At 31.2% G+C, this 125,174-nt stretch overlaps 12 protein-coding genes and 2 pseudogenes across 20 annotated transcripts; 6 read left to right on the forward strand and 8 right to left on the reverse strand.

Moving 5' to 3' along the window:
* Positions 1–2,776: 2,776 nt before the first annotated feature.
* Positions 2,777–6,048, reverse strand: LOC100820609 (protein indeterminate-domain 11). Its single transcript, XM_006597129.4, has 4 exons — positions 5,641–6,048; positions 4,934–5,250; positions 4,358–4,757; positions 2,777–3,877 (listed from the first exon to the last, which is right to left on the reverse strand). Exons 2-4 carry the CDS (start codon positions 5,088–5,090, stop codon positions 3,067–3,069), a joined length of 1,368 nt encoding a protein of 455 aa, XP_006597192.1. The 5' UTR covers positions 5,091–5,250; positions 5,641–6,048; the 3' UTR covers positions 2,777–3,066.
* Positions 6,049–19,942: 13,894 nt separating this feature from the next.
* On the forward strand, positions 19,943–23,608 carry LOC100776791 (beta-fructofuranosidase, cell wall isozyme). The gene is made up of 7 exons (XM_003546647.5): positions 19,943–20,185; positions 20,338–20,346; positions 20,622–21,493; positions 21,806–21,964; positions 22,341–22,576; positions 22,689–22,779; positions 23,135–23,608. Exons 1-7 carry the CDS (start codon positions 20,005–20,007, stop codon positions 23,312–23,314), a joined length of 1,728 nt encoding a protein of 575 aa, XP_003546695.1. The 5' UTR covers positions 19,943–20,004; the 3' UTR covers positions 23,315–23,608.
* A 4,150-nt stretch (positions 23,609–27,758) lies between these two features.
* LOC100778198 (nucleosome assembly protein 1;4) lies at positions 27,759–31,645 on the reverse strand. Its single transcript, XM_003546650.4, has 11 exons — positions 31,529–31,645; positions 31,244–31,287; positions 30,723–30,818; positions 30,050–30,142; positions 29,785–29,869; positions 29,643–29,704; positions 29,375–29,559; positions 29,105–29,282; positions 28,960–29,003; positions 28,308–28,500; positions 27,759–28,168 (listed from the first exon to the last, which is right to left on the reverse strand). Exons 1-11 carry the CDS (start codon positions 31,566–31,568, stop codon positions 28,088–28,090), a joined length of 1,101 nt encoding a protein of 366 aa, XP_003546698.1. The 5' UTR covers positions 31,569–31,645; the 3' UTR covers positions 27,759–28,087.
* A 3,433-nt stretch (positions 31,646–35,078) lies between these two features.
* On the reverse strand, positions 35,079–40,057 carry LOC100799103 (disease resistance-like protein DSC1). The gene is made up of 5 exons (XM_014768014.3): positions 39,691–40,057; positions 38,938–39,527; positions 37,495–38,602; positions 37,082–37,378; positions 35,079–36,855 (listed from the first exon to the last, which is right to left on the reverse strand). Exons 2-5 carry the CDS (start codon positions 39,414–39,416, stop codon positions 35,263–35,265), a joined length of 3,477 nt encoding a protein of 1,158 aa, XP_014623500.1. The 5' UTR covers positions 39,417–39,527; positions 39,691–40,057; the 3' UTR covers positions 35,079–35,262.
* A 4,462-nt stretch (positions 40,058–44,519) lies between these two features.
* LOC100781786 (uncharacterized protein F23B12.7) lies at positions 44,520–49,159 on the forward strand. 2 transcript variants are annotated; one of them, XR_005888722.1, is made up of 4 exons: positions 44,520–45,010; positions 45,431–45,928; positions 46,318–48,290; positions 48,422–49,159. XR_005888722.1 is itself a non-coding variant. In XM_006597132.4 (3 exons), exons 1-2 carry the CDS (start codon positions 44,629–44,631, stop codon positions 45,919–45,921), a joined length of 873 nt encoding a protein of 290 aa, XP_006597195.1. In that variant the 5' UTR covers positions 44,532–44,628; the 3' UTR covers positions 45,922–45,928; positions 46,253–46,776. The 2 variants fall into 2 exon arrangements, 1 of the variants encoding a protein (XP_006597195.1); XM_006597132.4 differs by lacking the exon at positions 48,422–49,159 and having other exon boundaries at positions 44,532–45,010; positions 46,253–46,776.
* Positions 49,160–57,694: 8,535 nt separating this feature from the next.
* LOC100799620 (ethylene-responsive transcription factor ERF024) lies at positions 57,695–58,863 on the reverse strand. The gene has a single exon (XM_003546924.4). The coding sequence runs from the start codon at positions 58,619–58,621 to the stop codon at positions 58,055–58,057; it is 567 nt and encodes a 188-aa protein (XP_003546972.1). The 5' UTR covers positions 58,622–58,863; the 3' UTR covers positions 57,695–58,054.
* Positions 58,864–63,327: 4,464 nt separating this feature from the next.
* LOC121173633 (coatomer subunit zeta-2-like) lies at positions 63,328–65,371 on the reverse strand (annotated as a pseudogene).
* An 812-nt stretch (positions 65,372–66,183) lies between these two features.
* LOC106796302 (EPIDERMAL PATTERNING FACTOR-like protein 1) lies at positions 66,184–68,441 on the reverse strand. Of its 3 annotated transcripts, none has more exons than XM_041009821.1 (4): positions 68,165–68,441; positions 67,174–67,901; positions 66,632–66,696; positions 66,184–66,471 (listed from the first exon to the last, which is right to left on the reverse strand). In XM_041009821.1, the coding sequence occupies exons 2-4, from the start codon at positions 67,286–67,288 to the stop codon at positions 66,259–66,261; spliced, it is 393 nt and encodes a 130-aa protein (XP_040865755.1). In that variant the 5' UTR covers positions 67,289–67,901; positions 68,165–68,441; the 3' UTR covers positions 66,184–66,258. The 3 variants fall into 3 exon arrangements, with proteins under 3 accessions (XP_040865755.1, XP_040865754.1, XP_014623502.1); XM_041009820.1 differs by having other exon boundaries at positions 68,035–68,441; XM_014768016.2 differs by having other exon boundaries at positions 67,174–68,441.
* Positions 68,442–70,297: 1,856 nt separating this feature from the next.
* LOC100786055 (IQ domain-containing protein IQM1) lies at positions 70,298–77,673 on the forward strand. Its single transcript, XM_041009790.1, is given in 12 exon segments — positions 70,298–70,458; positions 70,757–70,820; positions 73,590–73,676; positions 74,153–74,522; positions 74,887–75,001; positions 75,286–75,351; positions 75,490–75,578; positions 75,697–75,784; positions 76,201–76,431; positions 76,792–76,893; positions 77,015–77,190; positions 77,192–77,673. Coding segments are annotated over 11 exon segments (1,563 nt in total). The 5' UTR covers positions 70,298–70,458; positions 70,757–70,771; the 3' UTR covers positions 77,382–77,673.
* A 144-nt stretch (positions 77,674–77,817) lies between these two features.
* On the forward strand, positions 77,818–81,203 carry IQD53 (protein IQ-DOMAIN 53). Of its 2 annotated transcripts, none has more exons than XM_006597134.4 (5): positions 77,818–78,862; positions 78,954–79,172; positions 79,700–79,927; positions 80,036–80,149; positions 80,266–81,203. In XM_006597134.4, the coding sequence occupies exons 1-5, from the start codon at positions 78,791–78,793 to the stop codon at positions 80,884–80,886; spliced, it is 1,254 nt and encodes a 417-aa protein (XP_006597197.1). In that variant the 5' UTR covers positions 77,818–78,790; the 3' UTR covers positions 80,887–81,203.
* An 11,150-nt stretch (positions 81,204–92,353) lies between these two features.
* LOC102662609 (transcription factor MYB26) lies at positions 92,354–94,523 on the forward strand. Its single transcript, XM_014767500.2, has 3 exons — positions 92,354–92,841; positions 93,010–93,139; positions 93,275–94,523. Exons 1-3 carry the CDS (start codon positions 92,709–92,711, stop codon positions 94,071–94,073), a joined length of 1,062 nt encoding a protein of 353 aa, XP_014622986.1. The 5' UTR covers positions 92,354–92,708; the 3' UTR covers positions 94,074–94,523.
* Positions 94,524–100,145: 5,622 nt separating this feature from the next.
* Positions 100,146–103,146, reverse strand: LOC100790833 (5'-nucleotidase SurE). Of its 2 annotated transcripts, XM_003546670.5 has the most exons (10): positions 102,682–103,140; positions 102,487–102,581; positions 102,336–102,403; positions 102,190–102,233; positions 101,970–102,047; positions 101,734–101,887; positions 101,365–101,514; positions 101,134–101,244; positions 100,700–100,768; positions 100,146–100,558 (listed from the first exon to the last, which is right to left on the reverse strand). In XM_003546670.5, exons 1-10 carry the CDS (start codon positions 102,930–102,932, stop codon positions 100,460–100,462), a joined length of 1,119 nt encoding a protein of 372 aa, XP_003546718.1. In that variant the 5' UTR covers positions 102,933–103,140; the 3' UTR covers positions 100,146–100,459. The 2 variants fall into 2 exon arrangements, with proteins under 2 accessions (XP_003546718.1, XP_040865732.1); XM_041009798.1 differs by lacking the exon at positions 100,146–100,558 and having other exon boundaries at positions 100,698–100,803; positions 102,682–103,146.
* Positions 103,147–105,461: 2,315 nt separating this feature from the next.
* Positions 105,462–110,532, reverse strand: LOC100800687 (serine/threonine-protein phosphatase 7-like; annotated as a pseudogene).
* Positions 110,533–116,511: 5,979 nt separating this feature from the next.
* On the forward strand, positions 116,512–123,367 carry LOC100792942 (probable phospholipid-transporting ATPase 4). Of its 4 annotated transcripts, none has more exons than XM_003546674.5 (12): positions 116,513–116,669; positions 116,778–116,837; positions 117,206–119,127; positions 119,291–119,401; positions 119,695–119,971; positions 120,057–120,145; positions 120,258–120,342; positions 120,440–120,649; positions 120,981–121,106; positions 121,876–121,974; positions 122,149–122,340; positions 122,435–123,367. In XM_003546674.5, the coding sequence occupies exons 3-12, from the start codon at positions 117,308–117,310 to the stop codon at positions 123,098–123,100; spliced, it is 3,675 nt and encodes a 1,224-aa protein (XP_003546722.1). In that variant the 5' UTR covers positions 116,513–116,669; positions 116,778–116,837; positions 117,206–117,307; the 3' UTR covers positions 123,101–123,367. The 4 variants fall into 4 exon arrangements, with proteins under 4 accessions (XP_014623447.1, XP_003546722.1, XP_040865707.1 ...); XM_041009773.1 differs by having other exon boundaries at positions 116,521–116,669; positions 116,783–116,837; XM_014767961.3 differs by having other exon boundaries at positions 116,512–116,837.
* The last annotated feature ends 1,807 nt before the right edge of the window (positions 123,368–125,174 follow it).

Here is a 125,174-nt window from a genome sequence, read left to right on the forward strand (position 1 = left end):
AAAAAATATATGAGAAGCTTATGTTAGTGAATGTAGGGCTTTATTTGTTAATTATAAACTAATATAAAACATTTTCTTAAATTAAACACATGCCTATTAATTTGAAAGGAAAACAATAAATAAAAACGTTATTTTAATTTACAAGTAATTAATAATACTATTGGATAACTATTTTTCATGTACCAAAAAAGGATATCAAATTTGTATTATGCATGATTTTTTGGGTAGAAATATATGATAAAGTGGATAGAATTTAAAAAAAAAAAATAATTATGAGATGTTTGTCTGTCTTTTTTGATTCGTTATTATTGTTTTTTTTATTCGTGATGTAGTGTTTGTCTATAATTTAAAGTTAAAGTTTTTGAAGTTCTTAACTTAATTGAATTAAACATTGTTATCTTAAAGCTAGCCTTATATTTAAACAATGGTAGGTGGATAGTCTTCAATTTGCGCATAACTTTACAATAAAAAGGACATTAATCCGCATTGTCAACCACAAAACATCTAAAAAGAAAGATTATACTATATCTGTGCGTATGAAAAATAAGGAATAAATTAAATATCGTAGCAAGTTTTTTTCTGCTTGAGCTGGAAATTAAAATAAGACCAATAATGGATGGATATATGAAGGGATCTTCCCTCGGGATTGAATCCCACTTGCACCCACATCGGGTATCAAACCTCATCTTTCTTTTATTTTAATTCTAAAAAATCACACAGCAACAAATCTAAATCAAGCTAACATGCATATCATAGTCACCCCATCACAAAGAATCCAATGCTTTTTCAAAACCCAAAACCCAATCCTGTCAATCGTATATCCCGTAATAAACTTTATGCTCACAACACATGCATACGTCCCCATAATCAAGCTCTTCCATAAATTCTGATCGTATATCGAAGTTGCTTTATTGAGCTAAAATTTTTGAAGTTCCTTCAGTAATTTCTCTGTATACCTATGCTGTTCTTATTTTTGATCTTGTAACTGATCCTTAGACTCGAGAGAACTCAAAAAATACTTTTATTCTCAAAAGGCAACAATTTTTTCATTCTTCATTTTGTATTTTAGAACTTGAGCATTAATGTCATTGAAATTCTTAAAAGCATATTCTTAACTTCAATCCAAACATAGTCTATATATTTGACAGAAATTAAAATATATTCAATGCTAATACTCCTCTTTGTGATTAAACACACACTACATGAACAAATTTATCTTGTAATTAAATCTTTTTTTTTTAATTATAAATGTAATGAAGTTATTTTAAACTCAGGGGATGGCAGTGGATGGTCAGCTCAACTTGAATTATTTTTATTGGCAGGGGTTCTTCACGTTCAAGTTGATTTGTTTAATTATTTATCATTTTTCTTGGTGTGTACTATACAAGAGGGTTTGCTAAACTGTAAAAGTAGAAATGTGATAGGAACCACGACACGGATCGACGCATGCACATTTTGCCCATTAACGTTTATCATTCTTAATGTTCATCTATTTTCCTTATTCTCTGTAAAGCCGCATGGACTACAAAAAAAAAAAAGAATGCGCAGAGAGAGCGTGATAAGGACTGGTCATGTTATTCCTATCACAACATCAAACATACTTCAACTTGAATCCAATGTCATGGCAAGAAAGCATAAAAGACAAATATTGTCAGAAAATAATTAATATAAAGCTATATCCAAATATATGATTAGAAAAAGTATCACCCCGTTCTAAAAGTGGAAAACTAAAAAAGATGGATAGTTCTATCACAAATTTTATTGACTATATGCTAATATCAGTCTTTTACTTAATTGAATCACATATATGGAAAATTAAAAAAGATGAATAGTTCTATCACAAATTGAATCACATATATGCCCTCAGTATCTGGGATAGAAGCTCTAGTATTTAGCATACTTTAATTTTCACAATCTCAATCATTATTTTTTTTTGTTGATAATAATTATAATTAGACTTTATCTTCTTTTTTTACAGCAATTACATTTTATCTTCTAAAATACATTAATTCCTTTACTTTTAAATAACCAAACCCATCACAAAACACCTAAAAAAACTCAATTTTTATTCACTTCACATATTCAACAGCATTTCAAAAAACTATTTGACGGGCGTATATCATTGCCAGTACAAGTAATTAGAAGCACAATATTTTAAATTAGTTATCGTTCCGTTATCTAATACGTACCATCTTTGCAAATTGGTTTGGAACTATTTGACGGGTGTATATCGTCGGTTTTGATATGATTTTAGTCGTTTATTGAGAACTAAAAACACAACTTTATCTACTAATACAAAGCAATATTGGGTCTAAACTGCTCCGGTTGCAATTGATACTTGAATTCTAGAGGATCCATATCCTTTTTCTTTTTAATCAATAACTGCGTAACTGTATTTTATTCTCAGAAGCATGTTCCTCTTTAAATTAATCAAAACTCAACCATTCATTTAGCCCACTTAATAGTAATTATAATATGGTATGACTACAACAAATCTAAAATATGCTAATTTTAGTCTCTAAAAAATTAATATGTTTTTATTCCATATATTTATTAAAAAGGGATATGGTTTTAGTCCTTGATTGAGAACTAAAAACACGTGCATATATTTTTTTTTAATAGATATAGTCCTTCACGTATTAGTACTTCTTAGATACGCCTAAAAATTCTGAAAAAAAATAAAAGAGAGAGAGAGATGCCTAAAATTAATTTTTTTGTCTGAAATTCACAATTCAAACAGTTAATAATTGATAACCCTACCGATCGACAAACAAGATTAATGTGTTTACCGGCCAGGTTTCTTATATTTAATCTATGAAAGCATCAAAATTACATTAATTGCATAATAACTCAAGCATACTAAGCTCATATATATATATGTAAAATAACTACATATAAGAAAATAAAATATTTGGACTCCGAAAGGTTTTTCACTTTGGGAAGATTGACAATATATATCATAATTCATAAACAAAAGCAAAATTAAAAAGTAGGCTAAAATAAATGTATATATATACCAATGAAATAAAGAAAAAGAAAAACCAAATATGTATAAGACATATGGAGCTAACCTTGCCAAGGGTTTGGGGTTTGGTTATGTTGGGAGGAGTTGATGCAACTTCCCATACCAGCAATGTTGAGGATATCAGTGTGAGAGAGAGGTCTAAGACCCAAGAAATCTCTTGTCAGGGCTTCATTATTGTTTCCTCTGGCACCGTCATCGGCGGTGGTTGTTTTCGTCATGGCATCGCCACCAGCACCACCAAAAGTGTCCTCAAAAGAAGTCCCTTCAAAGGGTGAAGAGAAAGAGTCGATGATATGGTGAAGGAGTGAAGGAGAAACACCATTACCAACAGCAGGAACAGCTTTATTCCCGAAAGGTACCAAGCCATGGAGAGTGGGGGTCATCTGGTGGTCACGTGAGGACAAATTCAAAGCGGCATTGGCAGACACGTGAGCCTGTTGTTGGTGGGTCCCAATCATGGACCCGGTTTTGCTCATCGTCGCACCCATTTGGGATGCTTTCTGCAGCAACGCTGTGGCTGACATGTGAGGAGCTGTTTGGTAAGGAGGAAGAAGAGTGGGACCAGGACCACCACCTCTAGGGTTAGGGTTTTCTTGATGAGAGACCAAGAATGATGAAGCAGAAGAGGGTGATGGTTGTCCAATCCAAGGTGGTCTGAAACCTGCTTGTTGCTCTTTCTTCAATGAGAAATTGTTACTATTACCATGGATGATGTCTTGTTGATGAGAGGCTGCTGCTGCAGTTGGTTGAGTTGAAGTTGAGTTGGCTACTATGCCTATGCCTGTCACTGATCTTGAACTCTCCTCTGCTAATGCATCACAGAAGGCTCTGTGTGTTATGAAACTGTCCCTCCTGCAGATGATTGCCATAAACAAACAAACACATAAAAACAAAACCAAACCCATGTCACTAAAGTGCTGTAACAGTCCACAAATTATTTTTTCCACTCTTTTTTCCCAACACACATACATACTCCATGTTAGGCACCTGCCACTGCATTAAAATTTTCTCAATTTTAATTTCCTTAATTATACTAGCACTTTCTCTCTCACAAGTCACAAGGGTGTCATTATATTTATAGTTAGGTATATTCTATATACTATATAGTATAGTATATACTATTTATTATATTACCTCTTCATCTCCATTGTAAGAAGGGATAAGGAATGTGGGTTTAATTAATGCTGTACAAATTTGAATATAGAGATGTGAATTTGAGTCAACCTCGGATTAAAATACTAGCATCCTTCATAAATGAATGATGTCTATGACTTTTGAACTGAACAAGTAATTCATAAATGGTCATTCTTGATGGTTGTTTAGGTTAGTTACCTTGAGAAGAGGGTTCCACAGTCACATCTGTACTCTCTAGTGCCACAGGTCTTGGAGTGAGCTTTCCAATCTGATTGAACAGCATACTTCTTGGAGCATTTGTCACATTTCCACTTCTTCTCGCCGTGCTTTCTGCAGAAGTGCTTCTTGATGCCAGTGAGGTCCCCAAGAGCCCTTGAAGGGTCGTGGTGCACGCAACTGGCTTCTGGGCACACATACACCTTCTTCCTTATAATCTCGTTGCTTGATCTCTGCTTCAGCTTCCATGGTAAATTGTGCCCTCTTCTGTGAAGTTGGAGATTCTGGTCTCTTTGAAATCCCTTGTTGCAGATCTCACAAATGAACCTATTAGTTGCCAAGAGAGTCTTTGGAGACAAGGCGACAACTTCAGCTTCCGGGTCTAAATAAGCAATTAAGAAAAATAAAACAAACACCAAACCAAAAAAATAAAGAAGGAAAAGTTAAACCCAATTGAGATAAACATTAAACAAATCAAATACATACAACAAACAAACCAAAACAGAAAACAAACTATGCTTATTAGAAGTTTGAATAGAGATATAATAAATAAGAAACCTGGGTTGCCAGGAAGGTTTCTCTTTTTCTTTAGTGGAGGAGGCTGTGCTTGACTTAGTGGTGGAGCAAAGTATTGTTGTGAGTAATCAGTGCCAATTTCGGTTCTGTTGCCTGAAGATGCACTAGCTTCACCGGATGCAGAAGTCAAATTAGACATGGTTTTTGGAACATCAAATATTCAAACCCTTCATCTTTTCTCATATTTGGAGTTTTGTGAATTGTCATGAGCCATAGATCTGAGTTTTTCGTATGTAACAAGTCTGGATAGCTTCTGGGATCTGAGGACAATCCTCACCTAAAACAGAAAAAGGAAAAAGCTGGAACTGGACTAGTGAGAAAAGAACAGAACAAAGAGGCAAAATTGATATACAACTTAACTACTTAACAATATTTACTCTTTGAAACCCCAACAAAGAAAAAATAATCTGCGGGAATAAAAAAAATGAAAAGTGGAGAGAGTTCTGTACATCTGTGAAGCAAAATACTATAAACTTAATTGATAGTTTCCTCTACTTGTTTGGAACCAACCCAAGAGACAATATTTTGTTTTTTTTTTATATATACCAAGAAAATCCAGTGATGACCACACTAGTATGAACAAAAATATAGACTCAGTTACTCCAAGTTCAAACTCAGGAAAAGAGAAAGAGAGAGAGAGAGAAGAAGGATTCCCTTCTCTCTGTATCTGAAGCAGTGCAAAACAATACCGGAAACCACAAACCAAGGAGAACCCTACGGCAAACTCTCTGACGTTGCTCTTTCTGTCTTTTCCTCTGTTCTCTTTCTCAACACCAGAAAAATTTCCTTCTTTATGTATTGTTTATAATATATTTTGCTTTTAACCAAGCTCAATTATTTTTTATGTAAGCTTTTGTTTATATACACATACTCCTTGCCTTTCCCTTCTCTCGTAATGTAAGCAGAAAAAAGGATGGAAAAGTAACCATGTAAAAAGAGAGTATCATTTGTATATGCAGATAGATATATAACATAACAAACAGTTAGAGAGAGAGAAAAAACAGGGAAAGAGAATAATAGCAAGGGAGAAGTTCATTTATGCTACTTAACATCATAGGTAGTGGACCCTCTTTTTTGCTTTCCAAATTTCAGTGACATGATTGATTCATTGATTAAATTCCAACCAGCATGGCTAAAAGCTTCTGAGTTCTGCCCTTAATTCTTTTTTTATTCTTCTGTATTTTATACTTTTTTTTTTCTATAGTTCATTTCATCATCATTGTAACTATTGCTGCCCATTAAAAAATAGCTCAGACAATCTTTTGCATGGTTAAATATTTCTTAGGTTATAGATCTACGTACATAGACAAAGCTGCCAAACGTACCAAAATACTAAGCGTCCCCCCTTATCTCTATCTCTGCATCCTTCTACCATCTTATACGAGCACAAATTTTTGTCGGCCTTGTCATTTTCATTTCGTAATTGTCATTATCAATATTAAAATAAACTATTAATATATGTTGCAACTATAGTACGGATACAACCTCAACCTATAAGCATCGAGTTGGACACTCCCACCGTCCTATACTTTTTTAGTTAGGTAACTGTGTGACTTAAATTAAGAGTATTACAGATTTATTATTTATTGTTTGATTTTATGCAGGAGAATTTATTTTGATTTTGATTTTAGAATTTATTTTGGATAAACTATGATATTTTTGGTTGTATGTTGGAGAAGAGTTCGAAATCGATTTGAGTCCAAAATTGTTTTAAATTTAATTAAGTAGTTTTTGCGTTCAATTCATAATTTTGTATTTATATAATTTTATTTATAATTTGATTTTATGACAAAAATATTATAAGTGTGTGTTTAATTTCACGTTCAAGAATTGATTTTAGATCAACTTTCATATGGTTTTACCTTTGAGAAAATTTTAAAATTGATTTTGGGTCTAGAATTGTTTGTGAGGTTAAGTAGCTTTGAGGAACTTTTAGAGTTGGATTAGTAAATTTATATTAAATTTTACTTTTAATTTAATTTTATAACGAAAATATTAAGAAACATAAATCAAATTACATCAAAATCAATTTTATCAACGTTTATCCAAATACGTATTAAATCACATTACTTAAAATTAATTTTAACCAAAATTAATCTAATTTAAAATCAATTTTCTCACCACTCGCCCAAGCATCAAATTTTGTCTCCATAATATATAATATTTGATTAAAATTAATTTTGTCAACACTGATTAAAAGAAATCAAGCAATTTATATCCATAATATATAATATTCTGACATCTAATGCGTTTTGTCTCTTCTTAAAAATAAAATTGGGCCTCTTCTCCATTTTTTTATCATCTGTTCTCCCACATCCGTTATAAGACATGATAAGTTCCAGCTTAAATTCAAACAAAGATCACTCATACTTCGGCTAACGTTGCTTTGCCGATACTTATGCTCAAGTTGACTCCAAAATCAATAATAGAAAACGAGTGATCACTTTAAATGGAATTCTATGCTTCTATCTGTTTTCAATTTGTTGTGGTTACGTATTGACTCAATGACTGAAATTAAATTTGTTTTATTAGTTTTTTGTTCCTTTGCTTTGGAATTAAAGACTCACTTGTACGTGATGAGAATTTTTCAATGATTGAATATTTGACTTTTCAGTTTGAATGCCCATGGTTTAGACGTAAAAAACTGAGTGAAGTTAGCTTGTAATAGGATGCTTTCACTGTGTATATATATCACAAATAGATCTGGCGTTTGGCGAACGCTAAAAAAATAAAATTGAAAATTTTGCAAATAATGCATGTCTTCAGCCTTCAGAGTCCAGTTGACGTATGTCTGGTTTAGTCATTATGCTTGATTATATTATATGTAACATACATGAATTAATGTTTCTAAATATGTTACAATTTGGTTGATATAATACTATTTTTATTATTGCAATATTTAAGGTGTATGTGGGTACCGCAAAACTGCATTGTTTTTCTGTTTGTTCATCTTTCAATAAGGTTGTGCTGCCAGCACCACGTATAAACCTTAAAAAATTGGCAATAGAAAAACATTTCTTTTTGTCATTATCTTGTTTTATTGTTCTCTGAGCAAGGTTTTGAAAGTGGGATCTTGCACGACCAAGACACCATATGCTATCTCCCAGCTCATCTGTGCCATTAAAATATTATTTACTAATTAAAAAAAAAAAAAGTGAACGAGAAGGTGAATGCAATACAATTCCTCCATATTATTTTTATCTCATATCATTTATCTTTTAAGAAGATAAATACCACTCTAATTTATAATAAGTGTCGTGTCAAAAAGAAGAAGAAAAAAGTTTCGTATAATTTATTTTAATCTTTCATTATATATATATATATATATATATATATATATATTAAATTTATGACCCTAATTAACAAGTAAGGATATAGTTACAATATGTCTGATTCCTTTCAATTGCATATTTTTCAAGTTAAGCAAGTGGACATTCTTTAAGCTAGGGGCTAGAGGTATGTTTATAATTTTTAATATAAAATATAATTTAATTTGTTCGTCATATTTTATTCAATTATAATTTTAATCCTCTTATAAAAAAATATAAACATTTAATCATATTATTTTTTAAAATCAATAATTTTGGTTTAACAGTCAATTTTCATAATGTTGACTTTTAATAAGAAAATATCGACTACTAAATCACCAATGTGACATTATAATATAATGGGTTTTTTAATTAGATTTTTAGGGGATTTAAAGAGGTTTTTTTAGTAATTAGTAATTTTTAATTAAATTCTTATTAAAATAAATATTCTACTAATCAAACTAATAATTACAAAATACTGAAGAAAGAAAATTTTGAAACAATATCTACGTTCAAAAAATTATTTTCATTGTGGAGGAAAGAACATACGAAGGAAAATGGAATCAACTTCTCAAAATTTGTTTATTCTCATTCCTTAACTTTGCCCTTCCCTACCCGTGAGCTCATCGATAGAGGTGATCAAAATAAAGGCAAGTTGGATAGTCAAAGATGGATGGTGCTGCTGGTTTGTGGGTTGGATTTCGGCGTAGAACGATTTAAAAAACCTTGAAAGTTAGGTTTTGAAGAAAAACAAACTAAAAGATGATGTTTCCATTCTAATATTTTTGGATAAATGACCAATTTCATCCCTCTATTTTACATTGGCTGTCAATTTAGTCTTTTTGCCATGGAAACACTACAAGAAAGAATATTATTTCGGACGCAATATTTTTCACAAAAAATAATTTGTCAAAAATATTTAAATTAATTACAGATGGACTATTTTTCCATCTAAAATTATAATATTCCCATAGATTTTTCCTTGTTCGTTGGAAAATTAAATTTTCCCCAAACAAAAAAAACCCAACCCTAGCCCTCCTCAGTCAGCTAGCGCCGCTGCCGCTGCCGCTGCCATTTTCGCCCTCACCTTGTCCATTGTGCTCACACTCACTCAAGGTCAGGATTTGCTCAACTCCCTCTGTCTCTCTCATATCTTCCAACCCTACCATTCTCTTCTCTCCCAAATTCCCATCTTCTTTTTCTTCCCTCTCCTCCTTTCCCAATTCTTCTAATTCTCTTTTACAAACCCTTACGCGCTTCCCCCTCTGTTTCTCTCAATTGCTCCTCTTGTTCTCTCTCTGGCTTCCTTGTCAGGGCTTCGGTAAGTTTCCGCTCTCCTTCTCCATCTGGATTCTTGTTTTTCTTTTACAAAGAGAAGTTTCTGCCAAGTTTATATGTTTAACGAAATTGTTGTATTAAGCAAATACAACAGTATTTTTATTTCTTTTTTCAGAGACACCTTCTCTTGATAGAAGTAAGTTCACGTGTCCAATTTGGGTTTTGGCTAGTGCCCAATTTGGTTCCTTCTGCTTCTGTGTTTCTGCTTTCATAATTCATTCCCTTTTTAAAAGTTCTGTTTCTTTCCCTATTCCAAAGAGCAGCATTTGAAGTTTCAATCATCCTTCTGCATTTGTCCTTTTCTTGCTGTGAGTCACAACTCCCAACTTATTTTTCCTTTTTCTTTTGCTTCATTTCATTCAGATAGATCTAATTTTTTAATATAATATATATTTTTTATCCTAATGCTAAGATTTAAAAATGGACCATGAGATCATAACGCTTGATTATTAAATTGCAGAATTTTCCACTCATCACCACTAAACCCCAAAAAAAAAGTAAACATCAATGCAATGACTAGGCTGCCATGCATGCTTATTGCCATGTTGACAACTGCATATTTTATTTTTAATTATGTGATAATTATCACAATGTGTGAAATGAAGTTCTAGAACCAGTTGATAACAGTTGGCCTGGCCTTATAAACCATTTCAGTTCTATTATTTGTTACCTTTCTAGGTAGGTTTTTTTACATATATTCTATATAGCAGGCTGTACATAAGGTTTTATAGGTTTGATAAAAGGTAACATATATGTTAATTTTTTACTTAAAAGTAACTTTGGACAAATATGCACGTAAGGTGTGGAGTACTTATTTATCGTTCCCATCCATATATAATTGTGAAGTCCATTGATTGAACTCGACACAAATAATTGATTATTTATAGAAGAGAGTGACAAATTATGCAAAGTTGTTTTTGTATTTCTGTGTTAATTGTAAATACTTCAAACAAAATGAATCTTTGGCAAACAATAAATAGATGGAAACATATGCATTGTATATTTCTGTGTTAATTTGACTGGTCAACTATGCAAACGGAAAATTCCGTTGAAAAATTCCAACGGACAGTCAAAAAATCTCTTGGTTAAAGTTTCTTATGACCATTTTTCCAACAAATTTTGGTCAATCAGAAATTTTGAATGATGGATTTTTGAGGTTTTCGAAGGATTTTTGTTGTCAGAAATATGTTTTTTTATGTAGTGAAATGATTAATTTAATTCTCATTTCTATAAATGTACCAATAATTTAATTCTATAGTTAAATTTTTTTTTGGTGATGTGGTACATGAAAGATGATATGACAAATCCTTGTGGTGAAAGTGAAAGTCACACATTAGGTGAAGTATGTGTGGACCAACTTGTTAGTTGTAGTATGTTCATTTATCCTCTTCGTGCCTTTGTATCGCTAATGGTTGTGACAAGATGACGGTGGACGATGACGTTTTACTTGCGGTTGTTGTCATTTTCATTCGATTTCCCCCTATGCATTGGAGATTGACCTACTAAATGTTTGGATTGTCCATGACCTGTATAAGACTTGCAATTGATAAAGTCAATTTTGAAAGATGTTTTATTTGGTACTAGAAAGAGAGTTTGAGGATGATTTAACTCTATTTGATAATGATGAGAATGTGTTAGTTATGTGTATTGAACAAATATTACAATTTAATGGTACATGCAAGTTTTTATATTAAGAGTATTATCATTAATCATTTTATTGTTAAGTTATACTTGTTGAAGGTCATTTTGTCGTCATTTCAGAAGAAAATATTATCTTGAAATTAGGAAGAAAAGTCTTCTCAAAATAGTTGTTAACTTTTGCAAATTTTAAAATCAAAATTAAAAAAAAATCAGTAACATTTTAAACCAAAACATGATTGACTGAATTCTTTGTATACCTAAATTTGTTATGTCATCAAAGACATGTTACGGTGACCCTTAATGTTAAGATGAAATTGAATTTATAATATAAGACGAAATTGTTATGAATATGTATAAGATGAAATTAATCATTTTCATAAGACGAAATTGTCAAATATAAAATACAAGAACGAAATTCATCATTTATCCAATATTTTTTTAAGTAAAAAGGTGATGATTCACAGTTTTGGCATGAAAACGTGAAAAGTGAAAAGGTTGTTAACTTGCTATTGGGTTCACCGTGCAGTGATTAACGATCGAAGATATGTTTTAGTGTTTGTACTTTGTACTTTGTAACTTGTAAGTTGGATTCCGAAACACGTGCTTGCTCCTTCTGCCTTGCTTGTCATGCAGTCTAATTGAAAATCCTAGGATTAACTTTCTATCTTAGTTTCTTTATCCTATCTGACAATTTTATGGAATGTTCATTTTTTTATCAGCAAAAAAATGTATTACAGGCACAAAGCACAGTCACAAGCCCACCATCTACTTTGGTGTAATAGCTACAGACCGTGTCCCTTGCCACCAAGTAATTCCTTGCACCAATTGTTTGGAACCCCTCCCTTATATAACAGTTTTGAATCCCAGGCACATGTAAAATAATATCTAAGTTTCTTCATAAAGCCAACATACTCTATGACATTGTATTACCCGACAAGAGCAAAAACAGCGGCCCCAACCAAAATGCCTCGATAATCCACTCCTACATTACAGACAATTTATGCAGTATAAGGGTTGGAATACATAGATCACGCTTTTTACTGTTCATTTTAATTAGTCAAGTACCTAGATCACATGAATGTCTTAAAGAATCACAATATGCAGCTTGACATTGAGCTATTATATTACCCATTTTAATTAACTCAACAAATAAAAGTGCAAAAATCTGTGGCTCTATATAGTTGGTGCATTGAGTGATATGATGGGGCACCAGAGTAAAAACATACATTGTCGACCTATTGGCCATTCAAATTTAATTTGAGGGGCCGAAATGATACAGTGAAACCAAAATTATTCAATGGAAGTAAATGAATGACTTGTCTCATGACTTACGGTTGCTATTTTGTAATCCAAAAAATTGATCAACTTTCCCTAATAATCAATTTTTCAACGTTTATGTAATTCCATAAAACTACAAATTAATGATGTTGGTTCCATAAACATTTGGCACGATAAACGACGTTAACAGGATAGCACTGTTATTGGACACTCATTGTAGTATAAAGGCAGTACAAAAAGAAGTTGCCGTAAATGTACGTTAAAAACAGTGCAGTCTTTAAAATATTGATTGAAAATATGTACACATATTCAATGAAAAAAAGTATTTATATCCCTCCCATTTCCTTCACTCTTAGATTAACAAATTATAATTCTGAAAAATAACTTTGTATTTATGCATGCATATCCTTCACACTTAATCTAACAAATATACACATATATCCATTGTTCCATTCACTCTTATTTTAATAAATTACAATTACGAAATATATGTTTGTATTAATTTATGCATATTATTTATTTATTTTTCATCCAAACAAAAATATTTAATTAACTAAGTAAGTAATAGTGTATGGTGCATCCAAGTCCTTCAATCATGCATTCACCGCTTGCCTATATTTCAATTTTCAAATCTCGATTCTCAATTAAGATTTCCTATAGCTTCAATACAAACCCTTTTCCCCTTGTATGCAGACAATAGATTTAAGTATGGTCCACTCCACTCTATCGTGGTCACATAGTAGTCTTTTTAATATGTATATTTTTTTGCTTTTCTTTCTAATTATTCCAAAATAATTGCAGTTAAATATTTATACCATATATTGGCAATAATTAGGTTGGGCAAGGTCTAGCACCAACCAATAATAATATAATAATTACAGTCATGCCAAAAAGATGAAGTGGGAAAAGTCACGATTGATATATCGCCAAAATAAATAAATTAACGGAACAGTTAATCATGGAGATTAATGCTGACTATTACTTGACGTGGCATATGCTCATATATCCTAATTGTTTCCTTTCCTTGGATGTAGTATGCATAGTGCGTGGATACTCTGCAAGTATGCTAGCGCTAGCTGTTCCTGTAGCAGTGATTTTGACCATTAGATTTAAATCTAATGATTATTAAAAATAGAAATATAAATATAAATGTGTATGTTTAATTATGAAAGGTTAATATATTGATAGATGTAGGAGCTTTACGTGTATTCGTAATCTTACATATTGATATTCCATTGTTAAATTATTCTTTATTATGTTCAGACTTTTTTAAAATAAAATTTTTGTTGTGCATTTTTGCATACAAGAAATTCATATTAGATTATTAGCTATGAAATAATTTCTCAAATACGTGGCATCAACCTTAACACTCACGATGACGATTCACGAGTGACATTGTAATCATGTAACAACATATTGTGAGAGCAGAAGATTGAGAGGATGCAGATCAAAACCACAATCATGAGTGATTGAAGTGGGATCCACCCAATTGTGAAAGAGAAAGACGATTCATACGATGATGACCACGTGTACGGATCCGATCGATGTGGTTGTTTCATACACTCATTCCATTCTATTGCATTATTATTATTCCAGCCTTTCACACGTTGGCTCCCACGTGGCAAAAGGTGATTCATCATGACAACATCACAATGCAGTAGAAGAATTTATTTTAAGGACAAAATCTTGTATATTTTGGTAAAAAAGAAAAAAAGTAATGGAAGGAAGACATACTCCAATATTATTAATGATATGGTACGGTACGATTATCAGCAAGACTTGTCTAAATGATTGTTATTATTTTTTGCTAGAACGTTTGCATGGCTTTTTATACAAAAGACTTTACTATCTCTTCTATCAACAAAATCTTTAGGACAAAGTTTCCTGGTGAATTGGACCTGCAAGATCCATCTATGCTGATCAGTCAGTCTCAGCCACACTCCTTCATGGAGGCAGTTATTTTATACATATTATTGTGCAACTAAAAGAGATAAATACTAGGAAGAATTTTTTCACTAATAAATTTATGAAGAATTCTATAAGTAAATTTAATATTATATTTTAACTTAAAATCTTAAGACTTAGGTTTATAAATATTTTTCTCACTTATTAGATATTCAACCTATTTAATGTGGAATTTTACTATACACTTAAATTTTAACATTATATAACCTGGTCAAGTTCAAAACTTAGCCAGCCTAGCCCAAAAAAAGAAATGTTAGGGAATGGGTTATAGGTCACGGGAAAAATCCAAGGTTGCTGCTTGCTACACCAGTTTTAGTTTCTGGATTGGTAAGATTACATTCCGGATTTATGACACCTTTGTAAAAGTTTTGGCTTCCGAATTAGAAGTTAAAAAAACATTTCAAAAGGTTGTAAGAAGCAGTTTTCAATTTTCGGGATGCAGAAAGCAATTAAGATTGGCAATTACGTAGAGACCATAAGAGCTTGGCTAGGCAACTTTTACAGAAGACTTGGTTAATTGGACTTTAGGAGAAGGCCCATTTGGTGTTGACACATCGAAGTAATTTGTGTCCTTCCCATTATAAAAGCAGAGAAGGAGGTCAATAATTTTAATCCTATAAGTTTTATAAGATTCGGGTAAACCCAGTAAACTGGCCCATCAAAATCCTCGATCGAGGGAGGTGAACTGCTTCAGTTGAGTAGTCAGTTATCCCAGTAAGTCTTGTTGTGCATGCATTAAGCACTTTTTTTTTTATCTGTAGTTCATTAGGCACGTTTACCCACGTACACATTCACGTCTAATATTTTAAAAAACGTAAAAAGTAAATATTACTTATTCTTGCTTCAAGGAAAAACAAATTTGAACTTCTGCAGGCACGAGTTTTAACTTCACACGTTGTTTGAAAGAAAAAATAGAAAGAAAAAAGTGAATTTTATGTAGTTTTTAATTTAATTGAAGGTCAAGAGAAAGAAAAGTAGTAAACCTTCATTTTTGGTAGATAAAAAAGGGAAGAAAAAAAATGATATTTGTGAATATAACTACTATCTTTTAATTTATTTATAGGGTAGGTGGATAAAAATAATGAAAGAAAGAAAATGAAGAGTATTTTTAGATATTTTAATATAAACATATTTCTTAAGAGTATAATTTCTTATGAGAATATGTTTTTTTAACAAGATAATTATTTTATTGTAATTCGTTCTTTATTATGCTTAATATAAAGGTAACAAATTTATAATATAAATTCATTTTCATTTAATAAATATATTTTGAAATAAAAAATAATATACTAAATTAATATCTACAATTACAAGCATCAATCAATTTAAACTGTAAATATTATATAGAGAAGCAAATTTAGTATGTGAGTTAAATTGAGCTTAAATATCTTAAAGTAAAGTACGGTCTTAAATTTAAATATTATGAATAAAATATATTATTAAAAGGAGAACCTTTACTGATTAAGGTAATGACCAAATTCTTTTATCAAAATGATTAGTTGTTAATAAAACTTGTAAATATTACATTAATAACACGATAAACAAATTATCCATTATATTTTCTATTTGAGCTTTTGAATTTATGAACTATTGAATTTAAAGTATTTCATTTATAGTAATTAATTGAATTCAAATATAAACAAATATAAAATAGATATGCATGTATAAAAAAATAGTCCTTAAATTTCCCAAGTATCATATCTAGTCCTTAAATCTAGCACCATCAATCTAGTTGGTCCCTATTCCATAACATTACAAAATTAATTATTTAACCAAAACTTCTGACTATTATTATCGATTTGATCCCTAAAATTGACAATCATAACTCAATTTAATTGGTCCTTCGTATAGAAACTAAGTTAATTAATTGATGTGCAGTAAAATTATGAATTAAATTTATTGATGCACGCGCCAAAGTCAAGGCCTAAAATAATTGATAGGTGACAAAATTAGAGATCAAATTGTCTAATTTCAACGTTTAAGACTAAATAATTGATAGTTACTAATTTCAAAATTGATTTTTTATTATAATTTCAGAAACCAAAATATATTATTATTATTATTATTATTATTATTATTTAAGGAGAACTTAAAGGTTTACTGTAATTTTTTAAAATAAATTGAAATATGAAATGTAATAATTATTTAAACACACAAACATATAATTATTAAATTTTAAGTTATTTCATATTCACCAATTAATTAAACTATTGGTTTTATCAAAAACTTTAACTTAACTAAAAAGGAAAATAAAAGTGAACCAAGTTTGTACATTTGTAGCTGTTTAAATTTTTTTTTTGTACCAAATAGTATTTGTAGTGTGAAAAAAATATATACGAAAGACATCCAAGTATAAGAGAGATTTTTTTTTTTCGTAATAGGAAATTTTGAGTTATAGAATGTAAAAACTTAGCTGCTTCTTGACCAAGTTTTAGTGAATTATGAATCCTTTTTATTGAGAAATAGGAGATGAAAATGTGGAAAACGCTGTAAAAGAAAATTTGTAATTTTGTCCTGAAAATTTACATAATAAGGGAATTGATAACAAGAGTTATGTTGAGTCTCACAATAACTGGATAGGTCACTTACTTTTTCTAAAAAAGACTTTTCGGAGGATGCATTGAGTGCACTTTAACAAATGAGAGCGAGGTTATAATTGTAGTAAAAGGTGGTCTAGTGCAACGTTTACATTGAAAAAGTTATAAATCATTGGCCCACCAGAGAAGTAAACAAGGAAAATTAACTCGCGTGGAGAACACTTCATTCACGTGGTTTGTGAAAATCAAACGAACCATTCTTAATTTCCAAATGAAAGAAATTAAAATTGCATAAAACATGTTTATGAAACATTTTTCTTAGCACAAACTTTTTTTTCTCCTTCAAATGAATACAGGCATACACGCGACCCTTCTTCGGGCTACCGGTCTGTCAGATAAACAATTCAGAACATTATTGTCTTTCATGCTTTAATATTATTATTAGAAAAATGTTACACAAATCGCTAAACACTATTTATAAAAACATTATTTTATTATATAATAATTTTATTTTATTTTTTATTAAATATTAAAATATTATATAAAACATCACATCAACAGATGTCACAAGGGTGTGTTACTGTTGCTGGACTGTGTATCACTGCTCTTATTATTAAGTGAGTATGAAACGGGTAAGATGAGGGCAGAAAAGGAGAAATTCTCTAACTCAAACCTGTACCTAAATTCATTTCTATATTTTTTTAGAGTGAATAACAAATTTAATATTTAAAATTGTAATTTTTTGTTAAATTAGTTTCTAAAATTAATAAAATGATCTTTGAAATTGTATATTATTAATCAATTTAGTTATTCAAATGATAATAATAGCCAAATTAATTGTTGAAATAAATAAAATGAAATGATCATTGAAATTAAAATTATGAATCGACTTAGTATTTGAAATTGTAATGGTCTGTCAAATTTATCATTACAATTAAAAATACTTAATTATATTTTCTCTCTCTTAATTTTCAAAATTTTGCAAATTATCTCCTTAAAAAAATTTCTCATGCATTTTGACTATATTTTTCATACTTAATTATAATATATTCCTTTCTTAGTTTACTACCTATTTTTTATTTTATTTTACTATCTAATCTTTTTTAATTTTTATTGTTGATACTCGTTTAAATCAATGAAGTGTGTTAGCTTATCGTATTATTACTTAATCGGTGATGCGATACTCTATTGACTTATCGCGTTATTATTGGACGGATCAATACTAAAAATATTTAAATTTTTAACAAATCTTGTCCTAATTGACATTGTCGTTTCGTGATGACATATATTAAAGAAAAAAAAAACTTAATTGTACTGTTACACCTTGGGATATTATGTTATAGTCACAATGTCCAAGGCTAATATGAAAATCCATTAAAACCACTTCACTAGCTCGCTGTATGTAACCTTGAATAAAGTTCACGGAAGGTTTTACTTTTGAATAAATTTGCATGCACTCACGAGAAAATTTCAACCCTTTTTTATCCCCTTTAAATGGATAAACATCGATTGAACTGATGGTAGAAGAAAAACTTATGGTCCAAACAAAAAGTAGGCACACCAAATCAGCATATCTATGAGGAATATATATGTTGTAGATAAGCACAGGATATATTCTGAGTTAGACATGGCGAATTCACCAGCAGAGCTGTAGGAAATTTCTAAAAGTGATTAAGCACGAGCAGTTGTTGAAAAATATTGAAGTCCTTTCATTTTAATGCAACCCAGTTGCATGTGTTCATATCCTTTTAATCCTGTATATGTTAACCATGTTTTCTGGATAAGTTCAATTCGGTGGTTTCCTTTGTTTCTTGGTCAGCAATCGCACACGATATCAATCACACTAGTTGCTAGCTAGGTTAGAATTAAATATCACAAAAATAAAAGGTTAAAAATATATATATTACAAAACTTTCCTTTTAGGTTTTTCGTTTGTCAATCACATTTTTGTTTCATTCAAATTTGGACCAATCAGTTACCACCACACCACACTTATTTTGGTCAAATAGCTCATAAGTTAGCAAATTTAAAAGTTTCCAAAAGTCTTACCAATTATTTATTGTGTTTACATTTTTATGTCATGATGCATTATAAATTTATAATATATGTACGTAGTTTTAATGTTTGATTTAACTGCTCTTACAAGGCAGAAGAAAAAAAACTCCTTGTTGGAATGTATGATTTAAGATATTTTCTTATACATCGATGGCAATAAAATTCGAACTTGTAATTTCGTGAAAAGTGCTCAAGTTTTTCACCACAAATTTTAGTGACTTTGATTTGTGATCAATGATTATTTAACTTTCATATATATATATATATATATATATATATATATATATATATATATATATATATATATATATAAAGTGATCTTTTAATTAAAATACTCAAATGTGGTGAGCAAGTTGCAAACCAACACGGAAGTCACGACACGAGTAAGAAAAATAATAGTATATTTGTATTTTATTGACTGATCTCTGAATCTAAGGACACAGAAATCATACTCTTCAATGGAAATGGATAAGCTGCAGTTATATTTTCAAAACTGCACCTCCTTATAGTTGACTTTACATTATTTATACTTGTAAGAAAACTAAGTATAATTATTTTCTTAGATATGCTTCTCTGACATATCTTTGAAATTTCTTTCTAATTTGTTAATCAATTGGACTAAACTAATCATTTCTTACTTTGATATCTGTCATATCCCATTTGCGAATTTCAACAATAGCCAGCAGTATTTTCCACGCAAATAGGAACTAGGATAGTTTACGCTTCAAAAATTTGCATGACACATGTTTACAATTTTTTTAGTTGAGTTTATACATTATTTTGTACAACTTTCAAGATTTTGTTTGAAAACAAGACATGTTTAAATGTCAACATTGCACACACTGTTTACCAATTTGTTGAAATCCGAATCTATAAATAGCCATCAGAGCACAAGTTCCCCACACCTCACCTCATTCCATTAAAAGCCACCATGGCCGTATCTCCAATTTTGTTGTTGTTGGCTATCTTCTCTCTCATTTATGGCAATGGTATTCTTCCCATTGAAGCTACCCACCATGTTTACAGAAATCTTCAGACTCTATCTTCTGATTCCTCTGATCAACCTTATAGAACCGCTTACCATTTCCAACCTCCCAAAAATTGGATAAATGGTATATTCCTGCAAAATAGTCTTAATTAAATTTTCTTTCTCATGTCCTCCTTTCCTTACTTTAATTTTCTTTGGGAAATATTTTATATCTCTAACTATTTTTTACTTTGTTTCTTTTTTTTCATTTGATGTTATGCTGTGGACATCGTGCAGACCCTAATGGTTAGTTCTATATTCTCTGTCACACTCCTTTATTTTTGCTCTATACTTCTCAAAATGAATGAAATACTGAAATCCAAAATCCCAATTCTTTGTAGTAGGAACAAAATGAGTATTTGATTAAGAAATTCATTTTTTTTCTATAGTTAAATTTAACTGTTGAAAAGTTCCTGCTCCATAGTCCCCCATTATATATTTAAAACATGCATAATTAGAGACAAATAGATTAAGGTCTATGTACATGTTTTGGCTGAAGATACGCATGCTTGTATGTGCAGGACCAATGAGGTACAAAGGACTTTATCATCTCTTCTACCAATACAATCCAAAAGGTGCTGTTTGGGGTAATATTGTGTGGGCCCACTCAGTATCAAAGGATCTTGTGAATTGGACCCCTCTAGATCATGCCATCTACCCTTCTCAACCGTCTGATATCAACGGTTGTTGGTCAGGCTCAGCCACAATACTTCCTGGGGGCAAACCAGCCATTTTATACACAGGAATTGACCCTAATAATCACCAAGTTCAAAACTTAGCCCTACCCAAAAACATGTCTGACCCATTACTTAGGGAATGGGTTAAGTCACCCAAAAATCCACTAATGGCACCAACTAGTGCTAACATGATCAATTCAAGCTCATTTAGGGATCCTACCACTGCTTGGCTAGGCAAAGATGGGTACTGGAGGGTGCTGATTGGAAGCAAAATACACACTAGGGGTATGGCAATTTTGTACAAGAGCAAAAACTTTGTTAATTGGGTTCAAGCCAAACAACCCCTACATTCAGCTGAAGGCACTGGAATGTGGGAGTGCCCTGATTTCTATCCAGTGCTGAATAATAAACCATCATCAACTATTGGTCTTGACACATCTGTGAATGGTGATAATGTTAGGCATGTGCTTAAGGTTAGTTTGGATGATAAAAAACATGATCATTATTTGATTGGGACTTATGACATTGCCAAGGATATCTTCACTCCGGATAATGGATTTGAGGATAGTCAAACTGTCCTAAGATATGACTATGGAAAATATTATGCCTCAAAAACCATTTTTGAGGATGGAAAGAACAGAAGGGTCTTATTGGGTTGGGTTAATGAATCCTCAAGTGTTTCGGATGATATCAAGAAAGGATGGGCTGGAATCCATGTAAGTTTGACTCATCAATTTCTTAATTTGTTATTTTATTCATTTTTTGTGAATGCAATATACAACTCTTGATTGAACATATATAGAGGCCTTGAACTTATTCTAATTTTATTATTATTATTATTATAGTTTATTGAGCATGGTTTATGATACGTGGTTTAATATTACACGAGCCTGCTCATGGCATGCAATGAAATTATTGAGACTGTACGAGCTAGACTAAACACAAATTTATGTTGACCTATGCATTCTTTTTAATAAATTCAATGGACTAACCTTTTATTCAATAATATAATGTAAATATATTTGCAGACTATTCCAAGGGCCATCTGGCTTCATAAATCTGGAAAACAGTTGGTGCAATGGCCGGTGGTGGAACTTGAAAGCTTACGTGTGAATCCTGTCCACTGGCCCACCAAAGTGGTCAAAGGTGGTGAAATGCTTCAAGTTACTGGTGTTACTGCGGCACAGGTATTATTCACTTTGTTACATTTAATTTGCATATATTACTCTTAAAAAGATTGTAACAAAGTGAATGTATATGTTTACTATATCTGCAATATTTGAAATTAATATTGCATTTATGTTGGTTCACAACCATATGGCAGGTTGCTTGAACTAATATATGAATAGAACCGCACAAGAGTAATATGTTAATGGCATTATATATGTATATAAGCTCAATAATGAGTTACTGTATATAACATATAAGTTGTAATTATCCTAAATAAAATGAAATATGACTAACAGAATAAAGGGAAATTAATTAATAATATAGATGAATAGTTAACAATATCCTTATATGAAAATGGGCATATTAATTATTTGTTATTTTATTTGTTGGCAGGCTGACGTTGAAATTTCATTTGACGTGAATGAGTTTGGAAAGGGCGAAGTATTGGACCAATGGGTGGATCCCCAAATTCTGTGTAGTAGAAAGGGTGCAGCCGTAAAGGGTGGTTTGGGACCCTTTGGCTTGCTAGTTTTTGCTTCTCGTGGCTTGCAAGAGTACACGGCAGTATTCTTTAGAATATTCAGATACCAAAATAAAAATTTGGTTCTCATGTGTAGCGACCAAAGCAGGTTTGTCCTTGTCTTCTGTCCCTTTCGCTATACTTTTTTTTTTAATCAAATTAAACTTTGGTTACTTGTCAAACTTGCTGATATATGCAAATTAAATGTAATACTTTGACAGATCCTCTTTGAATAAAGATAACGATATGACCACCTATGGGACTTTTGTGGACATGGACCCTCTTCATGAGAAGCTGTCACTAAGAACTTTGGTAAGTTGATGATGTAATTCATGTGAAACCATACAAACAAATGTTTAACAGATGAAAAGTACTTTTGTGGATTGTAGTAACCATAAATTTCTTAATATAATTTTTTTTTCATCCTTTAAAATTAAAAATAATATTATGAAATTTATAATAAGTGACGCATCTGGCTCAAATTAAAAATAATATTATGAAATTTATAATAAGTGACGCATCTGGCTCAATCAATTAAGTTAAATTTCTTAATTGCTTAATATAATTTATATAAAAAATTCAATTTAATATAAGAAAAAGAATCGGGTAATACTTATTAAAATTTAAAACCATAAGCTAATTCATAGTTTATTTTTCTCATTCACAGATTGATCACTCAGTAGTGGAGAGTTTTGGAGGAGAGGGAAGGGCTTGCATCACAGCCAGAGTATATCCCACAATAGCAATTAATGAAAAGGCACAACTATATGCTTTCAATAATGGAACTGCCGCCGTCAAGATTACAAGATTGAGTGCTTGGAGCATGGAGAAGGCAAAAATAAACTGATACCAACAATTAAAGAGGAACCCAATATAGGATTAATGATAACCAATATTTGTGTTCTTTTATTAGTGCCAACAAATTTTATTATTACTGTACTACTATAACCATAGTGCTTGTTATTCAGGTTAAAAGCAATAATTTGATAAGAAAATAAGAACAAAAATATGTTTTGTAAACATGTTATAGTCTTCTAGGTTACCTGTCAATTTATTTTATCATTTTGTATTAACTTTTATTTACATGATGACACGTACATGTAATTGGCAGGAACAATTTTAACTCAGTATCTTTGATTCATAAGCATATCTATTCTACAAATAAGGGTTTCCCCTGATAAATAATTAAAATATATTTATTGATAAATCGTTCTTTCCTTCAAATGGCAATTACGATCCCTTCTTCATTTATTATATGATGCAGTTACGTACAGTCATGTACTGCTTACCAATCAAATTAAGCAAGCGACATCGTTAACACTCAACAGAAGCAGACCATACAAACGTAATTGGAATAATATGAAGCTCCGAACATTTTCTTGCCATCTATTTCATTTCGATAATAGAAAGTAAGTTCAATCCCAACAGAACTTAAGCAACATATACTTATTCTAATCCTTCATTAAATGCAAAACATAAATATTCTTCATATGATTCTAAAAATCCACTTATGACGCCAACAATTGCTAACAAGATATAAAGCGTAGTCTACCCCACCACTCCGTAGCTAAGCAAGGATGGGAGTGTTCATGGGGCTCAAGAAAGATTAGGTGTTAGATTAATTATCTAACTATTTTATTATCTGGATTTATGTTAATTAACTAATTATTAAAAATTACTCTTTATTATTAATATATTAACAATTATCAATAGTTATTATTGCAAAGCTTAATTAAATCATGAACGTATTAGGCAAGTGTTCTGAATAATTTGAGTTGAGTTGAGTTATTCAAATTGAGGCCTAATCGATTGAAATTGAAAGGAAATAATTAATCTATTTTTCTGCCTCTTTGTTAATAAATCCGTAGTATCATGAAAAATAGTAGGATGTGTAAAATGACAATAATCTATAGATATGATTTGATTAAATATTGATAATCTGACATCCTTCTTTCTTTTTTATCAAACCATTGAAACCAAATAATTTATGTCTTACTTTTTATTACTTGCTAAAAGGTTACAAAAAGAGAGGTCTTTGTCTTCATACAATTAGTTACTGATAAATGTTATGCATATGTTATTTGTATACTAAAATCACATAGTAATTATCTCATTTTCTTCTCTTTTATTGCTTATTTTGTGTTAAAACAATAAAAATTTAGTTTCTCCTAAATTTTTATCCAGAAAATGCTAAAGTTAATGATTTTTTGAGTAATTTTTGTTATATTTTGTGTAAAGTTGTGGCAAAGGCCAAGAAGAAGATTCATGAATTGAAGTGTCACACTCAACACGATCTCCTCGCTGAACGAGTCAAAATCGTTCTGCCCAAGCAAGTCGCTTAGTGCAAGAAGTCACATTAAAAGACAACTGTCACGAGCAAGCGCGCTAAACGCGCATCCTGCGCTTAGAGCGCGACCATTTGATCCAATTGTACAAGCGCGCTCAACGTAAGTGTCACATTAAGCACACAAGAGAATTCTAATTGGTCAATCAGTTGGTGAAACATATAAAAAGGAAAGGAAACATTTGTTTCCTTAACCACAAAGAAACTTAGAAGCAGAGGAAAGCAAAGAAGTCAGTGCAAGGAAAATCCGTTTCTGGAGCTCTAGCCGATCCGTTTCAATCCATTTCATCCCATTTTTATATTTGTAAGTCTCTCGTGACAATGAGATGCTAAAACCACATGTTGTTGGGAGCTCTGCAAACTAAACTCTCTTTGATGTAATGATTCTAAACTATCTTTTAATATAATGTTGTTATTATTATTCATCCTTGTGCTTATTTACATACTTATGGTTTGATTATTCATTTTACGTACTATTTTAGGATATAAATAATGAGAAACGTTTGTATGCTAAGAACTTGAAAAGAATATATGAAGTGAGTCATATCTAGGGATAAAGTGATCTTCTTTAACTTGTTCATGCATATATGTTCTTAATGCAAATCATTTAGTAATCAATCACCAAGGGATCGAAAACGATATTAAGTGATTTAGGTTCTTTCACTCAAGAGATCTTGATTAGAATAGACTAGTAGATGCGGATAATAATTATATTAACGTTAAAAGAGAAAAAAAATCTATTAAAATTACGTCAAGAGTAATTTTGACAAGCGAAATCCCCAACACTTTCCATAACTCATCACAACACCATCTCACAACTTTGAGTGTTTATTTTCTTAACTTTCATCTTCCTTGCTTTGTAGTTAATTCATTTTGGTTTATACTTGTAATTAATCAATGAACAAAATTCGATTCAAGTCACTAATTGCTTAATCGTTTATATATATATATATATATAACTTTAAGTACAAACATAATCCCTGTGAAATTCAATACTCGATTTTACTGTTTTATACTATTTATGTAACTTGATATTCTTGTCAAGGAAACAAACAATTACTTAATTGTTGTTCCATTAAATAGTTAATAAATAGTTTTTGGCAAAGTCAATTTTACGCTTGAGGGGTACTTTATTCTCATTTTAGTCATTAACCAAGTCATTCATTCATATCTAGTGAAGAACATAATGACTAAATGCTTGGAACCAAGTACATAACCCTTATTTAGTCAAAAAATTATTAAAAAAGTAACTATTAGTTGAAAGTTGTATAGTTAACTTATTAAAAAAATAAGTTATCATAAAATTATCTATTAAAATCATTTAATAAAGTAAAATCATATAAATTAATGTTTATATGATATTTTTATATAAATTTTAATTATTTTATGAGTAACAAATGCTTTTGAGTAATTGTAATTTTTTACTTTTAATTAATTTGGAATTCTTAACATTTTTATAAAAATTAATTATTTTAATTAGATTTTATTAGTTTCAATTATTTTTTATAACGTGCATTATACTATTATTCTTATATCTTAAAATGTTTCCACCTAAGTTTAAATTAAAATAAAAAATAACATAAGCAAACATGAAAGCTCTATATAAAAAATTACACAAATCTCTCCTAAAATTTGAGGAAATTACACAAGAATTTCCTCTATTTCTTAACATTACTTTTATTCCTCTTTTACAAACAGAGTCAAGTCTCGATTAAAGATATATTCTAAAAAAATGAAATACTTTCTTTTAAGGTAAATCCATCTTATCCTTTTTCTTGTTCATTTTCTGTTACATATCTAAATGAGAACAAGATCACTTCCAACTGCTCTTGCCGCCACCCTCCTCATCAATCTTCTGTCGTCCTCCATGTCAACAAATCATCAACACAAGAATAAAGTGAGAATAATATATTATTCTTTTACATTAAAAATGTTGAAAAATAATATATTTAAATTAATTGAATTCAAAAAAATGCCCAGCTTATTTTACCATTTGCTCTCAACTTTTAGGATTCGTTCGTTTGTAGAAAAGATAACAAAAAAGAAATGGAATAAACAAGTTAAATTAAATAAAATTCACATTTTTACATTCTATTTTAATTCAAAATTTGTATTGCATTTTTTCTCATGGATCCTTTGCTACAGTTTTGAGGATGATCATGACTTTGTCATGATGAATTATTCAACCCGGATTATCTTTGATCCATATGCATTTCTAGCAGACCTTCCCATGAAAAATATAGAACGTGCATACCAATTATGTTCCAACACAAATTTCAACGACTGACACGTGTCTTCATTTAGTCAATCAAATTATACTACAATCAAATTAGTTAAATCTGTACAGCGCTTTCTTATACATGAAAATTGATGTGCAATTGTTTTAAAAAAATAATGTTTCAGCATATTTTTATTGGTTTTAATTTTTTTACAATATTGTTCAGAATGTATCAACACCTCACTTGAAATTTGACCTTGTCAGCTATTTAAATTATCTAACTCCTTAATGTATCAACGCATCTTCAAATGAGGATGTTGAAAACCAAAGCAATCCAATTAAAAATGAAAATATATATATATATATATATATATATATATATATATATATATATATATATATATATATAAACGAGTTGCTCGCTCATATCGTTTCTAGCAAAGCAGCTCTAATCAATTTTCAGTCTCTTAACACCATCATTCATTTTTTTTTTCTTACCCGAGAAGACTTAACACAATTTTTGAATATTTTCGTAGAACAAGCAGCAGAAAAGTATAAGTTGCACAGTTTCATATAATTCACAATAAATATGGACAACGACACACATACTTGTAACTTTTCTTTCTTTTAGAAATTGTAGGCTCTCTGTACAGTTTCATATACTAATACACAGAATAAAACGAGATAGAAATAAAATCCATATCACACTGGCACAGGACACAGGTCAACTAACCCAATCAGAAGCAGCAAATCTGTACAGTTTCATATAACGGTATAATACACAATAAATATGGACAACGTCATGAATATACTTATCACTTTACTTTTTTCTTTTTCAGAAAAAAACTAAAAGCAGAGAGAAATAAAATCCATATCACAGGCCAACTCAAAAAATTACCACCACCAACCCCCAGCCCAATAAAAAAGAGCAGACAATAATAATAATCATAATAATAATAATAATTAAATTGCAAATTATGACTGAAATAACCCAGACTCTACAGTGATTACTTCTCTGAAACTAAATATACCCAGGTCTGTTTGTACACAGCCAAACACTACTGCTGCTTGCATTCAGGAGGACGCTCCATCGGCTGATCTTTACCAGGTATGGCCCTGCCACCACTCTGCAGTTTAGACTGACAAAACATTGTATGTAGTAAGAATACCAGTACCAAACAATTAAGCAGATGGTTAACAAAAAAATACATAAATCAATAAATGTAATCTGATCCAAGAATAAAAAAGAATGTGCCAAATTACGGACTCTATCCATACCTTACTCTTGCTCTTCCCTTTCTTTTCCTCCTCATCCTCCTCATCCTCATCCTCATCCTCATCCTCATCATCATCATCATCACCTTCTTCATCTTCATAATCATCTTCATCTATATCCTCAAAATCACTCTGTGCAGCCTCCCCCGTGAACCATGACACGGCATGAGGAATAATTTTGTCCCGGATTGTAGAACTGCAGTTGCACGTCAATAAAAAATACATCTAAAAAATAGTAGTGAACAGCACCATAAACAGTCATTTGGTGTCATCCATAAATGTCAACATTTTCTTCCAAAGGTTAATATCTGTTCATTCTGATCTTTTTCTGGTACAAGAATGGCACAAAAGTAATTACAGTTTTAAGGACATGAATTCATAATGTTGGGCGTGTACTATAAACAACTTTATACTCAACATGCCAAACTACATTTCAAGTTCAACAAATATTTTTCAGTGGAAACTAACTAAATAAAGATGTAAAACCAGAGAACAAATAATTAAAAAAAAAAAGCCTTTTCCAACTAGGGACCATCAGATAATAAATACACTAAGCTTTAATATCAATGAAAAGTATTATTGATAGACCAAAAGTCTTCATCACTCAGATCAAAAGGAATAAGAAATATCGCTCAAGTATTCACTACTGACTTACCCAATGTCATAATCATGTTCCATCAAATTCTCGAGCTCTTCAACCTATCCTTGCAAGCATCAAAGACAATCAGCGGTCAGCAGCAATCATTTGACAAGTTTCCAATAGATATTGGATACTAGATAGATATAAATCAGAGACGTACAGCATCGTCATCAATATCATCATCATCCTCAGGGACCTGGGGAGGATTGAAAAAGTTGAAGAAACTTTCACATTTTTCTGTTTTTGTGATGGGTTTAGCATTCTTTGATCCTTTACTTGGCTTCTTCTTAAGAATCTTTTGTGTCAAACACTTTCCTGGATGCCACTCAATCTCCGTCCTAGAATTTTTAAATATTAAAAATTAAAAATAATATGTGCAGAAAATGAAAACACAAATATAAAGACTTGAAAATTAACAGATATTACTTACCCTATTGCTTTCTCTAATATAGGGTCATCATCTTCAATCATGTGATATGTTTTTGTTAGCACGGAATTCTTGAAATAAGGATTAGAATCAAAATAAAACTCCAGCTTGAAGCCCTTAGGATCGTCAATTCTACACCATTTGATATCTTTAAGATATTTTAGGGACCCCTCATCACGTTCAGTAATCTAATAAAGGGGAAAAGAAAAGTAGATAATTATCCTACAATCATTTCAACAGATGGAAACTAAACACACACAAATTCCACTACCTCTTCAGCCAGTGCTTCATTAGTCTTCATTGCAGTTAGCCAGAACTCAGGTACTCCTTTGTCTGAATTAAAAGGCCAGTTCAGATAGTATCAAAAGATAATGTACAAGGCTACAACGCAAAACAAGAGTAAAGTAACTTACCTTCTGCAGCTTTGTTGGCTTCTTCTGGTACTGCAACATTTGTAACTCCTTCAACCTCTACCACACCATTAACAATCTCATACCTCTATAACCACCAAAAACAATTCAAAGACAAAAGATATTTTGTTACCATTGTGAGGCAAAAAGTAATTCAGTCTAAAGTTCTATATAAGATCAAATCCCATGAAAGAAATCTCATAAATCAAACAAGATATCTGACAAATAAAAAGGTTCATTGCTCATTATCAATGAACAACATGCACACTTTTGTGTAAAGCGGTTCATAGAGCTTCTGGTATTTAGCCTCCAGCTTTGATCGCTCCTCTAAAAATTTAGCCTCCACCTCATCATGTTGACTCTGCAAATTCAAAACCAAATCAGAGTCTCATTTTTCGTCCCTCTTTAATATAAAGATGATCATTATAATGAGAAGTTAGAGAGAAGAGAGTAGAATTTCTGTTACAAATAGTAATTAACCACAGGTGTCACTGAGTATAGAACACAAGGAAACAAGTATATTATCTTGAATGAGCAGCACAGTTCTATGACATATTTTAGACAGTTGAGAATATTATTCAAACAAATACTCTCCCTACACCTCAGCACTCTCCCCTGCTTCTTCATGATAAGTGATAACAGCACAAAACATAGGCCAAGCAAGTGCCTCCCATTTCTTGTGGGGTTCAAGTAGATAGGGGTTCAAGTAGATAGACAATTCCACCATTTTAATATTTGACACGAGAATCAAAATAAAAAATATGAAGGGAAGGAGAGCAATTTAAGCTAAACATTTAGTGGATTAAATTCCAAGATTTATTATAATTAAATAACCTGAGTATCCCTATCACTGTGAATAAATAATTACAATTAGCACAGAGTCCGACACACAAAAATACATGACAACAATAAGAACCCAAGAGATGGAAGTAGCATCAAACCTGCAGATCTCTGAGAATTTCCACGCGTTGCCTGACTTTGGGTGGCAGTGTCTCCAGGATGTCCACATGTTGCCCAGCGAGGAGCTGGAGCTTGTCCTGCATACACAGTACAACACAAAATAAATATGGCAAACCCATGAAATTAACACATCTGAGATATAGTAAGACTATGGTTTTGTAATCATTGTATTCATTGAGAAATGATGGATTCCTTTTGGCATTTGAAAACAGGTTCACAGCCCCATATGAAGAAAAAGATATAAAAAAACCATTGTAATCGAATAATTTTTGCACCAAAAAGGCAATTACACAGAGTAATCTCTTTGGAGGCATAAATACCACCAAATTGAGTTTTGAATCTCTCAAGTCAACAAAGCCTTTCTCATAATCAAATCAGATCAACATGCTTAACAAATTTAGCTATCTAATACAGAAGGAGAAAAGGCCATTAAACGTAATTCAGCGTAAAGTTTTTATGACAATTAGGCAAAGAAAAAACACGATAAGCGTTATAAACTAACCTTGAGTGCATTCACGAGACCAGCACGATCCTCAGCACTAAGAGCTGCACACAAAACCAAACACACTCGAATTTAGACCTAGTTTTTTCAATCAAGCAATAACAATTCTGAAGTATATCTATTCACTAGTCCACAAAGTCACTAATTCCGAAAAAAGAGTAGAATAATCAGACGACTATAAGTACGAGAGAGAGGAGTGGCAACAGTTTGAAGAGTGAAAAACGATAAAAAAAAAATTCCTGGATAATTTGAAAAGCGTGATTTAGGAATTGCGATTTAAATTACCGGCGGCGGCAGCAGGAAGATCGGAGCCGAGATCGGACATGGCGAAGGAATGGAGAGAATGGAGAACGAAAACTGCTAACGAGGAGGGAAAAGAAAAGAAAACGAATGAATAGATACAGAACAGAAGCTCCGAAATATAACTGTATATATCTTTTGTTTGTTTACACGCGCGGGAGACGCGAGTATGGAGCACGCGCTTTTTGGCGGATCATAGGACGTGTTGGTGTCATGTCAGTTGGACTCGGACCAGGTAATGCTACTATATCCTGTAGGATGTTCATACGTGCAAGACGCATGCAGCATTAAAACGAAATTTTGAAAATACTTTTAAATATTTTTTTTAAGTAAATTTGTTTATATAACTTATATTAATACGGATTAATTAATTCGTAAGAGTTATATGAATTTTTAATTTTTTTAATTAAAAGAAATATTAAATTTTTATTTTTTTTAAAATTATAAATATGTTAATATAATTGTTAAAAAAGAAACAATAATTATTTAAAAATAAAAAAAAATTAATATATTTACAATTAAAAAAATAATTATTATTTAAAAATATGATTCTAAATAATCTTTTTTTATTTAAAAATTAAATAATAACTATTTACAAACAAAAAATAAAATAATATATTTATGTTTAATAAAAAATAAAAATTTAAAAACAAAAATCAAAATAATATTTTTATAAATAAAAATTATTTACTATTAAAAAATTAATTTATTAATAATTTTTTTTTAAAAAAAACATACAGATTAGTTAATTCGTATGAGTTATATGGATTAATTAATCCATATGAGTGATACGAATTACGTAATTCGTATTTGTTACAAGGTATCAAATGTGATCCTAAATCACAAAAAAAAAGACTTATTTCGACAACAGAAAAGCACGACGATAGTGTAAATGACCTGAATGAAGCCAATGGAGGCTGACAACAGTGACAAAGGAGATGAGAGGGAGAGGATTTTTAAAATTTAAGTGAAAAACATTTTTGTCACTTTACTTAAATTGCTTGGTGCACCTAGCAACAACCTATTCTGTCAGGGGTATTTTCTAATGATTTGAATATTTCAGAAAAAGGCTGCACTCCATAAACATTTCTATTAATTTTACATTTTGGATTATTCTTTTTTAGAAAGTGAAACTGTTAGTTGCTATTCATAAGTTAGTTTGGTATTGAAAATTTGCAAGGAAATAACAATGTGTCTCCAATTTATGGTTCTTTTTGTAGAAATTATATATATTTCTTTTATTGTGTGATTTTATAGAGTAAAAACTTTATTTTTGTGAACTAATGTGGAATCCAACTTAGTTTCAGATCAAAGAAGAAAAGGTAAAAGTTGTTGGTGACTCGCTTAGCGAGGCAGATTGGCTAAGCGAGACTCATCCACTTAGGGAGGCATCCAGCTCGCTTAGCGGATGAGAAACCCTAGAGGAGGATAAGCTAGAGATTTGCACACCCAGCGCGCAACCAGCCCGCCCAGCGAGGATGTTGTTTCTTCTCACGCTTAGCGCGTCCAAGCTCGCTTAACAGATTTTCACTTACTCTCGCTTAGTGAGACATGCTTGTTGAGCGAGCCTTCAGAAGCTGAGAAATCCAAGAGCTTTTAAAACATTGAAGTTGGAGGAAATGAAGAGTGCGATCTATAGCAACAAAGAGAGCCTATCTTCGTGAAAAATAGAGAGATTTAGGGTTGAGAAGCTGGAGAAGACATTCTCCATCATTTTTCTTCCATTTTTCTTTCACCAAAAATAGTTTCCTTCTTGTATTTTTTGAAGTTTTGCTTGTAATGGAAGGCTAGAGTCTTTTTATTGGGAAGTTACTACTGAAACTCTTGGATATAATACTCTTACTATCTATTTAATGTTATTTTTTCGTGTTCTTTGCTTCTATTTATGCTTATTTTACATGTTTGTGGCTTGATAACCCATTTATGTGTGTTGTTAGGCTTATTAGTAAGTGAGAAATCTGTATGTCTAAGAATAGAGTGCAGTGATCTAGTATATTTTACACTATAGGCTTAGTGCAACTCTTTTAGAACGAGTTTGTTGAGGAATCAAGAACGAAGACTAAGTGAGTTAGACTCCTTCATGTGAAGAATTATGGTCTGAGTATTTTATCGGTGTAAGAACACTAGGATAATGTCAAATAGAGAAAAATATTTTATACGTTAAGAGAAAATTCAGTAGGACACTCCTCAATGCTTTTAACTTGACAGTTGTCACATTTTAATAACTTTGAATGTTCTGCTTTTGTTCAAATAGTTTAATAGTGCAAAACTCAACATTTGTTTTATTTCAAGTTTTATAAGTGTTTACAAATATACATAGTCTAGGTGAAACAAATTTTCTATGAATATCATATTCGATCTTACCGTTTTATATACTACCTGTGCGAATTGGTACATTTGTCGACCACCGAACAGAAACACCCTTGAGCAAAAACCAATTTAGTTTAAAAAAATTGTAACATTAATTGTTGAAACTAAAAAAAACTTCAAATAAGTTTTTGAACTATATTAAGCTTCATTCAAGCCCCTAAAATTGATTTTTTTTTCATTTTAATCTCTAAACATATGTTATTATTATTACTTAAGTTTTTTTTTTTAAAATGATTAATTTTAGAGACTTAAATGAAACACTAAAAAGTCCAAGACTTATTTGAGTTTTCTTTAATTTCAGGATTATTGTGATAGGGAAATACGATTTATAAGAATAAATTGATCCTTTTACTGGGAAAATTCGAGGGGAGTAAATACTGGATAGATTTTGAAACTAAAAAAAAACTTCAAATAAGTTTTTGAACTGTATTAAGCTTCATTCAGACCCCTAAAATTGATTTTTTTTTTTCATTCTAATCTCTAAACATATGTTATTATTATCACTTAGACTTATTTGAGTTTTCTTTAATTTCAGGATTATTGTGACAGGGAAATACGATTTATAAGAATAAATTCATCATTTTGTTAGGAAAATTCAAAATTTTAAAAAAAAACTTCAAATAATTTTTTGAACTGTACTAAATATATGTTATTATTATCACTTGGGTTTTTTTAAAAATGATTAAATATAAAGACTTAAATGAAACGCTAAAAAGTCTAAGACTTATTCCAGCCACCACATAAAAAATTAACACATTTAACTCAAAACCTTAAAATTTAAGTTTATAAGTTTTTTTCTCACTTATATGATATTCAACTTTTTCACTTTTACCCAATGTGAGACTTCACCTTACACCTGTAATCCAACTTATTTGTCCATTTATTTACTCATTTATACTCGGTAATAGAACTTATTTGATTAAAATATATTTGTATTTATGTCTTTTTAAAAAGTCCAAATTTGTTTAAAAGATTCGTTGTTATTTTATCGCTTAAACGTGTTGCAGATTTATTATGATGGGTCCTATTTTTCTATTCTATTCTATCTCTGTATAGAACTATAGATACGTAGATAAACATTAATTCCCCAATTTTTTACTCTGGATCATACTTCTCTAAAAAAAACAACTCTGGATCATACAGTAGATAACAACACGTGCAAGTATAGTTGTTGTTTTTTTGTTTTGACCAAGCATAAATAGTTGTTAGAACACCATAACTATAACATATTTTATAGTAGTTCATATAAACCAAGTCTCAAATCTCTTAATTAGCAACCAACGTACGCCCTTGTCAAATTTGGATCATATTCAATTTGAAAATGAAGTACATCATTCAACACTTGTTGGTCACAGGAACAGTATATCTTTCAACCCTTGTGTTGCATTCTTCCAAGTTCCAATTTGATGGGGTGGAAAGATCAGTTTCTTAGATTCCTGTTTTGGAGATAGTGTTGCTTCCTTACTTGACATTTTAGTTGCCATGGATTGCAATGTGATTTCCAACTCCAATTCCATCTGTTTAAAGAAATTGTCACATTCTGTGTCATATATTGGACACACTCCGCACCCTTTAATTATAATATCGCTCCGCTTTTCCCAAATACTTCCAGTTTTAGCAAAGAATTCAAATGAAATCTTTGGATTATAACTTGCCATAAGTTCTTCCATGCTTTCACTTTCACATTCTTGGTTTTTCAGACAGCATTTTTCATCATACCACAGACACACATGGTCGGAGAAAAATTCACAGGCATGTATGCTAGACCAATTATCCATGTGCCCACGTGTGACCCTTTCACCAACACCGGTTTCCATGTAACAGTCACATCCAATATAGTTCTTGTCGTTTGAAGTGAACTGATCAACAATAACACAAAAGATGAAACCCATGATCTTGGAACATGGAACAGAAGAAGAGAGATCAACAGTTACTGAAGCCTGTGTAGTCCTATACACGAACCACTCTGGAACCTCACTTCCAGGGTAGATAAAATCAACTGGACCACCAAGAAACTTGATTGAGTTGGTTCCAATTGTTGAAAATTGATCATATGCCACTTTCTTTATGTTCACATAAGCATTTACTCCAATAGCACTGAGTGAATGTTGATCCAATTTTACACAATTTTGGAATGTCGTGTGTAACTTGTATGCATGTAGCATTTCAACAGCACTCAAAGTGAACATTACAGTCTCCAAGGATGAACAGTTAATGGCATATAGCTCTTTTATGGACTGTGGAAGCTCTGGCAGAGAATAAAGCCTTCTGCAATCACTCAAGTCAAGCTTTTCCAGCTTTGAAAGATGCTTGATGCTTGCAGAAACACTCTCAATATCTGTTCCTTTTAGTAACAACTCACGCAATGATGATAGGAGGTTGATGTTGTCTGGAATTTCAAACAAGTTACGGCATTCTTCCAACTTCAATGTTTCCAAAGACTTTAAACCATTAACTAGGATATGAAGATTTGATGCATCAAGTTGTGTGCAGCCATAAATATGAAGACGTCGAAGTGATCTTAGGTTGGCAACCTTGTTTGGAAGATTGCTTAGGCTTTTGCAGTGATCAAGGGTCAGTGTTTCTAGTTTTCTTAGACTCCCAATCGATGAGGGCAACTCGTTGATAGCAGTTGAAGTTAAAATTAAGTCTTTCATATTCTCTGAAGTCACTGAAAACTCCTTGAGTCTTGAGCAACCACCCAGGAAGAGGTCACGTAGAGATCTTAAATGGGAATCACTTCTAAGACTGGTAAGCGCTTTGCAGTAGAAGAGATTCAACCGTACAAGCTTTTTGAGAGATAAAATAGATGGATGAACATTACGCAAGTTTTTGCAACTATAGAGTTCCACCTCTTCAAGATTTGAGGCCTTTGAAAAATCTGGGAGCTCTAGCAGATTTTTGGAATAACTCAGGTCAATTTTCTTTAAATGTTCAAGATTCTGTGACAAATAAAAGAGTGTCATTAATAACATATGCTAAAATACTACAAATACTTGATCTAAGTCTCTCTTAAGTTACAAGTCTAGAATTTTAATCAAAAACAAATAAAAGAGTTACATTAATCAACATATGCTAAAATACTACAAATACTTTATCTAAGTCTTTCATAAATCTAGAATTTTAATAAAAACAAAAAAAAACTATATATGTGATGTATTTCCATACCTGGATTCCATCCCAAAGTTTTTCCACTCGGCTCCAAGGCAATTTGAGCTCAACGAGATTTTCAGCACAAAATGATAGAGGCAAGGATTTCAAAGGATAACTAACCCAATGAAAAAGTCTTAGGTCATTAGGCAAAGATTCAAGGCCTTTGGGAAGATACAGGATTTGCTCATCGCCATAATGTTGGGTAAAATTAAGAAATTTTAACTGTTGCATCCTTTCAAAGATTTGAGGACTTAAACACACCTCATCAAATTTTGAGACGTTAAAAGTTATGCTTTTGATGGCTTTAGTTCCCTGGCAAGAAAAAAGTAAAGTACAATGTTAAATAATATTCAAAACCAGAGTTTGTAGGAGAGAAACTCAAATAGTTAATAATTGTAACAGATATTTCATACAATCATGACTCTTACCGTGTTATTTTTCAACACTAGATGAATGTCATTAGGATCCCATAACCTAGTTCGTTTTCCAGGGTCTTCGATGCATTCTTCTCGAACAATCTCCCAGCCCATTTCTTGTATCAAGTCATGCATTGATACAATTGAGATTCCAGAGCCCTTGGCTTCAATTATGAGGGCCTTGTCTTTAAGGACTCTTAACCCAATAATTGTAGAGAAACCACAAGCATCAAGCAGATATATTATTCGGCGTACTTCATATCCTTTAAAAAAACATGCAATATATAGAAATATGTTCTTCTCTTCTCGATCAAGTCTATCATAAGTCAATCTCAATACATTCTGAATTTTTACTTGAGGCATTTTCTTAAGTTTCTGTAATTGGCTTTCCCATTCTATTTGGCTCTTGCCATAAAGAAAAGAACCCAACACTTTTAAGGCCAATGGGTTTCCATTAGCATACTGAATCACCCTTCTCGAAAGCTCAATCCACTCCATCTCAAGACAACTTTGTTTGAAGGCATTCAACATGAAAAGTTTAATAGCTTCATCAGAGTTTAATGCCTTAGCCTCATATACAATATCAGCCTTTTTCCCAAGCACACCCTTATCTCTAGTTGTTACAATGATTCTACTACCAGATCCAAACCAATCAAGTGCTCCAACTAAATTTTCTAGTTGTTCTGAATCATTGATATCATCAAGAACAACGAGAACCTTTTTACGAATCAACCTTCTCTTAACATATGGGGGAACTCCATTAGGTGTGCCAATCTGTAGATCATTTTCCTTTAGTAGTATAGAGATAATTTTGTTCTTCACATAAATCATTCCATGCTTCTCTGATTCTTCTGTTATGTTTGCCATAAAGCAACACCCTTCATATTCAAAATAAAGGCGGTTATATACTGCAGCTGCAATAGTTGTCTTTCCAATACCACCCATGCCCCAAATCCCAATGACACGAACACCTACTATTGTCGATCCTAGGCACAATAGTGACTCCAAATCTGCAATCCGTTCTTCAATTCCAACAAGCTCTGTTAACTCACTTTGGTACATAAGATTCAACTTGGATGACAAACATTTGGCAATTTCTTCTATAAGCTCAACTTCATCCCTATTCACCAAGAAAAAGAAATCGATGGTGTATCAAGTTTAGTGCCATTACTATTAACAGATGTTGGATGTATAACAAAAAGCAAACTTTTGCCACACATAAAAAAGACAAGTTTTAATTAGAAACCAAAATTATGACCATCATATTTTATATATTTTTCTTGGCATCACACTGGATTGCTAGTGATGATAATCAATAATCTATCTAGCTTAAAAATAATAATTTAAGTCCCTGCAAGTTGCATAACCTGCCAAAGTATGCATAATATAAAATCAACAAATAAATAAACAATAGAAAAATATTAAACATGCATGGAGAAAACCAAAAGAACTTACACAAATTTTGATGAATGAAATCCAGAAAGATTGGCAGCTATATTTAGAGCACATCTCCAATTTGGCACCTTTGCAAGGTTTCTTTTATTTTTTTCGTGCTTAGCAAATGCATCTCCATAAGTCCCTTTTTGGTGCCGTACGTCTGATGGATCTACGTTGTAGAAAACAGGAATCACAATCTGTTTATTACTGTGCATGCACTCAATTATTTTCACAACCTCTTCCAAGCACCACTTTGAAGAAGCATAGTCTTTGGAGAATATGACCAAAGAAATAAGTGATCCTTCAATGGCTTTGTCAAGTGAGTGTGATATCTCATCCCCTCCTTCAAGCCTGTCATCAACAAAGGCATCAACTTGCTTCTGGCGCAGTTCCTTCTTCAAATGGCTAAGAAAACCACACCGTACGTCTGTGCCTCTAAAGCTGATGAAGACATCATATTTGATTCGAGGATCTTGGGAACTAGAAGAAGTTTCCATTTGATATATAAAAGCACAACACAAGTGTCTCTCTTTAGATCTATAAACTCTACTTCTTCAACAAAAGTATATATCACCACCAAACATGATGATATGTTAAATTGCTGCAATCTACATAAAACAAAGAGATATGCCACTCAGAGAAAAGAAAATTAAAGGGGAAATGAATAATAATAGCTTCAACTAAACTATGACAATATAAATGAAAAAATAACTGAAAAAGTGAAGAAATGTTATCTGTTGTTGTAGTAAACAAAACAGATTTCCCTCACACAATTATCAAATTCGTAGAAGGATGGAGATCATATCTCAAGGCCTTCCGGTTGGGGAAGAAATACTTAACAAAATGCAAAAGTATTAAAATACATGATAATTTGGTGTGACACTTTGATACAACTTTTAGTTTATGACCAACAAAAATGAGTTGAGTTATAGAAAATGAATGTAAAACCGAACAGGTGTTCGTTTCTGAGAAGTGAGAATTGAAATGCAAATATGCAATCAACGCAACTTCTGGGAAGTTTAGATCAGTAAAGAAAGAAAGATTCGTCTTGGAATGAACAGAAGCAACCCCACCAGCGTGGACTTTGCAGTTGCACTGTTGAGTTTGTGAGACTAGTCTTCTCTGCTGTCTATTCGACCGACGTAAGGTTTTACTCAGGCTCAACTATTATAAAAATATAGTTAGGTGCATTTTTTTTGGTGAATTATAGTTGAGTGCATTTAATTACTACACCAAAAAAAATGTCTACTTGATTATTATATCATAGTTAATGAATGACATTAATTGAAGAATGGTACTAAAAGCATAGTACTATTAAATAGTAGGTGTTTAATTTTTATCTGTATAAAAATATTTAGGCACAGTTGCGTATTACGAAATATATGCATTTATTATATATTTGGATCCTCTCCTTTTTACTTTCAACAGGAGATGTCCTGTTAAATAATCCCAGCCATTCATCGCCTAATAAATTTAAATCAACGGCTAAAAAAAGAATCCATTGAAGATGTGTGTTTCCTTTTCTTCAAATATTGTCCTTTCTTCTTCACTTACATTCGTACTCTGATGTCGCACTGCACTGCCTCCACCACCACGTTATGTAGCGCAGGCTACTGAAGCGAAACCACTGCTTGCTGAGGCACCATAGATGGTATATTTCAAAATTTATTTTCTAAAATTCAAGAGCTTTAAAAATATTTGAGTAAGAACTAGAATCTTATTTTTTGGAGTGAAAAACAAACTAATTTATTATTATATCTAAGAATTCATTTAAATATCTGATGTAAAATATAATATTAATATAAATTTTATATAAAAATAATTTAAACTTTAAACTTCACTTTTTAAAAAATTTATTATATTTTTATAGTCTTATATAACATCTTTTAAAATATAATATATAAGATTAAATTTTACTTTTTATAAATTAAAATATATATACTTATATAAGTTTTATTTTTATTTTATATATTATATTTTTATCATATTATTTAAAACTTATTTTATACTGTCACAAACATTATTTTAAAAAATAAATATAATATATAAAATAAAAATAAATTTATATAACTATAGATATTTTAATTTATATGAAAATAAAATTTAATTTTTATATGATATTTTAAAAAATAATATATTAGATTATAAAAATAATAAATTAAAAAATTGAATATGAAATTATTTTCATATAAAATTTATATTAATACTAAAAAGTTATAGAACTCATATAATAATTTTTAAAATATATAAAAACTCAGATAATAAATTAAAAAATAAAAAAATAATTTGATAAAATAGATAAAATAAGAGAATAGATTTTACAATTAAACTTATTAAATATTTCATCAACTAACTTAAAGGTTTTTTTTATTACATAGCATAATTTTGTTTTGTCACAACAACATCAAGGCGGGCCGAAGCGTTGTTTCGAAGGACCAGGACATTGAATTCATGACCAAAAGAGACCCAAAAATAATATAAAAAAAACTTAGAGTAAATTATTATGTTTTTAGTCTTTAAATTTTATGATTTTTATTCATTAATTTTTTTAAAAAATTGATCCTTATTTTTATAATTTTTACGGCATTTGATCCTTTTCGTCTAAATCCTTGACTACCCACGTGACATTGTTTATATTATTATTTTATATGATTAAAAATTATCATAAGTTACTAACAAACCAAATCAAAACACACGTATACAAATCAAATAAAAAAATCACCTTAACCGTTGAATAACAAGTTAACTTCAAAAGTTCCAAAATCTAACAAGGAGATACACTTCTAATTTTGGCAAATTGATCTAATCCGGTTGTTTTATAAAATATTTTCTAAAACGGGTCTCTTTTGGAACTAATTACACAAGGTCTTTTTTTTAAGCATTCCGTCACTACGAATGATGACATATGTGAACAGTAGCCAATGTGGCACGGGTTTTGTCATTTGACATTGGCAAAACACGTGCAGAGGTACAGCTAGCTAGGTGCAGGTGTAACAGTGCAGGATAGGCAGTGTGCATTGCAGTTCCGTCATTTTGAGTGACAAAACATGTGCAAACCGGGCCTTTAAATAGCAAGCTTCTTTCATGCTTTGATGTGTCTTAAAATTTCTACTTAACTTTTTTGTAAGTTGAAATAAATTAAAATAAATACATACAAAGACAAATTTAAATTAAATACATGCACTTTTTTTCAAAAGGGGTCAGCAGCATGCACTTTTTATTGTGCCTTAAAATTTTCACAAATAAATTAAAATATATGTAAAAGACAAATTTAAATAAATAACAGAATATATATATTTAAATAAAAAAATATATTATACAAATAACAAAAATTAAATTAAATATATTCTACAAATAAATAAAAATACAAGACAAATTTAAATAAATTCTGTTATTTGTAGAATATATGTATTTAATGAAAATAAACATTAACTATTTTTTCTTTAAATCATTTAATGAAAATAATTTCTCGGACATAAGTTTTACGGTAAATATGAATAGCATTATTTAATATATGATTAAGACTTATTTTTTAAACCAAGATTTTTTTTAGGAACACCAAGATTTTTTTAAAAAATTTATTTAAACACAATTTGATTCCAAGATAGTAAGATAGACTACTAATGCTTTTCTTAGATGTTTTTGGGTCATATTTAGATGATTTAAATAAAGTTAAATATTTTATACCTTGATTTTTTTGACAAAGAAAGGAAACTCTTTTAAAATATTAAAAATATTACTTAAAAAAATGAGATTTTATCAGTAATATATTTGTTGAAATTTCTACTTCAAATTTTATATGATAAGATATCTCTTGCGTATTTGTAGGTGCCTAAGCCTCTTCCAAACTTGTGCAGTATATAAGAGGCCGGGAAGTGCCATTTCAAAGACTAAAACTCTGTTGTATACATGAAACTATAAAGAATTGTATGCTTTTTCATTTAACGGTTCTTCTTCCTGATTGCAAGTTTTATGTATATGTACCTCAAACAAGTTGATGCATTAAATGTGCCACTGCTAATAATTAATAAGAATGCTGGAAAATGTGAAGGACAATGTTCCTGATTTTTGCACAGGAATGGGAATGCTTGCGATAAGCAAGGAAGAGTTTCCTTTCTTGAATGATTTCTACAAGAACAACATAAACTTGAATGATTTCTACAAGCCTGAACAATCTACTAGCTTGAAGAGAAGGAAGGTGGGAAATCTGAAGCTCCAAACCACATTCTCATTCAAACATCTAACATGTGTGAATGGAGAAACTTAAAATTTTGAGAAATTTTAAATTTTAAGAATTTTAAATATTTTAATTGAAATTCTTTTATTTTTAAAATTTTATGTTTAGATAAAAAAATTAAATTTATGAGGATGAAAAAAGTAAATGAAAAAAAAAAGATATAGTTGATGTGCTAGTTTAGACTGTATTTCTTGAAGAATCATATAAGAAGAGAATTTCAATTTTTCACCTTTTTAAAGAAAATTTCAAAATTTTAAATTTTTCATAAAAAACATCCAAACAATGAATTCTAAATTACATAAATTTAAATTCTCTGATAAATTAACCAGTTAAAATTCTCAATCCAAACACACTCATTATAATTAATTAAAAAAAAACTGTCACAAAATTGTCTATACTAATTTAAAGAAAAAATTGTCACAAAACGTGCAAAGAAAAATTGTGAAGTTTTATAAATTGGAAGACAAAATTTGCACAAAAAAAATTTGGCAATATTGTAAAATGTTAAAGACAAAAGGTACATTTAAGCTTTTTATTTATTTAGTTTTTCTTTTAATTTTGATTTTATTCGGTCTTTCTTTTATCTTCTCCCACGTTCCTTACACCCCTAAATGAAATATATGTTATCCATTTTTCTTAATTATTAGTGAGAAAGAAAAGCATGACTATCATGTCATGTGATTTTGTTTCCAAAAGTTATTTTCTATTTTTTAAAAGAATTTTTTTTAATAAAAATAATAATTAAAAAATATTTTCCAAATATATATTTCTTTCTTTAGTTTTTAAAATCATAAAACATCTTTAGATTGGTTTTATTTATATTTTTCTTACACGTTTGTATATTATTTTTATTTCTGTTCTCTAAAATATAATATTTTAACTCATGCATAACAGAAGATAAATATTATTTAGTATAAAAATACATTATAATTAAATTCAAAATAAATAATATATTTTGAATATATCAATTATATTGTAAATTCTTAATAAAAAATTTAAAAATAAACATTTTCTTATGCATTCCATGATTTAAAATATTAATGCAATAAAAATAATAAATAATCAAATTTTTGTATAAAAATATAAAAAAAAATGATTTAAAAATAAAAAATTTAAATTTAATTTTCAAACGTGCAAACAGTATAAATAACTTGATGATAAATTAATCTTTAAATTTTATAATTTAATATTAAGTTTAAATTATTTTTTAAATATTATAACTTAATGAAAAAACAATCTTATAAATTTAACAATAAATTTTGTATATTTTTTATACATTTAAAAAGTTAAATTTATCTTCGGATGACTGGATGAACTTATCTATTTAGCCATAAAGTATTTAACTAGCGGAATATTAAGGAATGAGAATGAGGGGTAAAAATGGAATTTTGAATAATGGAGGCTGCTAGATGTTGGGTGTTTAGATTTTTCCACCAATTTAGAAGCTTTTCTGGGTTGCGGAAAATCAAAGCATGGAGGTGGAAGTTCATGGTGAAGATGGTTCCAAATTCGCACTGGGAAGGGATCAGAAAACAGTGTTTGGACGAGGCTGCGGATTCAGCACCCACGACCGCACAGTGTCTCGTCGCCACGTGTCCTTCGAACTCGACCATTCACACTCAGAGGATGCTAATGCTAGGGTTTCTTTCCAAGTCATGGGGAAGAACCCCTTTTGGGTGTACGACGGAGAAGCGCTTCGGCTCTTCAGAAAGTTCGACAAGGGTCACCTGCAACTCGGACACCGTTTCTGCTTCTCTCCCAACACACCCCTCTGGTTCACTCTTACTAATATTCAGCCTCTGCCTCAACTTAACCTTGATGAAATTCACGTTTCGGAAATCGATCCCGTTAAAGGTATTATTGCCTCTCTCTTTCCTCTTTTAATTTGTTGCTTTCGGGGCTTCATTTCCCTTGTGAATTTGGTTGCTTGCTTGTGCTGTAAGTGACGGTACAACACTATGTAATGTACTATATGATTTGAAATTAATATTGTGTTTTTGCTATTTTGTGAATATTATATGTAGTTGTGAGTGCTTGTGTTACCTTCCAATGGTAGTGTAATTTAAATATGGTTTGAAATTAAAGAGTTTTTTACAATGCCATCTAATTACAAATTTACGTTATAGTAAGTGTGTTGACTTTTACTATTTTACAATTATTACCTTGAAAACTCATGCTTGTTGGGATTTTTGATTGGTTGATTAGGTTAAAAAAAAAGTAGGCTAATAGTGCATAGAAATTAAATTCTTATGATGCTGTGATTTGAAAATGCAGAGTTTGGTTTTCTTGTGATGGGGCATGAGTTTGACCACTATCCCAAGGGGATGATCCGGAATGCAAAGAATTGGGACTGGTTCCTTGAGGAACGTAGGAAGGATAGTGAGGATGAGGAAGATGTTGAGAAGCAGAGGAGGAAAATGAGGGGAAAGCGAAAAATGGGCAAGGTTAATGAAGATGATGAGTGGACCGGTGAAAGTGAAGATGATAAGGGCCTTGTTGCCAATATGCGGAAAGGTAAGCTGCCCAGGTACTCCACAAGGTCAAAAGACAGTAAAGGAGGTATCAAAGATACCAAAGCTAGTAAAAATTCTAAACAAAAGAAAGCGACTAGTGGTGATGATACTGGTGAAGAAGAAGATGATGATGATGATGATGAGACACTGGGAGGCTTCATTGTTGCTGATGAAGGTGATGATAAGGAAGAGGAAAATGATGATGAAGAAGAGGAAGAGTTTGAAGATGATGATGATGAATTGGATGATTAATGCCAAGGTTAGCAACATAAATGTTGATCAAGTTGGTTTACTTATCTAAATAAGCATGTTCAAATTGCAGTAAAAAAAATGCAAACTTGGAGTTAGGATTACATATTTAAATAAGTTCCTCTGATTTTATAGGATTGATGCTAATAATTTACAAATAACTCACACTCACTTTTTTTATATTTTAAATAAGTGACTATAAAAACTTCTTTATAAAAACAGAATAATTCCAACTTGTTAAACAAGTATCTGTGTAAGAAAAAACAATTTATGAATTTGGTCTTAAAATGTTTAATTGGATTTTGTTATTATTGTATTTATGTGTTTATGTCAGTCTCAATGGAGCAAATCCACACCGTAACATGTAACCCTTCTCTGTCTCTGACATCATCAAACCAGGAGCTATGACAGTAAAACATCCCTGAAGGACGACAATTTGAGCTTCCAAGAAGCCATTCGATTGTGGCCAAATCCACAACAACACCAAAGCTGCCCTGAAGAGAGTTTACTTCAGTAAGTGTATTCGTGCAGTCATGCAGGTGCATCTTCACAAGCATTTCTTGGCATGTTAGGTTCAGCCAAGCTTGAGATTTTGATAGCACAAGTGGAAGAGGGTATCAAAAGCAAGAGGAACGTGACTGCGTTCATGTACCTCCAAATGTACAAACAAATCCAAACACTGTAAGAAGGAGAAGAACATAGGGTTTTCTATTTTTCTATTTTAATATATTGAAATTGCAGGGGTATGGGTCAATATGTAATGACAGGTAAAAAAAAAAGCTGCACCCTTTTGAGTTTAGTGCATTGTAGAATTGTTGCTTGTTCAGGTAAAAAATAAATTCACTTAAGAACTTAAAATGAATTTCACATATTAAACAGAAATTAAAATAACATTAGAAATAAATCATCTAAACATATATTTATATTAAAAATAAATAATAATATGTTTATAATGAAAATAATTAGAATAATTTACTTTATACAAGATATGGTGCGTGATTGGCGTTAGCTCTTTAGATTACCTTAAATTGAGATAATAATATCTTTCTTTAAAATTGTCATAAGTTTTTTTTATTGTTATCATTATTTGTGATTTATTAAAATTCATTCATATGAAGTCACAATATGTAAAATATGTTCATAACTTTTTTTATGGATAATATGTGGGATAACTGCTACTATAATTATTCAAAAGTACTTTTTTATATCTACTTTTTTATTAACAATGTAATGACTAACGAGACATAAAAAAAATTGCTTCTAAGCTGGAGCCATTTTTTTTAACAGAAGTATTTTTATTAATCTTTCTTAAACAAAAATAGTTTCACTTTTAATGAGATACACGTCTTGTCTTAATCTCATATGTTAAATATTTAATTTATTTTTTAATTATTTTAATTTCATTCCTTCAATTATAATTTTAAATTTAATTCGATTGACATTTGTTCCGAAAAAAAAATCTCAATTGTTTCAAACCACTATTTTTTTTATCTTTGATTTGTTTAATCTTTTGTCTATTTCAATCTATTTTTCTTCTTCTTTTTTTTAAATAAATTTGAATATTTTTTTTATAAATTTTTTTATCAATAATTAAAATATAATTTATATATTAAAAAATATTTATCTACTATGAATTTTATTTAAAACATAATTTATATATTTAAAAATATTTATTTATTATAAATTTTAATTATAAAATAATAATTTCTTATGCATTTGGAAGACTAAAATAATTATTTAAATATGCTGCAGTGCAAATTGACCCAAAATTTTCGTGGCGAAGAGATTTTGCTGCTGATTGTTTTATGGTGAATAATTTTTTTACTACTTTCAATTAGCCCTACTTGGTTGAAGCTGAATATGGCCCTGGCCTCTTATTTATCTTGGTTGTCAAATATATCTTGAAGTTTATTATCTGGTGCAAAAAATGTTATTAAGCATAAATGCAAATCAAGGACAGTTTCTTTGATATCTGTTATTATGTTAATTCATTAATTTTCTGTTGTTTACTTGTGTGTGTCCTAACCAAAGTGAAAGATACAATTCGAATATAGTGGAAGATGAAACCCATGTTGTTGCTTTTTCTATATAATTTTCTCATCCTATAATTTTTTTTGTCAAGAGTCATTTTTTAATTACTTCAGCAAATATGGAGAAGTAACAGATTCTGTGATAATGACAAATAAACTTTATGGAAGGCCACGGGGGTTTGGCTGACTAATGCACCTTATGGCAATGTTATTGAGTGCCAAATCATGCTAGATCACAATACTGGGCGATCTAGAGGCTTTGGATTTGTCACTTTTGACGATGAAGATTCAGTTGAAAAGGTTTTTTCAGGGGGAAAAGTTCATGAAATTGGAGGCAAGCAGGTTAGTGAAACTGTTGAAACTAAAATAAAATATTCTTATTGTGCACAGAAGCTGATGTTATTTACTTGCTTATTGCTTATTATTTTGGATACCCGTGTCTGACTATAAATAATTTATGTTGAGATTAAAAGAGCTGAGCCCAACAAGATCTGGGGTTGATTACTGCAACACCTCAAGAAAAGTCATATGATGGTTTTGGCAATGGAATGGATGGATATGGTGGGAATAGTTCCAGAAATCGTAATCATGGAAAAAGAGGTGGACAGTATACAGATTCTGAAATGAGCGGAGCATTTGGTCATTTTGATGGGAACTTTGAGGGAAGTGTTGCCACTGTTTATGGTGGCTATGGATTTGGATATGGTGGGCCAATGTATTGCTTTGGTGGTTATGGACTCAATTCTTATGGTAATCCTGGGGGTTATGGTGGCGGCATTTCTTCCTATGAAGATAGTGGTGGCTATGACAGCGGCAAAGTGGCTAAGAAGGATGATGGTCCTACGTACAACCATCCTTACTGGAAGTGATTTGCTATTGAAAGTCAGCAGAAAAGATATGGCTGCAAAGCAGTCTTCTGTACCACCCCTCAGGTTTGCTATATCATCATTCATTCAGATCAGAAGTAGGGGAACAAAAAGTATATATGTTGTATCTAATGGGTTTTGCAAAACTTTCTTGGAACTTCTTTGATAAGGACTGGCTAATTTCTAGAAGCGTCATATATTGAAAGATCCCTGGACACTGGTAAATTAGCTACCAAAAGTCCAAAATCACACAAATTTATATATATGTGTCCTGTAACTGTTGATGATTGATTACAGTCGTTTGAATTGTTTCTAATAGCGAAACTTCAACTTTTTATTTCTCCACTCATCTCGATGTCTCTTCTCAATCAGTTCATTTTGGTAGTTGCTACGTCTCAAGTTAACTTCTGTTTGAAACTTCAATTTTCATCGTTGAATGAATACAATGAAAGAGTGATAGTTGTCAAAAGCTAGTGATATTAATTAGGAAAAATTGACTAGAGCTTAATTAGATAGGCTCACTAATTGAACAAGTTTTATACACGCCAAAGCTGCATCACGAATTATGAAGATATTCAACGGTCATCTAATCACAAATTAATAACTTGGTTGATCTTTTTACAATCGATTGATGAGAGTTACGTCCATGCGGTGCCAGTGCCACCAAGCATGGCAAAAGAAGAAGAGGAAAATGACCCGTGTTAGTAAGCTTGTGAATCGCGTTTTGGACAAGTACGAGAAACTTCCGGCGAGTCTTAAAGACCACATAAATTTAGAGGAAATGTTGGGAATGAAAATGAAGAGAAGTGTTGAAACACAAAACACCACTTCCTGTGGTCCTCAGCATCCTATTAATGAGAAGCTTGAGCGCTTCAAGGTTCGACCTGTTTTTCCCTATGAAGAGGACAACAAGAACTGAGACTTTGTTCAACTTATTTCATTACTTTTGGAATGTAATTTTTTTTTCAATTCAATTATGTTTACCGTGTAAGACACCAATTGTCTAATTTACTCTCAAATAAAAATAGGATTAAACAATTTCAACTAAATTATTAGTGCAATCAATCCCTTTAAACCACATGAGAATTGCAGGCATTGGTATGATCCAAATGTAAGTAAAGTGACCTCCAACCCCGAGACAGGAACAACTTAGTGATGCAAATACAAATCGGAGCTGATAAAAAGTCAAGTCATATTAAAGTTTTTTTTTTTAAAAAAAAAGTTAAAGGAAAATATTATAATGATGATTATCAAATTTATACTAATTTACAATAATCACCTTCACACAACGCAGGGGAAATTAAAGACAGACATGTTAGATAATTCTCGTGTATAGCAATATTTATTTAGTTTACGTGGTAAAGGGAATAGTTTTCTTTAAGATCTTGAGTTAGTTTTTTAATTGAAAAATAGATAGTAAGAAAATTTTATTCTATTAACTCAGATTAGTTAAAATCTAAATAATTATCAGATATCAGGGGTCTTAAACCAAAAAGATATTCCACGCATTTGATGATAATAAGCAATATAACATAAGAGGAACTGATGTTTGATTCAACTGTTAAAGTTAACCGTACAATGTAAAGTTGAATTTCAATTTTTGTTGGTTATTTTTATAAGTAATTCATTTTAAATCTTATATAAATTTTCTTTGAGAGTTATTATACAATATTTAGATCTAAATGTAATTAGTAGCCTCATTGAGTCATTGTCCTTAAATTTTTTGTGTAAAAAAATCTAGCAAGCACTAGTATTATATATATATTGCTTGGATATTTGTTCTGCTACATTGAAACCACCCTTGGTCATGAAATGGGCAGTGAAGACTAGGCAAGTGGAATCCGTATGAAATGGATGGAAAACAATTGTTTGAGTTAATAAGACAACACTAGTTATTGTGGAGTCTGATCATGATCTATGTAGAGGTGCCAGAGTTGAGAAAGATTTATATATATATGTTGCTTAAATGCATTCTACCTGGATTAATTATTGCGTTGGCACTCTCCGCACTAGATAAGACCTGAGGAAGATTTAGGTGAAATTAGTGCACCTAGATTATTCCGTTGGCACTCTCCACTAGTTCTTGTGGTGGTAGGTACCGAGCAAATCTTTGCTGAGAGATGACTGAGAGATTTTATTATTTTTGACGGTGACAATTATAATGATGTGAATTTTGAAAACATCATATATTGGGCACGTACTGGCATTAAAAATATATCCAGGATATAATTATTTGGGAGCAATGAAACTCAGTAGAAAAAATAATGACGCCAATTTTTTTTATGGCCAATTATAAAGTGTTACTTGCCATTTGTCAAGTTAACGGGTTATATAAAAATTTATCAATGCCCAAAAAATATTAACCTCTAATGATATTTCATTAAGTGTCATCATATACTCATAACATTTTTTTTATAAGGGGAAAAAGAGACATCAAGGTAGAGAGGAGCATCTCAAGCATGTTGACACCCTCTTCTTTACCAATCTCTCACTCCTGAAATTTATTGATAAAAAAGGAACTACAAAACCATTATGAGAGGATTAGGCCAAGGCAGCCCACAAACATCAAGGACAAAAAACTCATTACAAAAAGGGACATGTAGTGTCCCACTAAAAGGATTGATTATTACCCACAACAAAATTTGCAATCCTATTTGTACAGTGATTGTCTTCTCTAAATATGTGAGAAACTCTAAAATTGAAATGAGAAACGCTATGCATGCTAGTGGTTCACCTGTTTTTACTGCAAGCAGAATTGTCAATTTACGGCTTGAACAACTAAAGTAGAATCACACTCCAATAAAAAAAAAAATTTGTCAATTTCTACTGCAAGCAGCTTCGATGGCAGTGATAGCTGCTCCAATCAATTTGGCTTCAAAAGCTGCATAACATACATTAAAAACAATATAGTATGCATGACGATTTAATGAATTTATTAAACTTTAAAAGACCTATGCTAGTCAAATAAATTGCAGCATATCCAATATGTGTAATCAAGAGTTTTTTGTTGGTAGAGAAGAAAAAATAATAAGTGATCTGAGATCATTATATATTCAATTAATCTTTGTGTAACATGTAATAAGATGTTATTAATTTTTTTATAAGTTAAAAAACTGAATGTTACATAGATTACCCCCGGGACCCTAAGCGATCTGAGATTATTATAAATCCAATTAATCTTTGTGTAACATAGAAAAAGTAAGAAGTGATATGAAATCATTTTATAAATATAAGATGTCATTACTTTTTTTTTTGGAAGTTAAAAAACTGAATGTTACATAAATTACCCGAGACCCTAAATAATAAGTGAACCGAGATCATTATAAATTCAATTAATCTATGTGTAACATGCAATAAGATGTTATTAATTTTTTTTGTAAGTTAAAAAACTAAATGTTGCATAGATTATCTTTGAAATTACTTAATACAGTAATTTCTAAGCAGAGAAAAAGGTTAGCTTGATTGACTGAATTCATAAACACACACTAGTTTGAAACTACTTAAGAATTTCTCCACCGAAAACAGGACAGCTAACCATGTTGAACCCTTCTTCTTGGCCTCACCAATGAATGTTGAAGCAAAGTGTTGGAGACAAGTCACGCAACCAATGTGCGAATGTTCCAACTTACAAAGTCCTAACCGAGTTTTAACCTAAATTAAGACCAAGTCGAACTAAATTAAGTTCTAACCAAGTTTTGACCTAAATTAAGACCAATGTGCGAATGTTCCAACTTACGTCTAGAGCATATTTTTGATTGTCAAATATACGTTATATATAGCTTGGCATCCTTCAGGCCAAAACATGCATCATAATCATACTCTCCAATCTATTCTCCAACATTGAATATTATATTTCCATCTGCATCATTTTTATTTAATTGCAAGGGAATCAATCACTAGTCACGACCGAATTTTGGTGCAAAACTAACTACTTGTTTCGAATTTTCAATCTGAGAACATGCAAAACAATGACAGAGCCTCTGAATCACATGCGGCACACACTGGTGAATATGCAGCATCAACTTCAACTAATTGGTACAATTTCAGCTCCAATATTCCCTACTTGCTTATACAGAGCAAGGGCAACCAATATAATTCTTCTCATAATTGCACGCCATATCCAACCACAAAGAAGCGTTTAATTCTAAGCAAAAGGGTTTATTCAACTAGAACTCGTGGTCGTTCTGGTCCCCTACAGTCACTGGCTCTAAAACTTGGTCGATTCAAGGTCCGAGCAGTAATTGTAGACGACATTGCAAGCGAGGAAAGCAATCGAAAAAGATGATTTTTTATTTATTTTTTATCCATCCATGAATATGTAACCTGATGTTACATATATCAGAAATCAACTTTTCCACATATCAAAAGTATTAGTTTGCTATAAGCAAGATATGATTGTACTACTACTAAAGATCTAATAATCACATTCTCAAATTAATGACGTGATTGTATATATAAATCATTAGGATAAACTATGAACAAACAATTCTTATATTACAAATTTGACTTTTCATTTTCCAGAGTGAGATAGTTTAATTCTATTTATAATCGTATAGTCATGTGTCTTTTTTCTTTATACTTGTGCTGAGAGTTTGGCAGAGAAACAGAATAATTGATGTTTTAGGTGAAAGAAACAAAACACCATTGCAAGGTCTTTTGCAGCAGCTGAATATCAAGGATACCAACCTTCACAACTAAGTTGCGTTGGTTAAAACAATAATTAAGTGCCTATGAAGTTTCTCCCAACTCAAATATGCTGTTTTGTGATAGAAAATCAGCTATTCAAATGGCCAATAGCCCCAATTGCTGCTTTATCCGCAACCATGTTTATTGTGGATTTATTTTTTGATTTAGATCACATATTTTTTCATGTAGAAACCTGATATCTCTAATTGAGTTTGAACAATCTCACACGCACTTGATGGTCTCTATTTTTCATTTATAAACCTTATTCACAATCTATCCAAATATCTAGCAAACTTCCTTCCGAAAGCTCTGCTAAAGGTCTCATTCTAGTCTTTAATATCCAAGTTAAGCCTCCATCACATATTTCATCCTAAATTAAAAGAGTAGTAATTAAAGTAGTCGAACTAATTAAATTTTTATTTTATTATGTTCAATTTGACTGTAGATTGCAGATGTAAATAGTTGTAAACATTTTGAGATCCTTCTGAATCCACTTTTTAGTTTTCAATAAGAATTTGATTTTATGAATTCTGGATCTCAATATGTCCGGAATAAGCAGAGCCTTCATGTACGATAAAGCCATGCCTTTATATATATATATGCCGAAAAAAGTAATTACAAAAAACATATAATTGCTTTCCATTATATTACTTAAGTCAACTTTACGTCACATTTTTTTATCTCAAAAAGAAAAGGAGAAAGTAAATTGGCGTGATGATAATTAACAGAAGAAAAAGGAATTAAAAAAAAAAACGATGTTGCAGTTAGTGATACCGTTGCATTTATATTTTTTATCTTATTCTCAATCACAAGTAAAACTTTACAAGGTACATGCGAGTAAAGAATTTTTAAAAAGCTTTCATTTGTTTTTAATTAATATTTTGTTTTAAAAGTGAACTGATTCAAGTGTTAATTAGTGCCTTTTTTCTTGTCAAATGGCATAAAGTTTTATTTAATTTTAATGTGTCTAGTTAAAGGGGTTGCAATTTTCTGATATGAGGGTTAAGGATTTATTTCATTATCAAACAAAAGGGATCTAGTTTTTCTTTTCTTTTCTTTTTTTTCTTATCCAGGGACAGATTAGCTAAACATAATCAAGCATTTATCACGGTCTTTATAAATGGGCATACGTGGCTTAACTCTTTGAAGGCCAAGAAGACAAAGTGTGCCGTGGCACAGTGAACAACTAAAATGCTATTTGTAATTGTAGATTAGATTTGGACAATAAGCATACATTTTCTTTAACCATGCTTATTACCTAATGATCACACCTCTTGATTGCGACCATAAGCATACATTTTCTTTTCGACGCGCACCGTAAAAATTTTCTGATAACATCATCCCTTAACATAATTTTAACTACCAACAAATTAAGATTAGTCTATTTGACAAGAATTGAACTTATATTCCACATAAATATATATTTGAATTTCACTGTAAAAAAAATTATTAATAGATAATATATAAGTATTTTTTAAATGTTTTTTAGCCTTCAGGTTAATGAATTCTTAAGATCCCAATCACCTAAACTTTTAGGTCTTACCAACTAAAAAAACCTTGATTTTAGTAAAGTATTTTATTAAAAACCAAAAACATATATTTCATCAAAAAAGATATACTAAATTATTTTTTATAAAATATTTTTACTTATACTCATCTAAATTGATTATTAAAATCAATATTAATAATATCTTAAAATAGCATAATTAATTAATTCATAAAAAATAATTAATTACTCTATCTTTTTATTTGTTTGTTTAAAAAATATTTTTATTTATTTATTCGTTTAAAAATTAAAAAAAATATTATATCTTTATAAAACCTAGTATTTCCCAAATTATTAATGAATTAGGACAGATCTAGAAACTAAAGAAGGCAGCTGTATAAAATGAAATAAACTTTAAAATACATTACCTAGTTCTTTTTGTAAACTGTATAGGAAACTATAAAATTTAGATAGAATTCAAAAATATAAACTAAGAGAAAAAATAGTATATCTTCATTATCAAAACCTTAAGAATGATATATAATACGAAATGTTTTCACTGTCAACAATGAATATTTTATTTCATTATGTAAGAATAAATTAAAGAGATAAAAAAAAACTGAAGAGTATATTTAAAAATAAATAAATTATTAATAAAAATGATATATCAAAATTGTAATTTATAAAAAAAATTCATAGATATTAAAAATTTTGGTTTAACAATTAGAAAAATTAGAATTATAAAAAAATATTAACTAAAATAATAAAAAATGATAAAATTTAAAATGCTTAATATACTTTTTTGACAGCTAAAATACTTAATATTATGGACGGCAAAATGGACTATTCAGTCCGATTAAGGTTGCAAACTGTAGCTGGTTGGGTAAAAAAAAAAAAAACCCAAATTTAATTGAAAATTTTAAAATGAGGCCAAGCCTTGTAAAATCTTTTTTTTTTTAGGTTTTACTAGTTTTTGCAAGTTAAGATTTGGTTGAAATATAATTGGATCTAATTATAATTAAACAAACTTTGAGTTAATTCATATCCAAAATTTAAAGCTCAAATCTTATATTTTATTGAACAATTTTTGGTTTATCTCTAGTTGACCTGTCCATTTTATCAATTTTAACTTTTTCATAGGAATTCAACTTAAGAATAAGAGATTTATAATTACTCACTAGCATTATTCAATCAACTAAGTTGAATTCCTTATATTCATTTTTGTCAACTTTAGCTAATTAATTATTTAATATTTTAATCTATGTGAAAACACTTTTTACATTAATATCAACATAATCACCCGATTTAAAATGTTTTACTTTCTACGTCAGTTTCATTTACATCAATTTACAATCGATAAAGTATGCCCAAAATAATTGATATAGAATCCCTCCTCCCATTAGTGTAATATGTTGGAAGTTATTTCATATTGAAGATAAGACCTATTTTAGGTTAAGAGACATTAATTTGTTTGAGAATTAATCTTCCTTTCAAAATCCAACTAGATGGATGATAAAAGTGTTGTGATAAACCTGCGGTCTGTCGAGATTTAAGCTAAAAATGAGAGTGGGGTTTATGAGCACATACATGAGACAAGGGTGCTAGAGAAGGCAAGTGAGGGAGGTATCAAAATAGAGGTTGTTACTTAAGATGATATAGTGCAATACGATGCTAGAAGACCTACATTAAATGATGAGCTAGGAATCACTGGGTCAAGCTTTTTAAATTTCCTTAATTCGGGGCGCTTGAAAGACATGCACAAACATATAGTCAAACATTTTAATATGTACGTATGGCATTACACGCATGCATGACTTGAGAGACCCGTAGCCATCAAGGGAAGGTAAAAGTGTCACTGTCACTAAAATATGCTCAATGTATATGTTTTTGACGTTGATCAATACAACGATTTATATTATTTTTATAAATAATTTTTTGTAATATTTATTTAATAGTAACATTTTTTACATTATCATTCTTTATTTTACACCTTTTTTTATATCTTAATCATAATTTTTATATGTATATATATAATAAAAATAAAATGGCTCCTTTTAAAAACTCCTATTTTCTTGAGAATGATACGTCAACAAAGGGTAATTAAGGTGGACCACATGCTTGAGTTCGAAACAACCTCCAATAAGCTAGAGTTTGCCTACAATATTATTCTTGAAATCTCAATAGAATAGTAAGTTGAAACATGATTAGGATACAGCACCCATTAATTCTATGAAGTAATAATCAATTCTGAATTATTAAGCATTCCCACCACTTGCCCCCTTTTCTTTACCAAACTAGGATAGTTTTCTCATTTCCTGATCATTCTTATTCTAATTAATCAAATTAAAGTCCCAAGGAGAGAGAATGAAGGTAACGAAACATTAAAGCCGAACCATTAATAGAAACTCGAGTTTCTTTTCTCTTTCAACCTGAGCTGAGTGATTCTAAATTGGTGCACAGAATGTCTTCAAACTAGTTTCTGACAAGTTAGATAGGAATCTTTAGCTATATGAAAATTATAAAATCAAGGGAGGGATGTGTGAACCAAATTACCGTAGAATTAGGTTTTAAGAGTTGATTAATTAGAATTCTATTTCAATTAAGTGAAAGAGTTGACATTCAATTATGGTTTTTGCAAAGAAACCTAAAATAAAATGGCCGGTGCCATGTGATCATTGTCTCCAAGTTAAGCAGCATTTGTTTAATTTACAAGAAAGAACACCTGCAAATCTATTAGCTGAGAATTAAGATAACATATATATAAACAACCAAAAAAAGATTATTTAAAATTAACAACTTAAATAGACATTACATACATATTTGAGGTGCAACATACAGCAGCAAACCTCACTATAGCTAGAAGGTAGTACTGTACACAAGGTGAAAAAAAACCAAATGAAAAGAAAGATGCACTTTCCACACACACACTATACCTTTCCTGGTGTCTAAGCAAAGTCTGGATGTAAGAGTTCTCCCATAATTTATTATTACAACTTACTTACCTTTCCTTATTAAGATTTTTGCATTAGTAATATAAAAAGTTTTTTTTATCATCCCATGGGTAGTAACTAGTAATTAGGAAACCCCCAGAGGTTAGGATCTTCATCCATGTATTCATAGTCGGTAGCAGCAAAATTATCAAAACGAGGAGGACTCAGTAGCATTCCTTCAGCCATATTGACCAGAATATTCGGCATGTCAAAGATCAAGTCCTCATCCACAAAGTGGTTCAAATTTCCCCCTGAAAACTCTTCCGTCAATGAAACCGAAGCATTCCCTCCTCGGCTTCCTTCAAGTGCATCATTCGCAGCTCCGACAGCGGCTGCGGCGCTAGCCGCAGCCATCTGAATGTCGCGAGCAGCGGATGATGCGGGGACGGGGAGGGAGGAAGCCGAGTTAGGGAAGTTGAGTTCAGCATCCTTACCCTTAAGAGCAAGCGCTGCCACGTCATAGGCAATAGCAGCCATTTCAGGGGTGGCAAATGTCCCTAACCAAATCCTGTTAGGTTTTTTGGGTTCTCGGATTTCAGAAACCCATTTGCCACTACTCCTACGCCTCACTCCACGGTACACAGGGTGGCGCCCTGTGTTAGCATTGGAGGCTCTGCTGCTTGATGCACCGTTGCTGGAACGCATGGTTATGATGTGAAGAACGATAGGTTTCAGTATCAGTATCTCGAGGGATTAGTCTCTTACTCTCGGTCAAGTGAACCCGAAAGAAGATAGATATTTGCAGTTGGCAGTTGAAGGTGAAGGTGAGGAACTTCGGTGATGGCAATTGGAAGTTGAAGGGAGCCATTTATTAGGGTAAGAATTGTGATGACTGGAGAAGGAGTTCTGAGAAGGAAGTGCAAACCAGTTGTTGCTGAACTACGGTGTGTGAAGGATTAGGGTGTAAGACAGCTTGGTGGTGTGTGTTGGATATATAACTGGGTTGGAATTGGAGAGCGTTTTGCTGTATAATAACAAAATTTATAAAATTTTAAAAAAATATTGAAAAGGGAATTATATTTGCTGCTTTCTGCTCCCCTTTAAACGACGTCAAAATTATCAACAGTGATAATGCACTTTGTCTATCAATCGATATGCACATCACTAACCACCATTCTTGGTTTTTTTTTTTTCAACAGGGATTTTGATATCTTGGAGATTAACATGATTTTCATCTTATTATTATTGTGGCACACAATATAAGACTTCCGACGCGGAAATTTTCCAATGGTTGAATTTTATCAGACGAGGTTTTTATAATTTCTTTTGTTATTAACCTTCAGTTCGTCCCACCAATTAGGTAGGGTTTGAGCTGCTAGCTGCTGCTGTTGCTGCAATATTTATATGACTATATGAGAAATGAGAAGGTCGAACGTAGTTTTTCTTTGTCAGGACATGTTTGCTAACAAATCTTACCTTTTTACTATGTGCTATATATATGCTGCAAGTCCTTTTGTTGTATAAAGCCTTCAAACATATCAATGCATGAGACTAGACTATACATCTACTATTATCTTAATTCTAAAATTAGAGTGGAAGAAGCGCGCTAGCTTTGGGTTTTAACTAGTTCCAATAGCCAAAGGGACCGTTAATTAAGTATAAATCACCCCACCCTTGATCAGGCTTAATTTAAGGGGTGTAAATAGGTATGCATAATAAGTTTGTACTTTGAACTAAGTAGGTTGAAGGGGGCTTTTGTGGTGTCTGGAGTTTATAGACACATAAAATAAGTACGTACTAGTAGACAAAGTCAGACTGATTAAAGCGCTAAGAATTGAAGGAGTGTTGATGCTCTCCGATTTTTTTAGAAATACACACAAAAGATTAAATCATAAAAGAAATTAATACATTTATCAATTATTTTTTGTATGCATCTTTTTCCTATTAGAAATTTTCAATACTAAACAAAATACACTCAAGAAGAAAGGATGCTCAGATAAGAAATAAAAATAAGCTACATTATATAAAGAGTTTAATCTATCTTTATGTATTGAATGTGTAAAATAATTTTATATGATTATTCAATTATAAATTATCATTTGAATTACTTTAAGATAATTATTTTAAAAATTAACTATATGGTGAATTGTAATTAGATGATTGTATAAAAAAATTTACTCTATAAGTGTATTTTTTTTCTCTTATATAAATCCACATTTTTATCACCAATTAATTTTTTAAAGTTAAAACCTTGGTTAAAGCGCAGAAACGTACAATATTGAGCAAAATATTATATAAAATGAGAAATTCATAATAACTATCTTAAAACTTAAATAAAATCTCATTTAATGATTGAAGTACTGTAAAAATATTTACATAGGAGAGGTTAATTAAATCCATAGTTTCATCAATAAATATTCTTTAAACTTTGGCGTGTATAAAACTTGTTCAATTAGTGAGCCGCTTAATTAAAAACAGTGTTCAATATGAGTCTATCTAATTAAGCTCTAGTCAATTTTTCCTAATTAATATCACTAACTATCACTCTTTCATTGTATTCATTCAACGATGAAAATTGAAGTTTCAAACAGAAGTTAACTTGAGACGTAGCAACTACCAAAATGAACTGATTGAGAAGAGACATCGAGATGAGTGGAGAAATAAAAAGTTGAAGTTTCGCTATTAGAAACAATTCAAACGACTGTAATCAATCATCAACAGTTACAGGACACATATATATAAAAGGCTGCAACTATGTTAAGTGTCAGGTTTATTTAAAATCATTTCTGGTGTACATTGGTATACTAGAGCCAAGACGAGCTGAACATCACTCGTTCTAACTACTAGGCTTAATGGGAATTTGTTTGATATAATCTAATTCAGGAATAAACTTATATTTCTGTATATATTATAATACTTTTTCTAATTGTGTTTTTATACTATTCTGGTTGAAATATTGGTATATTTTTACATTACTTTACTCATAGGTCGTTAATTCTAATTTGAATATTATTTATGATATATTGACACCACAATAAAGTGCTAATAATTAAAAATGTTTAATATTATATAATTATATAATATATTAAATTAAACTAACACGATAAGAAATGAATTCATTTGATAAGAGCTAAACAATAATAAGTAAATTTTATACATTGGAGTTTAGTTTGTATAAAATAAACATTTATACAAACATTTGATAAGATTCACAAATTGAGTTATAAGGAATTTTAATTCTAATGCAATTTGAGGTGGATCAGATTTGCTTGGCTGACATAATGGATAATCCGTCAGGAGTTGTAAATACGTATTAAGTATATATATTTGAGTGAAATCATGTGGTTCGTTTGTTCATCATCATGCTCGGGGTTACAATCATTGCACCACACTTCTATACACACTCTACTATCTATATCTATGACTCTGATATGTTTCAATTCATTCAAGTTTGGTCCTTCAAAGTTTCCTTCAAAGTTTACTGGGTCGGTCCCATCTAAGGCGCTTACTGGGATAATTCTATGGGTCCCCGAATGAAATATGACTCCCTATATTGGTCACTACAAGTTGTAAAAGTTATTACACATCAAAAGATCAAAAGGTTGGAAGATTATCTTAGATTTAAAGACATTGGTAAATTGAAGATGTTTATTGTTGAAGACTCTATATGTTTTTTTTCTATCTAGATGATGATTCTTTTGTTTAATATATGATATTGATTATGTTTATGCAAATATAACCTTAAACATAGGCTTAAATATTTTTTCATGTAATTTAGTATTTTTTTTTTCACTTTTATCCTTATAATTTTTTTTATTTTAATTCTTATAAGATATGTTTGTTTTATTTTTTTCATCCTTAATTAAAACCTTTAGATAGTGGTTTGAACAACAAAAAATTATTGTAACAGCTAAAAAATATTATCCAAAACACTTTAAGGAAAAAATAAAACAAACACTATTTTTTTTAGGAATACAAAGAAAAAAAATGATAAATTACAATTTAAAAAAATATTTAAGCCTTCTCATTCAAATAATGGCTAGTCATTACATAGTGACTTTATGAAAAGTTATAGTAACCTTTTTTTTTTTCCTTTTTTAAGCGGGTGAATGTGGAATAGATTCAAAAATTATTTTCAACATTACAATTGGAGACTATTACAGGAGGTTGTCACAAAATTTTGATGTTGAGATGGAAGATAGACCATGCATTCTATAATTTTATAATCATGCAATTTATGGTTGTAATATTTTTTCAATAATAAATTTTAAATATGTTCATTATTTACAAATAAATTATAGAATAAATAATTATAATTTTGGTGTTCGTTCTAATATATAATTTTCATTAATAAAAAGTTTATATTCTTATTATTTTAAATTAAATGCACAAAATGTTTTATGAATTTCATTTTGAAAATTGATTGAACCAAAAGCATTTTTAATGTTTTCATTTTCAGAAAAAAGAAGTCAAAACTAGCATTTTTAAAATTTTGAAAATGTGAAAATGAAAATTGTTTTCAACAAAAGAAAACAAGGAAACAATTTTTCAAACTAAACGTCCTCCTATGTTCTCACTTCTATTTTCAGCATGCACAGTCATCGTTCAAGATATTCATATTCTCAAAGGATCATTGTAAGGGTTCAATCAAGTGTTTAATATTTACCAACAAGCTAATCATTGTGGTGAGTTATTGGGCAAAATGGGTGTCAATGAGCAATGCATTGTGAGATTTTGGAGAGACCCTTCTTCTCAGACCTCCCACCAACTCGACTTTCCAATGCTTTGGCCTTTGGGCACTTTTGTAATATGTCAGTTTGCTGTGTGTTTCGTTATTAACTTTTTCACTCTTGTTTAAGGCAAAATATAAACTGTATATGTTTACCAACTTTTTAACTTTTCATCTTTTGGCTCAATTATATTTTAGTTTCTCGCATAATTTTGGTTTTTAATCCTCGACTTTTTTAAAAAATAAAAAATAAAAAATTGCTACAATCAAATTCTTCTGGTGTGTGGCTAGGGCCCGACGTCGTGTATAAATTTATTGTAATTATTGTGTGGCTATTCCGAGTTAGATTGTATAACTGTTTGATTTAATCTTTTCAACTTAGGAAACATAAATTTATTGTAATTGTTAATTATAAAATACATAATATGATTGTGAATAATTTATCTGTTTGAGTATTTTTTTTTGGGGGGGGGGGTTGAAATTTGAGTGTCCTATTTAATGAGGGGAATATAAGCAAATTGCGAACAGGATTAAATGGAAAGAAGTAAAATTAAACAAGGGTCTCTCCAAAATATTTAGGATAAAATATTAGACAATAGTGAAAGAGACAAAACAGAAAGAGTGTTGCATTAAATGAATAAAAAATCAGCGTTGAATATGATATGAAATTCATATCGCGGTATCTCACCAGTCACAACAAATGAGAAGATAAAACATTAAAACAACTGTCTAGATAATAAAAAAACTCTAGAATATAACGAAGCTCCTGTGCACGCAGACACCATTTAGAAGGGTTCTTGTCAAATGTTCCCTAGCTGTAGCCCAGGCTTGAGTCAGTGTCTGCAATATTATTTAGAAATTTAGTATCAGATTGATGATCATAGCAATATGTTGATCTTATCAAAAAATTAGTCCATAAAGTATCAAAATTGATTTTTTGACAATAAAAGTAACCTAACGAAAATGTGTTACATAGCAGTAACTGTTTAGGGCCCTCAAAAGTAAGTTTAGTATGAGGAACAAATGTAGAAACCTCAGGTCAACGCTATGTGTTTCTGTAATGTAAACTGAAACACTAAGCATACGTTAGTGAAAGAGACAAAACAGAAAGAGTGTTGCATTTCCTGCTCAGACAGGGGGGAGTCAGCATCCATGCTATGGGAAGTCGCTTTTTCAGCAATAAGTGGTCCATTTGTTTCAAGTATCATCCTTCAAGGGAGGAAATATTTAGAAAATAGATCAAAACTTTTATGCAATGCAAATAACAAACTCTGATGCTTACCCTCCAACAATCTCATCAAGGCATAAAAGAATGAGGTCCAAGTTTTCCAGTGCCTCTCTTTTGTCAACATTGTTCCTGTAAAAGGCACAAAAAGATAATATGCGTGGCAGAAGAAGCATGGTGAGGAAAAGTGCATCTAAATTTCAAATCCAGATAGCAAAATTCGACCTAAAATACCTCAAGAGAAGCGTGACTGCATCAAAAAACCCTCAAGAACTGAAAAGCTAAAATGATTTCATTTGCATCATCGCCGCCAGTGACAAAGAAATGGAGATCTTGCACAAATTTGTAAACAATGATATTGTTGTCCAGTAATGTGATCTCAGCTGTAGATAATGCGAAACAATACACCAGTTACGAAAGAAACAGGATAAAGAGGACTATCTATATGATATTGTTGGATGCATGTTGATATATTGACCAAAAAGGAAAAAGGGGAAAAATGTGTTAGAACTGTTTCCATCATATTAGAACTCAATTGCAGACAAATGATACCTTCTGACTTCTGTAAATAATATATATACCAAAGGGTTCAAGCAAAAGATTATATTTGATGACTGAAATATGCATCATAGGACCCCAATAAAATTATGACTTGATACTATGGTAAGTGGCTGTCAAACTGTGATGCTTACCTTCTGTTCGAGCATTTGTCTTAACAGTCTTACTTACTGAACACAAACTTTTCAAAAGCTATCTTTGAGCTGTTGGTTGGCCAGTCGTCTGAAAAATCCTTGACTGGCACACGCTTTCCCTCTTGAGTCCAAAAGAAGAATATTCTTTATCGATGGACATGCGCCCTACAGATGAAATGCACCACAATTCATTAAAGAAGTTTACCACTACCACATGATACACGCAGCAGCCTATACCTTACACAAATATCATTAAAAGTTCAATTTATTATACAGAATTCCAATAAAATTTAATCATTTTACCCCATTTTCTCATTCATTAAGGAAGGTGCAACACATTTTTTTTTTCAGTCTGATATTTGTTCTCCTTTATGGCCACATAACAATAAATTTTATAATACATGTTAGCACATGGTTATGGCATTGGACATTGCACAAACCGTGCGAAATCATCCCAAGCTGAATCGAAGAACTTCACTGCAGGGTAACATAGTGTATAAACAGAGTTTTCTCTTAATAAACAAGAAAAAAATGAATCAATTTCTCTTGTTGTCAATTATCTAAGCACGAAATCAATTATAGCAATGCTTTCACAAACGCAGACATAGAATAACCAATTGATGTTGGTAATGTATATGAGCAAATACTGAGAACTTTATTTCCCCCTTAGATTAGTAGTTTTATTAGTACGATAAGTAGTTGAATTGCTTCGTTTTTTGGTGAACAAAACAAACCCTCTTAGTTTTTTGGTGAATAACATAGCATATCGTAAATCGTTGGAGGGGTGTCAATTCCACCAGCTGAACCATGTTGGCCCACTTTGTTGTGGGTTTTATTAAGTACAAACTAAATCATAATGGGTTTACAGTTTTCTTTTTGGTAAAAGAAAGGGGCCGAAAGAGCAACATTAAGCAAGAATTCTTAGAACATCGCACAAAATCTTATTTTATTTTTAAAAATTGATAGTTTAAATTTATTTTATTGAAATGAATTTAAAAAAATAATAATGATGATGATGATTAATTACAATATTTGTAAACTTCCAAAGTTGACCCTCTCTATGTAGTTAGTCTTAAGATCAGGATAAATTGAATCGAGTTATAATTACAACGCAGTAATTTCATTGGTGGGTGGAGTCCGGAGAGAGTGAAGAAGATAGGAACTGAAATGCAAAGGCTGGGTGGCTCCACCCCCAAGAAACAAAGATAAACCAGTAGATGATATGGACTAGACTAGACCTTGTACATGCATGACATGTAACTTCGATTTTTGCACCAAATATGCTTGCTCGTGCCTGATGGTATGTACTTTTTCCGTCTTATGCACTTTTCAAAAAATCTGATGGCAGAAATAATTTAAAATTTTAGAAAGAATTATAATTGGTCAAAAATCAAAAATCAAGAGAAAAAAAAAAGTAATTGAATTTGTTTGAATTTAATATAGTGCATCACTTAACCAAGGGGCATGATTACTTCGTATTTTGTTTTATTTTAGTGAAGCATGATGTTTATAAATAAGTTGGCATTCGAATTGTAGTCACAAGTATGACATAATAGAATAAAATCCTTTGAATTGAGGTTTGTACGAGGGAACCATAAATATGAAGGTGAGACACATAGGAGATCATTGATTATATATAAACTAATATTAAATGGGGTATATATGAACAAGTCAAGAACAACATAGTAGTGCTAATTCACGGGCTGTAGAGGGAAGGACCACACTTGCATTTCCAACTTTCGGGCTCATAATTTGTGTACTGCAATCCCAAATGACTGCGCCTGCTGCTGGTGCTCGGCACTTGAATCGCTTCACATGGAGTGCAACCATAACACTTGTGCTCACAACTTGGTGGACTTGACCCTATTTTGCTCACTCCTCTATAGTAGTATGCTTCTTCCATTAAACCCTTTAAAAAAGGGAATTAAGAAAATAAACACGTTAATTAGGCTAACTCTCTGCATGGAGAGAAATTACTAGGTAGTAAATTAAAAAACTTGAATACGAATCACACACAAGACCATAGACACGTGTTAACTAGAATATGCTCCACTAGAAGGAAGACACACCTTTTCTGGCTCTACAGTATTAGATGGTGAAGACACTGGCCCTGGTCCTGGTGCCGCTTTGGGGCCTGATGGAGCATAGACAACAAAGGGCAAAAGGAATAAAATAGTTAGTTGTCAAAGAGCAATGTTCACTTGAGTTGAAAAGGCAAAAAGGGGAAGACATGCTCAAACAATTTTATTTTTATGTATGTTTGAAGGGGTTTTCTAACTTACGTCAAATAAAAAAAATGAAGTTAAAACAATTTCATCTTAAATGATTAGTGCAATTAAGGAAAAATGTACTTCATGAATCATCTTAAAATACATTAAAAAAATTACACCAATCATTTAAGATGGGATTGTTTAACTCCATAGTATTTAGTTTGTATAAGTTAGACAATCCCATGTTTTGAAAATATATTTAAGGAAATGGACTGACAGAAACTTTGAAGCTGAGGAGGTATGAATGTATACTATATATATATGATGAACACATAATTGCAAGGAAAAGTAATGTTAAGAAGTCAATCATCAAAATTAGTGGGGTGCAGTTTATAACTAACCTGGATGGGACATTCCATCAGTTGGAGGAAAGGGCCTCCTTGCTACTACTACTACTACGGATTCCCAACTAACTATTAGTAGAGCTAGCATAAAACAACAGAATGTTGCTTTCATTTTTTTTTTTTTGTTTTTCAAAACCTAAAATGATGAATGTGATGATGATGAGAATCTTCTTTCTCCCTTCACAACAAGAGGCAATTAGGCATGATGATTGATTGTTGAATTGTGGAATATATATAAGAAGGGCGAGAAAGGCTAGCTACTAACTAAACCAGCTTAGCTTGCAATTCCCAAAAACAAGGTCAGAGCCTACAAACTTAACTTGCAAGAGATTTTGTGAGCTTCTTCACAAGCAAGTGATTTTGCTTCACTTAGAGCAAGTTTCACCTTCACTAGGGAGTTCCTAAGACTAGTCTGTTATTCCACTCTCTTTCGGCCTCTAACCTTCAATTGCTTACCTTTCAATACAAGCCAAAGAGCCTTTCTCTCTCTCAAATCAATCTAAGGGTAAGACACTATATACGGTGATCCACAAGTGCAGAATAACAGCACCCATTTTGGGCCTCAAACACCTGCAAGACCCACCCTCATAATTTTTCTGATATTTGATATTAAAATAATGATATTGATATCTAGACTGCAGAGCCTTGCCTTTGTCTTTTAGTGATGCTTTGATTTCGTTGCCATATACGGAAGAAAGAAATCAATGGCAGGGTGGCAGTTACATCTATAAAGTGGGAGAAGAAAAAAAAATCATCAGTATCTGCAGCAACAAATATAATATTTATTGATTTTGTGCGAAAGGACATGAATTTAATTTTCGTAAAATATACTCAAATCGACTAAAACTTGCAAGATACCTGGGAATCATTGTGAAAAACTTAAGGCTATAATTAAGTGGTACTAAAAAAATCATAAATAGATTAACGTGTGGATACTAGGGTCAACTTTTCTTTGTTGGTTGTTGGGAAACAGACAAAATCTCTTCACCTATATCCAAAATCTGGACCATCCGTTTACATGGCATTAAATTTGAGCGTCGTCCCTCATCTTCTGCTGCTTATTTTACCACATACTAACAGATTCTAGTTACTCAAGACTCAAATATTTACTACATGGTCCAAGCTATACATGTTTATGAGCTCGATTTAATTTAACTTGAGATTAATATTCTGATATTTTGGCTAGCTAATTTCATAGACTTGAACTTGGTTGCAATGTCTTGAATAATGATATGGTTGAATTAAGATTTTGACAAAATACATAGAAATTTAAAATATTTCAACTTAAGTTATAATTTAAAAAAATTAAAATTAAATTATATTTTGCATTATGGATTTTAAAACAGATAGGTTAATTTAAGTTTAAAATACTATTACTTATCATTAATTATTTGATCACTATATTCTGAAATATTGCTTGGCATTAATTAGTCAAAGTTTAAACAATTCAAAATGTACCTTATCGTATCCAAAGATAAAACATATGTTATTTTCTAAATCCCAAACTTATCCCAATAAATAATAATATATTATAATATAAGCGTGGGATTTTAATTTTGAAAACCAAATTAATACTATTACTTATTATTAAGGTTTTTAAAATTAAAATTTTAAATTACTTGTTATTTTATATTTTTAATTACTAATAAAATAATATTCCCTTCTCCTTTTAAATCTTTTACATATATGATAGTTGTAATTAATTCCAAGTCTGGCCAAATTATGAAGACGCCTTCAACACCCTAAAACGAGGGTCACTAACACCATTGAGGAAGCCCGAGGGAGGAAAGAACTGGCACTTGGTGGAGGTTAATAAACGTAGAGGGTTCAGTTTACTAATTTTTTATCACAATTCCTAATAAATTATTACAAGTACACTTTATCCCATAAAGTGCACTTTTCCCCTCTTAGGAGAGCCATACCTAAGAATTTATAATGTTTATAGGATTTTTTTCTCTCTCGTACACTTAAAACAAAATGTAATTTAAAATTAAAAATCATGTTCTAATACCAATGAATGGAATTTAATTTGATTTGAGATGTACAACCTATAGTTATCTAAGCCTACTCTAAACATATTCGCACAAGGATTATGTGATTTTTTATTTTGACAAATAAACTATGATCACTTCCCTAGTTTTGGGAATGTTCATTTCTCCGAGTCCAAAGTAGCTTTGGCGACTTTGAGTGCATAACCTCACCGATAGGAACGCTAACACATGATCGGTGGAGCACTAATCGTATTATAAGTGGCGTTTAGTTTAAAAAATACTCAAGAAAATATTAGAACCAATTCATATTTTACTAAATTGACCAAAGATATCTATCAGGTTACCTTCATTAAATTATATTTGATTTTTTTTCACTGATCTTTTCATTTATTTGATTTTAAGTGGAAATTAACTAGTCATGAACAGCCTAAAACTATTTTAGAAATCGATCAATTTAAAATTAAAATAAAATAAAATTGAAAACAATAATATGCTCTAGATTTCCTTTTCCATCAATCTGTTATATACTTATATTCAGCAATTGGTCTAAAACTCCCGCAAATCAGTGGCTCCCACTTGGCAATGCAAGAATGAAAACAATGTTTTCATACAATATATTTTTGATAATAAGTTTTACAACATGATCCTTTTCATAACTCTCCATCATGCATGGTTATTCCATATTTTATTAAAAATAAATATAAAAATGTGCATTACCCCAATTTATAGCAGAGCTGAAGGCAATGCACGCTAGCCATATAATCCATATATATTTTTAAACTAGTGACATCAATTGGCAGGGGTTAACCTCCACCTATCATTTGTGCATTGCGTGTTGCGGTTAATCACAAATATTCCAACACACCTCACCTATTGGCTATTATTGATGTCAGCTCTGGCTGTGGCCACTTTTAATAGCCATTTTTGGTTTCATCTGGTGGAATATTTTAGTATAACAAATTAACTAATATTATTCCATCTACCATGCATGCGTCACTATGATGACCAGTTGTAAAATGAAGAGCCATTTCGGTCAACTTGTTGTCGCGTTTAATTAAACTCAATCAAACAAAATGAAAAAGATGGACTAATTAAGTAACCCTAATTAAAATTAAAACTTGTCATGCAAGATAAACACATCTACTGTGTCTTTGTGTGCTATAAATCTAAGTATCTAAGATACTCTCAGCCACGGCCAGAGTGCTTCATTTGGTGACATTCATAGAATCAGTTACCAGTGTATCCTCTGTGCTGTCATTCGTTACAGCTAGCTGCTTCTACTTTCTCTTAGGTCTGCTAGGAATTGCATTAGCTATAGTATAGTTATTAAACATTTTATTCAAATAATTGATTAGCATTCAAATAAACAATTATGTGAACAATTAATAATCAAAGTTTAAATGGACAAAACAGTTTTAATGTCTTATTTCACATGTCATTCATGACTTCCAGATTTTTCTTTGGATGAATTGCCTCACTTTCGGCCTCATTCTTCTGTTTACCCAGTCACTGTCACCCGCTCATTGCCCGCTTGAAGGCTATTAAGGTAAATCCAAACTCTCACTTTTTGTCTCTTTTTTTTTTGTCAGGTCTTCTCCTTCTAGATGCAATCGGACACTAAACTCACTTTTTGTCTTTGGTTTCATGGAAGAGGTACTTTTTTTTTTATTGTGTGTCCTAATTATTTTTAAATTGTCTAATTATCTTAAATTTAATTGGCACATTTTTAATTAAATAATTACTTTTCTTTTAAGAAACACGCATAAGCTGTCTTTTAGTTTTCAAGAAAAATTATAAGAATCTTAAAAAAAAATATTGAGTTTCGTTTTTATAATGTTTTCACGAGAGTCGCATTTCATAATCAATTTTGTTATAGCCAAATTCATCTCTTAGTCATTTTCATTAGAATTGATATTTTATAGCATGATCAATTTTAACAATATCAAGAAAACAACTATAATGACCGTGAAAAATTATTTTAAAAAATTGTTAACAATTTAACAAGTGTACCAAATGTTCAAATAGTAAAACTCACAAGTCTAAGTGTCGAATTTCACATGAATTTTGTGTTGTACTTTTTATTGTATATTTTTTAATTTATAAGAGAAGAAATAATTACAGAGAGGGGTAGAGCAAAAGAGTTAACTAGGGAATTCAATGGAATACGAATGTTAGGACCTAACATGTTTTGTTTGTCTAAGATGTATGATTTTTGGGATTTTTCTTTATCAATTCAAGTGAATTTATTCTGCCCACTATTCATTTACTTGACCTTTGAAAAAATTCAACAAATAAAATGCATGAAGCTTCACTTTTAGATGTGTGCTTAAATGCATGGGCATAAAATTATTATCCTATGTCTAGCAATGATTTCCTTATGATATTTTTTCTTTTGTTCTATTAGAAGTTATCCTCTATCAAGAGTTTAACCCCTAAAATTAATGTATACATATATTCTTTGTATTTTTATTAGAAGTTATCCTCTGTGGAACACCTAACCCCTAAAAGAATGTAAAGATGAATAATGCATAGGAGATAAATAGAAAAGACAATAGGATAGGAAACACTTGCTGCATTGATAAATAGTGAGAAGTACATCATACATGACTTTGACTTTTTAGGCATGTCAGGTCCTAACTAGGGGTTTAGCCTCTCATGACCATTGAGGGCCTTACAATAGAATGGGGTTATAAGAACTGATGGAAGAAAATGGGTGAAAGAGAAAGAAATGGAGAAAATGGTGGAAAGTGGACTGGGCCTTCTCGCTCAGTGTGTGTGCTCTGATTTCGCGCTTAATGTGTGTTGTGCGCTTAACGCTGGTAACTGTTTGTGCACTTAGCGCGTGTTGCTCGCTGAGCACACTGTTGGACTGAGCTTGGATGTTGTAATCTTCATTTTTTTTTTTCTTAATTTGTTGTACTTTTTGCTCTTAGTTCCTTCAATTGTTATATTTGCAACCAACATTTAGAAAAACATCAATTCTTAACAATTTAGACCAAATAGCTGCTAAATAATTATTTTTTAAAGATAATTTTACTTTATTTTTCGTTATTAACAATACAATTATTTAGCAGTTATCAAAGATTAAGATAGCACTTGATTTGATTTGAGTATTTATTTTCTATTTTTATTTTCTAAAATCATTTTCAATTTTAGAAAACACTCAAATTAGTCACCTAAAATTCCGAAACAAACATGTAACTAATCTTATGAAAGGTCATATCTCTGCAGTTTGTTTCATTGATGAAAATCTAATTTTAAGAAATTTCAAATGGACTTGCTACTGGGATTTGAGACAGTGTTTGATTCGATCTTGAGGCCTGGAAAATTATACAGGGGGGCCTTCCTACGCCTTCTCCGCATTTCAGGAGCCCAAAAAGGATATGGACCGGTAACCAGGGTTACTATGCTAAATCTTTTGTTTTAAATTTGAAGACAGTTTTACTATTATTAGTTCCCTTAAACATTTTTATTCAAAAGTATAATGTTTTCTTTTGTCACCATACACGTTTAAAGCATCCACCAATTTTTTCGATAATTAATTCCGGCATGGAAAAGTATAATGTTTAATATTATCAATAAAATCATTTTTAATGTTTAATATTCCGGCATGGAAAATTATATTTACTAATTCTTTAACTAATCTCCTTAACAAAATCATTTTTAATATAAGGGTTTCTATTTTGTACAAGAACAATCTTGTGGAAAGAAGGAAAAGAACTTTCCGAAGGAAGATTCCATATTTAGGGAGCAAATATTAATGTAGTACTTTTTGGGAGAAAAAATGTACCCAAAAAAACAAAAGCAGAACAAAGTCCACGTAACTCGTAATGGAATGAAAGTTAGCTTGGTCCCTCTCCCTTAATTCCCTCATTTCTCTTTTCATGTCTAAATCTAAAATTATCAAAAGCGTGCACACATTTTTCTATATCTAAATCAACAGCTTAATTTTGCTCAAAAAAATCAACATCTTAATTTCTTCCATCATGACCGATTCTTGTTTTTGAAATATAATGCCTAAACTTTGTAGCTTTGGACTGATTCTCTTTCATTCCCAATTTCCGCGTGTAGCCAAACCATTTCTCAATTCACATCATTCTCTTTCTGCTTCCAAAAATGTTACAAAAACATGTACTATATGTGGTATATACACATTCAAGGTAACGCATACGTATAATGTGGGAACATTCAAACCCGTCGTGGGCTCAGCAAGTCGCAACATCGTTTTTATTTGTTTATTTTTACTATTCAAAACAACTCAATTTTATGGAACTAGAAAGTCACACAACATTTCCTCTTAATTAATTTTCAATTCAAACCGAACCAATTTGATGGCAACCAAATTCCAAAGGTCTCCATTTTTCTATAGTAGACGTCTCTTGCGTATTTGTAGGTGCCTAAGCCTCTTCCAAACTTGTGCAGTATATAAGAGGCCGGGAAGTGCCATTTCAAAGACTAAACTCTGTTGTATACATGAAACTATAAAGAACCTGACATTTTTACTACCAGGTGACCCCTTTCTCACCCTTTTAATTAAAACTCTCTAGCTATTAGTTACTTTGTGTATATGTTTTGGCTATGTATATTTATAGCTATCCCATGCACTCTCAATATCCAGTTTCGAAATGCTTGATATGATTCTTCTTTATTTCCTTCGTATGAGGTCATATGTATCTTCTAGAGAATTTTGCTCGAGTTGGGTATGACGAATACAGTCAAATTGTGAATTGCTATCAATTTGAATATTGGTTGAATGTTATTTTAGTCTTTGATCTTTACTATTACGTATCTCGAGGTAATGAAAGATATATGTGTGTCTGCTTTTTTTGTTAGAATTGTATGCTTTTCATTTAACGGTTCTTCTTCCTGATTGCAAGTTTTATGTATATGTACCTCAAACAAGTTGATGCATTAAATGTGCCACTGCTAATAATTAATAAGAATGCTGGAAAATGTGAAGGACAATGTTCCTGATTTTTGCACAGGAATGGGAATGCTTGCGATTAGCAAGGAAGGAGAGGTCACAGTGAGCTTCAAGAACAACATAAACTTGAATGATTTCTACAAGCCTGAACAATCTACTAGCTTGAAGAGAAGGAAGGTGGGAAATCTGAAGCTCCAAACCACATTCTCATTCAAACATCTACTTTCAGCGAACTGTGGTTCACAAGAGGAAGTTGAGGACTTGTTCAACAAACGAAGCCCCATGGTTTTGTCAAAAAAACCAAAACAAATGTTTTCTCCAACTTCCTCTGACCAGCTTGATTTAGCTGCATTAATGATTCAGAAAGTTTACAAGAGTTATAGGATTAGAAGAAATCTGGCTGATTGTGCAGTTGTTTGCGAGGAGCTATGGTTTGCTCAATATCTAACTCTACTGCTGTCTTTTCCTTTCTTTTCCTTTTTTTAAATTAAATGTGCATTTGGTACTTGAAAATACTACTTTTTTAAATTAATTCCGAGTTAAATTTTATATATCTGTGGTTCTTAAAATTATGTAATTTAAAGCCTTTATAAAAGATTAGAAGCACATTTTTGTTAAATATATAGAGATGAAAATGAATAAAACTTAAATAGTGATTTAAAAAAGGTATAATTATAGGAATAAAGATAATATATTTAAGCATTTTTTTTAAGTTTATGAGCTATCCATATTCAATTATAAGTGCTTAGTGCACTTTCAAAAAACAAGTGTCTTATGTTTTTTTCTCTGGTCCAGGTGGAAAGATTCAATGATTACTGCTTTTAACAGGTGCTCCATATCTAGTTTTGACTCTGATAAATCAGAAAAAGCTATTTCAAAATGGACACTAGCTAGGAAGATGGCTGCTAAGGTATTCTTTAATATTAGAAGCCAAAAACTTTAATCGACTTTGACTAAGAATATATTTTTATGTACTTTGCTTCAGGGTCCATATTAGTCTTCTTTGAACCATTTTCATTGCCGGAAAGATAATCTACTTAACATAGTTTGATTAGGACCACAGAGACGTATTCAATGTTTACAATGGTTTTTCTCAAAAAAAAAAGTATACGATGTCTTTCTCAAAAAAAAAAAATATATTTTGGGATCTTGTTGAATGCCAACCCCTGCACTTTTTGTTTTCTCTGTTGTTAGGTGGGGAAAGATTTGTCCAAAGATGATAAGGCACAAAAATTGGCACTAAGGCACTGGCTTGAAGCTGTAAGCTCATACGTCTACACCTAGACTATTAATTTCATTTTTCTATAGATAATAATTTTTCTTGAGTTTTGTCATATGTTATCTTAGAATCCAAGGAAGTCAATTAAATGGAGGCTATGGTTTCCTTATATATTGCAGATTGATCCTCGTCATCGTTATGGCCACAACCTTCATTTCTATTACTTGGTTTGGTTTCATAGCCAGAGTTGTCAGCCTTTTTTCTACTGGTAAATTTTTAATGGGGCAAGGGCTAGTATGGATTCCTGTAGATGCTAAATTCTTAGGCCTGAGAGAAATTTTGATCTTTATTTTCTAACTTCTTAAATGTATCTTGGTAACATGAAGGTTGGATGTTGGAGGTGGCAAGGAATTAAATCTTGAAGAATGCCCTACAGAGCAACTGCAGAGACAGCGCATAAAATACCTTGGACCAGTAAGTTATTTCACCACACATAACGTCAAAGATGAGTAATGATAAAGGAATAACTTTTCATTCCAAACACCTCATCAACATCTCTCATTTCTCTTTATCTCTCTTTTTCTATCACATCATAAATCCTATTATATATATATTTTTTCTCTTTTTTCTTTCTTTTTCTAGGTGTAAGATAATATATAAGGTGTCTTTCAAACATTTTTCTTCACTAAAATTAATAATACTTGTAATAATTTTGTAGTGCAATGGTTGCATCAATGACAACATGTCTTATTTGACATTGGTATTAGTGAATTTGAGGCACAATAGACTTCACTTGTAATGACTTTATTTTATGTTTTATAAAAGTTTTGATATGTCAACAAAGTTTTCTTTGTATTAAAAGTTTCAACGGTGTTGCTTGAAATTTGCAGGAAGAGAGGGAAGCATACGAAGTGATTGTGGAGGGAGGAAGGCTTGTTTATAGACAAAGCAGGGACCTTGTACATACTACGGAGGATTCCAAGTGGATTTTTGTCCTGAGCACATCTAGAATTTTGTACGTTGGGCAGAAGAAGAAAGGTCAATTTCAGCACTCCAGTTTTCTAGCCGGTGGTGCTACCATTGCATCCGGAAGATTGGTTGCTCAAAATGGAGTTCTTCATGTATGCTAAATGTTTTATACGTATACGCCATTGATAATTTCTATTATAATTCTGTTATTTTGTCACAAAATGAAAAATTCAAAAGAAAGATATTGAAAAACATATATATCTTGTAAGAACAAATTTCATCTTAAGAACGTGAAAACTAAAAATTAAGTTATCAAAATTAAAAGGTTAGTATTCACAAGATTGCTTAAAAAAAATTGTGCATATTGCTTTTAATTTTGACTATTTAAATTGATCTAATAGTCTATATTTGTTGTTCTCATTTTTTTATCACAATAAATAGTTCTCAATTTACATGCTTCTGCATTTCATTTCCTTTATAACTGAATTGATCTTCATTTACATTTTATGCAGGCTATATGGCCCTATAGTGGTCACTACCGTCCAACGGAGAAGAACTTTATGGAATTCATTAGCTTCTTGGAGGAACACAAAGTGGACATGACAAATGTAAAGGTAAACCACTTAAAAAACAATCTTTCCCCTATAGATTTGCCAAATTGGCCTTCAATTTAAAATCAATTTGCTGAACATATCTTTAACCTTTAAGTAATTTCACGGATGTTGTCTGCTGCAGAGAGATCCAATTGATGAAGATGTCCCACCTTCTAATCCTGTGAATGAGGAGCCACTATTTGAGTACATGGAAGGCAATGTGGGTGCCAGTGACAGTGCCAATAATTGTGGTAAAGATGTTGAAGAGAACAAGCCAATGTCAAGCAAATGGACTACTGGAGTAGGTCCTAGAATTGGTTGTCTGAGAGTATCCAGCAAATTTCCAAGTTCAGGCATTTGAACAACTCAATCTTTCACCTAGAGTCAACGATGAAACATTTGCTGGCAAAGCACCTATTCCCTCTCCCAGGCCTAGAACAAAACATCTGTCGCCTAGGCTTGTCAACATGGGACTTCCTAGCCCAATGGTACATGTTTCTCCTCTTTAGGTTCTTTGGACATTCTAGTGCGTGAGCACTGCTTTAGTTTTAGCATATGAATTTGCACCATAGGTACATAATACAGTATGATAAAGGGTCACAAAGGAGCTAACCCAATAGTTATTGTTTCATTTGGGTTTTTATTTGCCAATTATTTGGGACAGATAGTTTCTATTGAATTATTCTTTTCCCTGCCCCTTAAATGCTCAGTTGCTTATCCAATAGTCTTAAGGGGTTGGGTTAATCATCACATTCTTGTAAGTCGAATCACATTTGCAAATATAGCTTCTTTTTTTTTTAATCTACCTCTCTTCCCTCGCTCTTTATGTGGTTTGGAGATAAGATGGACATACTGAGAGCAAGTCGTGCTCTTTGTCTGTAAAATAAGGGGTTGGCATGTAATGCTTTCATTGGTAACAATGGTGTGCGTATGCACTTTGATTCATTGAAGCTTTTAAGTCCAGATTTGGCTTGTGTTGCCGAAAAAAAAGAAGCTCGATAATCGATTTGGATTAGGAATGTTAATGTTTAGCCATGAGCAAAGTTGACCACATTATCATCATTCATCAACGAACTATTTTTTTTTTTTTTTTTTTTTTACTTTTAAGATTGGAAAATCTCTTCCACGCAACGCAATATGGCCAAGTGATGTGATTTATTTCGGCCTTTAGCTCAGTACCACCCCGCTACATTCAAGATTAGGGAATTGAAACCAAGAAGCTAAAATGAAATTCAGCATAACACACTCTATTTTTCCAGCAAAGAATGATATTACATAAAATTATAAGCCAAATGAATCTTGACCTATTAAAATTAAACCTTTTATACTTGTTTTTATTATAAACATGTAGTATTATTTTCTTTTTGGTATTTTGAAAATTTGCTCTCACTTCCACGTAATTAATATTAATGACTTATTTGGAGTCATTAAAACTGATTTTACGATAATCAACTATATGAAAAATAATAATCAGCTATATATGGATTCTTGGGGGAATGGGCATGTTCAACTTTGGGCTTTATTCTATTGGGCTTTGTTCTAATGGGCTATGTAGGAGTGAGGCTATGCAGAGAATCCGCGGATAGCTAGTGATAGGGTCAAATCGGAGCGTGCGTGGGAAATAAAGAAAGAAAATGTGTGAGTTTTGATTTTGATTTTTGAGTATCAGGTTACCGTTATGATTTGACTTTGATGGTCTTTTTCTTCCACCAACACAAATTCAAATTTCAAAACTTGCTTCTCTCTCAACCTTGCCTTAATTAACCCCAACACATCACAAACCACGATCCATACTCTCTCTTACACTAAACTAAAACGCCCCCCCCCCCCCAAAAAAAAAACTCTCTCTTTCTCTCTTTCACAGTGCTTCACAGCAGAAGCTGCTGCCTCTCTAACCCAAAACGGTATCTTTTCTCCGATGGGTGCTTCGGGAAGGTGGTTTAAGTCACTTCTTCCTTTTAGAAAGACCTCAACTTCAACAACTGATCAAGTAAGTAAAGAAGTGGTTTAAGTTACTATTTTTGTTTTATCTATCCGTTTCGTTTTGGTTCTTTTATGCTATTCACTGTTTACACAATCAGGATAAGGGTGGTGACAACAAGAGTAAGAAGAAGTGGAAGCTATGGAGGGCTTCTTCAGAAGGGTCCATGAAGAAAGTTGGTGGTGGTGGTGGTGGTGCTGCTGCTGCATCTGATTCTTCCCTTACTTATGCGGTGGCCGTGATGGTTCCCAAAGATTTCAAGCTCATCAAGCAGGAATGGGCTGCCATTCGCATTCAGGCTGTGTTTCGAGCCTTCTTGGTAACCTCATGCTTTAATTTTAGCTTCTTAGTTATGCTATGAGTTTATGCTTTCTCATAGCTTGACTTTGCAATTCCAATTTCCAAGTTCAATTTTTAGGATCAAGAGGTAGGACTTAGAGTTAGGACCTCCCTATGAAATTTAATTTTGTTCAACAACATCTAGTAGATCCAAATTCAGAAAGTGGAGAGCCTGTGATTTTGTGAAATAAAAAATCAGCTAGCAGCAGACCTTAACCCAATAGAAATAAAAAATATTGATTGGCAAATGTTAATTGTTAGAAAGTTAGTTTTTGTTAGAGAGGATCGAACCGGTGACCTTCCCCAGTTCCCCTCCCTCCCTTCTCCCTTAACCCGAAGTGAAATGAAATTTAATTTTCATGTTCCTAGTGCTCTAGAAGACAGAGTCTGTGATGACTCTTATGTTTAAGGTATCAGGCATGCGTGTCTTGTGCTTGCATCTTTCTATCCTAATGTTCTTTCTTTTATTTTTCATATTGACCTTAATTCTGTTGATACACTTTGCAGGCTAGACGAGCTTTGAGGGCTTTGAGGGCAGTGGTAAGGCTACAAGCTATTTTTAGAGGCCGGCTAGTCAGGAAGCAAGCAGCTGTTACTCTAAGATGCATGCAGGCTCTTGTTCGAGTTCAGGCGCGAGTGAGGGCAAGGAATGTGAGGAATTCTCCAGAAGGGAAAGCTGTGCAGAAATTACTTGATGAGCATCGCAACCAAGCTGATCCTTTTAATCAAATTGAGGTGGTATCATAATTTGACTCAAGATAATCTGACATTCTGTATTGATCATTCTGAGTTAACATATTAGGAGATGCTAACATGTTGCATGTTTTGCCATGTTGCTATCAGCAAGGATGGTGTGATATTCCTGGAACTGTGGATGAAGTTAAAGCAAAGCTACAAATGAGGCAAGAAGGAGCCATCAAGAGGGATAGAGCAATGGCATACTCTCTCTCCACACAGGTAAGGAAGTTGAGAACATACTTTGTGGTATACTTTTTCGTTTCTTTGGTAAGATTTATTTGTTAAAATTATTATTGCCAAATTCATATGGTTCAAATATCTTTGTTTGCTTAAAGCAGTCAAGACTGTGTGCTAGTCCAAACCCAAAAGCCACTAAGGCAATGACTCCTCTCAAGAATAACAACCTAAGCAATAAGAGCTTAGGATATAGCTTGTTGGAACGCTGGATGGAAGCCAAGCCATGGGAGAGTCCAATCTCAAGGAAGAGTGAAGGCCTTGTTCCTGCTTTTCAATCAAGAAGGAATGGTATGACAACTAGGGTTTCTGTTAAGCCTATTATAACCAGTCAATCCACTTCATCATCTTCGGCCATAAGCTCTGCTGAGTACATGTGTGATGATAATAGCCCTGTGTCAACATCTTATACATCTGGATCTCCATCTTTGCCATCCACCCACACTGCTTTGGTGGAAGCAACAGAGGAAAGAGATGCTCATCAACCAAGCTACATGAGTCTGACAGAATCAACTAAGGCTAAACTGAGAGCTTGCAGGAGTTCTTCACAGAATTCAAAGAGACTTGTTATGGAGGACAGTGTGTCTCACAGCACAACAACAGGCCTTATGAATGGAGATACTAGAAGCTGTTCTGATTCTGATCCTTCAGTTAACTTGTGGAAGGATTCTTGTGCAACAACTCTAAGGGCAAGTTATCAAAAACGACAAATTAGGATATGAGTTTCTGTAACAGTGGCAGATGTTGTTTACTTTCAATGAGTTCAACAGCTTGTTGTCCGTTGTCACCTTCACAAATTAGGGATGAGTTTTCTGTAACAGTGGCAGATGTGCAAGTTAGGATAGAGGGGCTAATTGACAGTGTAGATAATATAAGTGGTTTTGTTTTGTTTTGTGTGAAGAATGAAATAGCAAAATAGTACACTACTTCAATCTGTATGGTGCTTTGTGCACTAATATATGCTTTATGTATGAATTATCTAAACTCTTGAGTAGAAATCGAGCTTAAGATGAGATAATATTATTCACTTATTTTGGAAGCTATCGATGCATTGTTTTTGTTCCCTCATTGTAGTTATGGTGCTCTTTCACTCAATAAGCTAGACTTTTGGGTTACACACTTCTTATGGGCTTTACTCATGAGTGTTGTGTGATCTACACTTGAGTCTTGTCCACGAAAAATCCATTGAACTAATGCATCTGTGCATGTGCCAGCATCTGCCACACATCCATGATTGCATTATCTAACTAAAGATTATTTTTCCGTGATATGTACAATTAACCTTGAAAAGCCTCTGTTCACTCTCCGGTTGTTCAATAACAGAAAATAATGCTAATAAAATTCAACTATTCTTCTAATTCCCCTTCGTGGAATTGACTGTTTTTGTCCAAATAAATAAGGACTACATGTTGCAACCTGTAACATTGTGTCAGTAACAAGTTTGGTTGCTGGGCTTCAATTGGGAACCAATGCACATTATAACATACTATCATGCTTTGGCTGCTGGGCTTCAATTGGGAACCTTTTTTAAGATATTTTTTTTCAAAAGTTTTCATAAGAATTTTTTTTTAAAAAAAATCTTATTTCAAAAAAAGCTAATTTAAACCCACACCTGTTATCTTGAGTCCAAGTGTCATAAATAGTAGTATCTTTGTTAGTCTGGCTTATTAATATTTTCAATTCAATCTATCATAAATAGTTCTTTTATTAGTTGTGGACCAAAATAAAAATCATGTTTGTTTTTTATGCCTGAGTGGCTCCATCACCCAACTTTTGTTGTCCATTATGTAAGTTGAACCCAAAACTTCAGAGCAGGAAGAAGGATGCAAAAAACATCAATTCAAGATTAGAGATGTGTAAGCTTTATTTGAAAAAGTTTATCTCCACTTAAGCAACAAGAATAATTTAATAGCTAGTTTAAATCACGTGGTCCAATTTATAATAATATGTAATGTTGCAACATTTAGTATGGTCCAGTTCCAGTCAATCATGCTTTTGCCTTAAGGACCACAGTTATCACCTCACAATTGAAGTATTTGTGCATTATTTAACCGGTATGCATCAAACTAAAAAAAAATTGATAGACACATAATACTAATGAAACATTTTGAGTTCCAAATGGACCAAACGATGAAATGGTTCAAAGGTCAATTTCAGAAGCATGGACGTATACTGATAAGGCCATAGAGAGTATCTCCAATCCAAACCATATTAGTTTGACTTGTCTATACTGCATGGCCTACGTGAGAATATGCGCTAACAAAGGCAAGAAATCAGGATGCCACCAAAAGTTGTAAAAAAAATTGAATGTCATTTGATAGGATTCTCAAGTGAGGGATGCTTTCTTCAATTTGGAGTAAGTGTGCAAACTTCCTTTCATGGGGGATTGCCATGAATAGAAGGAAGACGAAGTGGGGGCAGTGGGGCCCTATAGGTTGCCTATTTTCTTGGATATCCCTTTTTCTGTAGGTCATTTCTAGTCTTGTTTCCTTGCTTTATAAAGAATATAACGTCTCTTCTCTTTTTTCTTTCTTTTTTTTTTCCTATTATTTACTCTGACCATACCGATAAATACTAATGTGGCCCTTTAGCTGTATGCATCAGTTCCAATTATTGATTGACTCATGAAATTTCAAATTTAAGCCTATTCATTGTTTAAGCATTGCGCTTTGTGAAGCACTGCAGTATTTCCCCTCAAGACTTTCCAGCAAGCATACAAGAGTTAATTAATACGCTCATTCATGAGTTCAATATCGGTTTAACTCTTAATCATTTATAGAAGTACACTTACAGTTTATACAAGAATTATAGTTTTGTTGTCTGAAATATATGTGGTTATTTACCATGGTGGCAAAGGAGGTTTGAAGATAACTTTAGGTGAGGCATATGCTACTTTTCTTTATTTAGATTCTCATTGTATTTCAAGGGACAAGGCATCTTGATTTCTTTCCTTGTATCACGAAAATTCCCCACACTCTCGAGAGGGGGAAAAGCAAAGAATAAGAGGAGGAAACCAGCATTTGACTGAAAATGACCCATACCAAAACCAATCTGAAATCAATAGAGGACAAAGAATTACATGGCATTCTTTCATGTACTTGTTTTGATATCTCTGTGAGTCAGGATAACAAAAACAAAAGACTCTGACAACAAGAGTCCCTTGATGACTCAACAGTAAAGCAAAAGAGCCCAGTAGTATTAAATGTTGCATGTGCAGCAATTAATTAGGAATCTTGTTTTAACTAGCTGTTTCTTCCATCATAAGCTTGGCATGCTCCTACCTTTTTCTCTCCGAAGCAACAAATTATAGCAACTCCATGAAGCCTGTTTCACAGCAAGAAAGATATTTGTTCTTAGCTTTTAGTTTTACTAGATATGGCATACTTCAAAGGGCTACGTGCCAACTGTAATTAAGATGACCCTAAAGCCAAATTGATTGTGTTTTCTGTTGAAAGTTCAAAAAGATTACTTTATCTAGCATACTTCTGCATAACTAATTAATTACATCAACTTATAATTAATTAGAAATTGCTGAAGGGTTACATTTTATGAAGTTAATATGCAGATGAGAATAATTAAAACCTGGGAAGGACATGGAATGGTCAAACAGAATGAGTATGCAACAATAATAGCCAAACATTCACATGAAAATAAGGTTGCTTTTCCCACCCTCATTCCAATTGTAAAATACTCTTGCTTTAGCATAGGTCTTTCAAGTATGTATTTAACAAGTATATATCACCCAATAACATATACGAGAAAACAAACCTCAAAAAAGAAAAATGGGACGTGTAAATTTAACAATATATTATCATATATTCCATACATCACACTAGATAGATATCATATTCATGAAATACGATTCGCTTTCAAGATGCCTTGGTGGTGAAATGGTAATATATTATCACAAGCTGGTCCAGTTAATCAATAATTCATTTAGGTGATCCCATCCAGAAAAGATCAATTAGATGACCCAATTATATATTTATAGTACTACTTTACATGGAATCCAGAAACAGGATGTAAAAGCATACTTTTGCCCAGCTGCTTTTAGTCCATCGATCGAAATGAAATGCGTACACAAAGTGGCCGGCAATTATATTCTTCACGTTGTCCCCATTGGCCTCTTTCCAGTGCCTAGCATTTTCTGGATACAAATCAGAGAAACATGTTCTTTGACATTTTTTACCATTCTTTATTCATAATCAGGCAACCATTATTTATTCATAGTTAGAAAATTTTCATCTAAAACTCGTTAAATCATTCGGAAATCAAACCATTAGAGTTGGCCTAGGAGGTGGGGTTGCAGGAATCTGGATAGTATGTAAGAGGTCACAAATTCTAGACTTAAATATGTTTTTACTCTTTTGGAAGTTAGATTTTTGGTTTTTATAAATTTATTTTTTTAATTCTAGTCTATTTAAGTTTGTGTTTTTTTAATTTTAGTTTTAGTAAAATATTTTATTCATTTTTAGTCTTTATTTTTTTAAAATTTTTATTCATGTAAGTATGAACTTATGAGAACTATAAATAAAAAAAATTATAATCTTATAAGGATTAAAATTGAATAAATACATGTACTTATATATTAGGATTAAAAATAAGAAAAATATCTTACTAGATAAAAATTAAAAAAATTTAACTTACAAGAACTAAAATTTTAAAAAAAATAACTTACGGGACTAAAAATAAAAAAAAAATACTATCTTACAAAAACCAAAACATATTTGAGCCCAAATTCTAATTTCAATGTCATCATTGGGGGAAAAGAATGAAATAAGCTCAGAAATCATATATAATTTTTTCTAGATCTCTAAAATAATTGTGATATTTTTATACAAAAGATAAGGAAGTTATTGAATGTTCTCTAAAAAAAATTTAAAGAAAAAGGGGACATACTATCCCATATCTTAAATTAAGATATTTGATATATCACATTAAATATTAGTATTGCAATTTTGTTTATATTTAATATAATAAATACTTTTTTCTTTTTTAATAAAAACTTCTTACTTTTGTTTCTTTAACAAGTATCTTAAGGAAATTTATTAGAATTATTGAACACATGAATCAATTAGTGCCGAATATTTCAGAATAACCATGACTTGATTTTGAGTTTTATGTAAGCAACGGCGTGAAATACTCAGAAAAAAAATTTATTACATAAAGCCTTGATTTAGCCAAGGAAAAAAAACTTATTAGCATTTAACTTTAAAATGTCTTTTTTTGCCGAAGAAAAATGTCTTGTAATAAGTAGTATTTTAAGATTATTAAATAAGTAGCATTATATACACCTGAGGATTAGTAATGATACAATCTTTAACATATTCTTTATTTATTAATTAAATTTTTATAAAATAAAAAAAATCATGAATATAACTCATTAAAAAAATACAACTCGTAAGTTTTTTGAAATTTCTAATGAATTTTAATCAAGAATTAAAAATTGTCTTTGAAAATATATTAGATAATGTGTTACCAATATTTTCCTTATACACTTTATTGCAAAATTCTAATTACTTAAAGAAAATAAGTAATAAATGAAAGCATTGGCTAATGAATTCTCTCTTAACTTCTTAAGATATTTGTTAAAGATTTAAAAATAAAAAATATTGAATAGAAACAAATGCTAAACAATGCATTGGGATGCGAAGGGGGCAAAAGATCCGGACAAAATCTCCATCAAATAGATCAAGTAAGGACAACATAATCGAATTAGATATTATAGAGTATAATTCAAAGCTTTAAGATATAAGTTATAGATCACTCTTCATCTACGACTATTTGAATGTAACACTACTCATACTGTCATTATCTACACATAAATTTTTTTTAAAAAAATTGTCATTATCTGTAACAAAAAGAAAAAACTTATACCGTCATTATGTTATCATTAATGAAAATGAATGAGACATGTCACCAAACCTTTACTTCGCTAACATAGATACTACCGTTGGGACATGGGGGAAGTCAAATAAGTGATTTATCTCCATTAATAGGTTAAGTAAGAATCATATTATCCCCTCTAATCTAAATTGATATTTAAGATTTTTTATACAAATTTTAAAAAATTTCTATGAGACAACTTTTTAGGGGGAAAATTTTATGGAAATATATTTACTCTCTTTCTTAATTTATATAGATATGTTAATAAATATTCTAACATAATATAAGAGATGAAATTGAAATAAAAACTTTAATATTTCAATTCTTTAATGCTAAAACATTAATTAATTTATGTAAACATCAAAATAACTATTGTTTTCGGTGAAGTGTAGGAACAAATTTAGAGTGGGTAGGAAAGTATTTTCTTGAAACTTCTCATTCACATTTATATACATATATATTTTTAATTTAATTAATGTATATATTTTCTAAGTTAATTAATGTAAAACTAATTATGTATGTTGTTATATAAAACTAAAATATGTTTCTCATTTATAATTTTAATAATTTTTCCATATTTATTTTCTAATATTTTAAAAAATTTATTTTAAGTCTCTATCTATTAAATCATAACATAATATAAAATTATGTAAAACTAGTAGTGTTTGATGTTATGACTACTATGGTTAAGCTTATTATCATAATAGTTGAGGATATTGTTATTTAAAATAAAAAATTAATTTCAATTTTATGTGTATAAATAATACATATTTTTTAATTTTATTATTTATTAAAATTTAGATATTTAAACAATTACAAAAGAACGAAAAAAAATCCATCCACTTTAATAAAAATTTTGGATTTGTCCCACAGCAATAAAAATAGGGTGAAAAAATTTTGGATTTGTCCCACTGCAATGAAAATAGGGTGAAATCATTCTTAAAAACGATATTATCGCATCACTTTTCACCTATTTTCACTCACCTACTTATATTTTTTATATTTCTTCTTATTTTTCTTCAATTGAACATTTTTAATTTCTTACATATTTTCATTCATTTTTTTTTCATTCCCCGTGTTTCTTTTCACTCTTTCAGACTGATCCTTAATGCTATATACTACTTCATTTGGAACAAAATTCCAATTTGAGTAGGATAATTTTTTTTTGTTGAATTAAAAATTTACACTATGGAAAACTTAAATTTAGGATAAATTACTTCCTCTAAAAATCAACTTTAACCAGTCAATTTTGTAAATGCTTGTTCGGACACACTAATTATGTAATTATGTTATCTTTTTGTTGCATTGATATTTTTTCATTTTACTTAATAAAAAATGATAATAATGAGTGTCTTTTAAATATTTAAAGAATTTTAAAAATAAAATTTAATATTAAATATAAACACGACATTTTAAGTTCTCGTCATATTTAAAAAAGAATATTGATAGTGACATAATATTTTTTTAAAATAAAATATATAAAATTTACTAAATAATACATGTGTCATTATTTATTACATAGACATAAATTTATCTAAACCGCAAAATATATTAAAACTGTGTGCTATTTACATACATTAATTTTTTTAACATAAATGCAAATATTGTATATGAGAACAAGAGGGGCTTCATAAATTCAAATATTTTAAGTATACTATTGTTTTAAGAAAAAACAACTTTATACTTTATGGTAAGCCCAAATCCCGATAAGCAAAAAGAGAAGAATATCATCGGATCGTTGTAGCTGTAGACTTGTAGTAAAAAAAGCACAGGTGGTGAAATTCCTTATTCAACATTTCATTCCCTCTCCCATAATATTTGTTTTTTATATTTTAAATATTTTGTAATATTAAAAAATTATTTTTTAATACATCACAATTTATGAATATTTAATTAAACACTATAATGAATTGACAGCTACATTTATTTTTAAATAAGACTTTTAAAAAATATAATGATGATTTACATAATTAATAATTTCCTTAAGAAATATATGTTAATTAAAGAATAAATTATATGATAATGAGACAAGACTAATAAATTATATTTTTCTTTAGAATATTTTATTATTAAAATAAATTTTAAGGACTAACATACTTATTCTCATAAAACAAAAAGGTGTTCATAAAATTATTAACTCAATTGCATTCTAAACATTGACATCAAAGATCAACAAATTTCAGCTAATCATTGGTCTCCAAAGCTCTAATCATTAGAATTAGCGTGCAGAGCTAGAGTAATATAGGGTGTACAAATATGAATTTTATTAATAGGGAGATCAACTTTAATTAACATTTTCTTTAAGGATATTGTTAAAGAAAAAGCAATGATAACGTATACTTTTTTTTTTCGGAAGGCCAAAAATAAAATATACTAATAAACGTACGCTTTATATATTGGGTACATGAACGTAAAGAAGAGAGAAAAAAATGGCTGATATATATGATAAATGATTTGATAAGAAATGAAGAGAGCTAAAAAAAATAGTTAAAAATAAAATGAAAGAGAAAGTGATTATATATTAAATAAAAATAGTATTGATTCTAGAAAAAAAGTATTGATTATTTAAAATGTCTTAAAGACTTTCAATAAAAAAACAAATTAATAAATGAAAAATTATAAAAGCTTTTTCCTTTAATTTTAATATTATTATTAATATCTTTAAAATAATATTAATTAATAATATTGTTTCTTTTAACAAAAGGGCTGAATCATAAAGAGTTTATGCTATGATTAGCTTGGTGATCTAGTTAAAGTTGGACTTAAATATAATGTTGGTTTTTTATTTTACTTAATCAGTAATTTTATTTTATTTTAAATTGTAAATATTTAATCTCCTATTTTAGGACATTTATATTATTTTATTAAATCTTCAATTTTGTCTTCTATAATTGAAACATAAACCTAATATGTTGATATGAAGGGCAGGGAGCAGTTTTAAATAATCATGAAGTGGAGAATAAGAATTGAAAGAAGGTTATATCCCGGATGTACTTGCTCATTGTAAGGGGACTATTGGATGCTTGGAGGATGGGATAGTTTGGATTTATTTTCAGCCTCTTTGTAATCTGGGTTATTAGCTATTTTTATTACGAGGATGGTAAAATTAGTATCTAACCTGGTGACCAAAATAGTAACATTTTTTTTACTTTCTCTTGTCTCATCATAAAAAAGTAAATTATGTGTGTAGAAAATATTGATCAAATGTATTCGTTGAGGTTTTCAATAAATAGAATTGGGCCCTTTACAAATATCTCATTAAAATAAATAAAATCCTTTTTTGAAAAACAATACAATATACTTTTTCAATTATTAGAAAGTTTAAACTTTAATGTTCTAAAAATAAAAAGCTCATTACGAAGGAATCTAGCTCTTTAAGGACAAATAATGAAATAATAGTCATGCAAATTATGGTAATGGTTGTGGTCAACAAGCAAAAGGGTTGCGTTGTGGATTAGAAAAAGTTATTGTTTGGACAAGCTAATTAATTATAGCTACGCTGTGCATCAAATTTATAATTAAAAAGAAACTTCAAATTGTTGATTATGATCATGTTTGGATAAATTTGTTATAAATACTTATAAGAGAAAGAAAATTTAAAAAAATTATAAACTAAAATTAACTTATACATAATTAATTTGTAAAAATTCTCTCATATTAACTTTATCAAAAGCTAATTTTTAAATCATGAGAAAAATTATTTATTTTTCTTTATAATTTTCTTCTCTTGTATTATTTGCTTACTATTATTGTATATATCTGAAACTCCATTGAATGGCCTTTATATATATATATATATATATATATATATATATATATATATATATATATATATATATATATATATATATATATATATATATATATATATATATATATATATATATATATATATATATATATATATATATATATATATATATATATATATATATATATATACTGTATACTTCATGTATCTTCTTCTTAAAGATATGACCCTGGAAACCTTATCACAAATTTGGAACTATCGTACATTATCACGTCACATGTCAAGTAAACTTGGTTAGTCTCAATAAGAATAAGAATGATTAATCATCATTACTTAAGCATTTATTCACCTAAGTAGTCAAGCATGTCTTATATGGGTTTGAATGCGTACACCGAGCCATCAGTTAAGAAAACACGATTTGAAGCATCATAAAAAAATGAGAAAAATTCATTTCATATAGAGATACACAATTAGACATATGTCATATTTTAATGGACAAAAATATTAATTAGTCATTAAAATTACTTTTATGTATTAGTATATATACGCTTTATCTATCCAAAATTATTTTCTTAGTATCGAAATTATATGAATTCACATCAATAATGCAATGCATTGATGATGTTAAGATAGGAAATTTTACGGTAATAGTTCATAAATTCTTTAGATGCTTTCAAGATTTAAAAATAATAGTATTCATTGTTACATACTAAGTTGAAAATCATTTTCTGTCCAAAAAAAGAGAGTTCAAAATCATTGATTATCTATGATCTTTTTATTTTATTTAATTAGTTCTTTAGATTTTTAGCTTTGACGGGTTCATCATCACAATAGGACCACTTAATTAATTTGTACTAGGAGATGTAACTTCTCTATCAATTCAGCAAATAATTAAATTAGCTAGATTGCTTTGTTATATTTTTTTCTTTCTTTTCTACTGCTCCAAAAGAAAAAAATCTTACCCTATTTTATAAGATTTACTATTTTATTAGATTTGGGGATATGCTATAGAAACTAATATTTCACTAAAAAGGAACACGCGATAATTAAGTAATCCAACAAATAAGCACTAACTTTGACCGCGTTTGGTGGCAGTTTTCCAAAGTTCTTACGTACCACTCTTTTGGACAGATCCCCCAAACATTTACTTAAAAAAAATAAAAACTCTTTTAAATTAGTACTAGTTTATTACATAAATTAATAAAAAAATGTTACTAACACAAATTTCAAGCATTTACACCGAACCTTGAAGAAATATCTGTTCACCATAATATATAGAAATGCACTACTATAACTTATGTAGAAAAATGCGTTGAATTAAGCTAATACAAACCCCTCCAAAATATGTAGGAATGCTCTACAAATTATGCTCATCTGCTAAGAGATACTAGCTCTGGAAACCCGAATTAATTAACCTCGTAATGCATAGATAATTAAATTAATTTCCAAATACATTAAAACAGAAAGGTAAAAACGTTTATACAACCGAAATACACATATTACGATCTGAATGCGTAAAAAACTCTATATTTTGATTCCTTAAACTCATATAATACTAGAAAAAAAATCTAACAAAATAGCATTTTGGATCTAAAACCAATTTACAAACTTTAAACCTGCTGTGGGCTTCTAATTAGACAACTAACTAGTTCATCAAATTTATTTCTTAGCTGCTTCTACTTTTTTGTTTTTGAACGTAATTTTTTTTTATCATACTGATTGTCGGGCTTAATCATTTCTATTGTTAATTAGCTAGCTAGTCTGATGATAAGGAAAGTCCCAAAATACATTGTGCTGGAAAATAAGACTTTTTATGAACTAATTAAGAGTGAAATAATTATACATAGCTTATGGATATATATATATATATAATTTGTAAATGTATTGTGGAGGGCCAAGTTGCTGGAAGTGCACAAACTTTTGCATTGAGATTAAAAAATAATTTGATCATAAATATATATCATAGAAGGCCTTGGCCACCTTTGTCTTCCAGGCCCTTAACTCTACCTTTAATTTGGATGCTTTTCATTCAAAATCTTTTAGAAAATTATACATGCATGCATGCAATGTATTCAATAATAAAACTGACATTTTCTAGTAGTTCGAGCTCATCAAATCTTCACTTAATAAAAAAAGAAGGGGGAACAAGTTACTTTTAATCATGTCTTTCAAAACCGTTATTATTTTCTTACACAATTAATTACCAGATAGAGTTTTTACTTTTTCTTTTGCTATTGAATTCCAATGATTGAAAAAGTGATCCATATGAAGTGATTAACCCTTGCAATTATACATAGTTACGGCTGTCAAAGGGACAAAATTGGAGAGGTAATTAAATTGTTAAAGCAATTAAGATCAAGTGTCACCAACCAACCCCGTTGAAAAACTTTCTTCATCTGCGTATATCAAACGTGCATCTGTTAACAGGGTGGGACCCACGACCCTGCATGTGTGACACGTGTCCAACCGACCCCATCCCAGAGTGAGCTAAGAAGGATCCATTATAAGGCCTACAATTGTGCAGGGTGACACTGCACATTTTAGCCCTTTGCTATCTACAAACCCTAACTGGGCCACAATGGTACAGCTCCCCACATTAAATTCACTACCTCAGTGTACTCACACCTTCACCATATCATCCATTTTCTGTTCAGTCCTCCCTCACTCTCAGCATTCTTTTCACATTTTCATATAACCTCTTGTAACCTAGGGCTAAAGCTACACCCTACAACTTCCCTTCTATGTGCTCTCTCCTAAGTCCTAAGCCTTATATAATTCACCTTTTATAATTTTATTCAAATTCAAATATAATACCAAAACTGATCTTTGTTTGGCCATTGGCTCTCTATGTACTAGTGGTTTGAAACATTTGAGACTCTAGAGTAAGATAGAGAAGAAACTGGAGACATGGGGCATCACTCTTGCTGCAACAAGCAGAAGGTCAAAAGAGGGCTATGGTCACCTGAAGAAGATGAAAAGCTCATAAACTATATCACAACTTATGGACATGGTTGCTGGAGCTCAGTCCCAAAACTTGCAGGTAATTATATATATCACTACTCTTTCTGTATATAATTTAATTATATAATTCCCTCTTTATATTTATATATATATATTAAACTCATTTAATTTTCTTCATTCAGTAGTTCTAGAAAAATAACCTGTGAACTTCGTTAATTATATGGTTAATTATTTTCACAAAGTGCAGGCCTGCAGAGGTGTGGAAAGAGTTGCAGATTAAGATGGATAAACTATCTAAGACCTGATTTGAAACGGGGAAGCTTCTCTCCTCAAGAAGCAGCACTCATTATAGAACTTCATAGTATTCTAGGAAACAGGTTTTTCTTTTTCTTAATAAATTTCCTTTTTAATTTTTTTTCTTACATTTCCCCGTGAATTGCTCTTTTTGATCATGATCAAAGTCAACTTTATTATCAAAAGGTTGGTTTGTTAACTTTTTCTTAACAACACAGGTGGGCTCAGATAGCCAAGCACCTACCTGGAAGAACAGATAATGAGGTGAAGAACTTTTGGAATTCAAACATAAAGAAGAAACTGCTTTCTCATGATGTTGTTCCTTCTTTAGCCACATTTTCTGATATTCACGGTCCTCCCAATAGTTCCATGGAAAGTTTCTTCCCTTTAACTGACAACCCTATCCTTAACTCCCATCATCACTTAGACCAGCTATTCCTTCCCATCATCCCATCCCCAATCCTACAAGCCTTTGATCATCATCACCATAATAATGATATCAAACATATTGACATAAACAATTTTAATAATAATAATGCCAATTTCCTACATTTTCAGAATCCAATGCCAGAAACAGTGCCTCCAATATCCAACAATATTCCATCTTTGTATCAAGAAGATACATGGTCTTCATTGGGGTGTGTACCTATTCATCTTAATCCAAATCAAGAAAATCAAATCATGATCACCAAAAGTGATCATACTACCCCACACTTGATTGTTGACAAATTCGTCAATCCAAGTACATGGCAGCAGCAGCACTCTGTGGAAGTGGAACCCCCCATTGTACCAAAAGTGTGTGAGAGCATTGAGGATTATGTCTGTAGCATTCCATATTCTTCTTCTGCTAATTCACATGAGGAAGCTGTTGCGTGTTACACACCTGCAGTTATTTGTCCACAAGATCAAACTGCAGCACCGAATCAAGTGGAGTACATTGATGCTCTCATCATGTCATCGTTGCCATCCACAACAACATCGTCTTCATCAGTATCATTCTTCCAAGCAAACAAATAGTCACAAAACCTATCATTCCTTCAGGTTAATTGGTTGTCATCATCATGAGCATTGGTTACTATATCATATAATAGGTTAATTTTATGTAAATATAATTGAGTAGTGGGAGAATCTATTTATATTTGTGATGAGCACGATTAATTCCATGCATTTTAAGGGGGGGGGGGAACATATGCATTTAATTTTTCTCTTGAATTTTGGAATAAAAGGGTGAGTAGATGCTCCTATTGGCAAACCCCTGAGCCTTGCTAGTTCTGGCTCTCTTTCATTAAACGATGTTTGCTGAAGTTCCATAAATATGTCTAGCTAGGTTCTTTCACATGTTTGTCGACTAAAAGTACGTATCCGTGTATGATTATTGTTTCTTGTGAAGTGCTGTATGTTGTATAACAATCATATGATGCATAGTTGTGCACTTTAAGTTTGACTCGTTGCTCCTTTGCTTTTCCTCTCTCTCTCTGACATTTGTGGATGAGAACGTCGAACAAAGACAAAAAACCGTACACACACCATAGTCAACTTGTTGGCACTTGAGGCCAAAGTGCCCTTACATGTGACCTAGCTAGGCTAGGGTGTTCTGGCTGTTATATGACATACCATGTTAAGATGTGATCGATTAAAACAAGCACCAACCAATATGAACTAATAACTTGGTATCATAACATTACCAACTATTTGTGATTGAAGAGAACAATTTTATAAATTTAGATCTATCTCAGCACAGGTGGGTATCATATCAAGTTATCAACATATACTTCTTTGGCATCTTCCACTAAGTTTCTTTTATCTCAGAAACAAAGTCATTTATCCTCAAAAAAGAAAAAGTCCATTTACTTTTGCATCGTACCATATATATTTTTTAAGGGATCATCCTATATCGTGAGTCTTGACATTAGCATTACCTGGAGAAAATTTGATCTTGCTTATAATTAGGTTAAAGTTTTAGAAAATAGAGAACAAAACGCCACTTCCAGTCTTTTGAAAACGAAAGAAAAGAGCGACAAGAAAAATAGAAGATTGATTAATTGAACGTTTTAGTGGAATCTATCCATCTATATATATACAGAGAAGGCATATCAGGTAAGAATTAAACTCTTGATTATCCTAAGAATTAAAAATTGTAAAATTAAACTATATAAACAAGGCTTAGGTAAGGGTTTTGCCATTAAAAGATCGATCTTATCATCCCATGTATGTTTTATAACTCAAAAGAGTTCTTAATTATATGCCCGCTTTTTATATTTACATATGGACTATTCAATTTTATTTAAATGATGAAAATTAAAAATCATTTAAAGATTACGTAATCACTTTAAAGGATTGCATGATTTAGTGTGTTTTTAACTTTATAATATATAAATTATTTACAACACATTATTTAGACCTAAAAGTCCATTAGAAGATTTTCATATCATGTCCTATTTCCATCCACGTTTTATAAAATATGCATGATACCTGTTTATTAAGTGATAAGATCTTTGAATATTTTAGGATCAATAGCTTGTAATATAAAACTAAAATACAGGAAACTGCCTAGCCCTAGGCGGTTAATTTCAGAATTTATTTGCAAATTGCAGCTCATAAGCAAAGCAACATTGTGTACAAATTGTTATGTGTGTAAAATATGTATGACTTAATAAGATTGTATGCTTAGTTCCTCCAATTAAGGACAACATATCTCTCCTTCTTTCTTGTTGGTTCATTTTGTTCTATTTTTTCACCCTTCGATCTTTCAAGCAGATTAGTTTCTAGCACATAAGTTTCTCTGTTCTTATAGTTATCGTTAAAACTCAAGATAGATGGTATGGATTGATATTTTTTAGCATGTATCTATCTCTTTTCTCGTTTCTCCAGTTTAATGCTGATTTTTTTTTTTGGACGGCCAGTATAATGCTGATAATTTTTTTGTTGATATAATAAGTCAACTAAAGAAAAGCTATTGCCAATTAAGAAGAAGATGCATTCTTTTATTGAATTATCAAATTTTGGGAGAAACAAAGAAGATTTAATCTAGGTTCGATCGATCGATTTTCAATTAATATTATTTGAATTGAGATTGCTCATAATATTAAAAAACGAAAAATAATTTTGAGTTTTGGAAATATAAACCTTGAAAATAACCCAACGGAAGTGTAGTGTTACTATTACTTACATCTAAACACCATTACATGAATCAGCATATTGCCCTAATACCTGTTCTCTCTCTCATTTTTTTTTTGTCACGTTCCTTAACATTCGCTTTCTTCACTTAAAATATTAAGCCAATCATATTAGACGCAGACTAAAGTATACGAGGCAGGCACTGTAGCGAGAAAGAGGGTTTTGACTTATATATAACTTGCATAATTAACTTAGAAGTTATGTTTTAAGTCATCTAGCATAAAAACAAAGCCATAAAAAAATGTGAATGACACCAATCACAATATCTATAGTTTGAGTCACCTAATTTCTGTGATTTTTCAGTTTGGACTTTGGAGTTCAACCTAAACAATCAAACAATGTTCACCCATTAATTGTATATGTGTGGAAACAATATTGACAAAAGACAAAAGACAATGCAGAAACAAATTTATGAAGAGAAATTTTAGGTTCTCATTCTCAACCTCACATTATAAAAGAAGTAGATTTAAAGCAGTTGGGAGAAAGAAATGATAAAGCTCCAAACTGAGAATAGTTGTAAAGATTCCAGTGGTCGTCTTAATGTGAATTTAGCCATTTTCTGTCTTTTTCTTACATGTTGTCCCCAGTTTTGTTTCTACTTCCTTTCCTTGTGTTTGCCGTTACCTAATAAGCACAGTGAAGATAGTAACACGGTTTTACTGTGACCATGCCAATAAGCCAATAACCTAACACGATTTGGTTTTCCTTGTCTTTGCCATTACCTTTAGAAAAGAAAAAATAGATACTGATAAATTCAATCCAATCACATATTATCATGATGTAAGTTTTTGTTTTTATTTTTATAATAATTATTTTGAAAGTTATACTCATGTATATCTATTAATTATACTTTTAAAAAACAATTTTTCACTCTTAAGTATAAAAAATATATATGGTTAATGAATCAGAAATTATTTATGATAAATAATTATTATAAAAATTAATAAATTTTTTATGATAAATTACCAATGATAATATAAAAGATTTATACATTCTTAGTGCGTGTATTGTTCGTTCTTAAAAAGATTTATGCAATACGCTGTCAATAATATCAGAAAGCAGAAAATGACTAAAAAAGAATGAATAACGTGTTAACTGAAAAGAGGTGAAAAAAGATTAATTACATTATTTTCACAGTGCTTTGCCAAACTATAATTGTGGTAACATATGGAATCTTCTGAAAGAATCTAAGTTAGGGGGGACAAAGGCCCTTTCAATCATGGAATGATTGTAGCATATACCTACCCGTTTTCCTTTTTTTTCTTCTTCCCTGGCTTGATAATTATCATTGGGATCAGCATGAATTTCTATCCCTTATTTGTAAATTGCAATAAAAAAGAAGATATATATATATAGAAAGTTGGGCAAAGTTCTTATGCTGACAGTCGGCACCGCGTGAGTTCAATAATTTGAAGGGCCCATAACAATGGAAGTGGACTCATTGCTCTATTTTGGCATTAAGGGTGGGCCTTATTTTCATGGCTCAGAATCTTAGAAAGTGTTCTTTTCTTATGGGCCAACCGTCTTCTATCAGAATCGTTTCATTTTATTATATTAATCTTGGAGGCTTTTCTTCGCAGGGAATTGAGCAAGAAAGCAAGGTGAGAAAAATTATAAAAATAAAGGCTGTGTTTTCACTCTAACCCTTTCTGCCACATCAATCTTTCTTGATACCCTGCTTCCCCCTTTATTTGATTTCCTTGTGTTATTATGTTTCATTTCCCCCCCCCCTTTCCAGAGAGCATAGGCCTCGGTGACAAGACTATTAAAGGAACCAAGGTCGATCGGTCTTATATATAAAAAACTAATCACTCATTCTTATACCTCTATGAATTGACATAACATATTGCAACAAGCTTCAAACAAAAACTAGTATACTACCTCTTAAGTGGAATGTACTTGAATTCAATTCAAGTATTATCTCCCATAGTCTAAATGTATTATTTAAGCTAAACTTCATTATTTTTACCTCATTCTCGTGTATCATAACATGTTATTGCACCTAATTAAAAGAACACCAATTAACAAAACTTTTGGGGGGAAAAAAAATAAAATCATAGGCAATAGTTAGGGCATCTCCAACTCACTATCTTAAGTTGCTTTTACTATTAACCAATGGTATAGCTTGAGTGAGTTGCATCATTGCAGCAGTGTTATGTGACTGCAATATAAGAAAGGGAATCTTGAATAACCAATCTCTGCTTAGAAATAAAGGGCTCAGCTTGCGTGGTAACTTGTGATATAAAAATAAAGGTCGATGAATGAAATATAAAAACAGATAACTTACGAGACCTATTTGATGAAATTTTTAGAGTTGAGCGGTTAAAAAGGAAAATTGCTTAAACTACATAAAATAAAATGATAAGTCATAATCAAGTTCACGTAAAAATTATAATAGAGTTACGTAACTATAAATATAATAAATCATACCACTAAAGATGCTCTTACAGTGCAACTAGCGAGCATAGTAGGATGAGAGCCAGTGGATTGAAACCTTGACAGACACATTGGCTATTCTTGGCTGCCTTTCTGATCACATTGTCCTCTGTGCAGTTTAGTTCTGTACCTGTTGTGAATTTTCACATCAGCCATGCACATGAAGTAAGCAGTATCTGTGTCCCATTCGCATTTTGCAACAAAGTTTCCCAACTATTCATCTATGCATTCGTTGTCAATCAAGAGATATAAAATTGAATTGACCATTCTCCACAAAATTTGGTAATCAGTGAAAGTTTGGATTTGTCGTGTGAAAGAAATGGAATCAGATTTTCACACAATAAATGAAGACAAAACATCCATTTCCTTTTGTTGGGGGAATAATATCTATATTTCAAATATTCCATCAACATATTGTTTTTCTCTCTGTATCTCCTTTTCTATCACATTATCTCACCTGTTATATTTATACTCTTTTTTCTCTATTTTCCATTTGGTCAACATCAGCCTCATGAAAATCTTATATTCCCCAATGTTTTATCAATCTTATATTCCCTAATGTTCTATAGCGTATTATCTAATCCGGAATGTAAAATTGAAGGTGCGGAAAGCAACTGCCTCATAGATAGCTATCCTTGGGCATGGAGTAGATCCAAAAAAAAAAAAAACCAGCCTATCAAACTACTAGTCTACAACTTGATGGACCGGGTCGGCCCAAAAACTTTCTTATCTTAATAAAATAATCTTTTCAACAAACATTCAATTGTTCTAAAAAAAATCAATTTAATCTAATAATTTATAAAATAATTAAATTAGGGTAGAAATAATTCGGTAACTATTGTAATGATTGGATCAAAAGTTCAGATCCTGTTCTCAAAGCTGTGTGGGAGGGTGAGTTGGATAGCTAGTTCGGCTTCAATGTGGTGTTTTGAGTGTACGTGTAAAAACCCAAACATAGAGAGGTACGAAGAACCTTCAATCATTCCATGCACTCTGCCGACATCAATTTCCATCACGCCTATGTCGGTGCTACACTTGTGTTTAGGGAGCCCAGTCTGCCACCAAACGTGACTGTAATTTCACCTTTCAGTTATTATCTACACCTCCAATCATTTTTTTTTTAACAATAGCATCCCCAAAATCAACGCCATAAATAAAGCTTACTTATAACAAATTAAGTTTTTTTTTTCAAATACCCTTACATATCGTTTAAACGTGATTATATCTTGGGCCTTTGGCCCTCCGTAGAATAAAAACGATTTATATTTTCTAATTATCCATACAAAATCCAATTTTAAAACTAACTCTTTTATGTACAAAAAAAAAAAAATACTCTTTCAACGTAAATTTTTCACAATAACACCCAAACGCAATAGTGCAACTAACTTGTAACCAATGTATTTTAGTCAGAGGATAAGAAAACATCAATCCAAAGTTTAACTATCTTCAAACAAACAAACAAAAAAACCCGGAAAATTACAGCTGCTCCCGTGTTTTTGGTAGTAATCAATAATATGCCCAAGTATACAAACAGACGAAATGGCATTTTTCTAAAATATGCCCAAGAAATTACAAGAAGCATTTGCTTCAAATCAGAAATAACTAAGTGACCAAAGGGACTGAAACAATGAAAAAGGGAACAAAATAATGTAGAAAAAGAAAAATAGTACAAGTGGAAATCCACTATTGAATTGGTGTGACTACCGCTTCTGCTCCATTTTTGCTTTAAGGTAGAAAAAAAGAGAAAAAAGAATCATCATAAATCTCAAATGTACACAATCATACTAAATTTATTGTTCACCAGGAAGCACAGCAGAAATCCAATCAGAAGCTGCCATTTGAATATCAGTCTCAATATGAGGAGAAAGAGACAGCGGAGTCACTGCAACCTGTTTCACCAGATCACATGCAAGAATCGATCAGAACGAGGGAAAATTGCTAGCCCCGGAAGATACCAGCATAGTAGCATGCACCAATAAGGAAAATAAATATGTTAATTGAAAGGACACTAATATATTATTCCAACTTACATATCCACTTTCAAGTGCTCTGTAATCCAGATCTTCGTCTATTTCTTCCTCCTGCTGATTGTCCGAAAACTGAAGATACAAGAAGAGTGTAGCTAAGTTCACTTCTACAAACAATTTAAAAATATTTAATTGGTATACAAACATAAACAAGTGCAAAAAAGGAAATTAGCAAATAGCAACCCAAATCATATCTACATATTGCAGGGAGGTGTTACAATTAATATGTAGAACAGCAGATGAACCCATGATTAGAATAAATATATTAAGGTTACAGGCAACATATGAAAACAAAAATTTATGATAATCTCCTCCAAATATTGGTATCTTCGTAATCGTAATTATCATGTAAAAGCAGATTAACTAAAATATTAACATGATTTTTGCATCATGATAGCAAACTGTAACAAAGTTTTTGTTTTTTTCCACCTATTTACCTCTAGTCTAAAGTACTTCTTCACCCTGTTGGGATCAGATTTCCCTGCAGATCCCATTGATTCAATAATCTCCAAATTCTTTTTCTGTGTAGCCAATCGACGAGCTGCACCCTGAAGTAGATAAATATGAGCAAGATTTGAGTACCATCATTATAATATATTAGAAACATTAAAACCCCTTCAGATTACAGATAACATAAAGACGTGATATGTAAGTATGTGGACACCTACAGCAGCAGAAGCATCTCGGCCAAGCTGTGCAAACTGAAGACCAAGGCCACCTTGATTGGCTAAGAAATGACCAGTTGGATAGCGGCTGGAGGAAATAGCTAGCCAGTTTGGAGTGGATCTCCATATACTTTGTTTGGTCAATTTGAAACCCTATCCAAAAAAAAATTATTACATTACATACATGTAAACAATAATACCAACAAGAAAGATGTAACTATGAAATATTTAAAAACATTAGAATCTAATCAGCCAAGAATATTATCATGCACACTAAATTTTGTTCAACATATGGCCCAAGGCCTAGAACATTTTGCATAGTACAGCAAAACATAAGAAAAATTTATCCAATGTATAATAAAATTTGCAAACCTTGCTATTCAAAGGAGATGTGGGAATTTCTATATTTAAAAAACAGCTTTTGGGAAAAGTTCCCTTTTCAACATCCCTAATAGCTGCATTTATTAACGGTAAACAGACTGACACTGCATCCTTGAAATCATTTTCTTGACTTTCATCCTTCTTCCTACAACAGGACACGATGTCAATTCATAATCCCCAGCACCAAAGCACAGTTAAAACCAAAATGTATAGAATCATTAATTTACCAATTTAATGACATCGATAAAGCTGGTACACCAGATAACAACGCCTCCCTGGCTCCGGCAACAACCCCTGAGTAGAACCTGTGTATTTTTTGAAAAGAATGAGATAAACACGGGTCATAAAGACAGCAAATTCCGGATAACATGAGACTGAAAGTTGTTCCTAGATCGCGTACTAACTTAGATCTACATGTTCATCTCCAACCATAGATGAACAACTTACATGTGATGACCACAGTTTGATCCGCGGTTAATCCCACTAATAACCTGAAATTCAAAACCACGTCATCATCCATAAATCTTCATTCCTTTCTCACGAGAACAATCAATCACCCGCATAATTTCCAGTGGCACGAAATAAACACTAACCAGCATAGGCTTAGACCACGAAAACAACGCTCCAGATAACGCTAGCGAAACACAATCCACGGGAGTTCCTGAATTACAAACAACAATTTAAGTTCATATGACCGAATCAATCAATAGTATTACAAGCAATGAACCTAAAATTATATAATACCAGAAATCTCAAAGGCGGTGGCGCCATTAATTTTGGCAGAAGCAGCTTCTATAGTTTCTCGAAGCGTTACGGAGTGCCCGGAAACCGATTTGTCCCTAACCAAAAATTTCACGAACTAACAAATTACAAAGACAGAACGAGAAGAAGAGAAAAAATGTTACAATGTTGCATTTTTATATATTATAGAAGACTCACGATTGAGGAACGCAGACGTGGACATTGTAGAGGCCTTGTTGAACGAGAGCTTCAACGAGGTGCGTGAGGCCAGGGGAATCGACGCCATCGCCGTTCGTCACCAACACAATTGGCTTCGACGCGTCGAATTCAACAGGCTCAGAGTTCTCGCTGCTGGATTGTTCTTGCTCCGCATTTGAATTCGAATTGGAATCGCCTTTTCGGTTGAGAAGCACTTCTTGGAGATTGGAAACGAATCCAGGGGGCATCATCTTGAAACGACGTCGTTACGGGTTGAAAACGACGATGGAAATGGAAAACCCTAATTAACGAAAGAGAAAGGAGGGGGCAATAAAGCGCTGAAAATGAAGAAAGAAAGAAAAGGAGTAGAGTGACTCAAATATAGATAGTATTAGAATTAGACCGCTTCTAACGCCGTTTACGTGGAAACACGAATTTAAGGGGAAAACGGGATTTTAGATTTGAAATAATAAAGAGTAATGACACAAGACTTCGCCATTGATTAGTCTCTAAGATTTCAATTATAATTAGTTATTTATGTCTTTTGTTTTTTTGCCTTCTTATAATCTAGCTATCACGGAAAAATACAAAACAGGAATAATTACACTCATCAAAATTCAATTTGATGACGTCAATCTTCTACTTTAATAATGCAAAATGTTTTATGTAGATTTCAGATGAGACTCAATCAACAAGTTGAAAAAGGCTCGGCTAAGTTTAAAATTTGGATCGAATTTAAACTATTTCGCTCAAAAATAAATTAAAAAATTACAAAGAATAAGTATAAATACTGTATTATTAAGAAATAAAATAGTGAGATTAAAGGAAATTGATAGAATGTAGATAAAGGCGTTTTTTTTTTATGTAAGGATGAGAAAAGAAGAATGAAAAGATAAAAGTGAGAAATAATGTATTTCTCCTGTGAGCTCCACTTCAAATGAAAGAAACTTCTCCTCGTAGCCTCCTCTTTTTTATATTATCTATTTTCGTTTAACTTTTATCATTTCCGAGACAATAAAAACATTCGCCATTTCTTTTTTCTTTTTTTTTTTTAAAGAAATATTGCCTCTCTATTCACACCAAAACAAATAAGCATTCGTGAATATTTGATATTTTTTTGGCATTTCTTGTATCTTAGTATTTGAATATTTCATTGTCATGATGTTTATATGTTGCATCTCTTTACAATTGATTGTTTTCTTCACCGGGTGCACCTCGAATGCAAGTTATTCGTTTTTTTAGTTTGTATTTTTGTTTCTTTTACAAAATCAAATACAGACGATCGTGATCTATTAGAGGAAATTCGTAATCTAAAAATTATAATGCATTATTTAATGCATTAAAAGCTTGCCTAATTAATGCATTATTATAGATTTCAAACTAACAAAAGCTTGCCTAATTTATTTATTCTTTTAAAACCTTTTTTTTTGTACACTAAAAGCTTTGTTTTTAAAAGAGTCTCAATCTAGATTGGACTTATCAAATTAATTTGACAAAGTTCACAACTACAAGATAATGCCCGAGGTAACAGCCTTTACAAGCTTTCAATGCCTCACACTTTTTCTTTGAAATGATCCCTAATGCCACTTTGAAGTTTTGAATGGTGGGTCCATTAGGCAAAAAGTGAGTGTTAAAACTATATTAAAAAATCACTTTTATATATAAATTTAACATTTGTTACATTATTTATGCCGGTATATTTGTTACATTTTAAATATTACTATGTTTACAAAAATTTAAATAATAAAACTATTTTAAATACAAAAAAGAAATTAATTAATTCGCACACTTGTTATGATGCATGTCATTTAAATGCAAAAATCATGTCCTGTCCTTGAAAATGAGATTAAAATGTTATAAAAAGAAAAGGAAAAAAATGTAATTAAAAAAAGAATCAAAGGTTGCAAAGGACAGCGTCATGAAAGACAGGTCAACAGGGTGTAAGGCATTTCAAAAGAGATGCATGTCGTGTAGCCAACTGTGAGCATAATGATAGGAGGATGCAACCAAAAAAATTAATTAGTGCTTATCCGATCTGAATCTGAAATATCTGATACCCTTATTTAATGGTGTTTAAAACTTTGTTTACCAACTAATGGCTTAAAAAGTATGACATGATTAGATCCAATTGCTCAGAGAATAATAAATATTCTTCATGGAATGGTTCGGATTTGCCTTTTAGTTTGGACGTGCATGTAGATCATGTCAGGCAGGTTCAACAATTTTAGCATGCAGAAACTATTTTCAACATCCCATTTTAAATACAACGTATTATTTTATTATTAAATCACATTTCACACTTAATAATAATAAAAAAATTAAAAAAATCCTAAACATGGACAGATAATAAGAAATAGGTTTAGAAAATATACTCGGAGAATACATTGATAATATTTCTTCATTTATAATTGCATCACTCTACTTAATACTTATGCTTGCTTTACCAAACCTTCACAATATCATTAATGTCAAAGCGTGACCGTAACAATTTTTTTTCTGATGTTTAATGCAGACAGATAGCGAAATCACGTATCAGTACCCATCGGCCATCATCAATTTATCAAACATTGTTTTAAAGAGCGTGATATTGGTTGGTAACTCTTGTGTCATGTATTTCAAAATGGGGATATTGCAATTTCAAGTTGCAACGAAGACCGATTGATATATTAAAGGCAAGTTCACTTTTAGCCTTGAATATTCTGATTATTTGCGCCGATATTCTAAGTCCCTCTAAGAAGCTTAGTGACACAAATTTGAGCTCATGCTATTGGAGGCAAAGCTATGTTGCATTGAACCAAGAAAGTTAAATAATATACTTACATAAAGGACAAGTAAACATGCTACGGAGGTAATATAATCATTGTCACATGGTGTTGTCTGCAGTGCCCCCATCTATGAATTACCCTTACCCTTTCGTTTCCTAGCTCTACTTCTCAAAGCAGACACACGGGCCCTGTTCTCAGTCTCCTGAATCGAAAAAACCACCTCAATTCCCCAAAGGAGACATATGAGAACCAACAACAACAACGTCATGAATCATAACTCACCCTTGTTACAATCATATGTTTCAGGCCATTAACTAGCTCAAACAAATACTCATAAGCAGTCTAGTGTGGCTCCTGCAAAAAGAACCATATGGACAAATATGTTGATTAATCATAAATGACACTCATTACCTGTATGTTTGGAGGCAGAGGCAATCCTTCCGCCAATGGTGCCCTTGGAACCTCCACAACTTGAGTACCACCTGAACCATCACGAAGTTCTACATTCCAACATGGGGCATTATATATGCCTAATGCCCCAAAGTCAAACTCAGGTCTCATCCCATCTGGATAAAATCTTTGAGGGGCAGAAAGGGTAGAGATTGAGGCCTGTGTGTGCATACCAACAGAAGTAAGCTGATTTCAGTGTTTCCATCTTTAGCAAGAAATACAACACAATGATTATGCGAAAAATGCTCTGGCTCTGGGAATCTCAAGTCTTAACACATTATAATTGCAGCTCTAAGTGGTAAAACATGGTCAAGGGCTGCACATATGTTATATCATAGGCATGGTCAAGGGCTTTTGAATTTTACTTCCTGTATCATATGTGTTTTATTTGGTTTTGACTCATTTTTCGTCATGTTACGAGTGACAAAAACTGTCAAATTTATTTGCATTCTGTCGTCAGATTGCTACCAATCCAATGACACAAGAGCTTTTTAATCCAAGCTGATAAGGACGCAAACACAAAAAATTAACATTCAAATTCAATCTCACCCTTCAAACATATCAAACTACTTTAGAAATTATAGGTCCAAAAGATAAGGCAAGCATTCTAACTCATACATGTGGGAAGAATCCATTTTATCCAATACCACATATAAAAAAATACAATGCCCTAGCAATAGTACCACTTCAAATGTCAACAAACGAGTGAGACTAAATTTCTGTTGCTAACACAATTGAAATTTTAAATGTAAAGCTTGACAATAACAGCCTAATGGTTTATATGATATAAAATACATGCATCACAACATTGTCTACTATTAGAATTTCCATTGCCTTACATGCAATTATACTCATTCATCCTATAGTTATCACATGAAAAGGAAAGCTGAAGAGCACTTCTTGGAAGAGCAATTTGCTAACATATACTTTGAGATGAGTCTAGTTTATTCGATTCCATATTATTGGCATCAAAATCAACGTAAGGGTCCACCTGGAAAGCAAGCAATACAAAATTCAGACACTTGATAAAAGACAAATAAAAATCACTTCAATAACTTATTGATTTATAATCAGCATGTAAATGCATATTCTTCTAAGCAACAAAACTTTTTACAAAGACAATTCTCACATATATAAAATTATTTTACTATATAAATTCTCATTATATCCACAATTTTCCAAATTAATTACTTGATTTTATTTTTCAAATCTTCAAATTCAATACACAAGTACACAACTCATTTTCTTCCAACTGAAAGTTAATGCCAGCTTGAATTTGATTCTGTAAAAGGAACAGAAAACAAGTCATTCAGATGTTGTACGTTAACTAGATAAAAGAAAAGATTACCATTGGTCTTTCTGCCGCCTTGAATGAGTGAAAGGAAAGACTGGCAAAATCAGGCGACTTCAATACTGCATATGCCCCCTTATTGTTATATCTCCTTTTACCAAACTGCAACGGAAAAATAAAAGACCTTTAAGGAGATATACTATTTCAGATGCTGCAGATCTCAAAGTTATACTTCTTTGTAATAACCTCAATTTATCGCTCAAACACAAGTGTTGCAACTGTTTTCTTTGTAGGGATATGTCTATATAACAATTCCCATGCGCAGAGTTACTAGTGAAATCAGAAATGTATATCACATGTAGATTATGAATGAATTTTCCATCATTTCAAGGACAAGTTATTTGAAAAAAATCATTCCAACATACTAGATTCCTAAAGTCTAAATATTAGATGCTACTTGCAGGGAAAATTGTAACCATCTTAGTTGGCAATGGCATAAACTGGATGCCATTAATTAGCAATGGCCACAGGTAAGATACTATAATGACTAACTCCTTTTTCACATTTTAAAAAAATACCTGTCCACAAACCCATAACTGCAGGTAGCAACTTTAGTGTCTATCCCTCCCCATCGTAGGAATTCTGCAACCCAATAGCACTATGAAGCCACTTTAGCGCTTATTTAACAACAGAGACGAGCTCCAACTCATTTAGCAGGTAAGTTCCCTCCCCATCGTAGATATTTTCTGTGGAGATTCACTGGATCTTAATCCAATTGTCATTGTTACCAATAATGCATATATGCTAGCATATATGGCTATGACTATGCGTATGTCTTTCATGCTTCAAAAAATCATTCAGTGAAGCAAAGAATTATGACATTGTCAGGGGAAATGCTACAGGTGTAATAAATGCAAAACAATTGAATAAATGAATATTAATAATAAAAAATGCTACATGGATGCAGATTTGAACCTGTGGATAGTCTGGTGCACTAAAAAGTGTATATAGTTTTCCCGATTCTCCATCATGATCTATGCTGTATCCACTCAGCATATCCCCAAATTCATCTCTACCAGCCCTTGCATCTGGTCCTTCCTGTGATCTGATAATCAGCTATGCAGAAAGAATAATATTTACTAAGAGTAAGAACATTATTTAGTAATTTGTCAACTAACATTTATTAACTTACACTGGTTCTTTTATACACATCTAAACATGCAATCCATCTTGTACAATTAATGACAGGCATTATTGATGACAATTTGTGATAATAGTTCCAAACATCTGACAACAACCTCAAGCATGGGATTTTAGTGATTGCATTCTTTATAATTAGAGTGAAACAAATCAAGAATATAAACAGGAGGATTATTCCAAAGTAAAGGGGTAAAAAATGAAATAGAAAATAGGGAACTACCACACCAAGTGTGTACAAATTCAAAAACGTGAATAATTCATTTTACTTGCTGGAAAGAATAATTATAATGTTTATATTTTCAGTTAACAATAAATTTCCTGATCCTAGGAATATAAAAAGATTTTTTTTTTTTAAAAAAAAAAAGGAATCAGACTACGCTTAAACAAAGTAAGCAAAAAAGGGCAATATGGTCAGAGAGACATCCAGGTTTGAAGCTTTTCATGTTGGGGTGAGGTCAATTGAGATCAATGGTTTTGGGTCAGCAAAAGCTCAAGTTTCCCCCTAAAAAGTCAGGTGCCGTAAAGGCAACTAGTGAGATAAACCACTAGTGCAAGTGAAAGAAGTTATCATGGACCAGCATCAAAGGCATCTAACATCATGCCCTATACATAAAGATGAGCAAGAGAGACAGTTGAATCCTGTGAAGATAGAAGTGCATACTTCTGAGGAGACTGGAAGCCTATAAATAATAGAAATGGCAAATTGAAACCTCTATAGATCAATTCCTAATTTCATAATATTATCTTCCTGATAAAAACACTCTATGGGTGTTTTTCAGCTATCCTTTTCCCTCAACCTCTAGTCTGACACTCTCACCATGATAAACAAGGAGGAACCCAATAAAATAATGGAATAGACCTGATTCATTCTCCAAAACAATAGGAAGACAGCCTATTAAATTCTTTGACAAGAGGATACTGAAAAGTTAAAATATCATGGCTACAGTATGCTAAAAAAATACTGATTGTGTTTGTGTTTGTGTGACATCAAATATAACTTATGTAATTAGAAAATCAGCAAATCTTAATCAAATTACTTCATTCAATAAATAAAAGATAGTATTACTTCATTCAATAAAAAAAATAGTATTACTTCATACAATAAAATAAATAGTCAAATTAAAATTTTGAATGTCATTACCTTTAAATTGTGCTGCTTTAAGAATGCCTCAGTGCAATCAAGACCCCACCGTAAACCTAACTCTTCACCTGTATTATCCCTCAGACCATCCCTATTAGACGGTCTAGACCAGAGAATATCACTCAATAATATGTTAGGACCTTCATAAGGGAAATCTACAAAAGATCTTTTAACTTCGGATAATTCAGCTTAAGAGCCAAGATCCACCCTGTGTGCTTTATTCCGTTTGGGTTTCTGTGAAGGGGCTGCATGTACACTACGGAAAAGTCCTCCGTGTAGTATAAACACAGTCAACAATAACTGAAGCTAATGGAAGCTCCTTGAAACACACTAGGAATTCATTGTAGACATCTTCACCTTGATCACCATATTTGGCCCACACTTCCTTCTTAAAACCATATCTTGCTGTGCAATATCTTGATTCATGATTTCCACGAAGTAGATATACTCTGTGAGCCATCAAGACCTGAATATGCAATAGCAAACTTTACATGCTAATAAATATTCAGTGTCATATATGTAATAAAGATGTAAGTATTCTATTTGGTCACCATAACAGTTATTACAACATACAAATCTTTCTAAACACCATAACAGTTATTACAACATACAAATCCTCCTGGTGAATATACACCAACAAGGTAACTACCACCAACAAAATCATGAAGGATCTCAACATTTATTAAGTTTTGCAGCCATCATCTTACCTTCCAAGCCAGCAAGACCAAAAATACTTCAATTCCCCACGCTCCCTTATGTACACAATTTCCATTAAAAACATAAATCTGGTTCTCAGAAGGAACTCCTTCATGCTTGAAAATAAACATTAAATCGTGAAACTGCCCATGTATATCGCCTAATACAATTACTCTTGAATCTTCTCCTTGACAATTAATCTCCACACAGTTTGGTTCTTTACATAAAATACTGCAAATTTGTCCACCAAAATTTGTCCAATTATCAAATGCTGCTAGTATCTGTCGAATGATTTTGACACGTATCATACTTTTGTAACTAAAATATCTTGTTGAGATTATTTTTACCACATTAAGGAACATCACCTACTAATCACTTAAGTGAAAAGTAATATGCATGGAGTAAAGTAAATCACATGCATTAGTACTCATCCACTTGCATAAAAATGTCTGCAATTGCTTATCTGTTACTTCTTCTTGTAGTTATTATAAGATATTTTGGACATCAATCCCATACATTAATAAAAATAATTAATTCAATTGACTTTCTTGATCTTTTTTTAAATTTAGTAAGAACATTTTCAATAAAAATTCTTATATGAATTGTTTAATTTTAAGTAATTTTTTTAAAACTAGAACATATGACATGAAATTACTAATATAAGCATTACTGTTTATATAAATAATTGTTGCTTAAAACATTTACACCATAAATAAAATATGTTTTGAAGTATTTTAGGACTGCAAAATTAAGTTAAGTACTTATTTTAATAACCTTAGGAATGGAGTGAATTTTTGTGTAAAATTTTTAATTTATGTAAAATTGTAAGACTCACAAAAATAAAATAAATAACTCATCTATATAACTATGCATTATAGATGTTCTAATGTATTAATTATACTCTTGTTAATAATAATTAATATGTTATGTGTAATATAAAAACATTAAATTCTAAGAGTATTAAGCATCATTATCAATAAAATAACACTAACTACTTAAAATATTTAATAAAGATAACTAATAAAAAATATTAAATACTTTATAAAATGTCTTACGAAAAATATCATCAATTTTTTCTAAACTATGTCTTACAATAATAACAAAAGGGAGGGAGTAATATATACCCGCCCCCAAAGGAAAAATACCTAAAATATGTTATAACATGAACATAAACTAGCTATTAGGTTTATTTATAGTTTTATTTATATGTAGCTCTGAAGCACGGATATTCTATTTTGTGCAACATAATAGTATCAGATACGTATTCAATACGGATATACCCTGGATACATATCCTGCACGTATCCAATTCCAAACCAATTTAAAAAGGAAAAAAAAAGTTTTGATACAATATGAACACAACATGGGAATGACATGATAGTCAAATTTAAAATAAAATAAACAAGTAACAGCAAAAAAAAGATAGAACCAGATTTTTTATATATTTGATAAGATTAACATATAATCTTTCCTTAAAAAATTCTATTAAAAAAATCCTTCCTTAAAAAAAGGAAAAGATTGAGATAACAAACCCCATCAAGTGGTAATTTATTTATATAAATCAACAGAGAGTAGGAGAGAAAGAAAGAAGAAAATTCATATTTATTGAAATTCTAAAGATATTACATCTTCTTTAATTGGGTACGTGCTTAATAACTTTTTTTAATATTGTTTTTCTTTACATTCTTTTTCTTCTTATTTACATATGATGGTTAAGGAGGGGATGAAATTGATATTGTTCCTATTTCTAGCTAGACAATAAGAAGTTATTTATAATTTTTATTTATTGTTAGTAATATTATTCCAGTATTTTGAATTTTTGGATCATAGTTATTTGTAATTTCTATCTTATGTTTATTAATGTTTAATAAATATATTATTGGTTTTAAATTTTTAATACGTATTCTAAACATATCGTATCCTACATTTTTAAAAAATAATGTATAGTCATATCGTATCCGTATCATATTCAATTGTCGAAGCTCAACAGGCACAGTAGCATAAATGACCATTGTTGAGGTGCCTCCAGCTAAATTAACCTTCCCCTGTCTTACACTGTTGGCTCCCAACTGGCTCAATGCATCCTTCTGGGAACAAAATACCACGATTACCAGCCTCCACCACCATTTCTTACACAAATTCCAAAGAATCAATAGGTTAATCACTTCTATATTTACTACCACACATTCAACTATTTTGGACAATATAGCCTTCAAGAAAATCAACACATTAAAATGAAAACTTTTTAATGCTTCTATCATCTTTCATTAGTTATTAGTATACTTACGAAGTGCATAAAGTATTATTTTTTCATGCTATTGAATATACTTTGTTTTTTTATTTGTAAATTTTACGAATCAATAGAAAAATATGTTACATAAGATTACTCTATTAAAAATAGACGTACGAGAAGCTAAGACAACAACAAAGAAGAAGCACAGCCCAACAAGTGATTTCCTCTCCATCGTTGATCCTGTTGTTTTTTGTCTCCTCAAAATGTTTAAGGGATGCTCATTAGAGAAAGGAGCATAAACCGCTCCAACTAAAAACCTCCATAGAAAACTACGTTAGAGGAATCGGCTAAAAAAGAAAATGATAGAAACCAAGAGGGAAACTCAAAAATGCGATCCTCAAATTCTAATAAAAAAATTTAAAAACTAATAATTAACACTTTAATTAGTTGGGAAATTTAAAATGAAGAAAATTTATAAAAGAGCGAGACATTATTTAAGGTTATCAATGTATTCTTTCTGAAATTTTTAACAATCATTTTTTATGTTTTTATTTTTTAATTAATATTCAGAATGCATTCGTTAAGACGTAACAGGATTAGAAGTTTTTTTTTTTGACAGAACAGGACTAGAAGTTAATAATGTGCCAAGATGTGATTATTGCATATACTTTTTTTTAATATAACTTCTGCCGGTTTTTATTTAAATTTTTAATTTAGCTGCTTCAATTAAATATTTATTATGGCACCGTCCTCGCAAATTTTCTCTAGTTAAGCTCTTATGTATTTATTCTTTATTATCTTAACGCCCTTAAGATGACTTATGAGTATATAATTAAAATTAATACAAAATATCTTTTGGATAGGATGAGTCGTAAATAATATAGAGTGATGACTTATGAGTATATAAAATTAATACAAAATATCTTTTTGATAGAATGAGTCGTAAATAATATAGAGTTTTTTTTTTTTTTTTACTGAAGTAAATAATATAGAGAGTAAGACAAATAGAATAAGTGAAATCGTCGATACAAACACCGATAGAACGTTGTTACCTTAGTATAATAAAACTTGATCGACTACAGAAGGTATTTTTAAGTTTTGACCTTTGGAAGATTGGAAGAGCTGAAAATCGAGTTAAAAATCCTCTTCATGATGCAAAACTGTGTTTTTTTTATGTAACTAGATTAGTGACACGGATATAGTTTATAATTTATAAATTTTATAGATCATAACTTTTTAATGTATTTATCTATTATATTTTAATTAATAAAAAATATAATATATATATATATAGACATATAATAGTTAACGATATTAACAATTAATAAAATATTAAATGATATAAAAATCACACCAAAATTTTATATGATGTATGCTATATTGTACGTGACAGTTTGTTAAATGATATAAAAATCACACCAAAATATTATTTTTTATGTATCACTGGGAAAGAGTTATTAATTTTGTTTGAATTATGAAAAATTATAAATTTAAAAAATATTTAATATTTTTTTAATTTTATTTTATATATATTTTGATTTTGAATAATTTACATATTTTTATTTTTATTTTTATTTTACCAATTTATAATTAAATTTCATAAATTAATATATAAGTTATTTATATAAATTAATAAAATCAAGCAATTTATGTTAACTATGAAAAATTATTTATTAAATAAATTTTTTAATACCAATTATATAAATCAAGCAAATTACATAAATTAATATATAAAATATTTATATACATAAATTTATGTAATTTATCAAAATTATGTAAATTTATTATTATAAGAAAAATACAAATTTTTATTTTACACATTAAAAGTAATAAATTTTTATTTTTATTTTTTTAGATTATTTAAATATTATTTTAAACTTATGCACGTAAAGTATTTTTTTTAAAATAATCTATATGTTAGCTTATGTATTTTTTTTAAATTATAATAAAATAAGAAAAATAAATTATATATAATAATTTATTAATTTATATTAAAATAAATTTTTTTATAAAAATAAACACATGTAAAATTAAACATTTAAATATATTTAAATATTATTTTTTTATTTATAAATTTTTATAATTAAAAAGAATTAATAACTTTTCACCAATAATATATGTAAAATAATTTTTATAAAATTAATTAAAAAAAACTAATATTTTAATAATTTATTATTTTGTTATTAAATTAAAATTCATGAGTTTCATTATGAATAAAATCATTTTATTTAGTTCATTGTAACATAAATATCAAATATATATATATATATATATATATATATATATATATATATATATATATATATATATATATATATATTATATATATATATATATATATATATTAATATGTTATATTTAAATCAATTTTTTGACTATGGATTATTAACCGGCAAAAACATCAAAATTAGTACTTGTAAAAATGAGAGGAATTAAAATTAAATTTAGGCTAATTATTTTTTAGTTTGACTAACAAGGGACTTGAGGCTTTCTTAACTACCGATACATTGATGCATCAATGTAGAAATTTGTAGTAGCCCTACCTACTTTTATACAAAGCCAAACGCTTCTGTCCACGTGGCAGATGGTGGTCCCACTAATAGAAGCCCCAAAATCCTAGACTTGGTCTTCTCTGGCAAATTGATTTAAATGAGTCACTTTTATAAACTAATTATTAAATAGGGTTTTTTCTTAAACGATTTACACACGAAGTCTAATTTTACATACATTCCGTTACTGGTATTAGGAATGCAGGGAAGTTCCTCAAATAAATAATTTCTAAATGCATTCTAACAAAAAATTATAACTTCAAATAAATAATTTATAAATATATTGTAACAAATAAATTATTACCTTAGATAAATAATTTCTAAATGAACTTTAAAACTCAAAGAATTGAAGGCTTTTTAACATATAAATTTTGAAGGTACCATCAAGGTTTTGCTATTTAAAAGGCAACTCATGCATTCAAATAAATAATTTCTAAATGCATTCTAACAAAAAATTATAACTTCAAATAAATAATTTATAAATGTATTATAACAAATAAATTATTACCTCAAATAAATAATTTCTAAATGAACTTTGAAATGTAAAGAATTGAAGAACTAAAGCTTTTTAACGTATGAAGGCACCACCAAGTTTTGCTATTTAAAGGCAATGCACATGGGTTTAGCTAGTCAGGCTAGTGATACTCTCTGCAGGCTGCTCCCTAAAAACTGTTTTGTCAAAGTTGTTGGCTAAATCCTATCTTTATGTGTTTCGTCAATGTCAATAACGAAACACCTTCCATGTCAACAACATGTCGTCAATGTCAATAGTGGGACTTTCATATACCACCAATGCTAATAGCAAGATGCATGTAAATAGACCCCTCCCTAAATAATTTAGGAAGAAATCCTATTTAGTAATTAGTTTGTAAAAGTGATCATTTGCCCCAACTCTACTGTTAACCGCCAGATTGGAAAATGGGGTCCACGCTGCATTTTCTTAAATTCATACTAATGCCTAATATTTTAGTTTAATGTGAATGAAGAAAACGGATATATAATTTGATTAGGCCATTTGGCATTTCACTGAAAAGAAGAAATGAAACCCATATTCCAGGTCAAGAAACCGTGTTTTTCTTTTCTTTTTTTTAGTGGATGGTATTGATATAGAGTTATTTTTTTAAAAAAATAATAATAAATTATTGTGATATATGATAAATCGTGTATAAGATAATATCTTTCTTCTAATATCATTTACTCCTTATTTAAAGATTAATCAATATTTAAAATTTAAATCATTTAATTAAGAGAAACAAACAATATTATTATTTATTAAGCAACCGTGTTGGATACTCCTAAAAAAAAAGAAAAAGCTGGAATTATGAAAAAAATAATGGAAAATTGGTTCGGACTTGTGAGGAGGGAACGGAAAGGGACACAGTGAGGCCTTACTCTCTTTCCGGTTTTTCTCTCTCCAAACTTTTGTCTTTGTCTTCTCTCAGAAAAGACTGAGTACAGTAATATACTAATTTCTTTATTTATTTATTTTATCCTAAACTTGTTTTCATTAAATGGTGAAATTAATGCACTCAGAATTACAACAACACTTGTTTCTCTTGTTCTGAGAACCTTCAATTGCTTCTGTCATTGTTTTCGTTTTGTTTCAGTGCCTGCCTGCCGTCCTCCTGTGCATGGAGACGACGTGTTTTTTTGTGCACAATGCAGTTTCGTTTCTTCGAAATCTTCGTCTCTTTGTTTTAATTGTCAATTCATTTTTCGATTTCGAGGTTTTTGTTCCTACCTTATCTTTCTCTATATCTCCGTTTTTTTAGCTCAGTCTCTTCCCCTTTTGAATTCACAAAGGAAAGGATAAATTACAAATAATTATCCTGGTAAGACTTTCGTTTCATTCATTCCTTTAAGCTGTTGTGAATTTTTTAGATGGACGCGCCTGCATTATCTTCTCAATTTGATTTCAACGATTTTCTCAGACCTTATTAAACGTTCCCAACATCTCTCTTCAGCTTTGCTTTCTTCTTGTTTTCTCTTAATTTCTGATTTTTTTTTTTTAAATTTCTGATGTACGGGCTCGCTAAGAATTTGAATGATTTCTCATGTTTTTACGTTTTCACGCATGAATTTAGGTTTCTTGGATTGTTTTGTTCAATTGGAGGTATTATTTAGGTTCCATGGTATGCATCAAATGATCATCTCGTTTATGTGCTGTGGTTAATAGTTTTGTTTGTGTATATTTTTTCAGGTTGAAGAAAAGCAAAATTGGGGATAAAGAGGCAAATTTAGGTTTTGTTGTTGGTGGTTATGTGTCAGCTGCAAACTACCCTTGAGCTGAAATCCGGGTAGAATGGCACGGGGGAGGATCAGAGCAAGGATCCGAAGGAGCCATCTTTACACATTTGGTGGTTGCCTGAGGCCAACTACCACTGAGGAGGTGCCTCATCCCCTTCAAGGTCCGGGATACTCGCGAACAGTATACTGCAACCAGCCTCAACTCCTTGAAAAGAATTCTCTATTTTACTGCAAGAATGATGTATCAACCACCAAATACAATGTCATCACGTTTTTCCCTAAGGCACTGTTTGAGCAATTTCGAAGGGTTGCTAATATATACTTCCTTTTGGCTGCTTGCCTTTCGGCGTCTCCAATTTCACCTTTCAGCCCACTAAGCATGATTGCTCCTTTGGCGTTTGTTGTGGGGCTGAGTATGGCAAAGGAGGCATTGGAGGATTCGCGCAGGTTCTTTCAGGATGTCAAAGTTAATCGCCGGAAAGCTAGTCTCCATAAAGGCAATGGCATTTTTGGTCTCAGGTCGTGGCAGAAGATTATGGTTGGGGATGTGGTAAAAGTAGAAAAGGACCAATTTTTTCCAGCTGACTTGCTTCTCTTGGCGTCAAGTTATGAAGATGGGATATGCTATGTGGAGACAATGAATTTAGATGGGGAGACAAACTTGAAGGTGAAGAGATCTTTGGAGGCTACCTTGTCTCTGGATAATGATGGGGCTTTTAAGGATTTCTCTGGAACAATACGTTGTGAAGATCCCAATCCTGATCTTTACACTTTTGTTGGGAACTTTGAGTATGAACATCAAGTTTATCCTCTTGATCCTGGCCAAATTCTTCTCCGTGATTCAAAGCTTAGGAACACTGATCATGTCTATGGAGTGGTCATTTTCACTGGACATGACAGCAAAGTCATGCAGAATTCTACCAAATCCCCTTCAAAAAGAAGCACAATAGAAAAAAAGATGGATTATATCATATACACTCTTTTCACTGTCCTTATATCGATATCTTTTATTAGTTCAATAGGATTTGTTGCAAAGACCAAATACCAAACCCCAAAGTGGTGGTATTTACGGCCTGACAATATTGAATACCAGTTTGATCCTGGTAAACTTGGATTGGCTGGGATGAGCCATCTGATCACTGCACTCATTCTTTATGGATATTTGATACCCATCTCGCTTTATGTTTCAATTGAGTTTGTGAAGGTATTACAGGCAACCTTCATTAACCAAGACATTCAAATGTATGATGATGAATCTGGGACTCCAGCTGAAGCACGAACATCAAATTTGAATGAAGAGTTGGGTCAGGTAGACACTATCCTATCTGATAAAACTGGCACTTTAACCTGCAACCAGATGGACTTTTTGAAGTGCTCCATTGCTGGTACTGCATATGGTGTTTGTTCCAGTGAAGTTGAACTTGCTGCAGCAAAGCAGATGGCTTCTGATCTTGAGGAGCAGGAATTGGATCTCTCTAATTTCCCCATGCGTAAGGAGAGTAACGTGCAATGGGAAAATATCACAGAAGATGAAGAAACTGAACTGGGGACTGTTGTTACTTCCAGGGATGATGGAGCTCGTAGGCCTGCCATAAAGGGATTTGGTTTTGAAGATGACCGCCTTATGAATGGTAATTGGTTGAAAGAACCCAATGCCGATGTCCTTTTGCTGTTTTTCCGGATATTAGCAGTTTGCCATACAGCCATTCCTGAACTGAATGAGGAGACTGACAGTTGTACATATGAAGCCGAATCACCTGATGAAGGGGCTTTTCTAGTAGCAGCAAGAGAATTTGGTTTTGAATTTTATAGGAGAACTCAATCAAGTGTTGTCCTTCGTGAAAGATTTTTTGCTTTGGGTCAAGTGGTTCAAAGGTGAGGTGGACATTCACAAACTCCATTATGCTTATCCTTTTCCTATTTTTTGGGGAGGTGTTCTGACATTTGCTTTTGAATTCTTTTATTTATGATGTCATATTTCTTAGCTTTTATTTGTATATTTATTTATTTATTTTTGTGTTTCGGTTGAGTTATACAGAGAATATAAAATTTTGAATCTGCTGGACTTTACTAGCAAAAGAAAGCGCATGTCAGTCATTGTGCGTGATGAGGAGGGAAACATCATTCTTTTCTGCAAAGGAGCTGACAGGTTAGCATATTAATGTGATTTCTGTCTATAATATTGTCAGCTCAGCTGAACAGATGGTGTTAATGATCAAGTAGGACACTGGGACCTTCTATTGGTTTCTACAATGGAATCATTAAAATCCTATTCATGCTTGTGGAGTTTATATTCTACTTACTACTACCATACTATACAATCACAGCAACTCCCTGCTTCCAGAGGATGCCTGTGAAAATACACATGTATGCTGTCATAGAGAGGCTTTGATGTCCCTCTCTAAACTTTGACGTCCATTATTTTCTTGCTTGGTTGTGCAGTATCATATTTGATCGACTGTCTAAGAATGGAAAAATGTGTTTGGAGGCTACTACTAGACATTTGAATGAATATGGAGAAGCTGGTTTGAGAACGCTAGCCCTGGCTTACAGAAAGCTTGATGACCAAGAGTACTCTGATTGGAACAACGAGTTTCAGAAGGCCAAGACAGCTGTTGGGTCTGAGAGAGAGGCAATGCTTGAGCAGGTTTCAGATATTATGGAAAGAGAGTTGATTCTTGTTGGGGCTACTGCAGTGGAAGATAAACTACAGAAAGGGGTCTGTTGTATCATTATTTATATAGTCAAAATATGTTGTTTCTTTTCTCCGCCTCTACCGTTTCTCATCTTTTTATTCTCTTCAGGTGCCTCAATGCATTGATAAACTTGCTCAAGCTGGTCTAAAGATCTGGGTATTGACTGGGGATAAGATGGAAACAGCAATCAACATTGGGTCTGTCTACTTCAAATTATTTAACCACATAACACCATTTCATTTCTGTTTCAAGTTACTCAAAAGTGCCTCTGCAATCGAGTTTGCTGAAACTTTTGTTTCTGTGGTGCAGATTCGCTTGTAGTTTACTTCGACAGGGCATGAAGCAAATCTGTATCACAATGAATTCAGATTCTGTAACTAATGATGGGAAAGAGGTATTTTTTTTTCATTGAGATAGAGTAGAAAAATTTGCTAATAGACATGACTTTCAAGTTTCATCTGATATTAGACTTAGCTCTTGTAACCCCTCAGGTCATCAAAGGCAACATCTTGAGTCAAATCACCAATGCTTCACAAATGATAAAGCTGGAAAAGGATCCACATGCTGCATTTGCATTAATTATTGATGGGAAAACTCTAACATATGCTTTAGAAGATGATGTCAAGCACCAATTTTTGGGATTGGCTGTTGGTTGTGCATCTGTTATTTGCTGTCGTGTGTCTCCAAAGCAAAAAGCATTGGTAGGACCTTTTTTCCTTTTTCATTTGTACCTTTGTGAGCTCTACTCTAATATTTTATACTGCATTTCAATAAATGATAAATATAAACGATGCTACTCACAATTATTGGACTGAAAAACATACACAACTGCATGCATGGCTCTATGCTGATGTTATATGGGAAATATTAGGTATGGATCCAAGAGTTCTGTTGTGAACAGTCATTGTTTAAATGCTTCTGTAGGTAGAATTTATCTAATCTCTATTTCTATGAATCCATATCAAGTGTATGAGTGTATATAAAATGTGTACTTCTTTGTTGTGTCTTAATCCCTTATTCCTTTGGAGTCAGGTAACAAGGTTAGTGAAAGAAGGAACTGGGAAAACCACTTTAGCCATAGGTGATGGTGCAAATGATGTTGGCATGATTCAAGAAGCTGACATTGGTGTTGGAATCAGTGGGGTTGAAGGTATGCAGGTCAGTGTCCAGCTCTTTATGCGTAGTTATGTCATGCAAAATTATATCTGCATGTGTTATTTTAGAAAAATGACTGGGGCTAGAGATAAGGGGAACCTGTCATTTTTGTTTGTATTTTGACTTCGTTGTTCTAGTTGGACTCTGGAGCAGATTTCTTGTCAAGTCTTTTTGGCGACTTTGTTGTTGCCAGTGCTGACCTAGGGCGAAGCTTCTTTCTTTTATTGGAACTTATCTAGCTTCCTTGTATTTTCTTGAATTCTTTAACTGATAATAGACAGGACCAGATGAGAAACATCCTGTCTGAATTTACTTTTATTGAAAAGCTAAAATTTTCATTGTCCGCCACACTGTTTTCCAATCTATCAGCTGTTCATCATTCCCTGTACAAAAAAGTGCATGGTAGTTAATGTTATTAATTTTTGACAGTGAATTTTTTTTGTTTAATAAAATGTCTACTAAGTACTAACGTCTGACTTTTAGTATTTGCTATGAATATGGGTTATATAAAAATTGTCAGCTGATCAATATTTATGCTTCCGTTCATGTGAAATAGTGTGAAATGACTGACTTACTGATTCCAGTTCATATTTACATCACCAATTGTGAAGAATAATTTAGTTAAAATCTACAATTCGCCTAAAACACTTGTTAGTTGCTACTATAATCTTTAAGATCAAGAAAACACAGATGTGTGTGTGTGCGCTTTTCTGTTTGGAAGCATGTAACATTTGTGGAAGTTGTGGAACTCAAGCTTGCAAATTCTTTTCAGGCAGTAATGGCTAGTGACTTTGCTATTGCCCAATTCCGGTTTTTGGAGCGGCTTCTGGTTGTCCATGGACACTGGTGCTACAAGAGAATTGCACAAATGGTAATTGATATATTCATCTTCAATCTTGATCTTTATTCTCATATCTTGAATGTCTTCAATGTCTTTTTGCTGTTGTCCTGTCCATGGATAGAAATGAATGTCTTCAATGTCTTGTTTCTGTTATGAAATTGATTAGGATATTTCCCTTCTAAAGTGATCTGTTATGCATGCCAGATCTGTTATTTCTTCTACAAAAATATAGCATTTGGCCTCACAATATTATATTTTGAGGCCTTTGCGGGCTTCTCTGGACAATCGGTTTATGATGACTGGTACATGATATTGTTCAATGTTTTTCTTACATCATTGCCTGTCATTTCTCTTGGAGTTTTTGAACAAGATGTTCCATCAGAAGTTTGCTTACAGGTTTGTTTGTTCTCTTGTAATGCCTTCAATGAATTCTGTATTTTCATCTATGTTTGGATAATCTAACCTTTGATGTGTCATTGCCTCGTTGCAGTTTCCTGCATTGTATCAGCAAGGACCCAAAAATTTGTTCTTTGACTGGTATAGAATCTTGGGATGGATGGGGAATGGTCTTTATTCCTCCCTTGTCATCTTCTTCCTTGTGATAATAATCTTCTATGACCAAGCATTCTGTGTGAATGGCCAGATCGCAGACATGGCTGCTGTTGGTACCATGATGTTCACCTGTATAATCTGGGCTGTCAATTGCCAGATTGCACTGACAATGAGCCATTTCACATGGATTCAACACCTCGTTGTGTGGGGCAGCATAACCACTTGGTACATCTTTCTGTTGTTGTATGGCATGCTTCCACCACAATATTCCAAGTCTGCCTACCAACTATTGATTGAGGTTCTTGCTCCTGCTCCTATTTATTGGACAGCAACCCTATTAGTAACAATCGCATGCGTTCTTCCTTATCTTGCCCACATATCCTTCCAAAGATGTTTTAATCCCATGGATCATCACATTATCCAAGAAATCAAGTACTACAAGAAGGACATTGAAGATCAACACATGTGGACCAGGGAGCGGTCTAAAGCAAGGCAGGTAACTAAGATTGGATTCACGGCAAGAGTGGAAGCAAAGATTAGGCATTTTAAAGGCAAGCTGCAGAAGAAGCAACAGTCTTCACTGGGGGCTTTGTCCCCATCATGAACATTACAAAATAATTTTAGTTTTCAATCCTTTTAGGGTTTGCATTTTTTTAATTTTTTTTTGGCTCTAGCCTCATTTAAATTCTTTTCATGCTTATGTTGTTTGCTTATGGGGGTGAATTAAAATCCCCTTTCATTAAGAGAAAAAGCATGGGAGCCGTTGTATGTAACATATTTAAGTAGAAGAGCTCACCAAAATAGTAAATTCTGAATGATCAAAGTGTAATTCTCACTTAGCAGATTGTTACAATTCAAGTGATGTTGAAGAGATGAAAGCAGCCAAGTAGTGTTAAAAATATAATTATTGCATTTTTTTTAATGAAAAACATATGTTAATGCAAATATGTGGTTCAGATTAATTAATTACTTATCTCAAGATTCAAAATCAATATTATCAAACATAAACATAAGAGGGAAAAGGGGATGAAAAAAAGTTACTCAACTCAAACCCTTTTCTAAGTTGAGGTATTAAAAGAAAGAACCACGAGGAAGTGTATTTTTCTTAGATAGTGCTCTTGGCATTTTAAGGGTTGTTTAATTTATATTTAATTTTTCTTATGACAACATATGTTTTAATACAAAATCTATAATTAAATTAATTTTGGCTAATATTTAAATTATATTCAGTAGTTCAAAATCATTTATATTCAATTTTAAAAGAAATGAGTATTCATAATGTTGGAACCTTTCTTAAAATATCTTGGAATGATTAATAACCTATTTGAAAGTATGATTCAATTTTAATGCGATTTAGTATATGTTTAGGAATAATGTTTTGGAAGAAAAAGAAAAGGAGGGGACACCTTTTTTATTTTTAAATCAAGAAAATATGTAATTTTTATAAAAATAAACAAAAGACTATGTTATTAGAAGTTGTATTTCTGAAAAAGATTCAGAACTTTAAAATAAATAAAAAAATCTTAAAAAAAGAAAAAGAAAAGAGAAAACCAAAGTTAAATAGAGTGCAGGTGCAAGTAACTGAGCTAAGCCAAGAGGATGGAAAGGGAATCGTGGGATGGGATGAAACAAGTAAATACGACAAAATGCTTATAATTCTCTTGCCAATTTGTTTGCCATGTCAAAACAAATCCTCGTATTATTCTCCTTTTAATATCTGTGACCTGTCAGAACTATTTTGGATATATGGCAGCAGTTATCCCTAGTTGGCAAGCATAGCTGATAGGCGATAGCTATAGATTAAAGATCTCCCACTTACAAAAAACTGAAAAAGTAGATTAAAAAATATCTCCCACTAAAAACTTCCCTACTCCCTCTTCTTTTGGTTGATAGAAAAATTTCAACTTGCCTAATAAATTTTCTATTGTGCTGCTGACATTAGAATATAGTTTAATTTCTATTTATTGTGATTATAAAAAAATTTACTATTTTCTTTTTTCAATAATGACATTAAGGTTAAAAGATACTTCTTTCGTTTCAAAAATTAGTATCATCTTATACAATGTTACACATATTAAAAAAAAATTAATAAAAAAAATTATAAAATTAATCTTGTCAAATAGATAAAAAAAAATTAATATTAGACTCACAAACTAAAGTGATATTTATTAAGAATATTGATAAAAAAATAATTAATATTACATTGAAAAACTAAATATGACACCTATAAATATGAAACTTATTTTGAGATGGATGAAGTATAATTTCATGTATATTATTCAAACACCCTATTATAATTTGATTTAAGTCGATCTTAGTGGTATAATTTTTTATATTATTAGAGAAAATAATGCTTTAAAAAATTCTTAAATTTTTGTGTGCAGAATAATAGGAATTATCACAAATTATTATTTTTTAAATTAAGTTGAATTCATTAAGAATTAATATGACTTTTGAAATTTTTTGAATATTTATAAAAAATGACTTTTGAACATTTTTTATTCATAAATAAAATTGAAATTTATATAAAAAATGATATAAAGATTTTTATTTGTGTCATTTTACATCTACTAATTATTTTAACAATAATTTTATTAAATATTTTTAATTCAATAAGTTCACTTAACACTTTCAATTATCAATAAATTTTTAATTTAGAGTTTAAATGAATATTTCCT

The sequence above is a fragment of the Glycine max genome, chromosome 15 (assembly GCF_000004515.6).
Source record: "Glycine max cultivar Williams 82 chromosome 15, Glycine_max_v4.0, whole genome shotgun sequence".
In the NCBI taxonomy this organism is placed as follows: domain Eukaryota; kingdom Viridiplantae; phylum Streptophyta; class Magnoliopsida; order Fabales; family Fabaceae; genus Glycine; species Glycine max.

Coding starts and splice junctions, on each gene's coding strand:
- LOC100820609 (XM_006597129.4), bottom strand. CDS start 5,090: ATGTCTAATTTGACTTCTGCATCCGGTGAAGCTAGTGCATCTTCAGGC. Junction 4,758..4,933: donor AAACCTTCCTGGCAACCCAG/GTTTCTTATTTA, acceptor TTGCTTATTTAG/ACCCGGAAGCTGAAGTTGTC. Junction 3,878..4,357: donor TGTGGAACCCTCTTCTCAAG/GTAACTAACCTA, acceptor AATCATCTGCAG/GAGGGACAGTTTCATAACAC.
- LOC100776791 (XM_003546647.5), top strand. CDS start 20,005: ATGGCCGTATCTCCAATTTTGTTGTTGTTGGCTATCTTCTCTCTCATT. Junction 21,965..22,340: donor CTGGTGTTACTGCGGCACAG/GTATTATTCACT, acceptor ATTTGTTGGCAG/GCTGACGTTGAAATTTCATT. Junction 22,780..23,134: donor AGCTGTCACTAAGAACTTTG/GTAAGTTGATGA, acceptor TCTCATTCACAG/ATTGATCACTCAGTAGTGGA.
- LOC100778198 (XM_003546650.4), bottom strand. CDS start 31,568: ATGTCCGATCTCGGCTCCGATCTTCCTGCTGCCGCCGCCG. Junction 30,819..31,243: donor GTCTCGTGAATGCACTCAAG/GTTAGTTTATAA, acceptor CTGTGTATGCAG/GACAAGCTCCAGCTCCTCGC. Junction 29,705..29,784: donor AGCCAACAAAGCTGCAGAAG/GTAAGTTACTTT, acceptor CTTTTAATTCAG/ACAAAGGAGTACCTGAGTTC.
- LOC100799103 (XM_014768014.3), bottom strand. CDS start 39,416: ATGGAAACTTCTTCTAGTTCCCAAGATCCTCGAATCAAATATGATGTC. Junction 37,379..37,494: donor TAGTGTTGAAAAATAACACG/GTAAGAGTCATG, acceptor TTTTCTTGCCAG/GGAACTAAAGCCATCAAAAG. Junction 36,856..37,081: donor AACTTTGGGATGGAATCCAG/GTATGGAAATAC, acceptor TATTTGTCACAG/AATCTTGAACATTTAAAGAA.
- LOC100781786 (XM_006597132.4), top strand. CDS start 44,629: ATGGAGGTGGAAGTTCATGGTGAAGATGGTTCCAAATTCGCACTGGGA. Junction 45,011..45,430: donor GGAAATCGATCCCGTTAAAG/GTATTATTGCCT, acceptor TTGAAAATGCAG/AGTTTGGTTTTCTTGTGATG.
- LOC100799620 (XM_003546924.4), bottom strand. CDS start 58,621: ATGCGTTCCAGCAACGGTGCATCAAGCAGCAGAGCCTCCAATGCTAAC.
- LOC106796302 (XM_041009821.1), bottom strand. CDS start 67,288: ATGAAAGCAACATTCTGTTGTTTTATGCTAGCTCTACTAATAGTTAGT. Junction 66,697..67,173: donor TGATGGAATGTCCCATCCAG/GTTAGTTATAAA, acceptor ATGCTCCATCAG/GCCCCAAAGCGGCACCAGGA. Junction 66,472..66,631: donor ATACTGTAGAGCCAGAAAAG/GTGTGTCTTCCT, acceptor CCTTTTTTAAAG/GGTTTAATGGAAGAAGCATA.
- IQD53 (XM_006597134.4), top strand. CDS start 78,791: ATGGGTGCTTCGGGAAGGTGGTTTAAGTCACTTCTTCCTTTTAGAAAG. Junction 79,173..79,699: donor CTGTGTTTCGAGCCTTCTTG/GTAACCTCATGC, acceptor TACACTTTGCAG/GCTAGACGAGCTTTGAGGGC. Junction 79,928..80,035: donor ATCCTTTTAATCAAATTGAG/GTGGTATCATAA, acceptor TGTTGCTATCAG/CAAGGATGGTGTGATATTCC.
- LOC102662609 (XM_014767500.2), top strand. CDS start 92,709: ATGGGGCATCACTCTTGCTGCAACAAGCAGAAGGTCAAAAGAGGGCTA. Junction 92,842..93,009: donor CTCAGTCCCAAAACTTGCAG/GTAATTATATAT, acceptor CACAAAGTGCAG/GCCTGCAGAGGTGTGGAAAG. Junction 93,140..93,274: donor CATAGTATTCTAGGAAACAG/GTTTTTCTTTTT, acceptor TTAACAACACAG/GTGGGCTCAGATAGCCAAGC.
- LOC100790833 (XM_003546670.5), bottom strand. CDS start 102,932: ATGATGCCCCCTGGATTCGTTTCCAATCTCCAAGAAGTGCTTCTCAAC. Junction 102,404..102,486: donor CACCGCCTTTGAGATTTCTG/GTATTATATAAT, acceptor TTTGTAATTCAG/GAACTCCCGTGGATTGTGTT. Junction 101,888..101,969: donor TTATCGATGTCATTAAATTG/GTAAATTAATGA, acceptor GTCCTGTTGTAG/GAAGAAGGATGAAAGTCAAG.
- LOC100792942 (XM_014767961.3), top strand. CDS start 117,308: ATGGCACGGGGGAGGATCAGAGCAAGGATCCGAAGGAGCCATCTTTAC. Junction 119,402..119,694: donor TTCTGCAAAGGAGCTGACAG/GTTAGCATATTA, acceptor TTGGTTGTGCAG/TATCATATTTGATCGACTGT. Junction 120,146..120,257: donor GAAACAGCAATCAACATTGG/GTCTGTCTACTT, acceptor TCTGTGGTGCAG/ATTCGCTTGTAGTTTACTTC.